This window comes from Oncorhynchus clarkii, chromosome 5, assembly GCF_045791955.1.
Source record: "Oncorhynchus clarkii lewisi isolate Uvic-CL-2024 chromosome 5, UVic_Ocla_1.0, whole genome shotgun sequence".
Taxonomy (NCBI): Eukaryota; Metazoa; Chordata; class Actinopteri; order Salmoniformes; family Salmonidae; genus Oncorhynchus; species Oncorhynchus clarkii.
In genome coordinates, this window is record NC_092151.1 from 12,088,658 (window position 1) to 12,232,836 (window position 144,179).

The 144,179-nt window shown below is 43.5% G+C and overlaps 2 protein-coding genes across 8 annotated transcripts; one reads left to right on the plus strand and one right to left on the minus strand.

Annotated features, from left to right (window-relative positions):
* Positions 1 to 31,523: 31,523 nt before the first annotated feature.
* Positions 31,524 to 119,044, plus strand: LOC139408349 (solute carrier family 12 member 2). 2 transcript variants are annotated; one of them, XM_071152113.1, is made up of 27 exons: positions 31,524 to 32,583; positions 68,909 to 69,028; positions 71,573 to 71,648; positions 72,078 to 72,173; positions 76,004 to 76,143; positions 77,113 to 77,223; positions 77,482 to 77,590; positions 77,922 to 78,049; positions 78,347 to 78,431; positions 78,510 to 78,676; positions 78,945 to 79,052; positions 79,293 to 79,416; positions 79,647 to 79,748; positions 82,262 to 82,417; positions 83,563 to 83,662; positions 85,419 to 85,530; positions 87,740 to 87,880; positions 88,882 to 88,988; positions 89,646 to 89,725; positions 90,787 to 90,927; positions 97,375 to 97,422; positions 102,277 to 102,393; positions 103,288 to 103,399; positions 106,083 to 106,169; positions 108,046 to 108,181; positions 108,473 to 108,540; positions 117,910 to 119,044. In XM_071152113.1, exons 1-27 carry the CDS (start codon positions 32,047 to 32,049, stop codon positions 118,043 to 118,045), a joined length of 3,444 nt encoding a protein of 1,147 aa, XP_071008214.1. In that variant the 5' UTR covers positions 31,524 to 32,046; the 3' UTR covers positions 118,046 to 119,044. The 2 variants fall into 2 exon arrangements, with proteins under 2 accessions (XP_071008214.1, XP_071008215.1); XM_071152114.1 differs by lacking the exon at positions 97,375 to 97,422 and having other exon boundaries at positions 31,812 to 32,583; positions 117,910 to 118,184.
* Positions 119,045 to 123,386: 4,342 nt separating this feature from the next.
* Positions 123,387 to 141,935, minus strand: LOC139408353 (F-box/WD repeat-containing protein 2-like). Of its 6 annotated transcripts, none has more exons than XM_071152123.1 (9): positions 141,626 to 141,687; positions 141,261 to 141,373; positions 140,548 to 140,834; positions 137,211 to 137,433; positions 136,742 to 136,936; positions 136,066 to 136,199; positions 134,194 to 134,280; positions 133,811 to 133,980; positions 123,387 to 127,688 (listed from the first exon to the last, which is right to left on the minus strand). In XM_071152123.1, exons 3-9 carry the CDS (start codon positions 140,812 to 140,814, stop codon positions 127,376 to 127,378), a joined length of 1,389 nt encoding a protein of 462 aa, XP_071008224.1. In that variant the 5' UTR covers positions 140,815 to 140,834; positions 141,261 to 141,373; positions 141,626 to 141,687; the 3' UTR covers positions 123,387 to 127,375. The 6 variants fall into 6 exon arrangements, with proteins under 6 accessions (XP_071008224.1, XP_071008223.1, XP_071008225.1 ...); XM_071152122.1 differs by having other exon boundaries at positions 141,594 to 141,686; XM_071152124.1 differs by having other exon boundaries at positions 141,261 to 141,357; positions 141,594 to 141,682.
* Between the last annotated feature and the right edge of the window lie 2,244 nt (positions 141,936 to 144,179).

The following is a 144,179-nucleotide window of genomic DNA, read 5'->3' on the forward strand; positions in this document are numbered from 1 at the left end:
ACCCCCTTTGAAGAGGCTGATGACCGCAGCAGCTTTCCAATCTGAGACTTATTTCTGGAGAGATTCATTTTTAAAATTAGAAGCTCGAACTGTTGGGCATAGACCTGGAAAGTAAGACAAAACTTTGCAGGCTATCTCTGCAGTAGATTGCAACTCCTCCCCCTTTGGCAGTTCTATCTTGACGGAAAATGTTGTAGTCGGGGATGGAAATCTCAGAATCTTTGGTGGCCTTCCTAAGCCAGGACTACACTGAGACACGATCACATTTGCCTTTCTTTTTAATTGTGGGAATACATGGAAACACATTTTTAGCTTGTGAATTTATGGTATTTTTTTAACCAAAAACAAAAATGTGTCAATATATTTAAGCAATAAGGCGGGGGTGTGGTATATGGCCAATATACCATGGCTGAGGGCTGTTTGTTGCCTGGATACAGCCCTTAGCAGTGGTATATTGGCCCTATACCACAAAGCCCCGAGGTGCTATTGCTATTATGAACTGGTTACCAACGTAATTAGAGCAGTAAATATAAATGTCTTGTCATATCCGTGACATACGGTCTGATATACCACGGCTGTCAACAAATCAGCATTCGGCGCTCGAACCACCCAGTTTATAAATATATAACTGTTAAGGGAATTTTTATCAATGATGACTAATTATGTATACATTTCAATCAGGACTGACTAATCCGAATACTATTATGTTACTGTATATGTACTAATCAGAATACTAAATGTTACTGTATATGTATGAGTTTTCTTTCTTGATCCCAGGACTGAAATTAATGTGTGTGTGAACGTGGGAAAAAGTTAGAACAATGACTGTCTGTTCCTTGGTACAAATGAATCAGACTGGCTATAGTGCTTATCTACACAAGAAAACCTTGACTCGTAAATTATATTAAATTGGTAGGGAGACGGATGTGGGAAGGCTGGAGAGACAGCCTTTGTACTGGAACAGATATGGCATGGATTGGGGCTGGAACATTTAGAAAACGCTGACGTCATTTTCAGTTTATAACCTGTGGTAAAATGTGTATGTACTCAGTACTCTCTTGAATAAAGGCTGTTACTTGACTTTTAAGACCGGGCTCTGTCCATTCCTATAAAATAAGGGTCTTACAAATTCTTATGAATTGACAGAGTGTTTAATTTTAATTGGGAATTATAACAGAGGAATTAAATTCCTTCAACAATAACTCAGGTTGCCCCTGATCTATACCGTCCATCAGTTTGACTAGTATTATCTGCCTTATCAGAGCTTAAAAAATAACTCATCCACAACGTCATTGTCACTGACTCACTCATCCATCCACTATCTATCCACATTAAACCTATATTAATGTAGTTATGGTGGCATTTCATTCAATTGAATTAAGTCCATGTATTTTCTGCCACATTCACCAACTTGTTTGAAGTTCGATATAATGCAATCTTATTACAACCAGAGGATAAAACTCCTCCAGAAGAACAGAGGTGCTCTGGTGGATATTAAGATGTAGTATGACATCATCCTTTCCAAGCACATCCCCTCTTGTAAAAAATTGGGAACAAATTTACACCCTTGCCTTTCGTGAACTTTTTTCCCCCTACTAGCACTGACTTTGCTGATAGCTACTTTATTGAGGGAAATGTACCTACTATGACTGAGATATGTGGTTGTCCCACCTAGCTATGTTAAAATGATTACACTTTAAATCCAAACTACTACCTACTACCTAAAAGGCTGGTTTGCCAGACATAGATAAACCTAGTCTAGTTTCATCTGTGTCTGGTAAACCGGGCCAAAATAAAGCAGCGCTATTTTCCCCTACAGAAACTGTATTCTTTAATACTGTATCTATATAGTATAATATATGCAAAACAGTGGATAATTTCATCAACAGTGTGTCATATACTTCACTGTATCGTTTCGCAGTGAGAAGCAAGAGGATTTCAGTATTGCACTGCATCAAAAAAAATGTATGACCTTCGCTGACAATTGGTTTTGATGTACCTGGGTGAGAGAAAGTGGTCACTTCAAAATCTCAAGTCATTTTTACAGATGGTGAATTTATTCCTGTGTCACTGCTGGTTTTGACAGGATTCCCTATTAGGTAGCTACCATTTTCTGGACACAGGCTATATGCCCATTCAAGAGAGCAGATGCTTATCTCTGTTGATTTAGGGAGAAAGTGACATTATCGGACCTGGCTTCTGGCCATTGGGTTTGTGATCGAGGTGGAATATGCCTTCAGTGCCTTTGTTATTTGACATTTCCAAAGCATAAAAACCTGCCTACCTGAGGAGCACCATCAATATTGATACCCATAATGTTTACTTTAATTCAAAGTTCAGCCACTTGAGCAGCTAGCTCTTTATTGCTTCACTCTTGATATCCAAACCTAAATTCTGGGGGTTAAAATCTTGTGTCATGTCACAATGAACGCTGGTGGCCAAAAGGGAAAAATGTTATTTTCAACGTCCCATTCAAAATCAATCAGCATCACATCAAATGTTATTTGTCACATGCTTTGTAAACAACAGGTGTAGACTAACTTTGAAAACCATACTCACAGGGGTACTTTTCCAAAAGTAAAGAAAAAAATTACAAAAATGTAATCGCTCAAGGTGGGGTGAAACCATATGTACTGGTTTGTACACTGAGTATACAAAAATTAAGAACACCTGCTAGTTCAAATCAAATCAAATTCTATTAGTCACATCCACGTTTAGCAGATTTTTTTCCGGGTGTAGCGAAATGCTTGTGTTTCTAGCTCCAACAGTGCAGTAAAATCTAACAATTCCTAATAGAACTATTAGGACGAGCAATGTTGGAGTCCAGAGTATATACATGTATGGGATGTATAGACATTAGGAACAGTATGTGGATATAATATGTAGAATATCTGAAGAATATGTAGGATAAAATAGTATATGTACATCAATAGTTCAATAGGATAGGCCTTGACTAGAATACAGTATATATAGCACTAGTCAAAAGTTTGGATACACCTACTCATTCAAGGGTTTTTCTTTATTTCTACTATTTTCTACATTGCAGAATAATAGTGAAGACATCACAACTATGAAATAACACATATGGAATCATATAGTAACCAAAAAAGTGTTAAACAAATCTAAATATATTTTATATTTGAGATTCTTCAAATAGCTAACCTTGCCTTAATGACAGCTTTACACACTCTTGGCATTCTCTCAACCAGCTTCACCTGGAATGATTTTCCAAATGCCTTGAAGGAGTTCCCACATATGCTGAGTACTTGTTGGCTGCTTTCCTTCACTCTGTGGTTTGACTCATCCCAAAACATTTCAATTTGGTTGAGGATCGCCATGCCCTGCCCTGCTCTTAGCTTTGGGAAATTAGCATTGTGGGAAAATGGCATGGTAAGCCTCCACCATCCAGGTATTAGGTGTTAGCATGCTCACTGGCAGACTTACCATTAGACAGAAGAGGCCTCAGGCCTCACATCATCAAGGGGCCTCATGAGCTGGGCATTAAAATTAAAAAATTTAAAAATAATATATATAATATATATAATTTCTCCGCTTGTGCTCTGATCAAGACGTAATGAATAAATAATTTTTAAAATCCCCATCAAAATTAATCTGTTTAAGCTAGAGATATCATGGGCTGCATCTCAATGACAAAATAAATTCAACCACAACTTTGTTTCATCACAAAACCGGAGAGCAACCTCCACAAAGTCCACAAAGCGTATTGCATGTAAGAAAGAGTTACATGACCTACAACACCGATCAAGCAAGTAATGTTTACGAAATTTCCGGACCACTAAACAACCGCAAGTCGCGTGAAATAGTGGAGCTCCCTCCACTATTTCAACATCATCAAATCACCTATGCTAAAAAATACCAAAAACGATTTAATCAAATCAACGTCAGCTAAATAGGATGTGGCAGTCCATGGTCCGGATTTGTGTGTGTGTGTGTGTGTGTGTGTGTGTGTGTGTGTGTGTGTGTGTCACCAGATCTCAACCCAATTGGTTCCGGCAGTGCCTGAGACAGCGTTTTCCACGACCATCAACAAAACACCAAAAATTTAATTTCTCGTGGAAGGATGGTATCACATCCCTCCAATAGAGTTCCAGAATCTACGCCAAGGTGCATTGAAGCTGTTCTGGCAGAATGGTGTCGCATCCCTCCAATAGAGTTCCAGACACTTGTAGAATCTATGCTAATGTACGTTGAAGCTGTTCTGGCAGCTCATTGTGGCCCAATACCCTATTAAGACATTATATTTACTATATTTTGGCAGTTACCTGTACAATGCAGCATGGTTCCACGATGTCCTGTATACCAATTGGCAACGTTAGAATGAATAGTAGATGTAATTCACCTATTCGTCAATAGGAGGCAACAGACCCCAACCTTGATTTAAATGACAGTGCCCTTGAATCAAAGCTTCTATACTAGGGGGGTAGGCAAATATTGTAGATTCAGCCGCATAATTTTTTCCGAGCTGATTGTCGGGGGAACATAATTCTAATAATTTGTATACTGCAAATTGTCCACAATCAAGGCCAAAAAGAAAATGTATTTGAAAATGACTCGATTACATTGAGACAAAATCTAATTTGTCTCTCTTTTATTTGTGGAAATACATGGCAACACATTTTTTGCTTGTGATTTTACAGTCTTTTTTTAAACCAAAAACAGAAATTCTTAAATATATTTAAGCAATAAGGCATACGGCCAATATACCGTATGCCTTATTGTGGTATACGGCCAATATACCATGGCTGAGGGCTGTTCATTGCGTCGTGCCTGGACACAGCCCTATACCACAAACCCCAGAGGTGCCTTATTGCTATGGGTATATCAGACCGTATACCACGTGTATGACAAAACGTTTATTTTTACTGTGCTAATTACGTTGGTAACAAGTTTATAAAAGCAATAAGGCACCTCGTGGTTTGTGGTATATGGCCAATATACCCCGGCTAAGGGTTGTATCCAGGCACTCTGCGTTGCGTCGTGCTTAAGAACAGCCCTTAACCGTGGTATATTGGCCATATACCACACCCCCTTGGGCCTTATTGCTTAAATATACCACGGCTGTCAGCCAATCAGCATTCAGGGCTCAAATCACCCAGTTTTATCAAATCACTTGCGGGCTGGTCGCCCATGTTCTACAACGTGCATCTGTTAGTATTAGTCAATCTGCCCTATCAGAGCTTAAACAACAACTCATCCAAAACATCACTGTCACTGCCTCACTCGGCCATCCACTATCTCTCCACATTTAACCATTATCCACGTAGTTATAGTGATATTTAATTTGATTGAATTAGGTCAATGTATTTTCTGCTTGCTTGAACTTCGATGTAATGCAATCTTATTACAACCAGAGGACAAAACTCCTCCATAAAGACAGAGGTGCTCTGGTGGATATTAAGATAAAGTATGACATCATAATTTCCAAGCACTTCCCCTCTTGTAAAAAATTGGGAACAAATTTACACCCTTGCCTTTCGCAAACTTTTTTCACCCTACTAGCACTGACTTTGCTGGTAGCTACTTTATTGAGGGAAATGTACCTACTATGATTGAGATGTGGTTGTACCACCGAGCTATCTTAAAATGAATGCACTTTAAATCGCTCTGGATAAGACTAAATTACTCAAATGTAAAGGAACATAACCATCCATTAGCTGCCACAAGTCCTTTCCAAATCATGTAGGCTATACAATATTGTAGTACTATTGTTCTATGGAGACATTCTGAAAAGATGACTCATCAGTCCAAACTTCTACCTTAAAAGGCTGGTTTCCCAGACATAGATAAACCTAGTCTAGTTTAATCTGTGTCTGGTAAACCGGGCCAAAATAAAGCAGCGCTATCATCCCCTACAGAAACTTTAATACTGCATCTATATGGTATAATATATGCAAAAACACTGGATAATTTCATCAACTGTTCCAATCAAATCTGTTGACTCCCACAAGAAAGGATAAACAAAGAAGGGGGTGAACGGGAAAGGAAAGAGAAAATATAGCTACATTTGGAGAGATTTGAGAAGTCAGATAAGCATTTGTAGAGAACATCAGGGCATCATCACTTTTTCTAAAGGAAACCATTTGAAGGACAAGCCACACATTAATCAAGCAAGTAATATTGTGCAACATTATCCACATTAACATACAGCCAATCAGGTCATAAGACTTGGATACCAGCTCAGATATAGCAACTACTTTTGGGCTCCCATTCTAAATAAACTTGTAAATCAAAATGTTTTTGTAGGAATTATAGTAATATATTCAAGTCATTATAGAGTCAATTTACAAGTTTATTTAGAAGAATGGAAGCCCTGTGGTAGATGTTGCTGTATATCTACGCTGGTGTTCGAGTCTTTTGAGGAAAGACAGAACAACATTTGTCTTACTGAGTGAGAGTGTGTTTGCATTCATTTATCCAATGAAACTATACTTAGGTGTAACAAATTCAACTCAATGGGTATTAATTCAAACAAACCGTTGTAATGCGGAGAGAGGAATGATGTCAAATCAAATCAAATCAAATTTGATTGGTCACATACACATGGTTAGCAGATGTTAATGCGAGTGTAGCGAAATGCTTGTGCTTCTAGTTCCGACAATGCAGTAATATCTAACAAGTAATCTAACAAATTCACAACAACTACCTAATACACACAAATGTAAAGGGATGAATAAGAATATGTACATGTAAATATATGGATGAGCGATGGCCGTGCGGCATAGGCAAGATGCAGTGGATGGTTTAGAATGCAGTACATACATATGAGATGAGTAATATGTAAACATTATTAAAGTGTCATTATTTAAAGTGACTAGTGATACCTTTATTAAGTCCATTTATTGAAGTGGCCAGAGATTTGAGTCAGTATGTTGGCAGCAGCCTCTCTATGTTAGTTTAACAGTCTGATGGCCTTGAGATAGAAGCTGTTTTTCAGTCTCTCGGTCCCTGCTTTGATGCATCTGTACTCACCTCGCCTTCTGGATGATAGCGGGTTGAACAGGCAGTGGCTCGGGTGGTTGTTGTCCTTGATTATCTTTTTGGTCTTCCTGTGATATCGGGTGGTGTGGGTGTCCTGGAGGGGAGGTAGTTTGCCCCCGGTGATGCTTTGTGCAGACCGCACTACCCTCTGGAGAGCCTTGCTGTTGAGGGCGGAGCAGTTGCCGTACCAGGCGGTGATACAGCCCGACAGGATGCTCTTGATTGTGCAACTGTAAAAGTTTGTGAGTGTTTTAGGTGAAAAGCCAAATTTCTTCAGCCTCCTGAGGTTGAATAGGCGCTGTTGCGCCTTCTTCACCATGTTGTCTGTATGGGTGGACCATTTTGAGCCTTCTTCACCGTTTGTCCGTGATGTGTACGCCGAGGATGTTAAAGCTTTCCACATTCTCCACTACTGTCCCGATCATCTCCTTTGTTTTGTTCACATTGAATGAGAAGTTATTTTCCTGACACCACACTCCGAGGGCCCTCCCTGTAGGCTGTCTCGTCGTTGTTGGTAATCAAGCCTACCACTGTTGTGTCGTCTGGAAACTTGATGATTGAGTCAGAGGCGTGCATGGCAACGCAGTCATGGGTGACCAGGAGAGGGATGAGAACGCACCCTTGTGGGGCCCCAGGGTTAAGGATCAGCGGGGTGGAGATGTTGTTTCCTACCTTCACCACCTGGGGGCGTTCCGAAAGTCCAACACTCAGTTGCACAGGGCGGGGTCGAGACCCAGGGTCTCGAGCTTAATGACGAGTTTGGAGGGTACTATGGTGTTAGTCAATGAACAGTATTCTTTTTTTTTCTTTTTTTTTCTTTAAATTTTACCCCTTTTCCTCCCCAATTTCGTGGTATCCAATTGTTAGTAGCTACTATCTTGTCTCATCGCTACAACTCCCGTACGGGCTCGGGAGAGACGAAGGTTGAAAGTCATGTGTCCTCCGATACACAACCCAACCAAGCCGCACTGCTTCTTAACATAGCGCGCATCCAACCCGGAAGCCAGCCGCACCAATGTGTCGGAGGAAACACCGAGCACCTGGCAACCTTGGTTAGCATGCACTGCGCCCGGCCCGCCACAGGAGTCGCTGGTGCGCGATGAGACAAGGATATCGCTACCGGCCAAGCCCTCCCTAACCAGGCCAATTGTGCGTCGCCCCACGGACCTCCTGGTCGCGGCCGGTTACGACAGAGTCTCTGGTGGCACAGCGCCCTTAACCACTGCGCCACCCGGGAGTCAATGAACAGTATTCTTACATAGGTATTCCTCTTGTCCAGATGGGTTAGGGCAGTGTGCAGTGTGATGGCGATTGTATCGTCTGTGGACCTATTGGAGCGGTAAGCAAATTGGAGTGGGTCTTGGGTACCAGGTGGAGGGGATATTATCCTTGACTATCACTCACTTCATGATGACATAAGTGAGTGCAATGGGGCGGTAGTCATTTAGTTCAGCTACCTTTGCTTTCTTGGGAACCGGAATAATGGTGGCCCTCTTGAAGCATGTGGGGACAGCAGACTGAGATAGGGGTTGTTGAATATGTCCGTAAACACACCAGCCAGCTGGTCTGCGCATGCCGTCTGGACCGAAGAAAGAGAGCCCACAGGCTTTGGTAGTGGGCCGTGTCAGTGGCACTGTCAGTGGCTCCTCAAAGCGAGCAAATAAGTTGTTTAATTTGTCTGGGAGCAAGACGTTGATGTCCGCGACCGGGCTGGTTTTCTTTTTGTAATCCGTGATTGACTGTAGACCCAGCCACATACGTCTTGTGTTTGAGCCGTTGAATTGCGACTCCACTTTGCCTCTATACTGACACTTTGCTTGTTTGATTGCCTTGCGGAGGGAATAGCTGCACTGTTTGTATTCGGTCATGTTTCTAGTCATCTTGCCAAGATTAAAAGCGGTGGTTCGTGCTTTCAGTTTTGTGCGAATGCTGCCATCCATCCACGGTTTCTGGTTAGGAAAGGTTTTAATACTATGTTTTGGCTTACTATGGTAAACTCATGGATACCAGTTTTGAATGAATAGGGCCCCCTAGTGGCACAGGAAATAATTCTCCAAACTATACTTTTGACTGCCAAGCTGCTTCTCGTCTCTCTCGACCCCAATTGTCTTGACACACAGTGGGTTTAGGTGAATAGCCTTCAAAGTGACAATGGCCGATCAGGCGCAAATACCATGTGTCACATACTTCACTGCATCATTTTGCAGTGAGAGGCAAGAGGACTTGAGTATTGTCCAACAGACTTGCCCTGCATCAAAATAAATGTATGACCTTCACTGACAATTGGTTTTGATGTACCCGGGTGAGAGAAAGTGGTCACTTCAAAATCTCAAGTCATTGTCACAGATGGTGAATTTATTCCAGTGTCACTTTGCTGGTTTTGACAGGATCCCCTATCAGGTAGCTACCATTTTCTGGACACAGGCTATATGCCCATTCAAGAGAGCAGATGCTTATCTCTGTTGATTTAGGGAAAAATTGACATTACAGACCTGGCTTCTGGCCTTTAAAACAGAATATTTTGGCGCTAATGATGATGTGGTTTTCTAATTGTATTGGTTACAACCTCCTAGGCATTTAATATGGCTATTGACTGAATGTGGTGTCAAAGATGCTAATGCTATTGTTAGCATCTGTTGTGGTTGTCTTGGGGAAATACATTGGCTAGCTAGCTGCGTGTTCTGTCTCCATAGCCTACAGCCAGGTGGGTGTCCCATTGGGGAAGGCAATAGGTTAAATAAGCTTACAGTTAGCTATTTATCAATCCACAGACTGTGATGGTTGAGTCACATCCCACTGGGCACAGAGGTCAATTCAACATCTATTCCACGTTGGTTCAACGTAATTTCATTGAAATGCTGTGAAAACAACGTTGATTCAACCAGTGTGTGCCTCATCGTATAGCCCTGAGGTATTTTTCCAGCTAAACAGATAGACAGTCCACCTCAAAACCAATACATGGAGTCGTCTAAATTAGACTGTGTGTTGTGACTGTGCAGCACAGGATTTCATAACACCTTCCATTGCATCTCTTTCATTTGTTAGGGAGTGAGTGCCAAATTAACATGAAATGTGAATAATAATGTCTGCAAACTAATGACAGAAGAAGCATTGTTCAGGGATTAGAAGCATTATTCCAATCATTCATATCTTAAAATCTCAGATCTGTTGAGCTCATTTCCAACTTTAAACACTGGACTGGAAATTCTACTTTGGGACACTTTGTTGCCCCCTGCTACTGAAATAGTGGTACAATGGTGGTCTTCTATACTCTATATCGTCTTTGCTTATTTTATAGACCAGTAGGGGCAGTAATATGGTAAAGAGACATCTGGTCAATCATTGACTCATTTCAATAAGGCTGTAGTTGGGTTATTGGGTTTGTGATCAAGGTGGAATATGCCTTCAGTGCCTTTGTTATTTGACATTTCCGAAGCATAAAAACCTGCCTACCTGAGGAGCACCATCAATATTGATACCCATAATGTTTACTTTAATTCAAAGTTCAGCCACTTGAGCAGCTAGCTCTTCATTGCTTCACGCCTGATATCCAAATCTAAATTCTGGGGTTAAAATCTTGTGTCATGTCACAACAAACGCTGGTGGCCAAAGGATAATTGGCAAAAACTTTCCGTTCAACGTCCCATTTCAAATCAATCAATATCAAATCAAATGTTATTTGCCACATGCTTCGTAAACAACAGGTGTAGACTAACTTTGAAAACCATACGTATGGTTACTTTTCCAACAGTTTAAAGTTAAAGATAAAAATGTAAGCGCTCAAAGTGGGGTGAAGCCTATGTACTGGGTTTCTACGCTGAGTATACAAAAAAGGAAGATTACCTGATCATTCAAATCAAATCAAATCAAATTGTATCGGTCGCATACACATGTTTTGCTAATGATATTGCGGGTATAGAGAAATGCTTGTGTTCCTAGATCCAACAGTACAGTGATATCTAACAATACACAACAATACACACAAATCTAAAAGTAAAAGAATGGAATAAAGAAATATTGAAATATTAGGACGAGCAATGTTGGAGTCTGGAGTATATACAGTACTCGTCAAAAGTTTGGACATACCTACTCCTTCAATGGTTTTTCCTTTATTTTTACTATTTTCTACATTGTAGAATACTAGTGAAGACATCAAAACTATGAAATAACACACATGGAATCATGTAGTAACAAAAAAAGTGTTAAACAAATCAAAATATATATTTTATATTTGAGATTCTTGTCGCGACTTCCTTCGAAGTCGGTCCCTCTCCATGTTCGGGCGACATTCGGCGGTCGACATTACCGGTCTTCTAGCCATCGCCAATCCACCTTTCATTTTCCATTTGTTTTGTCTTGTCTTCCCACACACCTGGTTTCAATCCCATCAATTACATGTTGTGTATTTAACCCTCTGTTCCCCACATGTCCTTGTCGGTATTGTTGATTGTAAGAGTTTGTGCACGGGCCTCCCGGATGGCGCAGTGGTTAAGGGTGCTGTACTGCAGCACCACCTGTGCCATCAGAGTCCCTGGGTTCGCGCCCAGGCTCTGTCGTAGCCGGCCACGGCCGGGAGGTCCGTGGGGCGACGCACAATTGGCCTAGCGTCGTCCGGGTTAGGGAGGGCTTGGTCGGTAGGGATGTCTTTGTCTCATCGCAACCTTCGTCTCTCCCGAGCCCGTACGGGAGTTGTAGCGATGAGACAAGATAGTAGCTACTACATCAATTGGATACCACGAAATTGGGGAGAAAAAGGGGTAAAAAAAATTTAAAAAGAAGGAAAAAAAAGAGTTTGTGCACGTTATGTCTGGCGTGCGAAGGGTTTCGTCCCATTGTATTTATTTATTGTTTTTGTTCAATGTGATTTTTTTATTATTAAACTGCACCGTTGTAACACAGTCTTTGCTCTCCTGCGCCTGACTTCTCTTCCGCCAGTACGCACGCATTACAATTCTTCGCCTTGACGACAAGTTTTGCACAAACTTTATTATTTAACTAGGCAAGTCAGTTAAGAACAAATTCTTATTTACAATGACGGCCTACCAAAACGCAAAAAGCCTCCTGCAGGGACAGGGCCCTGGGATTTAAAAATGTTAAAATAAACAGAATATAAATAAAGGAGATACACACATCACAACAAGAGAGACAACACAACAATACATAAAGAGAGAACTAAGACAACAACATAGCAAGTCAGCAACACATGACAACACAACACAACATAACAACAACATGGTAGCAAAACAACATGGTAGCAGCACAAAACATGGTACAAACATTGTTGGGCACAGACAACAGCCCAAAGGGAAGAAGGTAGAGACAACAATACATCACACAAGGCAGCCACAACTGTCAGTTATAGTGTCCATGATTGAGTCTTTAAATGAAGAGATTGAAATAAAACTGTCCAGTTTGCGTGTTTGTTGCAGCTCGTTCTAGTTGCTAGCTGCTGCAAACTGAAAAGAGGAGCGACCCACAGATGTGTGTGCTTTGGGGACCTTTAACAGAATGTGACTGACAGAACGGGTATTGCATGTAGAGGATGAGGGCTGAAGTAAATATCTCATATAGGGGGGAGTGAGACCTAAGAGGGTTTTATAAATAAGCATCAGCCAGTGGGTCTTGCGATGTGTATACAGAAATGACCAGTTTATAGAGGAGCATAGAGTGCAGTGATGTGTCCTATAAGGAGCATTGGTGGCAAATCTGATGGCCGAATGGTAAAGAGCATTTAGCCGCTCGAGAGCACCCTTACCTGCCGATCTATAAATGATGTCTCCGTAAACTAGCATGGGTAGGATGGTCATCTGAATCAGGGTTATTTCGGCAGCTGGGGTGAAAGAGGAGTGATTACAATAGAGGAAACCAAGTCTAGATTTAACTTTAGCTTGCAGCTTTGATATGTGCTGAGAGAAGGACAGTGTACTGTCTAGCCATACTCCCAAGTACTTGTATGAGGGGACTACCTCAAGCTCTAAACCCTCAGAGGTTGCCACACCTGTGGGAAGATGGGCATTCTTCTTACCAAACCACCTTTGTTTTGGAGGTGTTCAGAACAAGGTTAAGGGTCATTTAAGGGATACTGTGTGTAGATGGGTGAGAAAAAAATATTGAATCAATTTTGAATTCAGGCTGTAACACAAGAAAATGTGTAATAAGTCAAGGAATATGAATACTTTCTGAAGGCTCCGTATGTACTGTAGTCCTAGTATTGCAGGGGTCCCCAATTACATTCAGCCGTGAGCCAATTTTTCCTTGAGCGGGATTGTCTGGGGGCCCGAACCTGGTTATAAATAATTTATACACTGCAAATTGACCGCAAGAATACGAAATAGATTCATTTAAAAAATGTATTACATTGGAATGCGATCACATACAGTATGCCTCTCCATTTATGCGTGGGAATACTTGGGAGAATATTTCCTAAATGAAAATCACTTTGAGTTCATTTACTGGTGCTTTTACAGTATTTTATGTCCAAAAACGAAGAAAAAAACAATCTAAAAAATGTCATCATCTTTAACCATGTCCTGCCCTTCTCTTTGCAATGGGAAAATGGCATGGCAAGCCTCCACCATCCAAGGAACGAGGTGTTAGTGTGCTCACTGGCAGACTCACCATTAGATGGAATAGGCAATTGCCTCAGCCCTCACATCATCAAGGGGCCTCATGTATATTTACAGTTGAAGTCGGAAGATAAAATACACCTTAGCTAAATACATTTAAACTCGGATTTTCACAATTCCTGACATTTAATCCTCAAAATAATTCCCTGTCTTAGGTCAGTTAGGATCACCACTTTATTTTCAGAATAGGAAATATCAGAATAATAGTAGAGAGAATGATTTATTTCAGCTTTTATTTCTTTCATCACATTCCCAGTGGGTCAGAAGTTTACATACATTCAATTAGTATTTGGTAGCATTGCGTTTAAATTTTTTAACTTGGGTCAAACGTTGAAGGTAGCCTTCCACAAGCTTCCCACAATAAGTTGGGTGAATATTGGCCCATTCCTCCTGACAGAGCTGGTGTAACTGAGTCAGGTTTGTAGGCATCCTAGCTCGCACATGCTTTTTCAGTTCTGCCTACAAATTTCCTATAGGTTTGAGGTCAGGGCTTTGTGATGGCCACCCCAATACCTTGACTTTGTTGTTCTCAAGCCATTGTGCCAGAACTTTGGAAGTACGCTTGGGGTCATTGTCCATTTGGAAGACCAATTTGCGACCAAGCTTTAACTTCCTGACTGATGTCTTGAGATGTTGCTTCAATATATCCACATAATTTTTCTGCCTCATGATGCCATCTATTTTGTGAAGTGCACCAGTCCGTCCTGCAGCAAAGCACCCCCATAACATGATGCTGCCACCCCCATGCTTTACGGTTGAGATGGTGTTCTTCGGCTTGCAAGTCTCCCCCTTTTCCTCCAAACATAACAATGGTCATTATGGCCAAACAGTTCTATTTTTGTTTCATCAGACCAGAGGACATTTCTCCAAAAACTACGACCTTTGTCCCCATGTGCAGTTGCAAACCGTAGTCTGGCTATTTTTTATGGAGGTTTGGAGCAGTGGCTTCTTCCTTGCTGAGGGCCTTTCAGGTTATGTCAATATAGGACTCGTTTTACTGTGGATATAAATACTTTTGTACCCGTTTCCTCCAGCATCTTCACAAGGTCCTTTGCTGTTGTTCTGGGATTGATTTGTACTTTTCGCACCAAAGTACGTTCATCTCTAGGAAAAAAAAACGAGTCTCCTTCCTGAGCGGTATGACAGCTGCGTGGTCCCATGGTGTTTATACTTGCCTACTATTGTTTGTACAGATGAACGTGGTACCTTCAGGCATTTGGAAATTGATCCCAAGGATGAACCAGACTTGTGGAGGTCTTGGCTGATTTCTTTTGATTTCCTCATGATGTCAAGCAAAGAGGCACTGAGTTTGAAGGTAGGCTTTTAAATACATCCACAGGTACACCTCCAATTGACTCAAATTATGTCAATTAGCCTATCAGAATCTTCTAAAGCCATGACATAATTTTCTGGAATTTTCCAAGCTGTTTAAAGGCACAGTCAACTTAGTGTGTGTAAACTTCTGACACACTGAAATTGTGATACAGTGAGTTATAAGTGAAATAATCTGTCTGTAAACTATTGTTGGAAAAATTACTTGTGTCATGCACAAAGTAGATGTCCTAAGTGTATGTAAACTTATGACTTCAACTGTACCCTGCTGTTCAAAAGTTTGGGGTCACTTATAAATGTCCTTGTTTTGAAAGAAAAGCTTATTTTTTTCTCCATGAAAATAACATCAAATTGATTAGAAATACAGTGTAGACATTGTTAATGTTGTAAATGACTATTGTAGCTGGAAACGGCAGATTTTTTATGGAATATCTACATAGGTGTACAGAGGCCCATTATCAGCAACCATCACTCCTGTGTTCCAATGGCACGTTGTGTTAGCTAATCCAAGTTTTTCATTTTAAAAGGCTAATTAATCATTAGGAAACCCTTCTGCAATTATGTTAGCAGAGCTGAAAACTGTTGTACTGATTAATGAAACAGTAAAACTGGCCTTAGACTAGCTGAGTATCTGGAGCATCAACATTTGTGGGTTCGATTACAGGCTCAAAATGGCCAGAAACAAAGACCTTTCTGCTGAAACTCGTCAGTCTATTCTTGTTCTAAGAGATGAAGGCTATTCCATGCAAGAAATTGCCAAGAAACTGAAGATCTTGTACAACACTGTGTACTACTCCCTTCACAGAACAGAGCAAACTGGCTCTAACCAGAATAGAAAGAGGAGTGGGAGGCCCCGGTGCACAATTGAGCAAGAAGACAAGTACATTAGAGTGTCTGGTTTGAGAAACAGATGCCTCACAAGTCCTCAACTTGCCATTTCATTAAATAGTACATGCAAAACACCAGTCTCAACGTCTACAGTGAGAGGCAACTCCGGGACGTTCCAAAGAAAAAGCCATATCTCATACTGACCAATAAAAAGAAAAGATTAAGATGGGCAAAATAACACAGACACTGGACAGAGGAACTCTCCGTAGTTTGCACACTGCTCATCACTTTGTGAGAGTAAGGGCACACACAATAATACAGTAATTCATAAATCAGAACTGTATCAGTACAGTTGAACAATAGCAATTTATTCCCATTGGTATTGGGGATGGTCACAAAAGGTCTCCTCGCCCAATGGATTTGAAGCACATTACTGTTAGTTGCAGTTTGAACATACACTAGTCATTGTAGGATTCATCCAAATTTGAAGTTCTATCCATACACTGAAGTTCAATTCCTTTAGCCGGCAAATCCCCAGAGCCTCTTTCTTGAGTATAAATATTTTCACCTGCATCCTATCTGTAATGGAAACCCTCTTGCGGTGTTGTGTTTGGCAATACAGTATATTTTCTCCTCATTGGAAGAGAGCTAGTACTAATCTAACACCCTTTAACTTTTCTCTTATTGTAAAGGGCATTTCCAAGTAAACAGAAAGGAGAGCAGTCGTTCATAATGTCAGTCAAAAATCTATTCTGTTTATTACAAGTTGCAACAGGGAGACAAATCCAGATAAAAAACAGAGAAAATGTCTAACAGGCCTGAGAAGGCCCTTATAAATTAACTATACAGCAACGACGGTTCTGTAAACACCAGCCCGAGAGGCTTGTAGGAAGTCACAACATCAGCTGCTACAGAATCACACAGTCACAGAAACACAAGCATTTCGCTACACCCCCAATAACATCTGCTAAGCATGTGTATGTGACCAATAACATTTTATTTTATTTTGACATTTTCAGTGTGTCCTCGGTTCAGCCTGGCATCAAACTTTAACCATTCAACACTGGCAGACATTTGATGCAGGCAGTTCAACTGGTTAAAGGTAGAAACATCAGTACAAGTGGCCGTTGGTGACGTTTAAGAGGAGTGAGCACGATCATTTCTATTCTTATTTCTATGACAGCATATTGGATGACTGCCATTTTGTATTCCATTCCCTCAGCTCAATGTAACATCGATAGGTTTAGGCTAATACATGATACTCTAATTTCCCTATACCCATTATGAGGTTGCTACAACCTAGCTTTGGAATGAAAGGTTGGAGCGCACAGGTCAAGGGAAATATTTGAGTAATCAATGTGACAGACAGTGACACATTCAATACCGCCTTGCACACCCCTCCTTGCCTCTAGCTAATCTGGGGTGTAATCATTAGTCCAACAGATGCAAACAAGAGTTTTTATTTGACAAATTCTGGTGTGTTATGCCCGTTTCCTTGAGTTTTCTTCCATGTAAGAAGCGTTTTTTCAATAGAATCGGCGGTATGATTATACCCATGATCACACGAAAACACAGTTCACTTTCATACCAGCCACATACAAACAGCATGAACATTTTGATCATTGTATAATTCCTTCTCGCATCTACACGCTCTCCTCCTCTCACCTTTTTCCTTTGCTTGTGGACTTCAGTGCACACCACATCAGCTGTCTGTGACCCAGGCGGAAAAAAAATTATCTGTCTGTACACAGTTGTTGGAGAATTTACTTGTGTCATGCACAAAGTAAATGTCCTAACCGACTTGCCAAAACTATAGTTTGTTAACAAGACATTTGTGTAGTGGTTGAAAAACGAGTTTTAATGATTCCAACCTAAGTGTATGTAAACTTCTGACTTCAACTGTTTGTAAAAAAAATTAAAAAATGATCTTGCATGAATACAACCAGTCATGGTGTTTTCATCTGATTGTAAAACAAATCACTTCCAAACGTAGGTTACCTTCGCACGTTAGCATCCGATCGACTGAAACAGCGATCGGATGGAGCCCCGTTACAACAGAGATTACAATATGTAGCCCAATGTATCTGATGCAGTCTGGCAAAAAAGACAATGTCATACCATACTCTTTTGGTCCAGACAGTATCAGATACATGGTCTAGGCCCGCCCAAACGTACCCCCTGGCCCGCTGAGGCCTGCCCTGGCTGAGATCCCAGACACTAGGTGCCACTGTAAAGGACGTCATGCTGCTTGCTTAGCGAGAACCACTTCCTCCTGATTTGGCTCACACTGAGGCTCGAACCCAGGGCCTCTGCTTTGCTAGCACACGTGACCACCCTCACAAAAAGTCTTATCAGTCACGTCGCATGGAGGCAGAAGTTTCACACATCCCCATGTGCTACACACGCACTAGAGTATGTAGCGTCCTGCCTAGCATATCTTTTCTCTTTTTATAAATAAATTATGAAAGACAATCATTGTAATTTAGAATTCCATGAAGTGAGTATGGAAGACGTGAAAAATGATTGTTATCCATCAACAATGACAACCCACCCGGGTCTGACAACTTGGATGGAAAATTACTGAGGATAATAGCGGACGATATTGCCACTCCTATTTGCCATATCTTCAATCAAAGCCTACTAGAAAGTGTGTGCCCTCACGAAGTAAAGCCAGTGTGGCTATGTATGCGGATGACGCAACACTATAGAAGTCAGCTACTGCCGAGAGTGAAATCACTGGAGGGTGCCTCCTACTCCTACAAAGAGATACAGTTAGTTTCAGAATGGGTAGCAAGGAATACATTTGTCCTAAATATGTAAAAAACTAGGAGCATTGTATTTGGGACACATGATTCACTAAACCCTAAACCTCAACTGAATCTTGTAATAAATCATGTGGAAATTGAGCAAGTTGATGTGATTAAACTGCTTGGAGTAACCCTGGATTGAAAACTGTCATGGTCAAAACATGTTGATACAACAGTAGCTAAGATGGGGAGAAGTCTGTTCATAATAAAGTGTTGCTCTGTGTTTTTAACAACACTATCAACAAGGCAGGTCATACAGGCTCTAGTTTTGTCTCGCCTGGACTGCTGTTCAGTCATGTGGTCAAGTGCCACAAAGAGGGACCTCGGAAAATTACAATTGGCTCAGAACAGGGCAGCACTGCTGGCCCTCAGAACAGGGCAGCACGGCTGGCCCTCAGAACAGGGCAGCACGGCTGGCCCTTAAATGTACACGGAGAGCTAACGTTAATAATATGCATATTTATTTGATTAATTTAACCCTTATTTTACCAGGTAAAATGACTGAGAACACATTCACAGCAATGACCTGGGGGATAGTTACAGGGGAGATGATTGAGACAATTGTAAACTTGGGATGATTAGGTGACCATGATGGTATGAGGGCCTGATTGGGAATTTAGCCATGGCCCTAGCACACCCCTACTCTTAGGATAAGTGCCATGGGATCTTTTAGTGACCACCAAGAGTCAGGACACATCCGAAAGACAGCAACCTACACGGGGGAATGCCCTGGGGAATTGGGATATTTTATTTTAGACCAGAGGAAAGGGTACCTCCTACTCACCCTCCAACACCACTTCTAGCAGCATCTGGTTTCCTATCCAGGGACTGACCAGGACCAACCCTGCTTAGCTTCAGAAGCAGCCAGCAGGCCGTGGGATGCAGGGTGATATGCTGCTGGTGATATGCTGCTGGTGGTATGCTGCTGGCATGTAAATCTCTCATGAGAGATTGACTTCATCATTACTTGTTTTTGTAAGAAGTGTTGACATGCCTTGCCTGGTCCAGTCATCTAGCCCCCTCCGCAAAATACAGCTGACAGATCTTTTTATAAATAATTATGATTAAACATGGGCTTAAAAATTAAGTTTAGTAACTAAGAACTGGGAGCAGCACATTGGATGTCTTCCAAAGTAGCTATGTTATATTATATTGAAATGTTAGGTGGCCAACTGTAAGTATCAATTGCACTGGTACATTAAGGGAGTATCAGTTTGATTGGCTTATGGGACTTATCCTCATCATCCCCCTACTGAGTCATAATATAGTCCAAGTGGTTAATTGGAGAGAATAGTTATATCTTAACGGGACAAAATTAGGTTTGGAACGATTTGACAACTGAACATCAATCGCCTCGTGTTTCGCCCAGTATAAGGTTGAAATGTCAAGGCATAACCATGTTTCAAATTACATTGTTAGTCGTCATGGCATCCATTTCATACAGCTAATCCTGTATTACAACGTTGACCTTTCAACAACCTTTACTTCTAGGACAGATGTGTCCTAAACTAATCAATCTGTAAACCAGTCGAGTGTACATTGTGCAGAGCCACCAATTGGTTCCATTGAAGAATTATGTAAGCAATTTCTATTTTACTGAGAGAAACTAAAATCATCCTATACTGGGTTTTCCATGTCGGGAATCGGATCAATGACTGAACTGGTTTCAATTTGGAAGAGAGAATGGAAAAACTTTTCCACTTCTCACATCATTATATCAGACCACAAAACGTACTTTTCTGGCTCCATTTGGCTTCCAGTTTTCCTGGAAAAATCTCAACTCCTGATATTATTGGCTATGAAACAGGATGTGAGTAATATAGCTGCTATAAAGAATTTTAAAGCAATATTGAAGTTCTAATAATAGGCTACACATAAAGGAAGTCAATGATCCTAGCACTGAATTAATGAGATCATTGCCGATGACACAACAGTGGTAGACATCGACAACGACGAGACCTGGCCGTGTGGTGCCAGGACATCCATCTCTCCCTCAACGTGATCTAGACAAAGGAGATGATTGTGGACTACAGGAAAAAGAGGACTGAGCACGCTCCATTCTCATCGACGGGGCTTCAGTGGAGCAGGTTGAGAGCTTCACATTCCTTGGTGTCCACATCTCCAACAAACTAACATGGTCCAAGCACAACAAGACAGTCGTGAAGAGGGCAAGACAAAACCAATTCCCCCTCAGGAGACTGAAAAGATTTGGCATGGGTCATCAGATCCTCAAAAGTTTCTACAGCTGCACCATCGATAGAATGGTTGCATCACTGCTTGTGTCACAACTTCCGCCGAAGTCGGCTCCTCTCCTTGTTCGGGCGGCGTTCGGCGGCCGACGTCACTGGCTTTCTAGCCATCGCCGCTCCATTTTTCATTTATCTATTTGTTTTGTCTTGTTCCCTGCACACCTGGTTTTCATTCCCCAATCACACTACATGTATTTATTCCTCTGTTCCCCCTCATGTGTTGTGAGATTGTTTGTGTTACGTGTCTATGTTGACGCGTTTTACTGGTATGCGTTTATTCCGTGTTTTATTTCACGAGGTACAGTGCCTTGCGAAAGTATTCGGCCCCCTTGAACTTTGCGACCTTTTGCCACATTTCAGGCTTCAAACATAAAGATATAAAACTGTATTTTTTTGTGAAGAATCAACAACAAGTGGGACACAATCATGAAGTGGAACGACATTTATTGGATATTTCAAAAAATTTTAACAAATCAAAAACTGAAAAATTGGGCGTGCAAAATTATTCAGCCCCTTTACTTTCAGTGCAGCAAACTCTCTCCAGAAGTTCAGTGAGGATCTCTGAATGATCCAATGTTGACCTAAATGACTAATGATGATAAATACAATCCACCTGTGTGTAATCAAGTCTCCGTATAAATGCACCTGCACTGTGATAGTCTCAGAGGTCCGTTAAAAGCGCAGAGAGCATCATGAAGAACAAGGAACACACCAGGCAGGTCCGAGATACTGTTGTGAAGAAGTTTAAAGCCGGATTTGGATACAAAAATATTTCCCAAGCTTTAAACATCCCAAGGAGCACTGTACAAGCAATAATATTGAAATGGAAGGAGTATCAGACCACTGCAAATCTACCAAGACCTGGCCGTCCCTCTAAACTTTCAGCTCATACAAGGAGAAGACTGATCAGAGATGCAGCCAAGAGGCCCATGATCACTCTGGATGAACTGCAGAGATCTACAGCTGAGGTGGGAGTCTCTGTCCATAGGACAACAATCAGTCGTATATTGCACAAATCTGGCCTTTATGGAAGAGTGGCAAGAAGAAAGCCATTTCTTAAAGATATCCATAAAAAGTGTTGATTAAAGTTTGCCACAGGCCACCTGGGAGACACACCAAACATGTGGAAGAAGGTGCTCTGGTCAGATGAAACCAAAATTGAACTTTTTGGCAACAATGCAAAACGTTATGTTTGGCGTAAAAGCAACACAGCTGAACACACCATCCCCACTGTCAAACATGGTGGTGGCAGCATCATGGTTTGGGCCTGCTTTTCTTCAGCAGGGACAGGGAAGATGGTTAAAATTGATGGGAAGATGGATGGAGCCAAATACAGGACCATTCTGCAAAAGACCTGAGACTGGGACGGAGATTTGTCTTCCAACAAGACAATGATCCAAAACATAAAGCAAAATCGACAATGGAATGGTTCAAAAATAAACATATCCAGGTGTTAGAATGGCCAAGTCAAAGTCCAGACCTGAATCCAATCGAGAATCTGTGGAAAGAACTGAAAACTGCTGTTCACAAATGCTCTCCATCCAACCTCACTGAGCTCGAGCTGTTTTGCAAGGAGGAATGGGAAAAAATTTCAGTCTCTCGATGTGCAAAACTGATAGAGACATACCCCAAGCGACTTACAGCTGTAATCGCAGCAAAAGGTGGCGCTACAAAGTATTAACTTAAGGGGGCTGAATAATTTTGCACGCCCAATTTTTCAGTTATTGATTTGTTAAAAAAGTTTGAAATATCCAATAAATGTCGTTCCACTTCATGATTGTGTCCCACTTGTTGTTGATTCTTCACAAAAAAATTATGTTTTATATCTTTATGTTTGAAGCCTGAAATGTGGCAAAAGGTCGCAAAGTTCAAGGGGGCCGAATACTTTCGCAAGGCACTGTATGTTATTGTGTTTACACAATATTATTGTGACTGTTTGCTCGTTTGCACTTTTGCATTGGCTGGAGGTTTCTATGCAGTGGCATCTGTCTGCCTGTGTAAAGTGTGTGCCTGTTCACAACTCTCTGTTCTCCTGCACATGACTCCGCTCCCAGTATGCACGCCATTGACAGCCTGGTATGGCAACTGCTCGGCCTCCACAGCAAGGCACTACAGAGGGTAGTGCGAAAGGCCCAGTACAACACTGCTTCCTGCCATCCAGGACCCATATACCAGGCGGTGTCAGAGGAAGGCCCTAAAAATTGTCAAAGACTCCAGCCATCCTAGTCATAGACTGTTCTCTCTGCTACGCACGGCAAGCGGTACCTAAGCGCCAAGTCTAGGTCCAAGAGACTTCTAAACAGCTTCTACCCCCAAGCCGTAAGACCCTTGAACAACTAATCTAATGGCTACCCAGACTATTTGCATTGCGCCCCCCAACCCCCTACTTTACACCGCTGCTACTCTCTGTTGTTATCATCTATGCATAGTCACTTTAATAACTCTACCTACATGTACATATTTCCTCAACTAACCAGTACATCTGCACATTGACTCTGTACCGGTACCCCCTGTATATAGTCTCGCTATTGTTATTTTACTGCTGCTCTTTAATTAATTGTTACTTTTATTTTTTATTCTTATCCGTATGTTTTTTTAAACTGCATTGTTGTTTAGGGGCGCGAAAGTAAGCATTTCACTGTAAGGAATACCTGTTGTATTCGGTGCATGTGACTAGTAAAATGTGATTTGATAATTGAAAAAGCCTAAGCCATGCCTACGCATTCGAGTTGTTGCATTTGACTACACATCCTGCTGGTTCTGTGACCCAATCACAGTTAATGATGTGATGTGGTGGTTCCAGGCTCTATTGTGCACTTATTGATGCTTTCAAGAGGTCTGGGAACTCTGAAAAAAACGAGGTCAAATCATGACTTCAGTGATCTTCAGGTCGGAAAGTCGGAGCTCTAGCAAGATGCCTGAGTTTCTGACTTAGAATTCCAAAAAAGAATAACCTTTCAAAACTATTTTTCCAGTTCTCAGTTGTCCTGAAAGCACTGAAGTCGGAAGACGGAGATTCCCAGTTCCCAGTTGTTTTGAACGCAGCATATGACGCCATACGTTCATAGTCGAACGAGCCTGCTGTTCGTTATCGAGCCTGATCGTCTCTCATTGCGTCACCCTCTCAGGGGACTCTCGGGGGACCTGCGTCATGCAGCCATTGTTTGTGTGCAGTGTCTCAGTCTTGCTCACTGGCTGCAGGGCTTACGTGGTTTAGGCTACCAGCAGCCTGCATGGCTGAATGTTACATTTAATGGGGCTGCACATAGACACTTATCTTGAAAAATCAATTAAGATGGGTTGTGTGGTTTATTTTTTGGGTACTGATAATCTTGAGATTAATGAGTCCATGTCGGTTTCAATGTGAGCAGTAGACTACATTTAGAAATCTGGATCATATCCTTTGAAAAGGAATGGACACGATATTTGTGCAGTCAGTACTGAGAACTGCCAATTGGACATGCATACAACAGTTAGATCACTAACATTTTGGCAGACACTTTTTAACAACAATCTAGTGTCATGTTCTGACACCAGACACCTCAGAGGCCTCCGTCATCCTAGAATGCCACCACTGCTTCTGTCCTCCCGGATCTCTAGCCAAAACTCTCCTCTCGGATCTCTACCTAAAACTCTCCTCCCGGATCTCTACCCAAAACTCTCCTCTCGGATCTCTACCTAAAACTCTCCTCCCGGCTCTCTACCCAAAACCCACCTCTAAGGTCTCTACCTAAAACTCTCCTCCGGGATCTCTACCCAAAACTCTCCTCTCGGATCTCTACCTAAAACTCTCCTCCCGGCTCTCTACCCAAAACTCACCTCTCAGGTCTCTACCTAAAACTCTCCTCCCGGATCTCTACCCAAAACTCTACTCTCGGATCTCTACCTAAAACTCTCCTCCCGGCTCTCTACCCAAAACTCACCTCTCAGGTCTCTACCTAAAACTCTCCTCCCGGCTCTCTACCTAAAACTCACCTCTCAGGTCTCTACCTAAAAACTCTCTTCCCAGCTCTCTACCCAAAACTCACCTCTCGACTCTCTACCCAAAACTCTCCTCTCGGCTCTCTACCTAAAACTCTCCCCCCAGCTCCCAGCTCTGTACTCAAAACTCACCTCTCAGCTCTCTACCCAAAACTCTCCTCCCGGCTCTCTACTCAAAACTCACCTCTCAGCTCTCTCCCTAAAACTCTCCTCTCGGCTTTCTCCCTAAAACTCACCTCCATTTACAAATTCAACACTGCCTGTGTCCTCCCGGCTCTATCCTCAAAATTCACCTCCATGTACGACAGGCAAGCCCGCTTGGTCGCTCAATTGGCTCCAAGGGCGTCAAACCATCACTGAAGCTGACCTGCAGATATGACACATTCCCTTGACTTTGCAGTGACTGTCCTAATAGATGTCATAGTAGAGGTTTTGGTGAGTTACAGGAAGTAGGGGCGGCAAACATTGGTCACATGTTCTATTAGGCGTTAAACCAGGGTAACTACAAATGTATAACTTATGTCATTATTACTTTCTATCGAAGTAGGCTTCTATCAAAGTAGGTACTTTCAGTTTAACTATATCGTTTTCCCACAATGCTAATTTCCCACACATTTGTTCAGGGAGGTTCACTATGAATGGAACACAATACAAGGAATACAAATATGCCATTTTAATCTTCTGAGAACACTTCATTAACTGTGACAAGTAGCTACCAGTATTTATATAAACGTTTATTTTGCTTATATACAGTAGTTTTGAATTAAATAGAATTAGGACCTTTGAGAAAGGCATCATTAAGTGTCATATTATCATTACTGATTGATGTTTATTGGATCTTAGTGGAGTCAAGTTATTCTCTAACCTTAAATCACTACTACAAATATAAGAGTCATGAATTGGTTGTTTAAATGTCATGGTTCATATGACACAAGTTACTCACCAATCACACTGGTCTTTAAAGAGCACTTAAGTGCGCTCATGTGAAACTAATGGTTCCTGGATTTAGGCTCAACAATGTAATCAACATAGCATGGCTTGTTCGGGGGAAAAAAAGGCTGTTGGAGAGATGACTGAAGAACGAGAAACTTGCATGTGTAAGGATTATTTACACCAGTGATATCACTGAGTGCTCTGTAAAAACACTTTCATGAGAAAAGAATTGAAATTGGAATAACCATCAATAAAACATGGAAGTCTGTGGGTAAGGAGTTTGTGACCGACCGTTCATAAATACCATACTATTATTTAACCTTTATTTAAGCAGGGAGTCGTGCTGAAACCATGATCTCTTTTTCAGATGAGCCGTGCATGAACACAAAACGACACTATACATATCTATATACACATCAATTACACAATAGATACAAACGGAAAACAATGAAAGCAAAACAACTTCAGTAAAAAGGCCCTCTAACTTCCGCCTGAATCCAGGCTGTATCACAACCGGCCGTGATTGGGAGTCCCATAGGGCGGCGCACAATTGGCCCAGCGTCGTCCGGGTTTGGCAGGTGTAGGCCCTCATTGTAAATAAGAATATGTTCTTAACTGACTTGCCTAGTTAAATAAAGGCTGGAGGTTGAATGTTTGAAAGACAATAAAAAGTTTGGGAACCATTGCTTTAGACAGGTCAATAAAAAGGGTTGTGTTTCTTCTTATCCAACCAGTTAAGAACATCATTTATATCCAAAGAAGTAGCAGAGATGGTGCTATGACCTAGTCTGAAATCTGACTGGTGTACATTTAGAATACATTTCGTAGTTAAAAAGGATACATCTTACATAATAACAATTCTGTTCATAATCATATGACATAATGAACAGAATTGGTTGACATTTGAGTAGTGTATCAGTGAGAACTCATGTGCTCAGCAAAAGACAAAAACTGCAAGTCTATTTCAACCTAATCAGAGGTGTAAAACAGATCTCAGTCACTGACAGTTTTAGGTCAGATTTGAAAAAAATATTTTTAAAATAATAATAATGTGGCATACCACTAGTTGTTCACCCTGATAACATTTAGGTACATTTTTTTGTCAAATGGACTTGTATTGACTATACTTTAAAAACGTAAGATAAAGTGTAAGTGACCCTTTATAAAACCATTAGAATCTCCACAAGACCTGTTTCACCTAACCCCAAACCTCCCAGGCACCCCTGCTTTGTTGCCAGGTGGATTCCCTCCCTTTCAGCTGCAAGAAGCCTTCAGCCCTCAGCCCAGGTGGGAATTCGTTTAGTTTTTTTCAGTCAGGAGGACACAGAGAGATAATCTATGTGATTCTCTGTGGCTCCAGAAAGAAAGGGGGTAATTGTGGGAAAAGACTGGAAGAGACAAGCGATGACCTGTGAAGTCCCAACGGCGAGGCTTTGTGAACAATCCCCTTATCCATCCTCCAAATGGGACCGGTTACGACACCCCTGCGCTCCTCTTCAGTGACTCTGTCAAAGGAGCCTTCCTGTTAGTGTGGAGGCTCAGAACAACTGTCTGTCTGTGAGAGAAGCCTTACTATAATTCACTCAAAAAGAGTGTAACTACTAGGCTACACACTTCTGAAATGCCTTAATACAATATCATACAGCAAAATGTACAATTCACAAGAGTGAATTGGCCCGGTACACATTCAGAATTCAATGTTCACTGTGAATAACAGAGTATACTGCTATAACCTAAAGGGTATGGTAGTAATCACTATTTCCAACATTTAATATCATGTTATTGTTGGAAAATAGAGTGTGTTATTGCAAGTGACTACACCTACTAGGGAAAGTCGAACAGTCTTCACCAAGGTAAGTGTGAACACTCCAAAATGGATTGCAAAACTAGTTAGAGGTGTAGACATTCAAGTGGGATGAAACTTCGTCTCCTGTGGTTTTAGAGACAAGCTGTAATTCCTGACCAAGAGGTGAAAATGATTTTCAGAGAAAGTGACAGAGGAATGATAAAGAGGGAGGTGTGGGGTGTCACGTAACAGAAGAGAGAGAGAAGAGAGAGATGGGGAGAGAGGGGAAGACTGGGAGAAAGGGGAGAGGCAGAGACTAAAAGCCAGAGTGGAATTTTTCTCTTTCAATGACTCATTTCAATTTGATGAATAATTAACTTTTTTTAGTGTCACCAATTTTATTACATTTGTTTGTAATTTCTTTCGTTGCAGGAGTTACAGAAACAATATACAAATTCATATAACTTCATATTCAGTTGAATTCACATTTATTTGTGGGCTGCCACTCAAATTAAAAATAAACATAAAAAAGGTACATAAATACAAAGTATTGATCATTTTTAGCATATTACAGAGTTTTAAAGTAATACTAAATGTTCTTAGAAGTTTCTCTCACCCCCACCCCTAAATCACCCATCCACTTAAACGTCCAAGGTTGCTTGGCAATCAATGATGCTTTTCCATCCACCCTCCCACTCCTCCTCCCAGCGATCAGATTATTGCCCTGAATTATTCACTTTTATGAAAAAAGCACTTCTTTCATTCATTCACACAAAATTCCTACTTTCACTTACAGCGCCTTCGGGAAGTATTCAGACCCCTTGACTTTTTCCACATTTTGTTACGTTACAGGCTTATTCTAAAATTGATTAAATAAAAAAGAAACTCAGCAATCTACCCACAATACCCCATAATGACAAAGCGAAAACAGTTTTTTGGAAATGTTTGCAAATTTATTCTAAATAAAAAACAGAAATAACTTATTTCTTATAACTTATAAGTGTTCAGTCCCTTTGCTATGAGACACAACATGAGACACAACATCACAACATCAGCTCAGGTGCATCCTGTTTCCATTGATCATCCTTGAGATGTTTCTTCAACTTGATTGGAGTCCACCTATGGTAAATTAAATTGATTGGAAGTGATTTGAAAAGGCACACACCAGTCTAAGGTCCCACAGTTGACAGTGCATGTCAGAGCAAAAACCAAGCCATGAGGTCGAAGGAATTGTCCGTCGAGCTCCAAGACAGGATTGTGTCGAGGCACAGATCTGGGGAAGGGTACCAAAACATGTCTGCAGCATTGAAAGTCCCCAAGAACACAGTGGCCTCCATCATTCTTAAATGGAAGAAGTTTGGAACCACCAAGACTCTTCCTAGAGCTGGCCGGCCAAACCCTCCCCTAACCCAGACGATGCTGGACCAATTGTGCGCCGCCCTATGGGACTCCCGATCACGGCCGATGTGATACAGCCCAGGATTGAACCAGGGTCTGTAGTGACACTTCTAGCACTGAGATGCAGTGCCTTAGACCGCTGCACCATTCGGGAGCCATCTAATTCAGCTGATCAAGGTCCTGGGGAGTTGCCTGGCCATAACCACACTAATTCAGCTGATCAAGGTCCTGGGGAGTTTCCTGGCCATAACCAGACTAATTTAGGTGATCAAGGTCCTGAGCAGTTGTATACTTTTGTTTTAAAGGCCATCATCTATCCATTATTTCCGCCATTTTGCTCTTTTACTTTCACAAATACACTGCAACCATTTCATTACAAATAACAGATGACCTTCAAATGAAAAGACCTGCACAAATAATGAAATCATTTCACAACAGATGGGCTGATGCCTATTGCCCACCAGTGCATGCAATGGAGTCTTCCACATTTGCCACTCTGGACAAACATGCGTTGATGCTGGTAGTGTACGTATGCATAAGAAGCATGCCTCCTCTTCTGAACCAGTCTGGACTTTCCACATTTCATCCCCTGGCCACTATGCCCCATCCTAAACTCTCAGCCTTTCATAAGGACCATTTGACAGGCAAGGATCTTATACATTTACTTACCCTCAACCTCTCCAAAGCTCTTTTTTAAAAATATAATTCAATTATGTGACCAGCACACTTATTTGACTGGGTTGTGAGTGTCTGAGCTAGTGAGCTAGCTAGCAGCCAGACTGAGTGGCTGTCATTGCCTGACCTGGCTGACTGGCTCACTGTAATGAGCTCCTGGGCTGTAGAGAATTGTATTAACAGGATTAGAGAGGAGCTAGGTAATGAGGAGACAAAACTTTCTGATGGGTCTGACCTCTGGCCTTAGAACACTGCTGGGCAAAGATGTTGCGGTGCCAAGAGCAAAGAGCTGCAGTGCACAGTGAAGCAGCCAGATCTCCAACTTCCACACTACAGGCAGACCTCCAGACCATTGAAGTGGAAAACTTAGAAGTTGCAACCAAATGATGGACAGTGGACAGTAGTGTATTATGCAGTGAGGAAATAAAGCTATGGGATTAATGGAAAACAATTCAACAGACAATCATAGGGCTCCGATTAATAATGTATTGTTCTAAATGCACTTGTCATTCATTAAAATGTCATAATCAATCACGATGATGTCTTCATGTGTTGTGGATGGATTTTTATATTATACATTGCCATTTAAAATCCCCTCTATTGCCAATATCCAGTGGAAACATATTTCACATTTCCAATATTAATATCCCATATTCCCAACTTTAAGCCCCAACTTTTTTGTTAACAAGGACATTGGTTGACTTGGAGAGGGTAGATAGGGTTGTTGGGTGGGAAGGGTCAGGAATTAGGGGTGTGGTGTCACATTGCTGACAATCCATTGATATGAGTGTGATCTATGGTATGCATGTGGATGTAACAGTAAACAAGCCCTCAGCTTAGTGCATTGGACACAGCTCTTCTCCAGACAGACATCCAAAGGTCCTTATTACGCGTCAGAAAGGTAGCCTGCAAAAAAATACTACAAACCCATGCTGATGTCTTTGTTTCTTCTGTATCTAATCTAGACTATAAACGACAACACAGATTAGATATGTCTTCAATGTATGTGTCAAACTCATTCCACGGAGGGCCGCGTGTTTGCAAGTTTTCAATCCACCCTTGTACTTGATTGATAAATTAAGGTAACTAATTAGTAAGGAACTCCACTCACCTAGTTGTTTACGTCTTAATCGAAAAGAATAACCAAAAACCCTGCAGGTCCTCCCTAATGGACCGTTTTCTGCTGGACAAATGTAACAATGAATACCAACATTTACAACAAGTTTAGGGTGGCCCTAATTGTGCATGTGATAAACAAAAAGTACAACAGCTGGTGCATTTGACCCGGCCAACCACCAAACAGAGACCAATTGCTGTTCGGTATAATGTAAACCGTAAAAAATGTTTTAACATACCGTACATGACCATAATGTGTGGGCTAGTGGACCAATCCAAAAAGCATTCTATTTTGGACACATAACTCACTTGTAACTTTGAAATTACAAAAATTATTGAATTAAATTGCGATAAACTCAAACCAAATCCTTGGTTTTGTCTGGACCTGCAAGTGACACTATAAATTGACACTTAGTACTTCAAAATTGTTATATATTTTATATTATTTGAATGTGTGTGTAATATATTTTCTATGATTAGAACGTGTGAGGCAACTTTAATTTCATTATCATTTTCCTTCTCTGTGGTTTGGGATGATGTATACAGTATTTACCATTCGCAATTGCACGAAAGTTACCCACATTTTTGCATATCTATAGGTGATGTTATTATAATGATTGTACTTTTTTCTCTACCTACAGACTCTGGAACATCCTTTGTATTACGTAAAAAATTAAAAAACATACCTCAGTGCAAAAAAAACACGCTGTGCTGAAATCTCGCGAGCTCTACCTTCCGTTTTGAACCCACCCTAAAGCGTTGCCTTACTGCAGTGTGTATATATGAGCGAGGCGAGGGTTGTTTTGGGAATCTCGGAAGAGTTGCGGCAAGGTCGATAGAGCATCCTACTCTTAAAAAAACATCACATCGCGGATTTTATTCGCTTTCGTACAAGTGTGCGGAAAGCTAGAGGACCGAGAGGCTACTCGGAGATTTCATCTCTTGATGAGTAGCGTTGGCTAGGGCTGAAAGTTGATGCCTTTTTTTAATCTCTGAGAGTGTATACTGAGACAGCTAGCAAGCCATCCTTCTCCATTTGTAGCTCTGCATGTTTTGTGGTTGTGCTACCTTTTTCAGAGAGGCAGAAGTGGCATTCGGCTTTTTCTGAATTCGAAAGCACCGCGTTTCTCTGGGACCAACTATCCAGACGGTCTTTCACCACTTGGGCGGTACCAGGAGTGTGAGCTGACTACTTATATGTCGGAAAGAACCGGGGTTTAGAAGCAGTGTAGTTTTGCTATTGCACACGAGTTGTGCCGGACATTTAGCTAGGATTTTTCCCTTAAAAGGTCCTTCATTTACCGGTAATATTTGCAATGTCGGCGCCATCCTCCTTGCCTCCCGCCCAGGGAGAGAACCCCGCGCCAGAAAATGAGTGTCTGGTCGTGGATACAGGTTTGAAGCCCGCCGGCCCGACACCCAGCTCGAGTCGGTTCCAGGTGGACCTGGTGGCCGAAGCAGCCGGTGCCGCTGATAAAACGCTCGCATCTGGCGATAAAGACGCTCCCGCACCCGAAGGTTCGGAGCCAGCGGCGGGTGGCGAGGAGGCAAAGGGTCGGTTCCGTGTGGTGAACTTTGTAGATCCGAGTGGAGCAAGCCCACCAGAAGCAGTGCCCGCTGAAGGTTTCCAGAATGGAGACACCGTGATGAGTGAGGGCAGCCTACATTCTTCGACAGGAGGCCAACATCACTACCATTACGACACCCATACAAACACCTATTACCTAAGGACTTTTGGTCACAACACCATCGATGCCGTGCCGAACATCGACTTCTACCGGCAAACTGCTGCGCCTCTGGGGGACAAGCTGATAAGACCCACCCTTTCGGAGCTGCATGACGAGCTAGACAAAGTAAGCAAACTCATGGCTTTGACACGGATGCTAGCGCGTGCTAGGACAGAGCACACATGGGGCGCCACTGCTGCATCAACGTTCCAAGCTTGTGGGGCGTCAATTTGTTAGCTTTAGTTTCTGTATTTAGACCACGTTGTGGTCAGTGGATCATTTTACAGTCTCATGCTCGTTTATTGTACTTGGTAGAAAGGATGGCTAGCTACATGCCTGTCATTAGCAACATTGGTGGGATGTCGGTGTGGAACAGAGGAACTGTGCGCATTCTTCAATAGAAACGCATGTGGATAGGCTCCACCACGTATTTATTGTACTTGAATGATGTCGTCACACATTATTTGTCAGTGTTACGTAGCGCATAGAATGCATGGTTTCGGGTCACAAGAATGAAAGCTTTTGTCACAAAGTAGGAAATTGGAATCAGGAATTGACAAAATTATGTTTTACTTAGCAAAAACACATTTGTTTACCTAGCTATGGCAAGTCATCGATATTTCGGTGTATTTTGATAGTTCCCAACTGAGTAATATATTAGAGTAGCTAATATTTCCAGAATATGTCCAACAATTGTGCGCACGTGAGACTCCCACTAGGATGAAAACAACATTTATCTCGCAGCTCAGCTATCGGTTACACTGTATCTAACTAGGCCTACTTATAATCAGTCATTCTGGTAGAGCTATTATTTAAGTATTATACTGGCGTTAGTTATGCAGTTGTATTCACAGGATGGGTTGAAGTGTATTTGCTTGGATACATTTTACTTGGCTATTGATGTGGTCTGTAGACACCCGGACTTCCTGCTTTGTAATATGAGACGTTTTCTGACCCAGTAGTAATAGTTAATCCTGTCCTAATTTTAAATGAACTTACCTGATAATGTTAGGGGGCGGTGTGGTAGCCTAGTGGTTAGAAAGTTGGGCTAGTAACCGGAAGGTTGCAAGTTCAAACCCCTGAGATGACAAGGTACAAATCTGTCGTTCTGCCCCTGAACAGGCAGTTAACCCACTGTTCCTAGGCCGTCATTGAAAATAAGAATTTGTTCTTAACTGACTTGTCTGGTTAAATAAAGGTAAAATAAAATAGTTACAGCTAATTAATACAATTTCTGTGGGTTTATCTAAGTACTGATGTAATCTTTTACACTTGACCATGACAAATCAATCCCAAGCACACTGGCCATTGTCCACAATGTCAGCCCTTATATTTGGTCAGCAAATCTATGTAAATCCTACTTTATTTAAAACTTGCCCCCAATAATAACCCAAACGTGGCTCTCAATTCCAGAGCGTTACTGCTAAGCATTGGCACATTTCCCTGGCATTGAGATGGCATGCCAGTCCTGTGCTCTTCATATCGGTCTGTAAAACTTATTGGCGGATGAAAGAAAAACAACTGAAGGCCGTGTGCCATGTTGACATTCCATGGGCCATTATGTCTTGGAGACTGGTAAGCAGGCGGGGGTGTTCCTGACTGACACATGGGAGGTTAACTGGCAGCATGACCTCTTCCTTTATCCATTAGCCTTTGTCTTGGCTCCATATCTCCAGACATAAATTTCCACTTTTCACCCATGTCTTCTCAATACCTACATTTTTTGTAGTCATTTTTGTTGTTGTATTCTAGTGGTGTCCATTCGAGCTGCCAGTGAGTATGGAAACCGTTCCCATATGGCTTTTATAACCACACGCCTTACAGCTTGTATGTAGAGAACATGCTTAGGATATTGATAAGGCATGTGGGCTAATATATTTGGCATGATGAACTCATGAAGCGACAACCCTCTACATCAGGGCTGTCAAACTAATTCCACGGAGGGCCTAGTTTCTGCTGGTTTTTATTTTCTATTTTCAATGAAGCCCTAGACAACCAGGTGAGGAGAGTTCCTTACTAATTGGTGACCTTATTTCATCAATCAAGTACAAGAGGTGTGAAAAATCTGCAGACACTCTACCATCTGTGGAATGAGTGACACGTGCTCTACATGGTAACTGACCTACTGTATGTCCTTGAGTGCATTTGTGTGCCATGCTCTTGTGGCCCAATATAGGCTACACAAGGAATAACGGTTAATTCATAGTCAAGACTGAGATTATTTTCTAGTCTTGTTACAATCGCCACTTCAGTTTCCTACTATAGATCTGTAGTCGTCTCCTTATCCCAGCATATATCTCAGCAGCACAACACATTGCCATAGACATTTTGAGATTCAGACAGGCTCTGTTTGAATACATATTAAAGGCATGCATTAGTTATCATGTAAACTGAACAAAAATATAACACAAAATGTAAAGTGTTTGTCCCATGTTTCATGAGCAGAAATTAAAGTTCCCAGAAATGTTCCATATGCACAAAAAGCTTATTTCTAATTCTTTGCACTAATTTCTTTACATCCCTGCTAGTGAGCATTTTTCCTTTGCAAAGATAATGCATCCTTAACAAGTGTGGCATGTATGCAGTTTTGTCACAACACAATGCCACAGATTTGAGGCAGTGTGCAATTGGCATGCTGACTGCAGGAATGTCCACCAGAGCTGTTGCCAGAAAATGTAATGTTAATTTCTCTACCATAAGCCGCCTCAACATCATTTTAGAGAATTTGGCAGTACATCCAACCGTTCTCACAACCGCAGACCACGTGTAACCACACCAGCCCAGGACCTCCACATCCGGCTTCTTCAGTTGTGGGATCGTCTGAGACCAGCCACCTGGACAGCTGATGAAACTGGGTTTGCGCATCCAAATAATTTCTGCACAAACTGTCAGAAACCGTCTCAGGGAAGCTCATCTGTGTGCTCATTGTCTTGACCTGACTGCAGTATGGCATCGTGACTGACTTCTGGGGGCAAATGCTCACTTTTGATGGCCATTGGCACGCTGGAGAATTGTGCTTTTCATAGATTAATCCTGGTTTCAACTGCAACGGGCAGATGGCAGAGAGTGTATGCCGTTGTGTAGGCGATCGATTTGTTGTGAACAGAGCGCCCCGTGGTGGGGTTATGGGGAAGCATAAGCTACGGCCAACAAGCACAACTGCCTTTTATCAATGGCAATTTGAATGCACAGAGATGCGTGACGAGATCCCGAGGCCCATTGTTGTGCCATTCATCCACCGCCATCGCCTCATGTTTCGACATAATGCCCCATGTCGCAAGTATCTGTACACAATTCCTGGAACCTGAAATTCTTCCATGATCAGACATTTCACCCATTGAGCATGTTTGGGATGCATCGACGTGTACGGCAGTTTCTGCCAATATCCAGCAACTTCACACAGCCATTGAGGAGCGGGACAACATTCCACAGGCCACAATCAACAGGCTGATCAACTCTATGCGAAGGAGACATCTCACTGTATTAGGCAAATGGTGGTCACACCAGATACTGACTGGTTTTCTTATCCACGCCCCTACTCCCCCCCCCCCCCCCTGAAGTATCTTGGACCAACATATGCATATCTGTATTCCCAGTCTTGAAATCCATAGATTAGGGCCTAATTTATTTAAATTGACTGATTTCCTTATATGAACGGTAACTCAGTAAAATCTTTAATTGTTGCGTTTTATATTTTTGGACCGTGTAGCTCATGTTTATAGTGTAGTCTAGTTTTTAGCCTTGTGTACATACTGTATGTGGATTGTGTCAATTCTGCGTGCATTTGGAAAGTGTTCAGACCTCTTCCCCTTTTCCACATTTTGTTACGTTACAGCCTCATCCTAAAATTGATTTAAATACACCCCCCCCCCCCTCATCAATCTACATACAATAACCCATAATGACAAAGTGAAAATGGGTTTAGATTTTTTTGCGAAATAATTCAAAACGGATACCTTATTTACATAAGTGTTCAGACCCTTTGCTATGAGACACAAAATTGAGGTCAGGTGCATCCGGTTTCCATTGATCATCCTTGATGTTTCTACAACTTGGAGCCCACCTGTGGTAAATTCAATTGATTGGACATTATTTGGAAAGGCACACATGTCTCTATACAGTTGAAGTCTGAAGTTTACATACACTTAGGTTGGAGTCATTAAAACTCGTTTTTCAACCACTCCACATGTCTTGTTAACAAACTATAGTTTTGGCAAGTCAGTTAGGACATCTACTTTGTGCATGACAAGTCATTTTCCAACAATTGTTTACTGACAGATTATTTCACTTAAAAATAAGTTGAAAATGAGTGTGTTCTTAACTGACTTGCCTAGTTAATTAAAGGTATAAAAAAAAAATTGGCGCCCAAAATTACCGGTTGTTATGAGAACTTGAAATCGGCCCTAATTAATCGGCCATTCCGATTAATCGGTCGACATTTAGACTACGGTTTGCCACTGGACCTGGGGACAAAGATCGTACTTTTTGGTGAAATGTTCTCTGGTCTGATGAAACAAAATCATAACTGTTTGGCCATAATGACTAGAGGTCGACCGATTTTAATTTTTTATATATTTTTTTTATACCTTTATTTAACTAGGCAAGTCAGTTAAGAACACATTCTCATTTTCAATGACGGCTTAGGAACGGTGGGTTGACTGCCTTGTTCAGGTGCAGAACGACATATTTTCACCTTGTCAGCTCGGGGGATCCAATCTTGCAACCTTACAGTTAACTAGTCCAACGCAATAACGACCTGCCTCTCTCTCGTTGCACTCCACAAGGAGACTGCCTGTTATGCGACTGCAGTAAGCCAAGGTAAGTTGCTAGCTAGCATTAAACTTATCTTATAAAAAAACAATAAATCATAATCACTAGTTAACTACACATGATTGATGATATTACTAGATATGATCTAGTGTCCTGCGCTGCATATAATCTGACTGAGCATACAAGTATCTGACTCAGCGGTGGTAGGCAGAAGCAGGCGCGTAAACATTCATTCAAACAGCACTTTCGTGCGTTTTGCCAGCAGCGCTTCGTTGTGCGTCAAGCTGTTTATGACTTCAAGCCTATCAAATCCCGAGATGAGGCTGGTGTAACCGAAGTGAAATGGCTAGCTAGTTAGCGCGCGCTAATAGCGTTTCAAACGTCACTCTCTCTGAGCCTTCGATGGTGGCTGTTGTGTTGCTGGTTCAAGCCCAGGGAGGATCGAGGAGAGGGACGGAAGCTATACTGTTACACTGGCAATACTAAAGTGCCTATAAGAACATCCAATAGTCAAAGGTTAATGAAATACAAATGGTATAGAGGGAAATAGACCTATAATTCCTATAATAACTACAACCTAAAACTTCTTACCCAGGAATATTGAAGACTCATGTTAAAAGGAACCACCAGCTTTCATATGTTCTCATGTTCTGAGCAAGGAACTTAAACGTTAGTTTTCTTACATGGCACATATTGCACTTTTACTTTCTTCCCCAACACTTTTGTTTTTGCATTATTTAAACCAAATTGAGCATGTTTCATTATTTATTTGAGGCTAAATTGATTTTATTGATGTATTATATTAAGTTAAAATAAGTGTTCATTCAGTATTGTTGTAATTGTCATTATTACAAAAAAACTAAATTGGTCATATTAATCAGTCTTTTTTGGTCCTCCAATAATCTGCATCGCTATCGAAAAATCATAATCAGTCGACCTCTAATAATGACCATCGTTATGTTTGGAGGAAAAGGGGGAGGCTTGCATACTGAAGAACACCATCCAAACCGTGAAGCATGGGGGTGCCAGCATCATGTTGTGGGGTGCTTTGCTGCAGGAGGGACTGGTGCACTTCACAAAATAGATGTCATCATGAGGTGGGAAAATTATGTGGATATATTGAAGCAACATCTCAAGACATCAGTCAGGAAGTTTAAGCTTGGTTGCAAATTGGTCTTCCAAATGGACAATGACCCCAAGCGTACTTCCAAAGTTCTGGCACAATGGCTTGAGAACCACAAAGTCAAGGTATTAGAGTGGCCATCACAAAGCCCTGACCTCAAACCTATAGGAAATTTGTGGGCAGAACTGAAAAAGCATGTGGGAGCAAGGAGGCCTGCATAGCTGACTCACTTACACCAGCTCTGTCAGGAGGAATGGGCCAAAATTCACCCAACTTATTGTGGGAAGCTTGTGGAAGGCTACCCAAAACGTTTGACCCAAGTTCAACAATTTAAACGCAATGCTACCAAATACTAATTGAATGTATGTAAACTTCTGATCCACTGGGAATGTGATGAAAGAAATAAAAGCTGAAATAAATCACACTACTATTATTGATATTTCACATTCTTAAAATGAAGTGGTGATCTTAACTGACCATAGACGGTGCATTTTTACTCTGATTAAATGTCAGGAATTGTGAAAAACTGAGTTTAAATGTACTTGGCTAAGGTGTATGTAAACTTCTGACTTCAACTGTAAGATCTCACCGTTGAAAATGCATGTCAGGGCAAAAACCAAGCCATCAGATCGAAGGAATTGTCAGTGGAATTCCGAGACCGGATTGTGTCAAAGCACAGATTTGGGGAAGGGTACCAAAATACTTCTACAGCATTGAAGGTCTCAAAGAACACAGTGGCCTCAATCATTCTTAAATAGAAGTTTGGAACCACCAAGACTCTTCTGGTAGCTGGCTACCCGGCCAAACTGAGCAATCGTGGGAGAAGGGCCTTGGTCTGGGAGGTGACCAAGAACCCAATGGTCACTCTGACAGAGCTCCAGAGTTTGTCTTTGTAGATGGGACAACCATCTCTGCAGCACTCCACCAATTAGGCCTTTTATGCTAATGGCCAGCTGGAAGCCACTCCTCTGTAAATGGCACTTGACAGCACGCTTGGAGATTCTCTGGTCTGATAAAACCAAGATGAAACTCTTTGGCCCGAATGCCAAGCGTCACGTCTGGAGGAAACCTGGCACCATCCCTATGGTGATGCATTGTGGTGGCAGCATCATGCTGTGGGGATGTTTTTCAGCTGCAGGGACTGGGAGTCTAGTCAGGATTGAGGGAAAGATGAAAGGAGCAAAGTACAGAGATCCTTGACCTCAGACTGGGGCGACGGTTCACCTTTCAACGGGACAACGACCTTAAGCACACAGCCAAGACAACGCAGGAGTGGCTTTGGGACAAGTCTCAATGTCCTTGAGTGTCCCAACCAGAGCCTGGACTTGAACCCGCTCGAACAGCTCTGGAGAGACCTGAAAATGGCTGTGCAGCGACGCTCCCCATCCAACCTGACAGAGCTTGAGAAGATCTGCAGAGAAGAATGGGAGAAAACCTCCAAATACATGTGTGCCAAGCTTGTAGAGTCGTACCCAAGAAGACTGATGTAATCGCTGCCAACAGTGTTTCAGCAAAGTACTGGGTGTAAAGGGTCTGAATACTTATGGAAATGTACTATTTCTATTTTTTCTTCTATAAATTAGCAAAGATTTCTAAACCATTTTTTTTGCTTTGTAATTATGGGGTATTGTGTGTAGATTGGGGGGAACAATTGTAATACATTTTAGAATAAGGCTGTAACGTAACAAAATGTGGGAAAAGTCAAGAGGTCTGAAATGCACTGTATATTTTGTCCACTTATCCGGTTTTCTGTCTGTGTCCTGTTTTATCGTGGCGGCAACGTTTCAGTCAAATTCCTGTACATGCAAATGTATATGGTGAAATGAAGGTGATTTTGTGATTCTTCTTTCCTTCCTTAAAGTAGATTAAGGATTGATCTGTACTGCTTTCGCCCAGCCAACTCTTTCCTAATCTGTTTACTTCAAGAAAGCAAGGAAGACTGTTTTTTTTTTTCCTGTTCCGAACAGGGCCTTAGTTGGCACATTTCGTTTTAGATGTCACCATTTTTGTCCTGGATGCATCAGTTGAACATGTGCCATTTTTGGCCACATGCTTGCCTTTGTACACGAGCAGCTGTACACTGGCAGCTGTCAGTAACTGGACACTGGTAAAATGTACTTGTTTTTCTTTGACAATAAATATAGATGTCACTTTTTTCTCTGCATGCATGCCTGGAATGCTGAAGCTTAGCATTCACTGTCATGTAGTAAAATAGCATAAAGTAAATCCAAAACCCTAGGCTCTTAGCTATCGATGGCAATCAAGAGGGTGACACGCTGTCCAGACATCCAAGGTTTTAATGAAAAGTAGTGTCCTATTGGTCCAAGGTCATGTAGTTGGCAGAGCATCCCTATTGAATGCATTTTAGAACTAGTCAGGTACTATTAAATGTTATTTCATCACCTTAGAATGACTTGTGCTCGTGGCGTTAACTGATACACATGGTTCAAAACATGAGGGCATTTGCTGTAGCTGGCAGTTGCCCACATATGCTATATGTTCTAGTCAATACATGTCAGTGTATTATGTCTGTCTGTAACAGTGTGTTATATCTGATTTGTATTTTAATGTTTTAAGGAGCCCTGGAAGATTAGTCAAAATGAGGACTAAAAGAGAATAAAAGAACCCTCATCCTCAACGCTAGATTATTTTTTTGCTCTATGCCACAGAGGAAGCATTCAAATGCAGTCTGTTCATTCTAGTTGCTTCAAGATCTCAACTAACATGGTATTGTTTTTTTTTTTTACATGTGTGTGTGTGTATACTGCTCAAAAAAAATAAAGGGAACACTAAAATAACACATCCTAGATCTGAATGAATGAAATATTCTTATTAAATACTTTTTTGTTTACATAGTTGAATGTGCTGACAACAAAATCACACATTATCAATGGAAATCAAATTTATCAACCCATGGAGGTCTGGATTTGGAGTCACACTCAAAATTTAAAGTGGAAAACAACACTACAGGCTGATCCAACTTTGATGTAATGTCCTTAAACAAGTCAAAATGAGGCTCAGTAGTGTGTGTGTGGCCTACAACGCCTGGGCATGCTCCTGATGAGGTGGCGGATGGTCTCCTGAGGGATCTCCTCCCAGACCTGGAGGGCTGTGCGGCCCCCCCCAAAGAAATGCCACCCCACACCATGACTGACCCACCGCCAAACCGGTCATGCTGGAGGATGTTGCAGGCAGCAGAACGTTCTCCACGGCGTCTCCAGACTCTGTCACATGTGCTCAGTGTTAACCTGCTTTCATCTGTGAAGAGCACAGGGCGCCAGTGGGGAATTTGCCAATCTTGGTGTTCTCTGGCAAATGCCAAACGTCCTGCACGGTGTTGGGCTGTAAGCACAACCCCCACCTGTGGACGTTGGGCCCTCATACCACCCTCATGGAGTCTGTTTCTGACCGTTTGAGCAGACACACATGCACATTTGTGGCCTGCTGGAGGTCATTTTGCAGGGCTCTGGCAGTGCTCCTCCTTGCACAAAGGCGGAGGTAGCGGTCCTGCTGCTGGGTTGTTGCCCTCCTACGGCCTCCTCCACGTCTCCTGATGTACTGGCCTGTCTCCTGGTAGCGCCTCCATGCTCTGGACACTACGCTGACAGACACAGCAAACCTTCTTGCCACAGCTCGCATTGATGTGCCATCCTGGATGAGCTGCACTACCTGAGCCACTTGTGTGGGTTGTAGACTCCGTCTCGTGCTACCACTTGAGTGAAAGCACCGCCAGCATTCAAAAGTGACCAAAACATCAGCCAAGAAGCATAGGAACTGAGAAGTGGTCTGTGGTCACCACCTGCAGAACCACTCCTTTATTGGGGGTGTCTTGCTAATTGCCTATAATTTCCACCTGTTGTCTATTCCATTTGCACAACAGCATGTGACATTTATTGTCAATCAGTGTTGCTTCCTAAGTGGACAGTTTGATTTCACAGAAGTGTGATTGACTTGGAGTTACATTGTGTTGTTTAAGTGTTCCCTTTTATTTTTTTGAGCAGTGTATTTTTTTCTTCCTTTTATCAGTAAAGCGAACTAATGATGGAAAACGCCAAATGGAAATTCCATTGTAGCTAATCGACCTGTGCCTGTGGACTTACACCTAAATCAATGAGCCAACCAAATAGCCATTGTTAGTGCTGATAAAAGTGGACTTGAGTGATAGCCTGCTAAAGTTACCTGGCCATTGCTGGGCACCCTGGCTCCGTTCCACACACAAACTCTGTAACAAAACCAACGGCAGTTGTGAATTCCATTCAAATCAAATAAAAAGGGGCAGCATTTTACTGTGTTCTCATTGGGCCCTGAACCCGTCACCCGGCAGTAGCAGCAAAAGCCGCATGAGACCGCATATTGACCAACCAGAGGGGAAACCCTGACAGGACAGATTTATTCTGCGCCGGGCAGCCAAGCAGATTGTACTGAAATATTGATGTCTTCGCACTGCCACTACAGTGAGGGCACAAAGTCGACTAACAGGCCAGCTAACTTCCAACTCTAGTATGAGTCGGTAGTACTGTGTGCCTTCTTGGCCTTTAGTGATGGGAAGCAGACATGTCTGCCTGTAAATGCAATTTGAACATGTGAGACCCAGTAAAAATGTGTGAACAGCTCACGATAAGCCTTTTGTATTAGCTAACATTTTATCAAAGTGTAATGCCTTTTGATGCAATGCCCTTATTGCTCCCATTACTACCTCTTGTGTGTTTCCAAAAAACAAGGACTTCAAGTTGGGTACACTACAGTGTTTTGCTGCCTATTCCATTGCTATCTGTTACAGGACAATGACAAACACATGTCCGCATGTAGCTTTTGTTCTCCTACATTCTTTGGAAGGTGATGCCTAGTGGCGTTATTTTACTGTGTTCCTATTGGCTCATGTCGTTACACGCTGACCAATCCCTTCTTCTCTGGCAGCTAGCAAGCGTATTGTGAAGTCTTGACCCGCTCTCTCTTTCTCTGTGGAGTGTTGGGTAGGCAGGGCCTCAATAACAAGAGGCCATATTAATAGGGAATTATTAAGAGACCGGTGTTCCTCCCTATAGACATGGTTGTGCTTTTCACTGGCTTAGCCCAGTCAACCAAACCCTTTTTTAGTTATGTTTCCACTAACTCAAATAGGAAGCCCCCGGTGCTGGGGAAATGTGATGTGACACCCCACTCTTATTTTTATTTAAATGTATGATAGGTAGCCTATAAACATGAATCCTATTCTGAATGATTGGATAGTCTTACATTTTGACATGAGCAGTCTGCTGAAATTACACTATCTCGTCATAGCACAAACTAATTATTTGTGCTTCTCCAGTGAACTCATGTTGAAAAGAGGAACATTGTTCCCTTGTTATTACACTTCTGTTGTACTGCTTTGAAGGATCTCCAGCTAATGTTACTTCCTTGTTAGGGACATTTTCTATTGGATGCAGTGAAAACACAATTGGTCATTTGGGGCTGAATTAAAGGGCTTTGCGTGGCAGATGTTTCCCACCAGGTCAGGCATCACAAAAGCCCCCGTCTCCTAGCACTCATGTCCTTGGTCTCCATGGCGATGCCAGTCCTGTGGGCAGGGCTTGCTGTCAACAGGTTGTCTCTTGTGGCCCTTTTCAGAGCAGGAGGCCTGGAGATCAGGCTAGGTCTAATTTAACTGATTGAGCTGGAAGTGACAATGTAGTGAGCATGCAATCCACAGCTAGGCTTTGCCCTCAATGCTCACCTTGAATCTCTCACACTTACGCCCATTCTGTTGTTCAAAAGCGGAAGTTGTGTTCCGATAAAGATTTCACCTCAGTTGCCATTTCCTGTGTGCAATGTCACTTATTTCTTAGCCTAGATCACATGTTTCCAGATAAGCCCTATTTGTTGACATCTTCAGTTGTAGTTTCTGGTCCCATGTGCTTGGAGCTCTATCACAACTGAGCATCAACGCTGGGAGCCTCCGCCTGCAATGGCAGAGGTCGATTTGTCACTCACACTGGCGTGTTTGTGGTGACTTGTGAAAAGTCCATCTGTCACCACAGGTTTACTGCAAATTTTGGGGGGGGGGGGGGGGGGTGCACCCTTCAAATTGAATAGGCCTGAGTTATGTCTGACTTCTACTGTAACCATAACAAGCCCAATGTTGTGTTGGATCCCGTGTCCCTGTCCAAATATTAAAACTGCACCCCATTAACCCCCATCGTTTTTGTTCTGGTACATTCCATTGTTATTAGTTCATTACACAGTCCGGTCTTACCAGTCTAAGCATGTATTTTTTTTGTTGTTGATAAAACAAAATGGATACAGTCTTTGTATCGCCAACCACTGTATCAACCCTTCCTTTACAGGAGTGTCTAGCGGGATTAATAGTTGAATGTTGTTTTGTAGTCAGGCTACATGTAGCCTAGTTAGTTTCTTTGCAAGTAAACAAGGTCTGAGGTAAGACTTTGTTGCATCGTTTGTCGCAGTTAACCTCATGACGGCGTCCCCTTTTAACTAGCTTGCACAAGGGAGGCTCTGTGCAGTGGCCTGGCTAGGAACAACTCCACGTGGACTTGTTTATTCTCTCCCTCTGCCTCTGCACTAGTTGTGCTGAAGATTGTATGCAGTGTCAGAAAGAGGAGAAGGAGCAGGCTTCTGGCCTGTGAATGGAGAGGGGGGCCTTTATTCAGTTCTTGACTGTGTTGTGGGCCTGCAGCTTGTGTAATGTATACACGCCGTTTGGCAGTCACTTGTAAGTGCTTGTGCGAAATGTTCTTGTATGCGTATGGTTTCTCTCTTGCCCACGGTCATATCTATTAGTGTCAGTGTGAATGTCAGAAATGACTATTTACTATCCCTTCTTGGAGTAGGCCTACTCTCGGGGAAGGACATAAGATGCCACTGCTACACAGTCACAGATGGAGCAATGTATTCACTCCTTTTTATGGACTAAATACTTCCGTACTGACAACTGGTATTTCTATAGCTAGGTTTCCATCCAACTGGCGACAGCTTTTCATGTGAATATTCTAAAATTCGCACAGACAATATTTCCATCGAACTGACTTGCGGATTAAAGGCTGTGCTTGATGACGTAGTGCACATAAATAACTTTTAATTATATATAAAAAAAAAACATTTTAAAAATGTAATGGGTTTCCATGGCATTTTCAACTCTACTGATGGTTTTGTCAAAACATTTGTGTTTATATAGCAATTGTGCTCACTGTGTTCTTGGAACATGTGCTCTATCCAACAGCTTGCTAATACAGTGCAGGGATAGCCTACTACATGATGGTATGTACGAAAGATTTTAATTTGTCAAACTGCAGCCAAGCATTGATCTTCACGTCACCAGAATAAGACTGTATTTATTGGAAAGGAGCATGAAGCTCATCACTGTGAACTTTCACCCCCTTGTAAAGGTCATAACTTTATTTCCTCTGTAGCCTAATCGACTGTGTGCTTTCCCAAGACATAGTGGAAGGACCACGCAACATATCATGCATCACTCCAAGTTTACTTCCATATGTTGATTTTAATATAGTTATATTTGCTCATAAAGGCGTTTCTGCTGCCACTCTCATAATAAATTTGACAGACACAAAAATTATCCACTTCGTCTAGTGTTTTGTTTTGTTGACATTTGGAAAGTTTCCAGACAAGTTTGGTGTTTCTGTCAGGCCTGTCGTGACATTTATCCAACATGTACTTTACTCGCATAAGAAGGTTGGATGGAAACCTTCTTGGTGAGCGCAAATATTGGCGCTATCTTTAATAGAAGACTTGTGGCTAGTTCTTATTTGCGGAATAGTAGCCCTTGACATGACCACTGATAGGCCGCATTCTTATCACATGGCTTCTCAGAACGTTTCCTTGGGGACAAAACACCTTCACGTAAACATATTTCCTGTCGCATGCTATTGCATATAGCATCAGAACCGATGACTGACTGATTAGCTGCTTGTCATGGCCACATGCTATCATCAGTATTGGTGACTTTTGAATGGTATACAACTTTTTCCCTTCATGCTGCATCTTCTGCGTCTCTCTCTCATGACCGACCGTCCTTAGGCCTACATAAGTTTTTTTTTCCCCACGTTGAACTGTAAAGTTGGAATTTCTTCAGCTATTAGGCTAACAGTAATGGCTTTTTAGGATACCTTTTTTTTCCCCTTTGTCTCGCTTTCTCTGGGTCTCTGAGAACCATTTTAGATGCAACGGAGTACCCCCCCCCCCCCCCCCCCATCCACTTAATTCATTATTCATCTCCCATGTTCAAACTCTCTGGGAGTCGAAACCAGGGCTCTTAGTGTGTCGTACTAATGGAACTGCAATTGCCTGCCTTGTGTTGCTGTTGCCTTTTGAATTGTGTTGAATTACCACTTGGATCACCACAGTGAAACCGGTGACGAGTGAGTCCCCCGCAACAATGAGGGGCTTTGTTGCTAAGCAAGGTAGTCCCATCACTAGAAATGAAAGACTGGCTCAGGCGTTCTCATTTGGCGGATTTGATGAATGAAAAAACAAGCACATTTTTATATTTGTATATATATTTTGCCTTGAATAATAAAGGTATCGGTCAGATATTGCAAACAACTTAAACCTGCATTTTTAATTTTTTTATGGCTGTTACAGCCTCCAAAACAACCAACAAACGTTTCACCAGGTACGAAAGAACAACCTACAAACGTTTCGCCAGGTACGAAAGAACAACCTACAAATGTTTTGCCAGGTACGAAAGAACATCTTCTTTTGACCTCAGTTTGTACTTAGACTACATTTTCGACACGCTAGAAACCTCAACCAAGCCCATGGCACCTGCCACGTGTATTTGTATGTCACCCCCCCCCCTCCCCTCACTACTCAAATGAACAGCATGTGACCGCGCAAAGCAACAATGATCTTATCATAAATGCACAGCTGGCTGATAGACAGACAGAGTCCACATGACAATCAGCTGCAGCCTGCTACTGCTAGTAAACATGGTCTCCTTTTCTTTCCATCCCAACCCTGTTTGGTCCCTTTTTATATTCACACTCCCATAGACCACTGCTGGATTGTACTAGCAGCTCTGTGTGGGAGCGCTGCCTCGGTGTGTGGTTCACCAACTGTGGCCAGTTTAGTAACTATATGTTTGTGCTGCTTTACATTGCATGTCAACTGGTCTTTCTCTTTGCCTTTTGGGTTAACCAGTGGCCAGTCATGAGTACCCTTCTCCCATCGTGGTTTTATTGGAGGGCAATTCCACTGTATCGGAATTACACTGCGACTCATATTTTTCACTTTAAAATGTAATACCAAACAAAAAACATTTGATTTCTAAGTTTAACAAACCATAGAACTCTATGAACAAGGACTACTTAACAAGGACTACTTAACAAGGACTACTTAACAATTTAGAATTTCATAAAAACACATTTACAGGGAGAACTGTGCAGATACAAAGTTTTGTAACAGAATAAAATGATCAAACTTTGCATCTGCATTTTTTTTTCCAGTAAATGTTTGAGCAATTTACACAGTAAATAAATAAAAAGTAGTCATTGTGTGGAGATTTTGTGTGTTAAACTTTTTAAAATCAATCTGAGTCCTAGTGTAATTGTGTTATGGTGGAATTGCCCTGGAGCTGTCAGTGGTCCCAGACCTCTAAAATTATGCCGATTTATATGGGAAGATGGTGTGACTTCAGATTTTTTACAAGGATAAAAGCTTGTATAGGTGAGGGTTAGTGTGAATTGTCTCCAATGGCTGCTTGCAGTTTGTCTCCACACTTTTGTCTGTATGCGTCATTCAGTCGCTGTAACTGGGTGCACATATTACATATGGTTTCCATTGATTTCATCAGTGTTTCTTTCGGCAATGCAGCTGGGATGTATTTGGGCCGTGCAACCATATATGGGTAGTCTAGCACAATTTGATGCTGTACTTGGTTACAAATAAGCCAGATCGTGTGTGTGTGTATGTGTGTGTGTGTGTGTGTGTGTGTGTGTGTGTGTGTGTGTGTGTGCTCACGTGGAAGGGTGCAAATAAACATGAACAGGAAGCCTGCCCATTTTAATCAACGCTGTCATCTGTCACTGGGTCACAACATGGAGGGGCCTGAGTTTGGTGACGTCATTGATCCTAATGGATCCAGGATGCTTGAAGAGCTCCAGTGTCCTGCTGGTCATCAATTATACTACTTTGATGATCCCGGCTTTCTCCCTCCGTGGGGAGACTATATAGGCAGTGGCCACCGTTACAACTCGACATTCACTGACCTCTGAGCGTCTAGTTATCTAGATCTTTTAATTCCGAAAAAAAAAGTGCACTTGTCAACAGCCGTATATACCGGTGGTATGCCGACTGCTAATTGCACTCTATATAGACAAAGGTCTTATTATGAATGGGAGGAAAGATGGCGGGCGATCTTAACCCCAGCTCAAGGTGAAACCTTATGAGTGGGCCAGTTACAGGGGTTTGGACAGGTTTTGTTTTCATTATTGGGCAGGTATGAGAGGAAAGGTGCTCATTTCCTGTTTAGAAATGAGCTCACCCTTGCGTAAGGGTCACCTATAAAACGCAACCCAACAAAGCTGCCTGTTTAGCAGAGCCAAATTGGAACCTGGGTTGTGATGCAGGCAGTCGCTATTTTGTTCCGTGATGCCATTTGGGATTGCAGTGGGGGGAACTGGCCGTTCCAAGAATACTGATATTAATTGGAGTGTTATTTGTTTTTTGATTAGAGGTGTTGCGTCAATTCTTGGAAACCTGCTAACCCACAGGAGAGAACAGCGTTTATTATGAAACATGTTCTATTGCCAGATTCGTTTGTGGATTCATACATCTACAAGGCCTAGCCTAGCCCTGTATCCTATTGTGTTGGCTGTTTGCACACACAATTGTTCTCTATTGATTTTATTTTCATTCATCGTTATTCAAGTCTTTCCTTTTCCTGAGGTCAATTTTGCTTGGTGTGAAATCGGTTTGCTCTCGTGTTTTTTTGGAGGCCATCTTCTCCTTGGCTGATCCAACTACAGTTTCCTCTGCCCAGCTAATGCTTTGGCATTGTTGTGGAACTCTGCTCTTTGTATTACTTCACCCACGTAGATAATGTTCTCTGACTCGTTCTGTGCCGTCTGCTCTCCAGTGGTGTGAGTTTCGGAAGCGTTGGCTCTCGCTGGCACACCAAGCAGATTTTGTAGAATTCAATACTGCTTTGCCCACTTATTTTATTACCGCTCAAAATGTGCCAAGACTTGATGCTTGTTTAACGGGAACATTTGAATCTCTTTATATGATTTTGAATGAATAAATAACAGATGGGGTATAGAAGCGACATGGGAACAGAAGCTGGTCCATGTTTTAACTCATAGTACCCAGTTCTGTTCCATCCCAGCACTTCCTCTATAGACGTGAACAGCTCGTCTGTACACTCAGGTCTTACTACCAGGTACACAGCAGTCCGAGCATGTCAGCTGACTGACGCTCACAGAAGCTGCCAGTGGGCTACTGTCTTGAAGATACCAGCGGTAACAAGGTGATAGTCATAGCCCCGGGGAAGAAGTAAAGCGCTTTTGATGTATGTTTTTTGAGGAGATTGTCGGCAGTACAATATCAGTTCTCGGCATCTCCTCAGGCAGTATATGAGCTACCCTGGTCTCGCTCTTTAGCTCGAAGCAGAGTCTGGTGTCCCTGCCAGGGAGCAAAATGTGGTGTAATAAAAATTCCTATTCAGTCCATCTACACACACGTTTTTTTTCTCTGTAGTTGGTCCAAATTGCCTCTACTTTGTGTAATTCACTGTTGACATCAGATCTCTGTTCTCTAGCCAGAGCATTGCAAATGGGCAGACAAAAACATATCTAGACACCGTTTGTAGTCAAATGCAATTGTAAACTTTATCCCTAATGTTTTATGTAGGTAATGTTTCACTTGGAAGTAAGCATACAACTAGACAATGCTAAATGAAAGATGGAAAGCATAGTTTTCCACAAACAATTTTAGGGTCATTGGTCCCTAGATCATTTTTTAATTATTGCCTTTTGGGTAGGGCTACACGATATGGGCAAAAAAATCGATTTATAGATGAACTGTTGGACTAATACAAGGATTTTATATTAAGAAGCAAAGTGGAAAGAGTTTGACCTAACAGAACAACATCTAACAGAGGAGGAACTGCTTGAGTGATGGGGTGGGGCTTGGGAGGGGGGGGGGGGAGAAGGAGCAAACCATAAAACCGTTTTTTACACGTGGTTGAGTGTTTCAAGACGTTGCATGCAATATGGATCTCTTGCGATATGGATATTGCTCATGTCAATATTGTGAATTGTATTTATTGCGCAGCTCTAACTTTTGGACCCTCATACTTCCCTTGATACCGGACTGCGGGTGACTCCTTTCATTTGTTATAAAATAAAAATGTACCCCCTTTTTCTCCCCAATTTTTCTCGATTACGATCTTGTCTCATCGCTGCAACTCCCCAACCAGCTCGGGAGATGCGAAGGTCAAGTCATGCATCCTTTGAAACACGCCCCGCCAAAACGCACTTCTTAACACCCGCCCGCTTAACCCGGAAGCAACCCGCACCAATGTGTCGGAGGAAGCAACAACGTTCAACTGACGACCGGAGTCAGCCTGTAGGCGCCCGGCCAGCCACGAGTCGCTAGAGCATGATGAGCTGTCGCCACCCCCCCCTGGCCAAACTCCCCTAACCTGGATGACGCTGGGCCAGTTGTGCGCCGCCCTATGGGATCAAACCGCAGGCTGTAGTGACGCCGCAACACTGCGATGCCTTAGACCGCTGCGGCACTCGGGAGGCCCGGTGACTATCCTTTTAATCCGCCATTGGCGTGACTGTTCCAGACCTTATAGATTATTGGTAACCCTTTTTGAGTGGACATCAAACAAACAACTAATGAAGTAAACCAAAGGGCGACTTATTACAAGATCCAAGCTCCTTATCTGTCAACTGGAGGGGAACATTATGCCTCCAATGACCTCAATCTTCCCTACCAAAACCGTAGCGGAACTGATTTGGCCAAGCTTGGACTCTGAGCTTTTGTGTCACAATTCCAAGTCACGAAAACACTGTGTCCATAGTATCACACCACAGGCAGTGTGCTTGCCATTTCATCAAACCAGTTGGCTCATAAGTGATTGAATACTACTTTACATGGCTGACTGAAATTAATTACCTGTAAAATATTAGAAAGAGCAAATGTAATAAAAAAATATGTATATATGTGTATGTGTGTATGTGTGTGTGTGTATGTGTGTGTGTGTATGTGTGTGTGTGTATGTGTAAATGTATATATGTATATGTGTGTGTATATGTATATATGTGTGTATATATGTATGTGTGTGTGTGTGTGTGTGTGTGTGTGTGTGTGTGTGTGTGTGTGTGTGTGTGTACGTACTTGTCTTTTCTTACTAGCACTGAATTTTCTGGTAACTACTTTGATGGAAAATATACTTACTGCAACTGTGATATGTGGTTGTGTCACCTAGATACTCTACGTCACTCTGTATTCCATTTTGAATTTAGACAAAATGTTGAATAAGTCAAGGGGTATGAATGCTTTCTGAAGGCACCATACCATGTTGCACTGTGGAATGAGAAAGTTGGCCTAACATGCTGACTAGACTGGGCACGCTAGTGCGTCTGCTCATCTCGCGTATGTTTGATTTGTATTCCTCCACACCAGATGTGATTTAAGGACACTCAGGTTAAAATATCAAAACGAACTCTGAACCAACTATATTAATTTGGGGACAGGTCAAAACTTGCCATTGCTAGCTAATTTGTTCTGGGATATAAACATTGAGTTATTTTACCTGAATTGCACAAGGTCCTTTTTCTGGATCTTTGTAGAATTTTGACCAATTGTGTGTTCTCGACAATTAATCCACAGATAAAAGTGGAAACCTAGTCAGTTTCTAGTAATCGCTCCTCTAGTCTTCTTCTGTGGACTTTATGGTGGTTGGCAACCAACTTAAAGGTGCATTACCACCACCGACTGGAGTGTGGACCTCAGTTAAGAGAGCTTCTTCAGGAGATGTGCTTCAAAAGTAACTAGGATTCATATAGGCCCAAAGTAGGCTACACCTTAAAAATATTTTTTTCTGGTGCACCTTTACCTGTGTTTTGGAATTGCTCTCAATTATTTTTTCATTGTGCTCCTACATTTTTCAATTTAGGAGCACGTATGCTTGTTATAAAAGATTTCAGCGTAGAGCTCTGCATAGGAGATATGTGTGGCCCTATGGTCACGTGAGAAAGGGCCTCATGTGGTACCCCAGACCTGAGAGGTCAACTAGCTAATTTGTGGTGGGACAGGGGTTAGTATTTTCTCTTCTCTGGGCAGGATGAAGTTACTGTCAAATTCTCCCTCCAAAAAGTAGCCTAGCTGAGCCACTCCCTGGAGTTACGCAAGAGCACCTTGATTACTATGTTGCATAATGGCCCCAATAACATGACCCAGTCTCACTTGTTTTTTTATTTAAATGAACACTGTCGTCACCCAGCTGTTCATGCCACTGATGCCAAAAAAACAGATTACTGTTTATCTTTCATTACTGGGCAGGCATGGGCATCACTGTGACATGCAAATGGATGCTGCTACCTCTGGTTTCCAAGCAACATGGGTAATGCACCATCCTTTAGGCATATAAGTTTGTTTAAATATCACTCCTTGGCTAGGTCTTTGGCCTGGCCAGAAAGCTATCCTTTTAAATGTGGTTGCTGCCTTTCCTTAGAGAGAACATTCCGTTTTTAATGTTGCTATTTACAACCTTTTCACACCTCTATCATCGAGCAGCACTTGATTGTGGGGAAATAGTTGCTTTGACCTGACGGTCCTCCCTTAGGAGATTTTTAGGCTGTTATAGTATCAATCTCCTTGACCCAGCGATCATGCGCCTTAATCCCTTGATATTTTCTTCCCTTGGTAACTAGCTAGCTACCAAAAGAAGTCTGCAGCATACACAAACATGCACTGAAGTAAGAATACCAGGAAAAACATGCTGGTTATATCAGAGCACCCAAGGGGGTGCTTGCCCATTTAAAAATAAAAACGAAAAAATAAATAACGGCCATGTGTGAAGGAATTAGATTTTCCTCTGTTTCTCCATAAATACTCAAGGGGAAATAGGGAGGGAGGAAGCGAATGAGAGCACAGAACAAGCTTTACCCAGTCTGTCATGGGAATTAAACATGTATTGAAGGTTTAAGGAGCCAGAGTTCAGATTCACAAACACTGATTAATTCAGTCAATTTTCACCTTCAATCTGGTTTCTATAAATAGGCATACCCCGCCAATCTATACAAATATAATTGTCTCCAGTCTTGGCTACAATATGTTCAACACGTGACCTCATATATCTGTTGCTTTCACGGTACAACTCTAGTGTTGATACACTGTTGTATTCTGTTGCTATTAGGCTATCTGATGACTTCCTTTTGACCCAGCTTTGTTTCTACAAGAGAGTCAAAACCCCTGGGTGATTCCAGTGATATAGTATTACTTTGCTAGCCTGGTCCCAGATCTGTTTCTGCTAGCCTGGTCCCAGCACTGTTTCTGCTAGCCTGGTCCCAGCACTGTTTCTGCTAGCCTGGTCCCAGCACTGTTTCTGCTAGCCTGGTCCCAGCACTGTTTCTGCTAGCCTGGTCCCAGCACTGTTTCTGCTAGCCTGGTCCCAGCACTGTTTCTGCTAGCCTGGTCCCAGCACTGTTTCTGCTAGCCTGGTCCCAGCACTGTTTCTGCTAGCCTGGTCCCAGATCTGTTTCTGCTAGCCTGGTCCCAGATCTGTTTCTGCTAGCCTGGTCCCAGATCTGTTTCTGCTAGCCTGGTCCCAGATCTGTTTCTGCTAGCCTGGTCCCAGATCTGTTTCTGCTAGCCTGGTCCCAGCACTGTTTCTGCTAGCCTGGTCCCAGCACTGTTTCTGCTAGCCTGGTCCCAGCACTGTTTCTGCTAGCCTGGTCCCAGCACTGTTTCTGCTAGCCTGGTCCCAGCACTGTTTCTGCTAGCCTGGTCCCAGCACTGTTTCTGCTAGCCTGGTCCCAGCACTGTTTCTGCTAGCCTGGTCCCAGCACTGTTTCTGCTAGCCTGGTCCCAGCACTGTTTCTGCTAGCCTGGTCCCAGCACTGTTTCTGCTAGCCTGGTCCCAGCACTGTTTCTGCTAGCCTGGTTCCAGATCTGTTTCTGCTAGCCTGGTCCCAGATCTGTTTCTGCTAGCCTGGTTCCAGCACTGTTTCTGCTAGCCTGGTCCCAGCACTGTTTCTGCTAGCCTGGTCCCAGCACTGTTTCTGCTAGCCTGGTCCCAGCACTGTTTCTGCTAGCCTGGTTCCAGATCTGTTTCTGCTAGCCTGGTCCCAGATCTGTTTCTGCTAGCCTGGTTCCAGATCTGTTTCTGCTAGCCTGGTCCCAGATCTGTTTCTGCTAGCCTGGTCCCAGATCTGTTGACAAGACATCAGAAACAGATCTGGGACCAGGCTATCACTTTGCCAGTGGTTTTTGACACGCTCTTGGAGGAATGTAAAACAAGAAGCCTTACCCTGAACAGCTGTATGTGATAAACCAGTAAGAGGAATAAATAAAATATGTAGGGCTGTCCCCGACCCCAAAAAATAAATGATTGGTTCGACCAATCGATTTGTAAAAAATGTTTGTATTTTTCCATATATAGACACATCCTATATGTTTTCAGTCAAATCAACTATATGCACTGAGCTTGTCGGATGCTTTAAGCGCACTGTTTGTGTGCCTTTAATTATTTTATCAATGTTCCCTCATTTTGTTCGGCACTGAGCAAATTTCAGGTCTGCTGAGCGCAAACTTGAACGCTGTGAAAATTCTGTGCAACTTCCACGCATTTACTGTGAACATTGAGGCTGTACCCGCTTTACGTTCGTTTTAAGTGACCAAGTAGGCTACTGTGGCTATTTGAGCATAATGTAGGCCTACCATCAAAAACAATGAAGAAAATCCCATAACATTTTAACATGGAAAGAGCTGTTCTATCATTCCACCTACAGTAGCAGTCAATGTGTGGTGTTCAATGTAGGCCTAAATTCCATGAGACTTTTTGGGGGGGGCAAACATGTAGGGCTTGACATTAACCTGTTTATCCACTTGTCCTTCAGACAAGGAGGTGACTGAAAATGTTGTTTGAAGCAAGAAACGGCTATACAAAATAAAATGCATTATTATATCCATATAATTATTTCAAAGAATCAGACAAATGATGCTACATTCTGACTACTTAGCTTATTCAAACATGTCTCAAAATGCAACACTGCCCCTTTAAGGAAAAAAATAAGCTCTTTATCTGACTTGCTTTTCAAACTTGCTTTGTGCTCCTGTAAGATGCAATCACTCCCCTATTACTGACTACAAATGATCTATAACTGGGCTAATAACTCACTAACTAGCAAAGGATAATACTGCGTTGATTCGATCACAATTGCCACTGTAAATGGAAACATTGATTGATTATTGTGTCAACTAACAGTGAACACTCAACTTTCTAGAGTTAAGTTCAATCTCGTGGGCTGATATTTCTTCTGCGTGTCCCAGGGGGAGCTGCGCGGTAGTCTTGGCATGCTAGTGTGTAGCTTAGAGGGAACATTGCGCACACACATGACTAGATGGAGTACGACCGCAATTCATTTGATTGTGTTGGGCCGGGCTCAGACTTGCTGCTCTATGTTAAAAAATAAAATGGTAATACTAGACAGCCAGTGACTAGCACCCGTTGTCTCGCTCGCACTCCCTGCTGCAGCGACCACCCCAGAACATCAGTGTTTATCGTGCTGTCCGTGTTGCTAAACCTGCATTTCTGACTGAAAAGTTCTGTTACTGAAATCCCTAATTTAAGAAAATTATTCCCTCAACCCTTGCTCTCTTTATGTGACACGTATGCATTGCATGCATGTGACCAATAGAGCCTGACCTATAGCGTAACATTATATCACATAACCAATTTATTGATAACTAACACGTCACAGAAAAATGGATGCAGAGGACGTGCCAAATAAGCTGAACTAGAAATGCGGGAATGTTTACTGGTTGCTCAGGAGGTAAAGGGAAAGTCAGATGTGTGGAATAAATTTGACTAGTTTTGGAAAATACTGGAGCTCAAGAAAAAGGTAAGGCGCTGCAAGCATATTATGTGTGCCAAACAGGTGCTGTTAGATTACAATATAATTTTCCTGACTGTTTGGAACAGTGTAAACAACACTAAATAAATTATAAGTTACCAGAGTCTAACGTTTTTTTCCCTTAAAGCCTTTATTACAGCAAAGACTAAAAACGGACACATTCATTTGTGAATGCAATTTCCGAAATTGAAGGGTTTATTTATTGTTTATGCTAATTATTCAAGAGTCGCTTTATTTATTTATTTATTTTAAAATCATGAATGACTCATGTGATGACATGAACAAATGAATGATTGATACAGTAGCCTGTATGTTGAAATAATATAGGCCTAAGTACAGTAAGAAGACTAAACAGGACGTGCTCTTAGGCCTACAGCTCGATGGTGGTTATACAAGGTTGTAATATAAGCTCACTAACGATAATGACATTACTTATTTATTATAATGATGATCAAAGAAAAAAGGATTATTATAAATATTTATGTTCTGTCAAGCGTTTTACAACAGCAAAGCAAAGATAAAAAAAAAACGACAAATTTGTTATCGTTGATCTAACGTGGTTATGTGAAGCTTGGTGCTCACGGAAATCAATAGGTTATTAAACAAACGGGCAACAGAAGCGGGATCTTTCTTATTCCTGTAGATACGCAATACATGAATGGCGCCGGAGAAATGGCAGCAGTTTTATGGGCGCCCAACCAATTGTGCTATTATGTGGGGGTTTTTAAGCGTTTATTTGTAACTTATTTTGTACATAATGTTTCTGCAACCGTATCTTACTGCAAAAAATAGCTTCTGGATATCAGGACAGCGATCACTCACCTCGGATTAGGCAAAGATTTTTACCTTCAACAAGCAAGACGCACAGGGTTTTCTCCAAACACCCGACAGGGCCAGCATCCCCGTTATTTGCAAGAGGAAGCGATGCAAGGTACAGAGGACAAAGAGTCGGATGTCTGGTCAGGACCCAGAAAAGTTGAGTGGGAAAGCTGCCGTTACTGTCAGTACTACTTGCCAACGTGCAATCATTGGACAATAAACTAGACAAGGTACGATCACGAATATCCTACCAACGGGACATCAAAAACTGTAATATCCTATGTTTCACGGAATCGTGGCTGAATGACGACATGGATATTCAGCTAGTGGGATACACGCTGCACCGGCAGGATAGAACAGCACACTCCGGTAAGACGAGGGGGGCAGTCTGTGCATATTTGTATACAACAGCTGGTGCACGAAATCGAAGGAAGTACGGCCCAGTACATCACTGGGGCTAAGCTGCCTGCCATCCAGGACCTCTACACGGTGTCAGAGGAAGGCCCTAAAAAGTGTCAAAGACCCCAGCCACCCCAGTCATAGACTGTTCTCTCTACTACTGCATGGCAAGCTGTACCGGAGTGCCACGTCTAGGCCAAAAGGGCTTCTCAACAGTTTTTACCCCCAAGCCATAAGACTGCTAAACAGGTAATCAAATGGCTACCCGTGCTATGCCCCCCCCCCCCCCCCCGCCGCCAAACCCCTCTTTATGCTGCTGCTACTCTCTGTTTATCATATATGCATAGTCACTAACCATATTTACATGTACATACTACCTCAGTTGGGCTGACCAACCAGTGCTCCTGCACATTGGCTAACTGAGTTATCTGCATTGTGTCCCACCCGCCAACCCCTATTTTACGCTACTGCTACTCTCTGTTCATCATATGCATAGTCACTTTAACCATATTTACATGTACATACTACCTCAATCAGCCTGACTAACCGGTGTCTGTATGTAGCCTTGCTACTGTATGTAGTCTGTCTTTTTTACTGTTGATTTATTTCTTTATTTCTGCACTATTGGTTAGAGCCTGTAAGTAAGCATTTCACTGTAAGGTCTACTACACCTGTTGTATTCGGCGCACGTGACAAATAAACTTTGATTTGATGACCAAAAGTATGGGGACACCTGCTCGTCGAACATCTTATTCCAAAATCATGGCCATTAATATGGCCCCCTTTGCTGCTATCAATAGCCTCCACTTTTCTGGAATGTCTTTCCACTAGATGTTGGAACATTGCTGCTGGGACTTGCTTCCAATCAGCCACAAGCATTAGTGAGGTTGGGCACTGATGTTGGGCAATTAGGCCTGGCTCACAGTCTGTGTTCCAATTTATCCAAAAGGTGTTCGATGGGGTTGAGGTCTGTGCTCTGTGCAGGCCAGTTCTTCCACACTGATCTTGACAGACCATTTATATATGGACCTCGCTTTGTGCATGGGGCATTGCCATACTGAAACAGGAAAGGGCCTTCCCCTAACTGTTGCCACAATGTTGGAAGCACAGAATCGTCTTGAATGCCGTTGTATTCTGTAGTGTTAAGATTTCTCTTCACTGGAACTACGGTGCCTTGACCGAACCATGAAAACCAGCCCCAGATTAGTCCTCCTTCAACAAACTTTACAGTTGGCACTATGCATCGGGGCAGGTAGCGTTCTCCTGGCGTCCGCCAAACTCGAAGACAGATATTTTTACACTCGGCTGTGGCCTACCACTTCGCGGCTGAGTCGTTGTTGCTCCTAGACATTTCCACTTTACAGTAACAGCACTTACAGTTGACTGGGGCAGCTCTAGCAGTGCAGAAATTTGACGAATTGACTTGTTGGAAAAGTGGCGTCCTATGACGGTGCCACGTTGAAAGTCACTGAGCTCATCAGTGAGGCCATTCTACTGTCAATGTATGTCTATGGAGATTGCATGGTTGTGTACTCGATTTTATACACTGTCCGCAACGGGTGTGGCTGAAATAGCCAAATCCACTCATATGAAGGGGTGACCACACAAAAGTATGTGTATATACACATTTGTACTATTTTCTACATTACATCCGCGGGCCAACTCATCCCAAACCATCTCAATTGGTTTGAGGGTGGGTGATTGTGGAGGCCAGGTCATCTGATGCAGCACTCCATCACTCTCCTTCTTGGTTACACAGCCTGGAGGTGTTTGGGGTCATTGTCCTGTTGAAAAACAAATGATAGCCCCACTAAGCTCAAACCAGATGGGATGGTGTATCGCTGCAGAATGCTGTGGTAGCTTTGCTGGTTAAATGTACCTTGAATTCTAAGTAAATCACAGTCACCAGCAAAGCACCATCACACCTCCTTGCTTCACGGTGGTAACCACACATGCGGAGATCATCTGTTCACCAGTTGGAACCAAAAATCTCAACTTTGGACTCATCAGACCAAAGAACAGATTTCCACTGGTCTAATGTCCATTACTCGTGTTTCTTAGCCCAAGCAAGTCTCTTCATATTGTTGGTGTCCTATAGTAGTGGTTTCTTTGCAGCAATTCGACCATGAAGGACTGATTCACAGTCTCCTCTGAACAGTTGAAGTTGATGTATCTGTTATTTGAATTTATTTGCGCTGCTGTTTGAGGCTGGGAACTCTAATGAACTCATCCTCTGCATCAGAGGTAACTCAATCTTTTCCTGTGGCGGTCCTCATGAGAGCCAGTTTCATCATATCGCTTGATGTTTTTTGTGACTGCACATTTTCTGGATTGACTGACCTTCATGTCTTAAAGTAATGATGGAATGTTGTTTCTCTTTGCCTATTTGAGCTGTTCTTGCCATAATATGGATTCTGTCTTTTACCAAATAGGGCTTTCTTCTGTATACCACCCTTACCTTTGGCTCAAACGCATTAAGAAGGAAAGAAATTCCACAAATGAACTTTTAACTTGTAGTTTTTCATGTTTGTCTGTAATTTTTGTAATGACTTGGTGCTGCCTATCTTGGCCAGGACGCTCTTGGAAAAATAGATTGTAAATCTCAATGAGCCCTTCCTGGTTAAATAAAATAAATAAATTAACAAGGCACACCTGTAATTTTAAATACATTCCAGGTGGAACCAAATTTCCTCCTACAACAGGACAATGACCCAAAGCACAGCTCTAAACTATGTAATAACTATTTAAGGAAGAAGCAGTTAGCTGGTCTGCTGTCTGTGCTGGCCACTATTATAGTCACCTGATCTCAACCCTATTGAGCTGTTGTGGGAGCAGCTTGACCGTATGGTGCGTAAGAAGTGCCCTTCAAGCGAATTCAACTTGTGGAAAGTGCTTCAGGAAGCATGGGGTGAAATCTCTTCAGATTTACCTCAAAAAATTGACAACTAGAATGCCAAAGGTCTGCAAGGCTGCAAATGGAGGATTCTTTGATGAAAGCTAAGTTTGAAGGACACTTATTTCAATTAAAAATCATTATTTATAACCTTGTCAACATCATGACTGTTTCCTAATCACTTTGCAACTCATTTCATGTAGGTTTTCATGGAAAACAAGGACATTTCTAAGTCACCCCAAACTTTTGAACGTTAGTGTATTTTGATTTAACACTTTTTTGGTTACTAAACTATTTCATAGTTTTGATGTCTTAACTATTCTACAATATAGAAAATAGTGAGAAAAATATAAAGAACCCTTGAATGAGTAGGAGTGTTTTGACTGGTACTGTATATGTGGATGGATTGATGGAGGATTTAAACAAAATAAGAAACGTCCTCACTGTCAACTGTTTATTTTCAGCAAATGTAACGTGTAAATATTTGTATGAACATAAAATTCAACAACTGAGACATAAACTGAACAAGTTCCACAGATATGTGACTAACAGAAATTGAATAATGTGTCCCTGAACAAAAGGGGGGTCAAAATCAAAAGTAACAGTCCGTATCTGCTGTGGCCACCAGCTGCATTAAGTACTGCAGTGCATCTCCTCCTTGTGGACTGCACTATATTTGCCAGTTCTTGCTATAAGATGCTACCCCACTCTTCCACCAAGGCACCTGCAAGTTCCCAGACATTTCTGGGGGGAATGGATGGCCCTAGCCCTCATCCTCCGATCCAACAGGTCCCAGACGTGCTTAATGGGATTGAGATCCGGGCTCTTTGCTGGCCATGGCAGAACACTGACATTCCTGTCTTGCAGTAAATCACACACAGAACGAGCAGTATGGCCGGTGGCATTGTCATTGCTGGAGGGTCATGTCAGGATGAGCCTGCAGGAAAGGTACCACATGAGGAAGGAGGATGTCTTCCCTGTAACGCACAGAGTTAAGATTGCCTGCAATGACAACACGCTCAGTCCGATGATGCTGTGACCCACCGCCCCAGACCATGACGGACCCTCCACCTCCAAATCGATCCCGCTCCAGAGTACAGGCCTCGGTGTAACGCTCATTCCTTTGACGATAAACGCGAATCTGACCATCACCCCTGGTGAGACAAAACCGCGACTCGTCAGTGATGAGCACTTTTTGCCAGTCCTGTCTGGTCCAGAGACGGTGGGTTTGTGCCCATAGGCGACGTTGTTGCCGGTGAGGACCTGCCTTACAACAGGCCTACAAGGCGTCAGTCCAGCCCCTCTCAGCCTATTGCGGACAGTCTAAGCACTGATGGAGGGATTGTGTGTTCCTGGTGTAACTTGGGCAGTTGTTTGTTGCCATCCTGTACCTGTCCCGCAGGTGTGATGTACCGATCCTGTGCAGATGTCATTACACATGGTCTGCCACTGCGAGGACGATCAGCTGTCCGTCCAGTCTCCCTGTAGTGCTGTCTTAGGCGTCTCACAGTACGACCATTGCAATTTATTGCTCTGGCACATCTGCAGTCCTCATGCCTCCTTGCAGCATGCATAAGTCACGTTCACGCAGATGAGCAGGGAACCTGGGCATCTTTCTTTTGGTGTTTTTCAAAGTTAGTAGAAAGGCCTCTTTTAGTGTCCTAAGTTATCATAACTGTGACCTTAATTAATCGTTCTGTGTCTGTAAACTGTTAATGTCTTAACGACCGTTCCACAAGTGCATGTTCATTAATTATTTATGGTTCATTGAACAAGCATGGGAAACAGTGTTTAAACCTTTTTAAAGTGAAGTTATTTGGATTTTTACGAATTGACTTTGAAAGACAGGGTCCTGAAAAAGGGACGTTTCTTTTTTTGCTGAGTTTAGATATGTTAGTGCCACTGAACTCATTTAAAATTGATGGGAGACTCTGTTACAGAGGAGTATAAATGTTTTTTTTTAGGCTGTATCATGTTTTAATTATGTAATGTATTGATTGTTGCTGCCTTCTTGGCAAGGTCTCCCTTGAAAAAGAGACTGTGTCTCAATGGACTTTTCCTGGTTTAATAAAGGTTAAATCAAAAAAATAACTTAAGAATGAGTGAGATTTGTCACAATCCAACTCGTGGGAAGTGACATAGCTCTTATAGGACCAGGGCACAAATAATAATATAATAATAATCTAATTGTGCTCTTTTTTATTTAACCATCTTACATATAAAACCTTATTCACAATTTTCAGTTAACAAATAACTCACCACAGGTTAATGAGAAGGGTGTGCTTGAAAGGAGGCTCATAACTCTGCAATGTTGGGTTGTATTGGAGAGTCTCCATCTTAACTCCTTTTCCACACAGTCTGTGCCTGTATTTAGTTTTCATGCTAGTGATGGCCGAGAATCCACTCTCACATAGGTACATGGTTGCAAAGGACATCGGTGTCTTAACAGAAGGGATTTTCAAAGGCAGGATGCTCTGAGCTCAATCCAGAAATCTGGCAGTGGCTTCTGATTTTAAATGCCATTTTTACAGAACCGCTTGCAATTTTAGATGAGGCTCTCTTGTTCAGATATCTGTAAGTGGACTGGAGGAGGGGAATGAAAGGGATAACGAATCCCTGTTTGTCATCCATTTCGGGAAAGTACCTGCGTAATTGCGCACCCAACACACTCGGGTGGTTCGCTGTTTGACGTTGTCCATAAGCTTGTTCATTTGCACACTCAATGATGGAAAGACCCGTGTGTTGTCCTTGTTAATGCAGACAGAGAAGAGCTCCAACTTCATAATCATAGCCTCAATTTAGTCCCGTACATTGAATATAGTTGCGGAGAGTCTCTGTAATCCTAGATTCAGATCATTCAGGCGAGAAAAAACATCACAATTCCTGACATTTAATCCTAGTAAAAATTCCCTGTCTTAGGATCACCACTTTATTTTAAGAATGTGAAATTTCAGAATAATAGTGATTTATTTCAGCTTTTTTTCCCCTTCACATTCCCAGTGGGTCAGAAGTTTACATACGCTCAATTAGTATTTGGTAGCATTGCCTTTTTAAATGGTTTGACTTGTGTCAAACATTTCCACAAGTTTCCCACAATAAGTTGGGTGAATTTTGGCCCATTCCTCCTGACTGAGCTGCTGTAACTGAGTCAGGTTTGTAGGCCTCCTTTCACACACACGCCTTTTCTGTTCTGTCCACACATTTTCTATAGGATTGAGGTCAGGGATTTGTGATGGCCACTCCAATACTTTGACTTTGTTGTCCTTAAGCTATTTTGCCACAACCTTGTGAAGTACACTTGGGGTCATTGTCCATTTGGAAGCCCCATTTGCCACCAAGCTTTAACTTCCTGACTGATGTCTTGAGATGTTGCTTCAATGTATCCACATACTTTTTCTACCTCACGATGCCATCTATTTTGTGAAGTGCACCAGTCCGTTCTGCAGCAAAGCACCCCACAACATGATGCTGCCACCCCCTGCTTCATGGTTGGGATGGTGTTCTCTGGCTTGCAAGCCTCCCCCTTTTTCTCAAAACATAACTATGGTCATTATGGCCAAACAGTTCGTTTCATCAGACCAGAGGACATTTTTCCAAATGGTACGATCTTTGTCCCCCCCATGTGCAGTTGCAAACCGTAGTCTGGCTTTTTTATGGCGGTTTTGGAGCAGTGTCTTCCTTGCTGAGCGGCCTTTCAGGTTATGTTGATACAGGACTCGTTTTACTGTGGATATAGATAGTTTTTGTACCTGTTTCCTCCAGCATCTTCACAATGTCCTTTGCTGTTGTTCTGGGATTGATTTGCACTTTTCGCACCAAAGTACGTTCATCTCTAGGCGACAGAACGCGCCTCCTTCCTGAGCGGTATGATGGCTGTGTGGTCCCATGGTGTTTATACTTGCGTACTATTGTTTGTACAGGTGACCTTCAGGCGTTTTGGAAATTGATCCCAAGGATGAACCAGACTTGTGGAGGTCTACAATTTTTTTTCTGGGGTCTTTGCTGATTTCTTTTTAATTTCCTATGATGTCAAGCAGAGAGGCACTGAGTTTGAAGGTAGGCCTTGAAATACATCCACAGGTACACCTCCAATTGACTCAAATTATATCAATTAGCCTATCAGAATCTTCTAAAGCCATGACATTTTCTGGAATTCTCCAAGCTGTTTAACGGCACAGTCAATTTAGTGTATGTAAACTTCTGACCCACTGGAATTGTGATACAGTGAAATAATCTCTGTAAACAATTTGTTGGAAAAATTACTTGTTATGCACAAGGTAGATGTCTTAACCGACTTGCCAAAACTATAGTTTGTTAACAAGACATTTGTGGAGTGGTTGAAAAATGAGTTTTAATGACTCCAACCTAAGTGTATGTAAACTTCCGACTTCAACTGTACACGAGAGTTCAGGAGCCTTGCTTTAACAAAGTTAACCATTTTCACTGTAGTGTCCAAAACGTCAGGCATTCCCTTGGCATCAAAAGCCTCTCGATTGATGCTGCAGTGTACACACGTGTGGCGTCGGGAGCAACTGTTACACGCGCGTTACCACTCCACTATGTCTCCCTGTCATGGCTTTTGCACCATCAGTACAGATACCAACATGAGCAGCAGCTACATACGGTTGGTTAGTGGTCTTCCCGCGAGAAAGTGACGGTTAATGTGATTGGATGTTCATTATTTGACTAGGCTATCTGTATTTGACTTTGGGTTGTTATTTTGCTGAACACCTAGATGGTTTCATTTTATTTTTGGCAGTGAAACGAGGCAACTCAGGCGAGGGGGGGAGAAACTCCACCAAATGTATATCCCAGTTGGAAAATATAAATGGACTGTTTGAAAATGTGAATGGGGGAAAAAAATATGAATCACATTTTATTTGGCAATCCAAAGCGAGACAAAGCGCGCTTGTTATGAAATAATATTTTTTATTAGTGTTGCACCATTGTTCTTACATAATATAACCATATACATTTTCAGTACCACATGTCTTTGAGTGATGGACTGTGCCATCCCCACGGCCTCCACAATGGATCAGTCCACTCAGACCGGTGAGAATCAGACAGGTGTCCTGTACACCATGATTAAATTTTTTTTTGCTTCTGCTCGACTAAAGAAATCTCGGTCAACTAATAGCCTATCGACCAAACAATCGACCAGTCTACTAAATGGGGTCAGCCCTAATCATATGGGATGAATGTTCACATGAAATGCTCAATTAGGACAGAATTAGCCTATAATGTGCTCAGGGATAAAGTAAGCATCTTTGTAACTAACACTGACCACCTGCTCTACCAATATATCATCATTGGCTATTAATTTAAGGCACCGGGTAATTAACATTAAACACATACTTGTGACTGACAAGGTCATTTTTAGCTCTAAAGACTGTACTCCTGGTCAACATTGTGCTAGTAATCTCTCGGGCTCAGGACGTGAGCATGCCAAAAGTGATTAGAGGACGTGTTCTAGATGTGTGAATTCTTTCCCTGCTTTTAAAACCTCCTGTAGAGTGTAGTGACTTGTTTTAGACTCACTAGGCGGAGTAATGCCATACTATGTGTATGTTACACAGTCAAGAATCCCTGATCCCAGTCAGATGAAGACGACTACTGATGTGCATCTTTTTTTCTGAACAGTGGGTTGCTGACATGAGCCTGACATGTCTCAACATGGGTATTCTTTTAAACTGCTGATCCGCTTAAGATATTCCAGACTGACCTAACAGTGGCTGATGTCATGCCTACCTGCTCAACGACTTTCAGAGGATTCCTGTGTCCCAGTCAACTCTCCGAGACGCCCCGAGGGCTGCTGACTAACAAAGAGACAGAGTTAGATGGGATGCATGACTCACTTCCTGAGGCTCTGGGTCTTGCCCCTCACTAGCAGCTAATCTATTGTTGGTCTATCCATGACCTAATACTATTGGTTGTTTTCCAGATCTTCCCTTCCTCCCGTGTTGAGAGCAAATGACAAGAACTTTAGTGTGTCTGCTTTTCATGATTTTCTTCCTTGTGCGCTGGGAATTTGGACTGTCAAATTCGAGTCTCACTGCTATCATAGCTGAGAAGCGCTAGTTTGTTTGAGAAGAGGTTGGTTACTTAGTGGCCTGACCAGACAGACCTATTGAGGCAGTAGTAGAGACCTATTTCAATGTGTTTGCTGTTCATCCCACCCTCCCGATACTTGTCCACACATGGTTCCCACATGCCCCTGGCAGAGACTCACTGGTCCCCCACTGAGGAGCGTTGACAACCCTAACCGACAATACCGTCCCTTTTTTAATTTCCTAGAATCTCCCATCACCTCCCTCCATAGCCCAGTGTACCTGCCACTGCCAGACCCCAGCGAAGCTGCTGAGTCATTGTTAGGGGACGCAGGCAGGGAGCTCTTGTTGACAGATGGCCTTGGCGAGGCAAAGCTGAGCACCCTTCCCTCTACACAGCCCATCCCCGTCACATGCTGGGGTACATGCCAGAGGCGCCGTGCTCTTTTATAATTTACACACCTATTTATACATCTATTGTAATGGAGCCACACCTCCGATCAATTTACCTACCCGACATGCTAGAGTAGATGGTGACGTTTCCCCCCATTGGTTTCATCCTTCCATGAACCCGTTTAATCTCCTGTATACACAAAACCCAAATTTAGGATTACGTTTTGTTTGGTGTCAGAGCTTCCCAACAGAATCCTCTTTACCATCAAATAATACACAAACACTTGGTAGGCTATTCTGTTAAGTGGCTGAGTGTAGCACTGCGTTACTTCAGGCATCAGCCGGCGGTTGCTAAGATGAGTGAAAGGGGATGGGGGGGGTTGAAGGAGGAGCGCATAATGCTGAGGAAGAGGACAAGAGAACCCCAAGGGAAGGGTGTGAGGAGGAGGATAAGCTCCACTCTTCACCTTCTCTAGAGACACACTTGTCCTGAGAGCTGTGAGTGACTCATCTACATGAGACCACATCTAGCGTCATCTCATCTATTGATCTTTACATGTAGAAAATAGTGCAAAGTCATTCTGCATTGGCTGATCAGTAGCTATAGTAGCGTACTTTCCAAAACAGTTAAGTGAGTCACTATGCACATGATGGGCAGAATGAAAGTTGAAACAAATGAAATGAATGATCATGGAATGGTGGTGCTTTGTTCTACAACTCCATAACGCTGGCCAATAAATTTGACCATCCGATAGATCGCATGTTGAGTCGGTCTCCTAGTGCCTGGAGCGGGGTGAACATCCCTGTCCTTATCACTGAACACTGAGGGCATTGCCCCTGCTGTATCAGCCAGCCTGTATCTGTTTTGTCATGTAACACGGTCACCCTGCGGACTGGGGCTATCAATAAACCCAAGGTCATCCATACATTCAATGAACACTCTCCACGTCGTCTCTCATCACCCTCTAATGTGCCCGAAGGGCACAGTGCGACAACTGACTTTGGCGTTGTGGGCCTTGGAATGCCAATCCTAGGTAAATGAAGGACCGTGGACAAGAACAAGCCCTGTATTGTCACGTCGGCCAGACCTCATCTCCAGTTCCTGTGTCAATCTTCCTGAAATGGAGACTGCGGACCCGTGTCTGGCCCTTTCTGGGCCTGAGTGGTGTATCGAACGCTGGCAGAACATCAATACCCATTCGTGCGCGCAGCCGGGTGGACGTTTGCATGCAGTCGATGGTTACTTATTTTTCCACACTGCCAGTGGCGACTGGGTTAATCACTATACATGTGTATATGTTGTTTGGGGTCAACTTTTGGTTCAGTGCCCGTAAAGCAGGAAGTCTAGGCTGATTTAAAAAAAAATATATATATATATATCTTTTTTAAAGATCCTGTCTTCAAGCTTCCTCTTTTTCTGGGCCTTATTTCTGCCTTAATAGGTGGGGAGTACCAGGGACGGGATGTTGTAAAGGCCTTTGAATGCGTGGCTTCCTCTCCTGTGCTGTCCCTGGTGAGGGTGGGCTGGGGGGACTGCAGGCTGGGGGTGTCCTGGGCCACTTAGATGGAACAGCATGGGGCGGTGGGCACAGAGACCAACCCAGTGAGGCAGCCACCCACTTCACTGCATTGTCTCTGCAGGGATGCTTCCTGTGTTTGACCTTCTCCAGCCAATACAACCACAGATTAATCGGTGTGTGTGTGTGGGAGCTGGGGAGTTTTCTCTGTCGGATAAAGAGCTAAATAAGATCTTGTAGATTGTTCATAGAAATTAATGAACATGGGTGAACAACCGTTTAATTCAGAGATGATAGTATTCAGATGTGTGAACTTGCACATTTACTTTAATAAGGGTCTTTTTCCATTGTGTGCTGACCATAGCCTGTCTGTCTCGTTCTGTTTGCAGGAGCCGTTTGAGGATGGCTTCGCCAACGGGGATGAGCTCACCCCGGCCGAGGAGGCCGCAGCCAAGGAGGCGTCCGAGCCCAAGGGAGCAGTCAAGTTCGGATGGATCAAAGGGGTTCTGGTGAGTAGTCAACCGACTCTCGTCTCTTTGACATCCTGAGAGCGTTGTCCCCCTGGTTACCTTTTTGTTATGTGACACTATCTGTGTGTGTGTGTCTGTGTCTCATTTATAGCAGACAGTTTCATTCAAAGTGACTTACAGTAATGCTTGCATAAATGTTTTACGCCTGGGTGGTCCCTGGACTTGTACCCACTATCCTGGCGTTGCAAAAGCCAAGCTATAGCAATTGAGCTACAGAGGACCAGTGTGACATTTCTGCCTCTACAATTGGTACTGCATAAGCACTTCTCTTTTTAGTCCTGACATTGTAGGGAATGCAGTGTCCTCAAGTTATTCTTGAACACAATGTTCAATGGCATAGACCAGGGATAATCTAGATTCAGCCGCGGAACAATGTTTTTGTTGAGCGAATGTTTGCGCGGGGTGGGGGAGGAACATAAATGCTAATCATTTCTAGACTGCAAATTGACTGCAAGAAGCCCCCCCCCCCCCATTCAAAGTACAGAAAATTCCTCCCACAATTAGCCTCTGTAGTATAAAGTTCCCAGGTGGTTACTTAAACTTTATTTGGAATTCAGATCTCAATATGCACATATTATCATTGTACTATAAGAGTCCCGTGGCTGCCTCCCCCTTTTTTTGTGTGTGTGCTTATTTGTATTAGTTCCTATTGCAGTTAAAGAGGAACCTCAACAAGTGGTAGATTACATGAGCATGTCACCAAACAAACTGAGGTGTGTGTCGATCACACTCTACAGGATTCTAGCAAGAATTGCTTTTGCTGATTTAATCCTTCCAGGTCTGTCCAGGCCATAGCATGTTTCTGAGACTAATGCACATGTGTCAAACCCATTCCAAGGAGGATCAAGTGTTTTTCACTCCTCCCTTGTACTTGGTTTGATAAATTTAAGGTCACTAATTAGTAAGGAACTCTCCTCACCATGGTTGTCTAGGGCTTCATTGAAAGGAAATAAACAAAACCCAGCCAACACTAGGCCCTCCATGGACTTAGTTTGACAGCCCTGCTCTAGTGTGAGCATCTGGCATGGTTGTAGCACAGTGTTTCCCAAACTTGGTCCTCGGAACCCCAAGGGTGCACACTTCGTTTTTGTTGTTGTTGCCCTTGCTCAGCTGATTTCAAATAATTAAAACTTGATGATTAGTTGATTATTTTAATTGGCTTTGTAGTGTTAGAGGAAGAACAAAAAAACGTGCACTTCTGTGGTCCCCAGGACCGAGTTTGTGGAAACATTGTTGTAGCTACTTGTCACAGAGTGCATAGTTTTCAAAATGTACAGTGCTTTTAACTACATCCTCAATTTTCAACTCTACTGATAGTTTTGTCACAGACTGAGTTAAGAATCAAACGTGTCTACTCTGGTCTTGGCACCTGTGATCTAGCCAACAGCTTGCAGATACAGTGCGGCTAGGCTCTTGGGGTGGCTAGTCTACATGATGAGTTTGTTATGGATATGATATTTTTATTTGTCAAGCATCGATCATCACGTCTCTGGAGTTAGACCCTCGAGCATCGATCATCACGTCTCTGGAGTTAGACCCTCAAGCATCGTTCATCACGTCTCCGGAGTTAGACCCTCAAGCATCGTTCATCACGTCTCTGGAGTTAGACCCTCAAGCATCGTTCATCACGTCTCCGGAGTTAGACCCTCGAGATTCAATCATCACATCTCCGGAGTTAGACCCTCGATTATTAATTGGAAAGCAGCATCAAGCTCATCACCATGCACTTTCACCACCCTGTGATGTTCATCATAATGTATTTAATCTGTAGGCTAATGAACTGCATGCTTTCCCGAGCAGTAGTGGGAGGACCACACACCATGTTATTGCATGACTCCAAGTTTACTTGGTCAATGATTTTTATGCACTTTGAAATGGATAAAACTGTGGTAGATATTAATGAATGTTCTTAGAGGTTGTGATTTGAATAGGCTAGTTATTATTTAATTTTTTACTTACATCAGCCTTGGCCAGGCTTAGTCGGGCAGCTAACATTTATTTTAGCATGTCATACACTGATATCAACATTTTAATATCATGTATTTCATTGTTGTCCAAAGTTTTCCAATTTATATCAGGACTTTATTCCCTGTTTGAACCGTTCTTCTGACCTTAAATTGCAAGCTTGGTGCTTGTAGCAATTTTGACTAGACAAGTAGATGCCAAGGCGGAACTGCTACTTTCACTAGGTTTGGAATCTTGCCCTTTAACATTCGGTTCAAATCTTGATTGAATCCTCATCAGAGTATTTCAAAAGTTATGCCTATCTATCTGGATTTCGCCTATCGGATAGGGTTAAATGCATAGAAATCATTGACATGAATGGTACTCCTGTTCTTTTCATTGTATTTCAATTCATTTAATTCTATCCGATAACTTGAAAAGCTGGGCCCAGGTCTTGGACATCTAATCAGTGGATTCCCACCGGCAATGTCAAGACCAGGTTATTGGAAACCTCTCTGCTGAGTGAAGTGTTCACGTTACTTGTCATGCGTCCTAACTGCCACCCCTTCCTCTGTGCAGGTGCGCTGCATGTTGAACATTTGGGGCGTGATGCTCTTCATCCGCATGTCATGGATCGTGGGACAGGCGGGAATTGGTAAGACACCCTGGAGTTGAGCTTGGGAGTCTGTGAATTACTTTTTATTTTTAATTTGTATTAAAAATAAATAAAAAATAGTTTTATTCACACACGACCTCACCCCAAACCCCCACCTTCCCGACCATCCCTCCTCCCCTCACCTCTCGACCATTCACCGTCCAGATGTGAAATGTTGCCACACGGCGACATATGCAGTCAACTGTCACGCACCAGCTTGTTTTTCTAGCGGCGCCGCTACTATTCACAGGTCTTCTCAGAATGTGTGAATGTCAGGAGAGGTAGAGCGAGAGAGGGGAAAGCCTCAACAAGCAGATAATTGGCTGCTCATTATTGCAGTTATTTGCCTCTTAGAAGTTTGTAGAAATGTTAATGCTGATATTTTTATTTGTCTAATAAATCAACCATGACCTCCATTTTCTTTCACAGTTCTCTCCTGTGTGATCGTTCTCATGGCAACAGTTGTGACCACCATCACCGGCCTTTCGACCTCAGCGATTGCGACCAACGGCTTTGTACGAGGAGGTATGAACACTTGCATGTTTAAAGTGTGTTTCCAAAGAACCCCCAAGGACTCCCAGTTCTTCCAAGCCTAATCTCTACTATAAGACGAGTTAGTTGCCATGTTCATCCCTCTATGAAACCATAAAACGCATGAGTAAATCAACATGGATCGCTAATGTATCATGAAATGTAGTGTTGTCTGTAGTATCTGTGTAACTGAAGGCTCGTTCTCTGATGGTGTAATAAATCTGACACTCCAGGTATAGTCATTGCAGTGCAGGCAAGTATAACTCAATCTGGCTTCAGGACGCAGTCAGGGTTTCATCCAAGTATAGTCCGGGTGCCCTGGGGTGAGTTGAGCTGGGCTATGTATCTTACCTCAGCTAAATGTCCACCTGAAACAGCTGTGAGGTTTAGCCAGCAGCATACCACCCTGCATCCCACTGCTGGCTTGCTTCTGAAGCTAGGCAGGGTTGGTCCTGGTTGCTCCCTAGATGGGAGACCAGATGCTGCTGGAAGTGGTGTAGGAGGCACTCTTTCCTTTGGTCTAAAAAATATCCCAATGCCCCAGGGCAGGGATTGGGGACATTGCCCTGTGTAGGGTGCCTTCTTTTGGATGAGACGTTAAACAGGTGTCCTGACTCTGTGGTCACTAAAGATCCCATGGCGCTTATTGTAAGAGTAGGGGTGTTAACCCTGGTGTCCTGGCAAAATTCCCAATCTGTCCCTCATACCATCACGGTCACCTAATCATCCCCAGTTTACAATTGGCTCAATCATCTCCCCTCTCCCCTGTAACTATTCCCCAGGTTGTTGCTGTAAATGAGAATGTGTTCTCAGTCAACTTACCTGGTAAAATAAGGGTAAAATAAATACAAATAAAGAGCCGAACAACTACGACTAGTGGCGTGCGAGTGTGCCTCTGCATCATTAGCACATGCTTTAGTCAAGAAAACATATAGGTGATTCGGTTAGTATTGGTCCATTTTCATAGCTGGTAATAGTTGTGAAGGGAAGTCCAGAAGTTGTTGTTTTCCTTCAATTTGTTACATCCCTTATCGGAGGTATTTTTTTTCCTTCTATGAGGAAGCTGATTTTCTCTCTTTAATTATCAGCTCAAATTTCTCCCCCTCGGAAGTCAAGGACAACTTCACTGTACATTTTCCTTAACATCCAAAACCATTGGGTTTTAATTAACTCCCTCCTTCCCCGGGCCCTAGATATGCCATCGCCTCCACTCTCTAATCTCTTTACCTTGAGGAAGGTCAGGATATTGCAAACAACAGGAGCCTGACTGAGTGCCTTTGCCAGGTTTAATAATGACTTGCCTGATCACTCGTTGATTTTTCTTTCGCTAGAATTCTGATGCAAATCACTTCTCTCGTCCAATCATAACATAGTCCTCCAGTCAAGTTATGCACATCTACCGGAGTGTGTCAGAGCATGCGTCAAATGTAAATAAGTACAGAAACAGTTTTTCTTTTCCAAGCCCACTACATGTGAATTCCTCACTTTGATGAGAAACCATTAACAGAGGATAAAGAAAACGTGGAGTGGCTTTAATTGGGAGTATGGAACGTTCTGGCCCGGTGTTGCCTAGTGTAATCGGAGATCACCAAGCGTTCATCAGTGGGCTGATTGGGAGGTCATGGGAAGGGCACCACACCGTTATTCTGCCTCTCCCACCCCACCTGGCCGATGTTCATCAGCGTAGAGCTAATTAATGTCTGTTGCTAATGGCCACAAGTCTTTCTTTGATCATCTCAGGTGACTCAGTAGCTCTTCAGGTGTCGATGGCTGCAGGTGTGTTGTTGCCTTTAATCTTCAAAGCAAACATTTGATAGCTGTTGTTGGTTCTGTCTTGAACAGAGAGCCCTTAGACATAATAATGTTATGGACTCATAACAAAAAACACAAACTCTTTATCAAAAAGCTCAAGGGCATGTTGTTAGAAACCAGGACTATAAGACTGTCATTGTTGCTATTGCAGTCCAGCCAGTTTAGTGTTTTTACCAGCTCTGTCTGACCTCTGCTCTTCTGAACATTCGACTAGCCACTGGTGCATAGAAATGAGACTCTCGCCAATAGATTAATACTGCAGCTCAATTTATATTCATTCAAGAGAGGGCTCGCCAACAATCTGCTCAGTGCTCAGGTTTGCAATCCTAATTCTACCCTCATCTCTCAAAATAATTGACTGATGAGAGTTGCTCAAGGTGGCATTATGCTGATTTACAGTACTGTTTTGTTCCCTTTTTTTGGCATGTTTGGATAAATTGGGCTGAGGGTTCCCACGCTACCCATAAACTTAACATTGAACTCCTCTCTGGAATCAATTCAAATATGCAACCTGCAGAGCAGTGGCCGGCTCACATGACATTTGCTTAGCCTCCTGCGTTTGGATATGGAATTAGGTGTCCTCTACAGGTGTGATTTTTACCAGCTGGACCTGGCTCTCGTTTACTTCCCTCATCCACGGAACTAAAGATGTATTCTCTTAGGACCTCAATGAGATGTGCCCTGGTTCATTTGGAGTGGAATGAAAGGATGGGGGGGAAAACACTGGCCGCACATTGCTCCTAGTTTTCGCAGCATGAGGGGAAATTCAATAGTGTGTTTCTAAATCAGTGGTTCTCCCTCAAGTCACTGAGAGCTGGCAGGGAGGTCTGAAATGGATATTAGGATGCTGTCTCTGTGAGGGCAAGGGAAAACCAAAGATTCCATTTTGTTTAAAATATCCTAGTGAGGAAACTATATCGTAGTAAAGGATATTGGTGTTTTCAGCGGGGTATTCCTCCTGGAGACCGCATATTCGATTCATTCTCATAAGATTTCACGTCTACCACTGCCCGATTGTCTATGGCGTCAGGCAGCAAGTTAGGCTCCATATAGTGGCCGTTTTTGTTTAGAACAGCACAGTAACCATCAGCTCCTCCTCTGAATTGATTTCTTTCGAAGTAGGCTAATCCATTACCCTTGGGTGGAATGCTAAAACCTTTTTTCCCCCTTGGTAATATCTGTAACGTGTTCAAACATGAACGTCCCCCCTGCTGCTACTGCACCTGCTTTAGCAGGGTGAAGTTGGTGCACTGTGATGCAGTGAACTGAGTGTCAAGAGTAGATTGAAATCACATGCCTTTCGTAGGGTTTACTGTAATACTCCTAATCACAGCACCGTGTAGGTTTCTAATCCCATCCAAACTAATCTTTCCAAGTATTCCAGTTATTCCCACATCTCCCTCCAAATGGTCTCTCAATATCAAAATGCCCCTTTCAAAAGGGCAAATCAAAATGTGCTCTCTGGAAAATGGTTTTGCAATTTGACTTTGATGCTCGAGTGTACTTGATTTAAGTGGAACGAAGAGAGCCAGCAAAAAAATCAAGCATGATCCCACATGAATTTCTCTACCTGCTCATGCCCTCAGAGATTAGTTGTTTTGGTTCCTGCCACTCGTGTATGTAGGAGCACCTGAAGTGCTCTCCAAAGCTGTCAGCAGAGACATGGCATAAAGAGAGCTCAACGAGGAACCCTACTCAGCCTGTCGCACTACGAACTCATCTGGCAGCAAAATGAATTGACACATTTAATCTCCCATCTTGGAGCTACTCTACCATCTCCACTCTCATTTGAGCTGGTATGTTGGTTTAAGCGTGTCGTTGAGAGGAGTGTGCTGCACTGCAGCGAAGGTTTGACTGATGTAGGAAAATGCAATAGGCTAGCCTACATATGACAGTTATTTGATTAAACGATTTGTGTTTAACCTTTTTATGAGAGACATTAAATTAAACCCAGTTTTAAATGCTATGTCCATCTGGCCAACTGTCTGTCCATTCGTCTGTCTGTTTGTCAGGAGGGGCGTACTATTTGATATCAAGAAGTTTGGGCCCAGAGTTTGGCGGCTCCATCGGTTTGATCTTCGCCTTTGCCAATGCTGTGGCCGTCGCCATGTACGTGGTGGGCTTTGCCGAAACCGTCGTGGAGCTCCTTGCGGTAAGTCACTGAATCTTTCCCCATGTCGTCATCGACAGTTACGTTTCTTTCACTCTTTCAATACTTTCTTTTAGGCATTTTTTAATTGCTTTTTCTCAGAAGGTTTTGCTGATTAATTTAGTCCATGTTGACCGAGCCTACCGTTTGGAACATTGTTTCAACATCTGCAATAAGCCTAATCTAATTGGCCTTTGGTTCTCATGATGTTTTTCAATGTTTTATTCTTGGGCTGTTTGCATGGAGGACTGAAAACCCACGCTATTTTTAAGGGATGGTTCATGCAAAATTCGTAATAATGAGTCTTCTCCTTCCGAGGTCTTTCAAGTATTTTAACCAAGGATTGGCGCGGTACAATCATGGCCTATTGGTCAGTCCTTAGTCACAGACGAGGGTAGTTGTTTTGCGCTTTGCTGATTGAAGCATGCCATTGGCATTCGAGTTTAATGTTCTCTGTTCATCAGACTTCAATTTGTTTTGTGTTTTAGTAGTGCTCTATAGTAAAATGAGGTCCGATGTTTTGGGCCTTTCTAAAAGTGGTTGCTAAATGTACAGTACCAGTCAAAAGTTTGGACACCTACTTATTCAAGGGTTTTTATTTATTTTTACTATTTTCTACATAGTAGAATAATAGTGAAGACATCAAAACTATGAAGTAGCACATGGAATCATGTAGTAACCAAAAAAGTGTAAAACAAATAAAAAATATATTTGAGATTCTTCAAAGTAGCCTTGATGACAGCTTTGCACACTCTTGGCGTTACTGTATGTTGCATTGTACATTCTATTTTGAGTTAAGTATTAAATTGTAAAGCTGTTGAAAATAACTTTAGCAAAATATTTGCAAGGCTTTTTCAAATGGTCATTATCACAAAGTATCTGAACAGCGGAAAGCCAGGGATGAATTTGAGAGGATTTCTCCTACCTCTTGGCCTGACAGTGAAGTTGATATTCTCCTGTAATTTCTCACAGAGCGTGGATTGCATCATGACTGATGAAATCAATGACATCCGAATCGTCGGAACCATCACAGTCATCCTTCTCCTGGGTATCTCCGTGGCAGGAATGGAATGGGAGGCCAAGGTAAGATAACATACAACTATGTTTGATTGAATAGAGCTCTCAAACTACGACTATCTAGAACTTAAGGTGATATTGAACTACAACTTGTCTCTGATGTTGAGCCTCAAGTTGGTGGAATTCCTTCCAGACTGAGTGAATGCAGACATTGATGTGCGCTGTGCAGTTGGCTAGATTTAATGCATGTGACTAGTGCTAGTTGGAGTTGGGAGGTGTGGTGAAAGTCGAGTTAACCTGTCCATATGTTCATTCTGTCCACAGGCTCAGATTTTCCTGCTGGTTGTTCTGATCACGGCCATCTTTAACTACTTTATTGGCTCCTTCATCCCCCTCCAGTCCAAGGAGTCGCAGGGCTTCTTCGGCTACGACAGTACGACGCCTTTGGTTCTCCCTTTACACAACACAAACTGACATGACTGTCAAACAAAATAGAAGACTGTCAAAGACCATTAGATTGACACACTAGCGGCGGTTGGATTGTGGACCTATAATGATTCTGAAGTCATGAGCACTGGCTAAAATTGTGCCAGAGATGTTTTTGCTGAAATCACAAAATCAAACCAATTAGATTATTTGAAATTGACTTTGCGGCCTGATTCCCAGCTCTGAGATCGAGTCTGACTGTCCTAACATACACACTGCTTGCTTTGTCAGCATTCTCAGTTTTGCTTAACCCCCCCTCTCTCACCCCTCGCTCTAAGGTGGGATTATGATGGAGAACATGGGTCCGGACTTCCGGGGCACAGAATCGTTTTTCTCAGTCTTTGCCATATTCTTCCCTGCAGCCACTGGCATTCTGGCCGGTGCCAACATCTCAGGAGACCTTTCTGTAAGACCCCCACGTCATTTAAAAAGACATCACAAACAAGCAAAAGACTAACCTCAATTCATATACAGTCAATGGAACTCCTATATTGTCTTGATTTAAACAACGTGTGTGTGTGTGTGTGTGTGTGTGTGTGTGTGTGTGTGTGTGTGTGTGTGTGTGTGTGTGTGTGTGTGTGTGTGTGTGTGTGTGTGTGTGTGTGTGTGTGTGTGTGTGTGTGTGTGTGTGTGTGTGTGTGTGTGTGTGTGTGACTTGATATGAAATCTATGTTGGAGACTAAGCATTTATTTATATTCACAGGACCCACAACTGGCCATCCCAAGAGGAACACTCTTGGCCATTCTTATCACCGGTATTGTCTACCTGGGTGTCGCAATTTCTACTGGTATGTGGTATTCGCCCCTAACAAGACCAAATAAATATAACAAAGACAAAGTTTGACATTTTGTATTTTTCATTAAAGGCTCATGCATCGTGAGAGACGCAACAGGAAACGACAACGACACTCGCAGCGCCCAGATCATGGCTAACTGCACCGACGCCGCCTGCAAGTTCGGCTACGACTTCTCCTCCTGCAAGAGTGACGACGGCCTGTACAACTGCAGATATGGACTCCAGAACGACTTCCAGGTACGTCTGATTGTGTGCCGTTTCCCACCTAGAACGCTAGCCATTTTGTAGCAATATCACAGTTCAGTAGTGTTAGGTTCTCATTCTCAGAGTAAAAAACTCTAAGGACACTATGGAAGCTTAACCAAGTTTAATTCTTCCCAGAGGGCCAATACAGCTGCATTCAGACAAAACATGTTTCCACCACCACAAGTATATAAACTCCAATTTAGGCACTCCTCCTTCTCTCCAATCCTTACATCTAACCTTTCACATGCTTTTTCTTCAGGTCATGAGCATCGTGTCTGGTTTCGGACCCATCATCACCGCCGGGATCTTCTCTGCCACTCTGTCCTCTGCCCTGGCGTCTCTGGTCAGTGCCCCCAAAGTATTCCAGGTGAGTCCCTAGACTACCCTCCCCAGATACCACTTCCCTCCTCTGTCCCTGCTAGTCAGTTTATGCTTATACCATCCATACTGTATGAAATACTAACATTGTCATGTTAGTTACTGTCCCATAGACGCAGATAAAAGGCAAGATTGTGATCTCGTATCCCAATGTTCCTTCGTCATCTAGGGTCCTATCCGCTGATTAGTATAGCAGTGTCCAATTCCAATGATTTTGTTCCATCTCCAGGCTTTATGCAAAGACAACATCTACCCTGGCCTGGAGATGTTTGCCAAGGGCTACGGCAAGAACAACGAGCCCCTCCGCGGCTACATTCTCACGTTTTGCATCGCTCTAGCCTTCATCCTTATTGGTACGTAGTACGCTATCCAGGTTTCTGCATCGAATGACAACACTGTTATTCACAATACGAAATTCTGTAGTGTGTCAGGAATGTGTCTGTAGTGTGACATTCAGTAGTATAGTTCTGTCCTGTTTGGGACAGCCAATTACCTAAAGAGCACTATTGAATGTCTATGGACAGTTGCCAATGAACATATACAAAGTGTTAATCTAAACAGCCATGTTTTTGTTTCATTTTAGCCCAGTTGAACGTTATCGCTCCCATCATCTCCAACTTCTTCCTGGCCTCCTATGCTCTCATCAACTTCTCTGTGTTCCACGCCTCTCTGGCCAACTCGCCAGGTAAGGCATCTCTGGCCCACTCGCCAGGTAAGGCCTCTCTGGCCCACTCGCCAGGTAAGGCCTCTCTGGCCCACTCGCCAGGTAAGGCCTCTCTGGCCCACTCGCCAGGTAAGGCCTCTCTGGCCCACTCGCCAGGTAAGGCCTCTCTGGCCCACTCGCCAGGTAAGGCCTCTCTGGCCCACTCGCCAGGTAAGGCCTCTCTGGCCCACTCGCCAGGTAAGGCCTCTCTGGCCCACTCGCCAGGTAAGGCCTCTCTGGCCCACTCGCCAGGTAAGGCCTCTCTGGCCCACTCGCCAGGTAAGGCCTCATTTCCTGAGGAAAAGTTATATATGCAGGAAGACCGGAAGTTTAATACAACAAAAAAAACTGCCACAAAGGTCCTGACTATAGCCACAAATACAAATATGGTACATTGCTGAAGAAACCTCCTAGATTTGCTAGTTAAAGGGGCAATCTGCAGTTTTTGGACAGCTACCGAAACGGGTGGGAAGAACGCTTTAAACATTTCAACTGCTGATTTCCTCTTTAAGAGTAAAGTCATGAGTCTTAACTTAAGTCATTGGTCACAAGTCCTTCTGGCTTAAATACTTGATTTAATAGGAAATGATAGGACCTCCACACTAATTACTTCCAGTACAAGGCATACAATAGTCTTCCCTTTAAACCACTTCAATGCAGTCATGCAATGGTGGCTCAAGTTGTCGTTCCATTTACTGTAGAGGCTAGCCACATGGCGAAGACATCATACCCAGTGGAGTGTTTTTTTGTTGTTGTTGTTATGTTCACTTTTAATGGCTCATCCAGGAATACCTTTTAAACAGATGTCAACTATAGAATTACAAATAACATTTGTTTACACTTACACAGCACTCCATGGACGGTCTTCCTAGAAGCTAGGCACAGCCATTCTATGACGGCCTGTATAGGTACTGACAAATCATCTTGAAGGCAGACTCTTGACATTGTGGAGGGAGATGGGGCAGTCCTAACTCTGATTCTCAGTGAATAGGACTTGTTTAATATGCATGGCACCAGTGGTATGTGTTGCATAGAGTCTTATCAATCTGGCATTCCCAAATAACTCCGGCATGTCATTACTTAAGCTATCTGAACATTTTCATATCCGGCGAGTTGTTTTATTAAATAACGGCTACTGTGATCTTTATCTTAGGAAAGTAGTTTGGAATAAATGGGAATGTCTCAATTACTCATAATACACACGCAATATTATGGAATTGATACTGTACTTGGCTGAAAACAATACTGCTGAAAAGCAGCTTGCTGCTCTTTATTATTCAATGTAACACATTCTCTATTTTGGATTTGACCCTGGAGGTTTGACAGACACAAATCAGAGGATGGGATTTAGTACTGAAGCTAGCTTGGGCATAATGGGACAGTGTCATTAATTATCACTCGGTTGATCAAAGATGGACGCTGTCCACTCAGTTTCAACTGTCAGTCTAACGGTGTCAAGAAATCAAGATCTCTGCTTAGATTGACTTTTTTTTGTTTTTTTTAATGCCTAGTCGAAATCATGGAAGATGGAAGAAACAGATTAACCATTTTCAATGTGATATTTTTAACCTGTTGTATCGTTCAGCAGTCGTTGTATAAAGTGACGTTTGTTTTTCCCTTAATACCAAAAAACCCTAGGAGAACAGAAGGTAGAGTTGATATCTAATTCTGACATTGTCCGCACAGACCATTCAATTACACAGACTTAAAGGGAACATGACTCACCAAAGGCAAGGCCATAGACACTTGGCTTCTCACCTCTGGAAACTCTCAAACTGGCAATGTCTAACGCCTTCTTTTCTGGCTCTAGCCCATTGTCTCTCTCCCATGACTGTGTGTAAAAACAGTAATGTGGCAGAGAATGACGTCACAAACAATGTACCCTTTAGGTCCTGTGTTTTTTTTGTAGTTCTTGTCATTGTGTAACCGTGCACACAGTCAAACTGTGCCCCATTGTTCCAGTTTACTAAACTCCCACTGGTCTAGTGTCTCTAGTACCCAATAAATGGGTATCCAGTAGCCGTGGATGTAACATTCTCTTACAATGTTCTAACTAGTTGCTAACTCTGATTTTTAACTCCATTTTTAATCCAAGTGCATATCCATGCTCTTATTCATTCAGTGACATTGCCATATTAAGCCGCCTCCCATTGTTTTTTTTAATGATTCAGTAATTTCACTAAAACCATGTATGTGAAGACGTAATGCAAGTCGTAAATTAACAAGAGCTTTCAGCCATGGTAAGCGGCTCGCCATAGAGTCACTGGTTCTTCATAGACATGAGGGGCAGATTTGATTTAACCTTTTGGATTCTACCTGTGTTCAAGTTCACATTTTCTTCCTTAAATTTGGTTATATAACCCATTCCAGCCCCTCTGTCTTTTACAAGAAGGACAAATGTCATATGCTGTCACCCCTTGGTATGGCTGGCCCCCCAAGTGCATGTTATGAGGGTTCTTCTAAGGGAGTCCACCTAACGTTTCGCTGAACCATAGGATGGCGCCCCAGCTTCAAGTACTACAACATGTGGGTGTCCCTGGCCGGAGCCGTGCTGTGCTGCGTGGTCATGTTCGTCATCAACTGGTGGGCAGCCTTGATGACCAACGTCATTGTCATGGGCCTCTACATCTACGTGAGCTACAAGAAGCCCGGTGAGTGACTCGTCAACAGGCCAAGTCAGCCATCTTGGATTGCCTCAACATCGACTAGTGTTATTTTGCCAAGATAGGTGCTCATTGTGAAACTTGATGTGGATTATCGTTGTCCTGGATTGTCCTGTGCACTGGAAGTCCGTCCCTTGATGCCCAAAGATGCTTTGAACACAGAATGTGAATCAGGTCCCAGTATTGATATTTCAAGTTATTTTATTGCTGATGCACATATGTATTTTGGTGAAGTGGTAAGCATTTGCATCACAATGAGGTGTTTGTTATGCACCCTCTGCTGCAGTGCAGCCCAGGCCACCACGGTTTAAATGTATTTATAGCAAAACGCAGGGTTGTGGAAACTGTCTGAATTCAACTGAAGTGAACTGGCTTTTCACAATATGATATTGCATTAAGAGTGGCTTGTGGCTCCATTTGCAGGTTAGAAAATATTTTCACACATTTTAGTGGGAAACTTTGATTGTCTGTTAATTAGCATATGGATTTCTGAACAACTTTTTGTTCCTTCTATGACGTTATCTAGTACATGAAGAGACTTTCCCTCCGGTGTTTCTATGGTGATTTGCCAAAGGGCTGGCTCGTTCTGTTAAGCTGCCCGCCCACGCAAGGCAGTGTGACATTAAATGGGGGCCTTTTTGAAATGTCTAGAGCTGGGAGGGTGCAGCAGGTGGGGGACCAGCTACATGCTGTTACATGCCCTCGCCTGTGTTGGTGCTCAGCCTCTCTGGCCTGGCTGTGGAGGTCCCCACAGGGGTCAGATGGCTATCTGGGTCCCCAGATGATAGGAAGGCCCCATATGGGACCTCTGGGTAAACACACCTGACCTGCGCTAGAAACCCCAACAGAGCACCAGACACCAATATAGACATCTACAGAGAGGTTTTGTATGAACCCACAAATACACACATGGCTTCACACACTCAATTTGACACGCATCTATAATACACAAATGCTCTCCATCACAGATTTACACACACACTCACACGGTGAGTCACAGCTCTACACACACGTACACAGCATCCCTACTGAGTCCCACACTGCATGGAAGTTGCTCCAGTGGCCTGACTGTCTTAATGGCCACCCATACAGGGTCCTGACTCCAGAATGTAACTGTTTGTCCTGTCTTCCAGATGTGAACTGGGGCTCTTCCACTCAGGCTCTGACATACCACCAGGCCCTGACCCACAGTCTGCATCTCAGCAGTGTTGAGGACCACATCAAGAACTTCAGGTACTGTACAGAACCCACTCCCATATACACACACTTTCACTTCTTAGACCAACGGAAAAGTAAGTCTCGTCTTCAAAATGCGCTCGTCCGTATTTATCTAACCTTTATTTAACTAGGCAAGTCAGTTAAGAACTTATTTACAATGACGGTCTAACCTGGCCAAACATGGACAACGCTCCCAATCACGGCCTGATGTGATACAGCCTGGATTCGAAACAGGGACTGCAGTGACACCTGTTGTACTGAGATGCAGTGCCTTAGACCGTTGCTTCACTCGTGAGCCCAAAAGGCTAGGTTCTTTAAGTCACTAAACCACCTAATTTTCACCACCAGCGTCCGTCCCGGTGTTTAAATTTCATTATGTTACTTGTTAAATATTTACTGGGTAAAATGTATCGTATTCAGGAAATCTCTATCATTCACATTGTCATAAAGGCTGTTGCCCTGTTAGTTCTAAAGGTATCTGATTGGCAAATTTGATTAACGACGACTCCTTCACTTAATTACCGTTCGATGCTCACATGCTCACTGTGTCTTATAGATCAGATAAGGCTGCAGTAGGCTCAGGCTGCAGTAGGCTCAGGCTGCAGACGGGGTAGCGGGGGAGGAAACTGCTGTTTGTCGAGTCAGGCTGCAGCCAGAGCCCTCTCTTGGTCTCGGCACGACACACCCCCCCCCTGGAGAGGGTTGTGTAACTGCACACCTGGGACAACAATGCCATATGATTGGCATCCTTCACACTCCCTCGCCTCAGGACAAAGGAGCTAAACTAAACGATCTATTTTCAGGACAAAGGAGCTAGACTAAACCATCTATTCTCTGAAACCTAGCATCGGTCATTATCAGGCCACGGTAGAGAGCATGGGGATTAGGGTATTGGTATAGAACTGCGTTTCTCAACTATGGTCTACTGTGCAGTGGCCTCTGTTAGAATGATTCCACGTTTATTTAGCCTTTTTATCTAGCTAACTAGATGTGTGATGCTTTAGTACTATCATTCTAGTGATGCTTGATTAAACTTACCTGGAGTTTAATGGGTCTCGTTCAGAAACTGATATAGGAAAAGTGCTTCAGTAGAGCTAAACCAGATGAATTTTAAGAAAACGATGCAACCGTTGTGTCGACGTTGTCCGAGCCACAACACAACAACCTTGTGCTTTATTGTTCAATCGCTCTCACATGGACTGTAGGAGGCGCTATGGACGCTGTTCGGACTGCGCCGTTTGTCCTGGAAGTGTTCCAATGGATTGGGGAGGACATTGTCGTCAGCATTCAAACATGTTACTCCTGGCCTTTTCTCCCCCCTTCCTGGCTCCCCTAATCCCATGTGCTTAACATATTTGCTTTGATGTGCGCTACTCTGGAGCTCTCGGTCTGTTTTCATTCCTCATCGAGGATATGACGACGTCTTCTCTTAAGGTCATGAGAAGACACGGTGTGAGATGACGCATGTGACCTAGCAACAAACAAAAAACAGTCAAAAGGGTTAAGGCAGCGGTGGCTGTTGGTCAACCCACCTAGAGAGCTACTGGGTGCTTGCTTTTGTCTCGGCGCTGCTCTAGCACGCCTGATCCGCTGCTCCTCAAAACATGTAGAATCAGTGTTGGAGCAAAGGCTTGGAACCAAAAGCCAGTTGCTCTCCGGAAGGACGATTTACTACTCCTGGGTTAGGTCTTTGTGTTAATTTGTGCGCCACTTACTGTTAGCATGAATGTTAACTAAATGCTAACTCCGTTTTGATCTTGTTTTATAACAGACCTCAGTGCTTAGTGATGACGGGCTACCCCAACTCGCGTCCGGCTCTGCTCCACCTGGTCCATGCTTTCACCAAGAATGTGGGCCTGATGATCTGCGGCCATGTTCGCACGGTGAGTAACCAGAGACGTCGCCCAACCGGAGGCCATTTTGGCTCCATCCCATAACTGTACCATGGCACAGTGTGGGCTCCATTTCATAGTTTTTCACTTGTTTCATAGGGTCCATTGAGCCATAGATGAACAATCTCAATGCAATGTCATAATTACTTCTTGTTGACTGCAGGTGACTAAGTGCTGTATTAACTCCCATGAAGACCATTAGAACCGATTTACAGGAAACCGAACACAGTGGCTCCTGTGTTGTTCTGGACTCCTGTGTTGCGCTTATTAGTCCCCTGTTCACTTTTAAAATCCACATTTCCTGTTGAGTGAGTCATTGCTCCCATTTAGTTTTTTTGTATTTGTATTTTTTAGCTACTTTTTAAATCGAAATCCCTCACCTGGGGGCAATAAAATGACCGATCCAATAAGACAGTGTGACGACTAGGCTGATGTAATCGTCCCTGCTCTGTGCCCACAATGTGAAAAGGCACTTTACTGACGCTCTACTGTCAATAGCAGCGAAAAGTCTCTGGCCTTAATCAATTTGCCTCCACCAGAGTGTCAGTGGAGCGTGCCAAATTTGACTGGCGCGAGATTCCCAGAGAATGGAGCGTCAGCCTTATTGGCCACTCCAACTTCTCTCCAGTAGCGCCCACTTCACGAGCTCAGAGCATGCCTGGCCCAGCATGCATTTGTAGTTTACTTGTGCTGCTTTAGCTACTTTAGTTACTGTCATGGAGTTTGCAAAATATTTTCATAAAGAAACTGATAAAACACACACAGGTGCAAAAATCAAGGTGTCTTACAAAGATGAGGAGGAACAATAGCTGGAGAAGGAGTGTGGTGATGTAGTGTCCACAACTAAGGAATCATTGTAGAATCTGAAAAGACCCTTATCCTGAAAGCATGATGGTGTACTGGGTGCACATGCTAACAGTGAGGAACGAGGTGGGTAGCTAGCTAAGAGTGTCATTGTAGCAAAGTACTTATAAACAAAAAAATCGTCTCAAGTTGTGTTCATTTTTGTTATATTATCTATAAAGTAGGCCATAATTGCTGTTGGTTCAATAGGGCTTGCATATTTCCAGTTTCAAGGAACTTTACGTTTTGAACTTTTAGGCCTACCTATAGAGAGAAAAAATAAAGAAATCAACTATGCATCTCTGCCCAGCCTGGCAACAGTGGCACAAAGGGTGTTCAGCATTCCCAGTAGCTCTGTAAGCAGGGGAGAGGATATTCTCTGCTGCCGGCCTGCTCTCCAGGCACGAGCCTGAAGCCACAGACTCTGGCCAAACTGGTGTTTCTAAAAATATATTCAGACCAAGCCTAATAAGGCATTTTTAGATTAATTTGTATTTAATTAAGTAAGTCCCAGCATATATGCGCAATTTATAGACTAATGATTTAATACAACGAAATGTTGTTTAAAATGCTGATTGCTTTATGTCCCTACCAGCCTAGTGTCGCACTCGAAAATGCTTTACAATGTATTTCTTTGTAGGCTATAGCCTTGATATAATATAGCCTAAATAATTAATTTTCGTTCCTTATGCTCCCTGTCTGGCTCCTGACCTCTTTACAGTGTTTATATGCTGTTTAATATGACATTCACCTTTTTATGTTTATTAAAATACTTTTAATTCAAATCATGTGGTTTGGTTTCAATACTTCAAAACCAAATGGTAGATCCAGGTAGTTACAAAAATAATGTTGGTTAAATTGTGATTTTAGAGGGGCATTTATTTGTAATTTTTTGGAGCGAGGAGCGTTTTTTAGCTTAGCGGTTGGAAAAAATGTGGCGTGCCGCTCCATGAGCGGGATATCTCTCCAAGTCCACTGGGCGTACTGCGGAATATAGTGCCCTCTCTTTGTCTTGCTTGCTTACTCTCTCTCACACACACCCTCACTCTCTCTATTGCAAAAAAAGAGCAAGTACAACGACACAAGCCAATGTATTTTCTGGCTTAGGGCTGCTTCTTATGCTGAAGACCCTCTTTAGATATAAGCAAGACTCCATGGATAGGCCTTTTGAGAGTGGTTGTTTGAATTAGGGCTTTTTTCGGGACAACTTGAGAACCTTTTCTAGCGGTAATTGGTACCGTAAATATATCCAGCTGTGATTTGACTGCAAGGTGGAACTAGTTCTGTTTTGTTAGAGTTACTAAATACTACACTTAGCCTTTAGCTTGACTCTATTTTCTTTGTGTTGTGTTCACAGGGTTCCAGAAGGCCCAACTTCAAAGAGCTGTCCAATGACCAGACACGTTACCAGCGCTGGCTGATGAAGAATGAGACCAAGGCATTCTACACACCCGTGTTTGCTGAGGACATTCGGGAGGGCACCCAGTATCTGCTACAGGTGAGAACAGACAAACGTTACAATAATTGGCAGTGTACCAAGCCATAGAAGTTAAGTGGGCTGTAATTTTAAGTACATCAATTGTGAGAAGTTATTTTAGTTCTATTTGAATTAAAGGTATTTTTATCATCAATTTGACACAAGGTCCAACCGGAACAGAGAGGTGTGGGTGGTTAACTGCCTTGCTCAAGGGCAGAATGACAGATTTTTCACCTTGTTGGTTTGGGGATTCAAACGGGCAACCTTTCAGTTACTGGCCCAGCGCTCTAACCACTAGGCCACCTGCTACCCTACTCTAGTTGCCCTTGAAACACAAGCCTTTGACCTTAAACAAAGTTGTCATTATTTATCCTAAAGTTCAAGTACATTCAATCAAAGTGCATGAAAATGTATTGAAACCCACAGTAGTGAGCATTGGAGGGAACTCCAGTTCAACTCCATGGAAATGTCAATTGACACTGAAAACTATCATTAATGATAGCAATGGATTGGGATTGAATTGACCCATCGGGATTGAATTGACCCATCGGGATTGAATTGACCCATCGGGATTGAATTGACTCATCGGGATTGAATTGACCCATCGGGATTGAATTGACCCTGATGCCGATGGTGCTCTTTGATTGCCTGCCAACCAGACTTTTTTTTATGCTTGAAAGCGATTGCGTGACCTGGTTTTTGGTTGATGCAGCACTGTGTGAAAGTTATATTTTATTTAACCTTTATTTGACTAGGCAAGTCAGTTAAGAACAAATTATTAGTTATAATGACGGTCTACCCCCCCCCCCCCCCCCCCCAACCCGGACGACGCTGGGTGAATTGTGTGCCGCCCAATGGTACTCCCGATCACGGCCGGTTGTGACACAGCCTGGGAACGACGCCTCTAGCGTCGTTGATAGTGCCTTTGATAGCTGTGTCACTTGGGGGGGAGGGGGGTTAAACTCCTGACCGTGTTTTATTTAGTGGTTTCTTTAGGTTGTTCTGACCTGTGTTTTCTCAAGGCGGCTGGGCTAGGTCGTCTGAGGCCCAACACTCTGGTGATTGGCTTCAAGAACGACTGGAAGGACGGAGACATGATGAACGTTGAGACCTACATCCAGATGATCCAGTAAGTCAGCGGGGGCCTCGCAAGCCACCTTGTCAAAAGGCTGTCCACAAAGATGCCTGATTAGAAAAGTAATTTGTTTTAAAGCACATGAACATGTGATGGGTTGTGAAGATAACAAGCTTTGACACAATATATATATATATATATATATATATATATATAACACAGCTTGGACTTCCATTTATAAACTTAATCAGAGTCACGTAGGTATTAAAACCAATGGATTTAGGTTGAATCAGTTCCTGGTGTTAAAGTGTGTGAATTTTTGTATTAGATTGGAAAGCTAGAGATGGTTCAGCCACAGTATATTAAAAGCTACTCTAATACTTATAGGAATGTGCTCTTTAGTTTTCAATATATGCTAGCTTCACCTATAGACATCAAAGTATTATTAATTGGGTGAAGTCTGGCTGCCAGTTTTCACATCATCATGGAGTTCCCACCTCTACCAGTAAGGCATTTCACTTTGTCCTTTGAAACCATTCATTGTGGCCTGAGTCCTTAGCTTGTTTGTTTGCGTTAGCCTGGTTAGTGTGTTTTGTCCAAGTGGAAAAGTACAGGTTTTAATGTAGTGTGTTATACACAGAGCCCAGTTCTGTGTCAAGCGGCTTCCTGTGAAATGCCAACAGCGCGTGTTTCTTTCTGTTTGTCTTTCAGTGATGCGTTTGACTATCAGTACGGTGCCGTGGTCCTCAGACTGAAGGAGGGTCTGGACGTGTCCCACATCTCAGAACAAGGTGTACTCACACACACAGTAACACTTTTGTACCAAACGACATGATACTCTTACCCACCCACACACACACATACACACACACGCTAAAACACTCCCTTGCCAAACAACTAATCTCATCAGCTTGTCTCATATTGGTTTCCTCATAAAATATTATTTTAATATTGAGAAAATGAATTTCGCACCAGTGCTTTTCTGCGTCATGTCTATGTTCTGCGACTACACAGGGAATCGAGAGCAACCAATAATGAGGTGTGATTCTTTAACTCAATGTCGCTCTCGCCGGTTGGAGAGAGAGATTTAATTAAACAAGTAACTCAAATGGATGTTTTATTAGATTTGCTTTCCAAACACAGTCCAACTGCAGCTTCTAGAAGATCACCTGGGTCCCACGCGGTCACTCTCTGTTAACCTTCTTATTCATCTTCACCTGAAGGTTTTGACCTTTTTCTTTCCCCTGTATTTGAAACTCATTTGTTTCTACATATTGTGAAGATGTCTTGGTTGAAGAGTAGGCGTGTTATTCGTATTCCTTCACCGATAAACCTTAGTCAATACATGTAGATAATTGCATTAAAGGAAAAAGTTAGGCCCAAGTCCCTGCTTGTTTGTGGGAAGCGGCTGTATCATATTACCGAGCAGTTCCTAACTGTGTACTTTTTAGTGGAATTAATCTTCCTCAGTCCAGTCATCTGACTTGGCTTGTTACGCAGCCAAAAGTCCACCCAAATTCACCTTAATTGGCCCAAATGGCTTGCCGGCCATTTTCTAACACACTGTTTGCCTTTCACCCATCAAATAACCCCATCATCAAGATAATTACCAACATTTTAACAGTTACTGGCTACTTCTGTGTTTAGTGGACACAAAATGGGAGTCTTGCTCAAGTTGTTTTCCACTCAGCCTGGGCTACTTTGCAGGTCATTTATTTTCAATGTTAACAGGATGTTCTGTTTGCATTATGTTAATAGTTTAGCATCGCAGGTCATTTGTTCACCATGTTTGCAGGATGTTCTGGTCATGTCAGTTTCAGTTGGCTAATAGTTTAGCTTTGTTGTTCTGCAGATGACCTGCTGTCGTCGCAGGAGAAGACGTCAGGGATGAAGGATGTGGTGGTGTCCATCGACATGAAGGACTCTGACGGAGACTCATCCAAGCCCTCGTCCAAAGCCACCAGCGTCCAGAACAGCCCAGCCATCCAGAAAGGTCAGGAGTTGTAATGGGAATTTCCAGGTGAACCAAAAGGAGCACAGTCGTTGATAATGTCAATCAAAAATCGATCCGGTTTATTACAAGTTGCAACGGGGAGACGCCTCCCTGTTGAAGCAGAGAAAATGTCTAACGAGTCTTCTCTGATATTAATCACACAGCACCGACAGAAGTCACAACATCAGCTGCTACAGAATCACAGTGTCACAGATACGTTGTCAGTGTGTCCTCGGCTCAACACTGGCAGACATTTGATACTGGCAGTTAAGCAGCTCAAAGGTAGTTCGTCTCAGCAGATAATTATAGGCTCAAATACAGGAAAGTAATTCATCATATTTCCCATTACAGGCGTCATTCTAAAGTATCCCACATAAACAGGAACGCGTGTCGAGTGCCCTTTTACTTAGATTCTACACCAGTGGTTTTGCGCACATGCCTGCTTCAGCTAATTGAGGTCCTGAGACAGGGAGAAAACACTAGCTCTTCAGGAGCAGTAAGGTTGGTTCACCTCTCTTTCTCAACCTAAATGTCCATAACTTCACGTCAGCATGTATGGAAACTTGTGATGACATTCGAGGGTCTGATACTCTGCCAAAGTGAACTAGGTTTCTTGTGAAATCACAATGTGAACGTGCTTGAGAAAGAGGTCAGGATGTAAGAATTCTGAAAGCAGTTTATCGCCACACGCCCTATCCCCCCTAGATCTCTCAAAGGCCTCCCTTATATCTCGCCAGCCAGTCACTAGGATACACTGAGTGGGCGGCCCTGTAAGTCGCCCGACTCAGAGAGGAAGTGGCCTCTGACCCCGTGACCCCCAGCCTTCCCACTGGGCCCAGTTTGTTAGTCCACAGCCCACAGATGGCTTCACTACAGTGTGTGTCTGTCCTTGTTTACACACACGTATGTGTACGCACACACATGCACACAAACATCTCATGCACTTAGACGCATATGCACACACACAAACCCAAATACACACACACATTGCTTCACTAAAATGTGTGTTTTCCTCAAACTATGACCAAACAAACAGGGAAACTGTTCCCACAGTGCAGCATGGACAGGCTGGGAACTTCCGTTTAATTCTATTTCCTCCCATAGGGAATATCATGTCCCTGATCCTGTGCAGTGACAGAGGAAGTGACATTTCTCACGATTCGCTCAATTCCCTCCCACAGTAAATAATGAAGAGCATCTGAAGCTGTGTGTGTGTGTGGGTTTTCTAATGTTACCCTGACGTGTGTGTGTGGGTTTTCTAATGTTACCCTGACGTGTGTGTGTTTGTGTGTGTGGGTTTTCTAATGTTACCCTGACGTGTGTGTGTGTGTGTGGGTTTTCTAATGTTACCCTGACGTGTGTGTGTGGGTTTTCTAATGTTACCCTGACGTGTGTGTGTGGGTTTTCTAATGTTACCCTGACGTGTGTGTGTGGGTTTTCTAATGTTACCCTGACGTGTGTGTGTGGGTTTTCTAATGTTACCCTGACGTGTGTGTGTGGGTTTTCTAATGTTACCCTGACGTGTGTGTGTGTGTGTGGGTTTTCTAATGTTACCCTGACGTGTGTGTGTGGGTTTTCTAATGTTACCCTGACGTGTGTGTGTGGGATTTCTAATGTTACCCTGACGTGTGTGTGTGTGTGTGTGTGGGTTTTCTAATGTTACCCTGACGTGTGTGTGTGGGTTTTCTAATGTTACCCTGACGTGTGTGTGTGGGTTTTCTAATGTTACCCTGACGTGTGTGTGTGGGTTTTCTAATGTTACCCTGACGTGTGTGTGTGTGTTTTCTAATGTTACCCTGACGTGTGTGTGTGGGTTTTCTAATGTTACCCTGACGTGTGTGTGTGGGTTTTCTAATGTTACCCTGACGTGTGTGTGTGGGTTTTCTAATGTTACCCTGACGTGTGTGTGTGTGTTTTCTAATGTTACCCTGACGTGTGTGTGTGGGTTTTCTAATGTTACCCTGACGTGTGTGTGTGGGTTTTCTAATGTTACCCTGACGTGTGTGTGTGGGTTTTCTAATGTTACCCTGACGTGTGTGTGTGGGTTTTCTAATGTTACCCTGACGTGTGTGTGTGGGTTTTCTAATGTTACCCTGACGTGTGTGTGTGTTTGTGTGGGTTTTCTAATGTTACCCTGACGTGTGTGTGTGTGGGTTTTCTAATGTTACCCTGACGTGTGTGTGTGGGTTTTCTAATGTTACCCTGACGTGTGTGTGTGTGTTTGTGTGGGTTTTCTAATGTTACCCTGACGTGTGTGTGTGTGTTTGTGTGGGTTTTCTAATGTTACCCTGACGTGTGTGTGTGTGTGTGGGTTTTCTAATGTTACCCTGACGTGTGTGTGTGTGTGGGTTTTCTAATGTTACCCTGACGTGTGTGTGTGTGTTTGTGTGGGTTTTCTAATGTTACCCTGACGTGTGTGTGTGTGTGTGGGTTTTCTAATGTTACCCTGACGTGTGTGTGTGTGTGTGTGGGTTTTCTAATGTTACCCTGACGTGTGTGTGTGTTTGTGTGGGTTTTCTAATGTTACCCTGACGTGTGTGTGTGTGTGTGGGTTTTCTAATGTTACCCTGACGTGTGTGTGTGTGTGTGGGTTTTCTAATGTTACCCTGACGTGTGTGTGTGTGTGTGGGTTTTCTAATGTTACCCTGACGTGTGTGTGTGTGTGTGTGTGGGTTTTCTAATGTTACCCTGACGTGTGTGTGTGTGTTTGTGTGGGTTTTCTAATGTTACCCTGACGTGTGTGTGTGTTTGTGTGGGTTTTCTAATGTTACCCTGACGTGTGTTTGTGTGGGTTTTCTAATGTTACCCTGACGTGTGTGTGTGTTTGTGTGGGTTTTCTAATGTTACCCTGACGTGTGTGTGGGTTTTCTAATGTTACCCTGACGTGTGTGTGTGTTTGTGTGGGTTTTCTAATGTTACCCTGACGTGTGTGTGTGTGTGGGTTTTCTAATGTTACCCTGACGTGTGTGTGTGTGTGTGGGTTTTCTAATGTTACCCTGACGTGTGTGTGTGTGTGTGGGTTTTCTAATGTTACCCTGACGTGTGTGTGTGTGTGTGGGTTTTCTAATGTTACCCTGACGTGTGTGTGTGTTTGTGTGGGTTTTCTAATGTTACCCTGACGTGTGTGTGTGTGTGTGTGGGTTTTCTAATGTTACCCTGACGTGTGTGTGTGTTTGTGTGGGTTTTCTAATGTTACCCTGACGTGTGTGTGTTTGTGGGTTTTCTAATATTACCCTGACGTGTGTGTGTGTTTGTGTGGGTTTTCTAATGTTACCCTGACGTGTGTGTGTGTGTGTGGGTTTTCTAATGTTACCCTGACGTGTGTGTGTGTTTGTGTGGGTTTTCTAATGTTACCCTGACGTGTGTGTGTGTGTGTGGGTTTTCTAATGTTACCCTGACGTGTGTGTGTGTGTTTGTGTGGGTTTTCTAATGTTACCCTGACGTGTGTGTGTGTGTGGGTTTTCTAATGTTACCCTGACGTGTGTGTGTGTGTGTGGGTTTTCTAATGTTACCCTGACGTGTGTGTGTGTGTGTGGGTTTTCTAATGTTACCCTGACGTGTGTGTGTGTGTGGGTTTTCTAATGTTACCCTGACGTGTGTGTGTGTTTGTGTGGGTTTTCTAATGTTACCCTGACGTGTGTGTGTGTTTGTGTGGGTTTTCTAATGTTACCCTGACGTGTGTGTTTTTGTGGGTTTTCTAATGTTACCCTGACGTGTGTGTGTGTTTGTGTGGGTTTTCTAATGTTACCCTGACGTGTGTGTGTGTGTGGGTTTTCTAATGTTACCCTGACGTGTGTGTGTGTTTGTGTGGGTTTTCTAATGTTACCCTGACGTGTGTGTGTGTTTGTGTGGGTTTTCTAATGTTACCCTGACGTGTGTGTGTGTTTGTGTGGGTTTTCTAATGTTACCCTGACGTGTGTGTGTGTGTGTGGGTTTTCTAATGTTACCCTGACGTGTGTGTGTGTGTGTGGGTTTTCTAATGTTACCCTGACGTGTGTGTGTGTGTGTGTGGGTTTTCTAATGTTACCCTGACGTGTGTGTGTGTGTTTGTGTGGGTTTTCTAATGTTACCCTGACGTGTGTGTGTTTGTGTGGGTTTTCTAATGTTACCCTGACGTGTGTGTGTGGGTTTTCTAATGTTACCCTGACGTGTGTGTGTGTGTGGGTTTTCTAATGTTACCCTGACGTGTGTGTGTGTTTGTGTGGGTTTTCTAATGTTACCCTGACGTGTGTGTGTGTGTGTGTGTGGGTTTTCTAATGTTACCCTGACGTGTGTGTGTGTGTGTGTGTGGGTTTTCTAATGTTACCCTGACGTGTGTGTGTGTTTGTGTGGGTTTTCTAATGTTACCCTGACGTGTGTGTGTGTGTGTGGGTTTTCTAATGTTACCCTGACGTGTGTGTGTGTGTGTGGGTTTTCTAATGTTACCCTGACGTGTGTGTGTGTGTGTGGGTTTTCTAATGTTACCCTGACGTGTGTGTGTGTTTGTGTGGGTTTTCTAATGTTACCCTGACGTGTGTGTGTGTTTGTGTGGGTTTTCTAATGTTACCCTGACGTGTGTGTGTGTGTGTGGGTTTTCTAATGTTACCCTGACGTGTGTGTGTGTGTGTGTGGGTTTTCTAATGTTACCCTGACGTGTGTGTGTGTTTGTGTGGGTTTTCTAATGTTACCCTGACGTGTGTGTGTGTTTGTGTGGGTTTTCTAATGTTACCCTGACGTATGTGTGTGTGTGTGGGTTTTCTAATGTTACCCTGACGTGTGTGTGTGTGTGTGGGTTTTCTAATGTTACCCTGACGTGTTTGTGTGGGTTTTCTAATGTTACCCTGACGTGTGTGTGTGTGTTTGTGTGGGTTTTCTAATGTTACCCTGACGTGTGTGTGTGTTTGTGTGGGTTTTCTAATGTTACCCTGACGTGTGTGTGTGTGTGGGTTTTCTAATGTTACCCTGACGTGTGTGTGGGTTTTCTAATGTTACCCTGACGTGTGTGTGTGTTTGTGTGGGTTTTCTAATGTTACCCTGACGTGTGTGTGTGTGTGTGTGTGTGGGTTTTCTAATGTTACCCTGACGTGTGTGTGTGTGTGTGTGGGTTTTCTAATGTTACCCTGACGTGTGTGTGTGTGTGTGGGTTTTCTAATGTTACCCTGACGTGTGTGTGTGTGTGTGTGGGTTTTCTAATGTTACCCTGACGTGTGTGTGTGTGTGTGGGTTTTCTAATGTTACCCTGACGTGTGTGTGTGTGTGTGTGTGGGTTTTCTGATGTTACCCTGACGTGTGTGTGTGTTTGTGTGGGTTTTCTAATGTTACCCTGACGTGTGTGTGTGTGTGGGTTTTCTAATGTTACCCTGACGTGTGTGTGTGTGTGGGTTTTCTAATGTTACCCTGACGTGTGTGTGTGTGTGGGTTTTCTAATGTTACCCTGACGTGTGTGTGTGTGTGTGTGTGTGTGGGTTTTCTAATGTTACCCTGACGTGTGTGTGTGTGTGTGGGTTTTCTAATGTTACCCTGACGTGTGTGTGTGTGTGTGGGTTTTCTAATGTTACCCTGACGTGTGTGTGTGTGTGTGGGTTTTCTAATGTTACCCTGACGTGTGTGTGTGGGTTTTCTAATGTTACCCTGACGTGTGTGTGTGTGTGTGTTTTCTAATGTTACCCTGACGTGTGTGTGTGTGTGTGGGTTTTCTAATGTTACCCTGACGTGTGTGTGTGTGTGACTACTTAAACTAAGGTACATGTTTGTACTACATGGTAAACCTTCAGTGCCAAGTGACGAAAACAGCTAGATTAATGTCACATCTATAATCGTCTTAGCAGTAAGCAATTCTAAAGCCGGAACCTTCATTATTTTTCTCAGATTACTTGCATACATTACTTTCTCAATTTTGACACTACCAGAGAACCTCCCCAAAATTCTTCAGAATGAAGTGATTTAGACCAAGTTATTTAAACTGTTGTTGTAAAGCAGTGTTTCTCAAATGGTTGAAGTTGCAGAAAATGATTTTGCCCTCCTTTAAAGACTAAAGAGTGGGTCCTGGCTAGAAACACTGGTTACACAAATATGTCTTTAGACTATTCCAGTAGCTTTCAAAGGAGTCAAACATCTAAACCAATGTCTTAAAACTCGCCAGTAGTGGAGTTGTCTGACTCCAGGATTTTTAACCATTGCCGGGGTTGGAAGTTCCTTCTCTGAGAGACTCCAACATTTGGTGTTACCACTGATGCCTTTTCCATTGGGATCCATTCCATTTTGTTTGGCGCAGGGGTTAACTGATGTAGCGCCCCCCCCCCCCCCAACACACCCACCCCTAGGGGAAAAAAACCTCATTGTAGTGGGGCTGTTGACGTATGGGTTCCCATTATGGCAACAAAAACATTAACCCTTCCGTTCTTAATTTCTCTCTATCTTTTTTTCATGTTCTCTCTCCCTCCATTTTTTTGTTTTTACATGATCCAGGTGACGATGATGAACGCAAAGCCGCAAGGAAGCCGCTGTTGAGAAAAGGCAGGCAGTCCACCTTATTGAGTTTCTTTACCTTTCCTTTTCTCTTTCTATTGTTTCACACGTGCTCTCACACCCGCACACACACCCACCACCCGCACACACACCCACCACCCGCACACACACCCACCACCCGCACACACACCTACCACCCGCACACACCCACCACCCGCACACACCCACCACCCGCGCACACACCCACCACCCGCACACATACCCACCACCCGCACACATACCCACACACATACCCACACACATACCCACCCACCACCCACACACATACCCACCACCCACACACATACCCACACACATACCCACACACATACCCACACACATACCCACCACCCACACACATACCCACCACAAACACACATACCCACACACATACCCACCACCCACACACACATACCCACCACCCACACACACATACCCACCCACCACCCACACACATACCCACCACCCACACACATACCCACACACACACCCACCACCCACACACATACCCACCACCCACACACATACCCACCACCCACACACATACCCACACACATACCCACACACGTACCCACCACCCACACACATACCCACCACCCACCCACACACATACCCACACACGTACCCACCACCCACACACACGCCCACCACCCGCACACACACCCACCATCCGCACACATACCCACCACCCGCACACATACCAACCACCCGCACACATACCCACCACCCGCACACATACCCACCACCCGCACACATACTACCACCCGCACACATACCTACCACCCGCACACATACCCACACACATACCCACCACCCGCACACATACCCACACACATACCCACCACCCACACACATACCCACCACCCACACACACACCCACCACCCACACACATACCCACCACCCACACACATACCCACACATACCCACCACCCACACACATACCCACACACATACCCACACACATACCCACCACCCACACACATACCCACCACCCACACACATACCCACCACCCACACACATACCCACCACCCACACACATACCCACCACCCACACACATACCCACACACGTACCCACCACCCACACACATACCCACCACCCACCCACACACATACCCACACACGTACCCACCACCCACACACACATACCCACCACCCACACACATACCCGCACACATACCCACCACCCGCACACATACCCACCACCCGCACACATACCCACCACCCGCACACATACCCACCACCCGCACACATACCCGCACACATACCCACACACATACCCACCACCCGCACACATACCCACCACCCGCACACATACCCACCACCCGCACACATACCCACCACCCGCACACATACCCACCACTCGCACACATACCCACCACCCGCACACATACCCACCACACATACCCACCACCCACACACATACCCACCACCCACACACATACCCACCACCCACACACATACCCACCACCCACACACATACCCACCACCCACACACATACCCACACACGTACCCACCACCCACACACATACCCACCACCCACCCACACACATACCCACACACGTACCCACCACCCACACACACATACCCACCACCCACACACATACCCGCACACATACCCACCACCCGCACACATACCCACCACCCGCACACATACCCACCACCCGCACACATACCCACCACCCGCACACATACCCGCACACATACCCACACACATACCCACCACCCGCACACATACCCACCACCCGCACACATACCCACCACCCGCACACATACCCACCACCCGCACACATACCCACCACCCGCACACATACCCGCACACATACCCACACACATACCCACCACCCGCACACATACCCACCACCCGCACACATACCCACCACCCGCACACATACCCACCACCCGCACACATACCCACCACTCGCACACATACCCACCACCCGCACACATACCCACCACACATACCCACCACCCACACACATACCCACCACCCGCAACACATACCCACCACCCGCACACACACCCACCACCCGCACACACACCCACCACCCGCACACACACCCACCACCCGCACACACACCCACCACCCGCACACACATCCACCACCCGCACACATACCCACCACCCGCACACGCGCCCACCACCTGCACACGCGCCCACCACCCGCACACACGCACACATGCCCACCACCCGCACACATGCCCACCACCCGCACACATGCACCCACTCGCACGTACCTGCATCACACGTACCCACACCCACACACTCTGAAGAGGGGTTGGGTTAAATGTGGAAGACACACTTCGGTTGTACAACTGACTGTATCCCCCTTTCCCTTCCTCACACATTGTCTTCCTGTTATGTTGCCTTATTGTAATTCTCTTTCTCTTACTCTCAGTCATGTGCTTTCGAACAGTGGAGCCTGGTTGAGTTTGGTTTTCTTTTCTTTTCTGTTTCTATTGCTCTCACACTCATGCGCAAACTCTGTCACCCTTTGTTGTTGTCTTCCTCTGTCATCTAGGGTTAGTCTTTCCTGCCTGGCCAGCTGCCCTGGCTCTGGGTTAGGGCTAGCTGCTCTGGGTTAGGGCTAGCTGCTCTGGGTTAGGGCTAGCTGCCCTGGGTTAGGGATAGCTGCTCTGGCTCTGGGTTAGGGCTAGCTGCCCTGGCTCTGGGTTAGGGCCAGCTGCCCTGGCTCTGGGTTAGGGCCAGCTGCCCTGGCTCTGGGTTAGGGCCAGCTGCCCTGGCTCTGGGTTAGGGCCAGCTGCCCTGGGTTAGGGCCAGCTGCCCTGGGTTAGGGCCAGCTGCCCTGGGTTAGGGCCAGCTGCTCTGGGTTTGGGTTAGGGCTAGCTGCTCTGGCTCTGGGTCAGGGCCAGCTGCTCTGGCTCTGGGTCAGGGCCAGCTGCCCTGGCTCTGGGTCAGGGCCGGCTGCCCTGGCTCTGGGTCAGGGCCGGCTGCCCTGGCTCTGGGTCAGGGCCGGCTGCCCTGGCTCTGGGTCAGGGCCGGCTGCCCTGGCTCTGGGTCAGGGCCGGCTGCCCTGGCTCTGGGTCAGGGCCAGCTGCTCTGGGAATAACCTGTATGTTTATTTTCTCCTGTCTTTCCACTCCTAACTCACTCCGGCTTCCTGTAGCTCTAGCGCAGTCCCTGAAGTGCCGTCGTGTGTGTCTGCTCTGACGTTGTATTTTCTCTAAATCCTTTCTTTGCTGGACTTCCTGTCGGTCTTTAGTGCCTGTTTCTTCTCTTTCTGCGGAGATGACACTGTCTTCAGTACTTTGTCATTGTCTCTCTCCCTTCCTTTCTGGCAGGCATGTCTGTTTCTGTTGGGGTTTGTCTGCTTATCTCTCCTCCTCTCCCCTTTTTCTACCTCATTCTACCCCTCTATTCTCTCTCTCTACCCCTCTATTCTCTCTCTCTACCCCTCTATTCTCTCTCTCTACCCCTCTTCTCTCTCTACCCCTCTTCTCTCTCTACCCCTCTTCTCTCTCTACCCCTCTTCTCTCTCTACCCCTCTATTCTCTCTCTCTACCCCTCTATTCTCTCTCTCTCTACCCCTCTATTCTCTCTCTACCCCTCTATTTATTCTCTCTCTCTACCCCTCTATTTATTCTCTCGCTCTACCCCTCGCTCTATTCTCTCGCTCTACCCCTCGCTCTATTCTCTCGCTCTACCCCTCGCTCTATTCTCTCGCTCTACCCCTCGCTCTATTCTCTCTCGCTCTACCCCTCTATTTATTCTCGCTCTACCCCTCGCTCTACCCCTCGCTCTATTCTCTCTCGCTCTACCCCTCGCTCGCTCTATTCTCTCGCTCTACCCCTCGCTCGCTCTATTCTCTCGCTCTACCCCTCGCTCTATTCTCTCTCGCTCTACCCCTCTATTTATTCTCTCACTCTACCCCTCGCTCTACCCCTCGCTCTATTCTCTCTCGCTCTATTCTCTCTCTCTACCCCTCTTATTCTCTCGCTCTACCCCTCTATTTATTCTCTCTCTCTATACCTCGCTCTTCTCTCGCTCTACCCCTCTATTTATTCTCTCTCGCTCTACCCCTCTATTTATTCTCTCTCGCTCTATTCTCTCGCTCTATCCCTCGCTCTATTCTCTCTCGCTCTATTCTCTCTCGATCTACCCCTCTATTTATTATCTTGCTCTATTCTCTCGCTCTACCCCTCGCTCTATTCTCTCTCGCTCTACCCCTCTATTTATTCTCTCGCTCTACCCCTCTATTTATTATCTTGCTCTATTCTCTCGCTCTACCCCTCGCTCTATTCTCTCTCGCTCTACCCCTCTATTTATTATCTCGCTCTACCCCTCGCTCTATTCTCTGTGTGTATTTGTCATGTGCTTTTCAGGTACAGCTGTTTTATAACTACTGTCTACTTATCCAAGTCCCAGACAGACAGACACAGACAGAGACAGAGAGCAGAGGAAGGAATGTTACAATAGACACTCACTGACTGCACACCGTTTACATTCCACTGAGCCCACTTCAGAGAAGGTTTCCATTATACTGTGACTGTGAGATAAAATACACATAAGATCCCACTTCCTTTGATTTCTATCACACATATCCTGATCCCAGGTCTTGCTAATGACCTTAGGAGTTGGCAAGATCACACAAACAACATATCTGGGACCAGGGCAAAAAATATATTTTAGGATATATTGATTTAGGATCAGGTCCCTCTTGTCTGTATAATCTGGTTCATTATGATCTGAAAGACAAAACTGATCCTAGAGACTTTATGATTGCGGGCCCAGTCTGAGTCACACACAGAGAGGAATTCTTACCGAAGTCATCTCCCTAAGTGAGCAGCTTCCTGTCCTGTCTTGATCTTAGTGTCTGACATAGCAGTTTTTGGGCCCCACAGAGAAAAGCCCCCAGACGTTGAACGTGGCCGACCAGAGGCTCCTGGACGCCAGTCAGCTGTTCAAGAGGAAACAAGGCAAAGGCACCGTGGACGTGTGGTGGCTCTTTGACGACGGCGGTGAGTTAAGACTGGTCCTCCAGAACACAAGGGGGTGCTATATGATTACTTACTGCCTAGTGTTTCTGTTACAGAGCAGCTTTGATACCCCAGTTTTAAGTTGACAAACACTCCCTGTCCTCCCCTTTAAAAGATAATGATTTGTATAGAAGTATGGTGGAGTGTTTCTCAATCCTGGTTCATTTTGCCCTACCACTACACTGCTGATTCAAATGATCAACTCATCCTTTTTGGGGATTTCAATCAGGTGTGTTAATGCTAAGGCAATAACTAAAATGTGCCCCCCTTTGGGTCCCCGGGACCCGGATTGAGAAACACTGCTCTAGCCCATGCTCACACTAACCCAATGCTTTTGAATGTGTTGGGAAGAATGCGCACTTCAGGAGAAAGAGTAGATCATTGGGATGCAGGGAAACACTTAAGGCTATAGATGGGTTAGCTGACAACGTCACAAATGGGGCAAAAGTCAGTGTGTTATGATTCTGGATGGCCAGATAGCAACAATGACAAGATGCTGCCATGTAGGGAATCAAAGGTGGCTCGTTTCATCTTGTTCTTTAAACCAGGTCTTGTTTTGACTGATTTCATGTCAATGCTATTATGGCAAAACATTGCGACTAACCAACAACAGTAACAATCTATTTTAGAGACAACAAATGCTCTCTGTACAAATGTATAAGTTTTAAATAAACATTGGAGACTAAATATAGTTCACATGTTGTCAACCATCTGTGGCTGAGAAATGGGGACAGAAATTGGCATTGCAGCTTTGAGGACACTAGAAACCTAGACCTTAGACTCTAGAGATATCCCAACTCTGCACATCAGCAAGAACAAACCACAGCATGGCCCCACAAAGAGATGGTGAGTGACTCTTTCTCGTGACTCTGCCAGGCCTCACCCTGCTCATCCCCTATCTGCTCACCAACAAGAAGAAGTGGAATGACTGCAAGATCCGTGTCTTCATCGGAGGCAAGATCAACAGGATCGACCACGACCGCAGAGCGTGAGTGGAAAGTCCTAGTTGCTGTAGATCTATTCTACCTATGCCAATGTGTTGAAAGTCCTAGTTGCTGTAGATCTATTCTACCTATGCCAATGTGTTGAAAGTCCTAGTTGCTGTAGATATATTCTACCTATGCCAATGTGTTGAAAGTACTTGAAATAACTGAATGCTGCATTTAACTTCATGGCTAGATTGCTGACATAGGCTAATGCGGAAATACAATGACAAGAAAACACACAAAGAACCTTTAGGTTAAATTCTGAGGAAAACCAGTTAAATAAAGGTTCAAAAAAATATTTACCATAATGGGAGAAATTTTAATTATTCATTTTTCTTTCATGGCCTAGATTTAAGTCTGCTGAAACTAAAACTGCTGAATTATATCAGTGTGTTAATGGTGCCGGGGATCGCCTTCCAAAAACACTGCCTGGCATGGGCACAGCCCTATGGGATTAAACACACGTTGTTGCATCATCACATTAAATCTGCATGTCTTTTTATATAAACTCTTTATCGTCGTCTGTGGCATTCGCTTCACATAAGCAGGTTAGGGTCTCTGTCTCTTTCTCCTTGTCTCTCTGTCTGTGTTCTGCGTATTACAAACCCACATGGCAGTAGTATTATTGTCCAAAATGTCCTGTCCCTCACTGTTATTGTCCCCTCACAGCTGCCTCCCTTCCACCTTCCTGGCAACCCAAGCCTTTTATCTTAGCATGTGCGTGTGCCACAACTAATTTATTTAGTGTGTTTATTACTTGAAAACCAGGACAAGGCATTTGATAAAACCAGGACAAGGCATTTGATAAAACCAGGACCAGGCATTTGATAAAACCAGGACCAGGCATTTGATAAAACCAGGACCAGGCATTTGATAAAACCAGGACCAGGCATTTGATAAAACCAGGACCAGGCATTTGATTAAACCAGGACCAGGCATTTGATAAAACCAGGACCAGGCATTTGATAAAACCAGGACCAGGCATTTGATAAAACCAGGACCAGGCATTTGATAAAACCAGGACCAGGCATTTGATAAAACCAGGACCAGGCATTTGATAAAACCAGGACCAGGCATTTGATAAAACCAGGACCAGGCATTTGATAGAACCAGGACCAGGCATTTGATAGAACCAGGACCAGGCATTTGATAGAACCAGGACCAGGCATTTGATAGGACCAGGCATTTGATAGAACCAGGACCAGGCATTTGATAAAACCAGGACCAGGCATTTGATAGAACCAGGACCAGGCATTTGATAGAACCAGGACCAGGCATTTGATAGGACCAGGCATTTGATAGAACCAGGACCAGGCATTTGATAGAACCAGGACCAGGCATTTGATAGAACCAGGACCAGGCATTTGATAAAACCAGGACCAGGCATTTGATAGGACCAGGCATTTGATAGAACCAGGACCAGGCATTTGATAGAACCAGGACCAGGCATTTGATAGAACCAGGACCAGGCATTTGATAGGACCAGGCATTTGATAGGACCAGGCATTTGATAGAACCAGGACCAGGCATTTGATAGAACCAGGACCAGGCATTTGATAAAACCAGGACCAGGCATTTGATAGAACCAGGACCAGGCATTTGATAGAACCAGGACCAGGCATTTGATAGGACCGGGCATTTGATAGAACCAGGACCAGGCATTTGATAGAACCAGGACCAGGCATTTGATAAAACCAGGACCAGGCATTTGATAGGACCAGGCATTTGATAGAACCAGGACCAGGCATTTGATAGAACCAGGACCAGGCATTTGATAGAACCAGGACCAGGCATTTGATAAAACCAGGACCAGGCATTTGATAGGACCAGGCATTTGATAGAACCAGGACCAGGCATTTGATAGAACCAGGACCAGGCATTTGATAGAACCAGGACCAGGCATTTGATAGGACCAGGCATTTGATAGAACCAGGACCAGGCATTTGATAGAACCAGGACCAGGCATTTGATAAAACCAGGACCAGGCATTTGATAGAACCAGGACCAGGCATTTGATAGAACCAGGACCAGGCATTTGATAGGACCGGGCATTTGATAGAACCAGGACCAGGCATTTGATAGAACCAGGACCAGGCATTTGATAAAACCAGGACCAGGCATTTGATAGGACCAGGCATTTGATAGAACCAGGACCAGGCATTTGATAGAACCAGGACCAGGCATTTGATAGAACCAGGACCAGGCATTTCCTCGCTGATTTGAACAGAGTTTCACTACTGGCTAGCCATCTTTCTTGAACTTCATTTGTTCAATACTTGGACCTCTTTATTGCAATAATATCCCATCCAAACTCTCCGCATGTCATTGAGGATTCCAGTACTTTGATATGAAAGCCCTTTGACAAAAAAAAGAAAAGTTGCAGTTCACACGCAGACATTCCATGTTTGTAGTCGCCGTGTGCAGACGATGAAGATGTATTGAGGAGACGTTATCCCTATCTTTTGAAGAAAAAAGCCTAGGGAAATGACTGTCATAAAGAGAGAGCCTCTCAACAGCCACAGCGGCTTTTCCCCCTACAAAATATAAACTACAGCTTGCACCTGTTTGCTGTGATACTTCCAAATGGCTTCTTCGTGCCCTCAGTGGCTTGTGTTTGCAGTCTCTCTAAAGCTTCTGGATGTAAGTGGCTTTTCAGTGTTTGATCAGGCATTTGTTCCTCCTCAGGATGGCCACACTTCTCAGCAAGTTCAGGATAGACTTCTCCGACATCAATGTACTGGGAGACATCAACACCAAGCCCAAAAAAGAGAAGTATGTTGTTTTTCTCTTATGATTGAATCTCCCTTTTGACAGATCTCAGATTGTCAGGTGGGTGGGGGTTGGCGACCATTTCTTTTTTAAATATCTATTTTAATTTGACACATTTGTTCTTTATTTGAAATGTCATTGCAAAATGTATGTAAAAAAGAAAGTGAAGTAACTAAGCAGACTGTTCTTTGGGCTGGGAGTCAACAAGTCTACGAGCACTTAAATACTTACAGGAAACCATTTATTGACATTCACAAATATGAATAATAGGATAATTCCCTTTTGGACACTCAAGTGGCGTATTGCAAATGTAAACTGCAAGCTGCAATGTTTTCCACAAGTTGAAAACAGATTATTGTGCATAGTAATATACAGTAGCGCTAATTTGAATTGAAACATATTTTGAATGAAACGTATTACTGCGCTGTGTGTACAGTACCAGTCAAAAGTTTGGACACACCTACTCATTCAAGGGTTTTTCTTTATTTTTGCTATTTTCTACATTGTAGAATAATAGTGAAAACACAAACTATGAAATAACACATATGGAATCATGTAGTAACCAAAAAAGTGTTAAACATATCAAAATATATTTTATATTCTTCAAAGTAGCCACCCTTTGCCCTGATAACAACTTTGGAATGCATTTCAGTTAACAGGTGTGCCTTGTTAAAAGTTCATTTGTGGAATTTCTTTCCTTCTTAATGCGTTTGAGCCAAAGGGTGGAATACAGAAGAAAGCCCTATTTGGTAAAAGACCGAGTCCATATTATGGCAAGAACAGCTCAAATAAGCAAAGAGAAACAACAGTCCATCATTACTTTAAGGCATGAAGGTCAGTCAATCCAGAACATGTGCAGTCACAAAAACCATCAAGCGCTATGATGAAACTGGCTCTCATGAGGACCGCCACAGGAAAAGATTGAGTTACCTCTGCTGCAGAGGATGAGTTCATTAGAGTTACCAGCCTCAGAAATGACAGCCCAAATAAATGTTTCACAGAGTTCAAGTAACAGACACATCTCAACATCTGTTCAGGGGAGAGTGTGTGAATCAGGCCTTCATGGTTGAGTTGCTGGCAAAAAAAACACCAATAAGAAGACTTGCTTGGACCGGTGGAAATCTATCCTTTTGGTCTGATGAGTCCAAATTTGAGATTTGGGTTCCAACCGCTGTGTCTTTGTGAGACGCAGAGTAACTGAACGTATGATATTCGCATGTGTAGTTCCAACTATGAAGCATGGAGGAGGAGGTCTGATGGTGTGTGGGTGCTTTTGCTGTGATTTATTCAGAATTCAAGGCACACTTAACCAGCATGTCTACCACAGCATTCTGCAGTGATACGCCATCCCATCTGGTTTGCCCTTAGTGGGACTATCATGTATTTTTCAACAGGACAATGACCCAACGCACCTCCAGGCTGTGTAAGGGCTATTTGACCAAGAATGAAAATGATGGAGCTGCATCAGATGACCTGGCCTCCACAATCACCTGACCTCAACCCAATTGAGATGGTTTGGGATGATTTGGACTGCAGAATAAAGGAAAAGCAGCCAACAAGTGCTCAGCATATGTGGGAACTCCTCCAAGACTGTTGGAAAAACATTCCAGGTGAAGCTGGTTGAGAGAATGACAAGTGTGCGCAAAGCTTTCATCAAGGCAAGGGGTGGCTACTTTAAAGAATCTCAAATATAAAATATATTTTGATTCAACACCTTTTTGATTCCATGTATTATTTCATAGTTTTGATGTCTTCAATATTATTCTACAATGGAGAAACTAGTACAAATAAAGATAAATTCTTGAATGAGTAGGTGTGTCTAAACTTTTTACTGTGTGTGTTGTGGTTTAACAACCTTTGATCCCCTGTGGTGTTTAAGTGTGACTGCCTTTGAGGAGATGATTGAGCCGTACCGGCTGAAGGAGGACGACATGGAGCAGGATACAGCAGAGGCACTGAAGGCCAGCGAGCCCTGGAGGATCACAGACAACGAGCTGGAGCTCTACAGGGCCAAGGTGAGTCTAACCACTAGCCATCACCATATCACTTATTCCTATCCAGTCCTTTCAGATCTGTGAACATGGAGTGGTAGGGGCTAACTGTAGGATGCTAGGAGATGAAATGGAACCAAGCCGATGAGGAGTTCTGTATTGTGCCCAATGTATTTTACGAGCTATATGGGAAGGAATGTGCTCTGGTATCTGCCTATCTTACAGCTAAGTGTGGCTGCAGTCTTAGATGGTAATCTCGTAACCTAATGCCTGTGTCTGCAACTTAACCTGTATTTTTGTTTTGATTGTTCTCAGACTAATCGTCAGATCAGACTGAACGAACTGCTGAAGGAGCACTCGAGCACAGCCAACCTCATTGTCATGTAAGCGCATTTATTAATGTGTGTTGCAACTTGCCTGTGTGCGGGCATTATGGCTTTGACCTCTGGCAACCACCGGCAGTGTGAAGATGTGGAGGAGGCCTCGTGTCTGTCAATAATGGGCGCTAAGTGGATCAGCTGGCTGTCCTGTAAACTGAGACGCCAGCAGCCCTCCCATAATCATTCTCCTCTGTCACCCACCCCAGGTCTCACCTTCTCTCATCTGGCCTCTCCTTACCTCCATTTTTCCCACTTCTCTGCCATTTAACTTTCACCTTTGCTCTCTGTTGCTCACACGCCTTTCTTTCTCAATCCACTCTTCATCCTCTTCTCTCTCTGCTATATTTACCCTTCATTTTCCTCTCATCCTAATTTCATTCTCCCACTGCTTCCTCACTAATCCTTCCCTGTCCTGTGGACACAGACCATAGTCCACACGGACCGTAGTCCACACGGACCGTAGTCCACACGGACCGTAGTCCACACGGACCATAGTCCACACGGACCATAGTCCACACGGACCATAGTCCACACGGACCATAGTCCACACGGACCATAGTCTACACGGACCATAGTCCACACGGACCATAGTCCACACGGACCATAGTCCACACGGACCATAGTCCACACGGACCATAGTCCACACGGACCATAGTCCGCACAGACCATAGTCCACACAGATACACAGACCATAGTCCACACAGACCATAGTCCACACAGATACACAGACCATAGTCTACACAGACCATAGTCCACACAGATACACAGACCATAGTCTACACAGACCATAGTCCACACAGATACACAGACCATAGTCCACACAGACCATAGTCCACACAGACCATAGTCCACACAGATACACAGACCATAGTCCACACAGACCATAGTCCACACAGACCACAGTCCACACAGATACACAGACCACAGACCACAGTCCACACGGATACACAGACCATAGTCCACACGGATACACAGACCACAGTCCACACGGATACACAGACCACAGTCCACACGGATACACAGACCATAGTCCACACGGATACACAGACCATAGTCCACACGGATACACAGACCATAGTCCACACAGACCATAGTCCACACAGATACACAGACCATAGTCCACACAGACCATAGTCCACACAGATACACAGACCATAGTCCACACAGACCATAGTCCACACAGATACACAGACCATAGTCCACACAGATACACAGACCATAGTCCACACAGACCATAGTCCACACAGATACACAGACCATAGTCCACACAGATACACAGACCATAGTCCACACAGACCATAGTCCACACAGATACACAGACCATAGTCCACACAGACCATAGTCCACACAGATACACAGACCATAGTTCACACAGATACACAGACCACAGTCCACACAGACCACAGTCCACACGGATACACAGACCATAGTCCACACGGATACACAGACCATAGTCCACACAGATACACAGACCATAGTCCACACAGATACACAGACCATAGTCCACACAGATACACAGACCATAGTCCACACAGACCATAGTCCACACAGACCATAGTCCACACAGACCATAGTCCACACAGATACACAGACCATAGTCCACACAGATACACAGACCATAGTCCACACAGACCATAGTCCACACAGACCATAGTCCACACAGATACACAGACCATAGTCCACACAGACCATAGTCCACACAGACCATAGTCCACACAGATACACAGACAATAGTCCACACAGATACACAGACCATAGTCCACACAGATACACAGACCATAGTCCACACAGATACACAGACCATAGTCCACACAGACCATAGTCCACACAGATACACAGACCATAGTCCACACAGACCATCGTCCACGCAGATACACAGACCATAGTCCACGCAGATACGCAGACCATAGTCCACGCAGACCATAGTCCACACAGACCATAGTCCACACACACGCAGATACACAGACCATAGTCCACACACACGCAGATACACAGACCATAGTCCACACAGACCACAGTCCACACAGACCACAGTCCACACGGATACACAGACCATAGTCCACACGGATACACAGACCATAGTCCACACGGATACACAGACCATAGTCCACACGGATACACAGACCATAGTCCACACAGATACACAGACCATAGTCCACACAGATACACAGACCATAGTCCACACAGACCATAGTCCACACAGATACACAGACCATAGTCCACACAGACCATAGTCCACACAGATACACAGACCATAGTCCACACAGATACACAGACCATAGTCCACGCAGATACACAGACCATAGTCCACACAGATACACAGACCATAGTCCACACAGACCATAGTCCACACAGATACACAGACCATAGTCCACACAGACCATAGTCCACACAGACCATAGTCCACACAGACCATAGTCCGCACAGACCATAGTCCACACAGATACACAGACCATAGTCCACACAGACCATAGTCCACACAGATACACAGACCATAGTCCACACAGATACACAGACCATAGTCCACACAGATACACAGACCATAGTCCACACAGACCATAGTCCACACAGATACACAGACCATAGTCCACACAGACCATAGTCCACACAGACCACAGTCCACACAGATACACAGACCACAGTCCACACAGACCATAGTCCACACGGATACACAGACCATAGTCCACACGGATACACAGACCATAGTCCACACGGATACACAGACCATAGTCCACACGGATACACAGACCATAGTCCACACAGACCATAGTCCACACAGATACACAGACCATAGTCCACACAGACCATAGTCCACACAGATACACAGACCATAGTCCACACAGACCATAGTCCACACAGACCACAGTCCACACAGATACACAGACCACAGTCCACACAGACCACAGTCCACACGGATACACAGACCATAGTCCACACGGATACACAGACCATAGTCCACACGGATACACAGACCATAGTCCACACGGATACACAGACCATAGTCCACACAGACCATAGTCCACACAGACCATAGTCCACACAGATACACAGACCATAGTCCACACAGATACACAGACCATAGTCCACACAGACCATAGTCCACACAGATACACAGACCACAGTCCACACGGATACACAGACCATAGTCCACACGGATACACAGACCATAGTCCACACGGATACACAGACCATAGTCCACACAGATACACAGACCATAGTCCACACAGACCATAGTCCACACAGACCACAGTCCACACAGATACACAGACCACAGTCCACACGGATACACAGACCATAGTCCACACGGATACACAGACCATAGTCCACACGGATACACAGACCATAGTCCACACAGATACACAGACCATAGTCCACACAGATACACAGACCATAGTCCACACAGACCATAGTCCACACAGATACACAGACCATAGTCCACGCAGATACACAGACCATAGTCCACACAGACCATAGTCCACACAGATACACAGACCATAGTCCACACAGATACACAGACCATAGTCCACACAGACCATAGTCCACACAGACCATAGTCCACACAGACCATAGTCCACACAGACCATAGTCCACACAGACCATAGTCCACACAGACCATAGTCCACACAGATACACAGACAATAGTCCACACAGATACACAGACCATAGTCCACACAGATACACAGACCATAGTCTACACAGACCATAGTCTACACAGACCATAGTCCACACAGACCATAGTCCACACAGATACACAGACCATAGTCCACACAGATACACAGACCATAGTCTACACAGACCATAGTCCACACAGACCATCGTCCACGCAGATACACAGACCATAGTCCACACAGATACACAGACCATAGTCCACACAGACCATAGTCCACACAGACCATAGTCCACACAGATACACAGACCATAGTCCACACAGATACACAGACCATAGTCCACACAGACCATAGTCCACACAGACCATAGTCCACACAGATACACAGACCATAGTCCACACAGATACACAGACCATAGTCCACACAGACCATAGTCCACACAGACCATAGTCCACACAGATACACAGACCATAGTCCACACAGACCATAGTCCACACCATAGTCCACACAGATACACAGACAATAGTCCACACAGATACACAGACCATAGTCCACACAGATACACAGACCATAGTCCACACAGATACACAGACCATAGTCCACACAGACCATAGTCCACACAGATACACAGACCATAGTCCACACAGACCATCGTCCACGCAGATACACAGACCATAGTCCACGCAGATACGCAGACCATAGTCCACGCAGACCATAGTCCACACAGACCATAGTCCACACACACGCAGATACACAGACCATAGTCCACACACACGCAGATACACAGACCATAGTCCACACAGACCACAGTCCACACAGACCACAGTCCACACGGATACACAGACCATAGTCCACACGGATACACAGACCATAGTCCACACGGATACACAGACCATAGTCCACACAGATACACAGACCATAGTCCACACAGATACACAGACCATAGTCCACACAGACCATAGTCCACACAGATACACAGACCATAGTCCACACAGACCATAGTCCACACAGATACACAGACCATAGTCCACACAGATACACAGACCATAGTCCACGCAGATACACAGACCATAGTCCACACAGATACACAGACCATAGTCCACACAGACCATAGTCCACACAGATACACAGACCATAGTCCACACAGACCATAGTCCACACAGACCATAGTCCACACAGACCATAGTCCACGCGGACCAAAGTCCGCACAGACCATAGTCCACACAGACCATAGTCCGCACAGACCATAGTCCACACAGATACACAGACCATAGTCCACACAGACCATAGTCCACACAGATACACAGACCATAGTCCACACAGATACACAGACCATAGTCCACACAGATACACAGACCATAGTCCACACAGACCATAGTCCACACAGATACACAGACCATAGTCCACACAGACCATAGTCCACACAGACCACAGTCCACACAGATACACAGACCACAGTCCACACAGACCACAGTCCACACGGATACACAGACCATAGTCCACACGGATACACAGACCATAGTCCACACGGATACACAGACCATAGTCCACACGGATACACAGACCATAGTCCACACAGACCATAGTCCACACAGATACACAGACCATAGTCCACACAGATACACAGACCATAGTCCACACAGACCATAGTCCACACAGATACACAGACCATAGTCCACACAGACCATAGTCCACACAGATACACAGACCATAGTCCACACAGACCATAGTCCACACAGATACACAGACCATAGTCCACACAGATACACAGACCATAGTCCACACAGACCATAGTCCACACAGATACACAGACCATAGTCCACACAGACCATAGTCCACACAGATACACAGACCATAGTTCACACAGATACACAGACCATAGTCCACACAGACCATAGTCCACACAGACCACAGTCCACACAGATACACAGACCACACGGATACACAGACCATAGTCCACACGGATACACAGACCATAGTCCACACGGATACACAGACCATAGTCCACACAGATACACAGACCATAGTCCACACAGATACACAGACCATAGTCCACACAGACCATAGTCCACACAGACCACAGTCCACACAGATACACAGACCACAGTCCACACGGATACACAGACCATAGTCCACACGGATACACAGACCATAGTCCACACGGATACACAGACCATAGTCCACACAGATACACAGACCATAGTCCACACAGATACACAGACCATAGTCCACACAGACCATAGTCCACACAGATACACAGACCATAGTCCACACAGATACACAGACCATAGTCCACACAGACCATAGTCCACACAGATACACAGACCATAGTCCACACAGATACACAGACCATAGTCCACACAGACCATAGTCCACACAGACCATAGTCCACACAGACCATAGTCCACACAGACCATAGTCCACACAGACCATAGTCCACACAGACCATAGTCCACACAGATACACAGACAATAGTCCACACAGATACACAGACCATAGTCCACACAGATACACAGACCATAGTCTACACAGACCATAGTCTACACAGACCACAGTCCACACAGATACACAGACCACAGTCCACACGGATACACAGACCATAGTCCACACGGATACACAGACCATAGTCCACACGGATACACAGACCATAGTCCACACAGATACACAGACCATAGTCCACACAGATACACAGACCATAGTCCACACAGACCATAGTCCACACAGATACACAGACCATAGTCCACACAGATACACAGACCATAGTCCACACAGACCATAGTCCACACAGATACACAGACCATAGTCCACACAGATACACAGACCATAGTCCACACAGACCATAGTCCACACAGACCATAGTCCACACAGACCATAGTCCACACAGACCATAGTCCACACAGACCATAGTCCACACAGACCATAGTCCACACAGATACACAGACAATAGTCCACACAGATACACAGACCATAGTCCACACAGATACACAGACCATAGTCTACACAGACCATAGTCTACACAGACCATAGTCCACACAGACCATAGTCCACACAGATACACAGACCATAGTCCACACAGACCATCGTCCACGCAGATACACAGACCATAGTCCACGCAGATACGCAGGCCATAGTCCACGCAGACCATAGTCCACACAGACCATAGTCCACACACACGCAGATACACAGACCATAGTCCACACAGACCATAGTCCACACACACGCAGATACACAGACCATAGTCCACACGGATACACAGACCATAGTCCACACGGATACACAGACCATAGTCCACACAGATACACAGACCATAGTCCACACAGATACACAGACCATAGTCCACACAGATACACAGACCATAGTCCACACAGACCATAGTCCACACAGATACACAGACCATAGTCCACACAGATACACAGACCATAGTCCACACAGATACACAGACCATAGTCCACGCAGATACACAGACCATAGTCCACACAGATACACAGACCATAGTCCACACAGACCATAGTCCACACAGATACACAGACCATAGTCCACACAGACCATAGTCCACACAGACCATAGTCCACACAGACCATAGTCCACACAGACCATAGTCCACACAGACCATAGTCCACACAGATACACAGACCATCGTCCACGCAGATACACAGACCATAGTCCACGCAGATACAGACCATAGTCCACGCAGATACAGACCATAGTCCACGCAGACCATAGTCCACACACACGCAGATACACAGACCATAGTCCACACAGACCATAGTCCACACAGATACACAGACCATAGTCCACGCAGACCATAGTCCACACAGATACACAGACCATAGTCCACGCAGATACAGAGACCATAGTCCACGCAGATACACAGACCATAGTCCACGCAGACCATAGTCCACACAGACCATAGTCCACACAGATACACAGACCATAGTCCACACAGATACACAGACCATAGTCCACACAGACCATAGTCCACACAGATACACAGACCATAGTCCACGCAGACCATAGTCCACACAGATACACAGACCATAGTCCACGCAGATACAGACCATAGTCCACGCAGATACACAGACCATAGTCCACGCAGACCATAGTCCACACAGACCATAGTCCACACAGATACATAGACCATAGTCCACACACAGACCATAGTCCACACAGACCATAGTCCACACACACGCAGATACAGACCATAGTCCACACAGACCATAGTCCACACAGATACACAGACCATAGTCCACGCAGATACACAGACCATAGTCCACACAGATACACAGACCATCGTCCACACAGATACACAGACCATAGTCCACACAGATACACAGACCATAGTCCACACAGACCATAGTCCACACAGATACACAGACCATAGTCCACACAGACCATAGTCCACACAGACCATAGTCCACACAGATACACAGACCATAGTCCACGCAGATACACAGACCATAGTCCACACAGATACACAGACCATAGTCCACACAGACCATAGTCTACACACACAGATACACAGACCATAGTCCACACACACACCATAGTCCACACAGACACACACAGATACACAGACCATAGTACACACACACACACACACACAGACCATAGTCCACACACACAGAGATACACAGACCATAGTCCACACACACAGACCATAGTCCACACACACAGATACACAGACCATAGTCCACACACACAGACCATAGTCCACACACAGACCATAGTCCATACACACAGACCATAGTCCATACACACAGACCATAGTCCATACACACAGACCATAGTCCATACACACAGACCATAGTCCATACACACAGACCATAGTCCATACACACAGACCATAGTCCATACACACAGACCATAGTCCACACACACAGACCATAGTCCACACACACAGACCATAGTCCACACACACAGACCATAGTCCATACACACAGACCATAGTCCATACACACAGACCATAGTCCATACACACAGACCATAGTCCATACACACAGACCATAGTCCACACACACAGACCATAGTCCACACACACAGACCATAGTCCACACACACAGACCATAGTCCACACACACAGACCATAGTCCATACACACAGACCATAGTCCACACACACACAGACGACAGTCCGCGCGCACACAGACGACAGCCCACACACTCTTTCAGTAGGGCTGTGGGTTAATTGCCTTTGCATTCTCTCTCCACAACTGGCTAGGCTTTGCTTCAGTCCCTGCTATCCTATTCACAACACCACTGATAATGTACTGATACCACTATAATGAAGGAGCCCATTGTCCTCAGTGTCAGTGGACCTCCATTTTGTGTCTCATTAATGGATGTTTGGAATAGGATGTGTCAATGCTGTCTGTTGGTCATAATGCACTTTATTGAAGTAGGCGTGTGGGATTGAGTTTGTGCTGATACACGGATGGGGCACGAGGGTCTGAAATGGATAGTGCGATCTGAAGGGAAACCCAGACTAATGCAATAAAATCCAAGTGGGATTGGATGGTGCAGCTGGTCACATGATTGCCAGTCAGCCTATGTGAAGATGTCTCTATGTAACTGCCCAGGAAGTGGGACCGTATCAGTGAGATAACAGTAGTGTGATGGTCCATCAGTCCCAGGGTGAATTTGAACTATGCTTTCGTGGACATACACCCAATCCCAAATCCCCCCCGGGTATTTTTCTCAATAGGTTATACTGTTTCTTTTGCCTTTTGCCAAGGACACTATATGACTTCTTAATATCTCTCTTCCAGGAGCATGCCCCTGGCCAGAAAGGGAGCCGTATCCAGTGCTCTCTACATGTCCTGGTTGGAGACTCTGTCCAAGGACCTGCCTCCCCTCCTCCTGGTACGAGGCAACCACCAGAGCGTCCTCACCTTCTACTCTTAAAAATCACACACACGCCGCCTCTGGGACCGCCCACACCTCCTATCCCAGTGCCCTAAGAGACACACACACACTCCAATGAAGGTAGAAACCGTAGCCATTGATAATAATGATGATAATAAAGGATATGGTGTTGCTCTGGGGGTCCAGCCTCTTATGTGAAGGGGGGGGGTCGGTCAGGGGGGGGGGGGTCCGCACTACTCTTCAAATTGTACACAGCACACGAAAGAAGTGAACAATTTTAATTTACTCAAAATTGATTTCCTCTGGCTTGAAAGCATCTGTTCATGTGATTCACACAACGTTATTATCATTATTGTTATTATTCAGATTCTTCTCGATGTCACGTTTTTAAGTTAGATCATTTTTGCTTTTTTCAAAGCAGCAATAATCACCCTCTAATTTTTCCTTTTCTTGTGTTGGAGAGAACCATACCGAATGCTTTGCTACTCCTTTTATAGCCTTATGGATGTGCCTTCCAGTTGGAATCAAAGGAATTAAATTATGAATCGCTCTACCCAGATTGAATGGTATGAAGAATATAGATGGATAAGTTATTTTGTTATTGAGTTTTAATGTTTTTTTGAGGAATGTTTTTATGCGAGTGGATTGTAGGAGGTTAGCAAAGAGTCTCCACTTGATGGAAAAAAAAGCTTTCTAGTGTTTATTTCTCCTCCCTAAACGATTTCCTATTGTTTTCTGACCTCTGATTTCATTTTACTCCACATTTGTATTTGTCTTCCTTTAAGCTGTGGAAATTAAACAGTGTTCTTAGTGCAGTACCCTCTACCTACTTTATAGTAGACGCAATCAACTTCAACTCTGAAAGTTGATTTGGTTGGTGCCCAAGAATGGTCTCTTAACAGAAAGATATCTGCAGGTCTACACTTGGAAGGTCCCAGGAGTCTTACTACCATGCTGTCAGAAATGACTAGAAGTGGGTTTAGCTTCGGATTAGCCTCATCATGCCAGTTGTCTCTCAAAAGCTGCTAACGCGAACAAGTGTTTCAACCAAAAGCAGCAAAACCCTCGGCTGAGTTCTTAGTCCAAGTCCCCGTTGGATTTGAGTAGGTTCCCCTCATTGACGTCTGTCCTCATAGTGGAATCTATGGGCTGAATCCTAATTTGAGATGCTCCAATTTTACTCCAACTTTTTTGCTGAATTTGTGTATTGATGTCTGAAGGAGACTTCAAAGTCTGAGTTGGTTAATTCATATCTCAAGTTAGGACTCTGCCCCTCAGGTCCCCCACATTGGAGTGACTACAAAGGAACCGGTCTAGCCCTTACAACCGAATTAAGACTTTGCCTTAACTTTGCTGAGTGTCTTTGTTCAGAGTTTGAGTTAGTTCTGTGTTCAAAAGAGGGGAAATTGTAGGTAAAAGCTATGGATTAGCATGTTTCAAGAGGGAACTGATACATGCCTCTATGCAGATGCACTGTAATCAATACTTGTTATAAAAGCCCATACCTGGTTTATTTGAAAGGTTCCACTGTCCCTCAGTTCATTTTTGGACTATTTAGGCTGGTCCTTAAACCTATTGTCGGCCCACTTTGCCATTGTTTCCGGGAGAGTAAAAATTGTACTCATAAGGCCAACCACGTCATTGCCCCGCTCTTACCTAGTTCTCATCATTTTATGCAATTAAAGGTTTTTTTTGTTTTTTGGGGGGGCAGGAGGCTTGGGTCAGTTGAATGTAAATCTGATTAACACTAAAGTGGGAGTTGATGAAGGGATGGTCTCTTTCTGTTGCTTTTATTTTCAACTACTGCCATGTTGAGTTTTTGCTACAAGCTAAAGGTTTTTTAGATTTCAGTCCCACATGGAAATCCACATGCAGTGTGCTTTGCAGTTCAGGTTCATTGTACTATTACCACCCACACGACTGCATCTCCCCATGCTGTGTTCTTTATCTAGACCATGACTGCGCCATGTGATTATGAATGACTATATATATATATAATCTATCTCGTATGTGTGTGTATATATATATATATATATATATATATATATATATATACACTAGTGTATAAAAATATCTCTCAAATGTGCAGAGCATGTCATTATCTTCTTTTTTTCTTCCTCTTTTTAATGGGTGGGGGATTGTACATCGTTTTAGAAGCCAGATGGTACAATCTTACTAACCAAGATCTGTTCTGTGTACTGGTGTGTAAAGCACTCAACCCTCAGTTATTGTTACAAAGCGACAATGTTACAAACAAAAACACGGGTTACTCTACATTTTATATTTAAATATATGAATAAGAAAAGATGTATCAATCCAACCGGGCGGGGCTCTTTGTCATTGATGTCACGTAAAAATACAAAAACTTGTTATCGATATGTCACAACCAAATAAGGTGCGTTCTTTATTTTTTTTATTTTTTATTGATGTGTGAGGAGTGTAATACTGTAACATCCTCTCAATGTCATTATTTAGCAGAAACTTGACACTACTGTGCTCTATCCAAGAGACCAAAACATGTCACCTGCAACTGGTATCCACGCCATGTTGAGACTTCTTCATCCTCTTTGTATTTGTAGCCAAAGCCCCCCCCCCCCCCCCCCCCTCTTCTTCCTCACCCCCTCCATCTGTCTTGAGTTGTTGTGAGCCATGACAATGGATGAAGAAAAGCATTGGTCAAAAATTCTCATGACTCAGAACCCTTAGTTCACACTGTAACTCGAAGAAAAACTAACATGTAAATAAAAGTAGTCTAACTAGGTAAATTAAGGGAGTAGAATATTAATGGCAAGTTAATATGGAGAAAGATATATATTTATTTTAGTTTAGAATTCTCCAAGTTTTTTTCCTTTCTGTTTTAAATTAATTTGCATGTTAATTTTTGCATTTTGATCAACAACAAAAAATCAGTTTCTCTTTTTCAGTCTGGACATTTCTATCTTTTATATGCCTTTGAACGAAAAGTTGTGTTGACAAAGCAGTTTAAAGATGTTTTCTCCTGCTCTTCCATCTGGGTAGATGTGATCTACCTAGTTGGTTGAAACAGTAATGTTTGATATACTGTACTGTTAACTGTCACAGATGTTTTTTTTCTAACATTTTAACATTTAAGGTTACCAATACTTTGTACATCTATTGCAATAAATAAATTAAATGAATCAATCGTTATTAAAGTACCTGGGTGGTTTTTTTCTCTTTGAATTTTGTTTGTTCAGGTTATTTCTCCACCTATAACTAGCATCAAATTGATTTGCTAGTTGGTCTGATTGAGATTCAATCCATTATTGATTGGTTTTAAACAAGGTAGCACTTGCAGAAGGGGTTGATATATGAAGCAGCATATCTCTTGGAAGAGAGGGAGTTGACCTGGGATTTAGAAACTAGAAGTCCCAGGGTGAGACCTGTTCAGTTTGAAAACCTGTCTGATAAATAACCCAGTGCACGCAGCCGGACTGAACATTTCTGTACCAAGTGTCTAACTCCCTCCTTTCAGGAGATGGTGCTGTGCAAGTCAAATTCAATCGCTATTTGGAAATCCACTATCTAGAACTGATTGAATGCCGTCCTCAGTTCATTTGTCATTGAACAGCAGAAGTGGATTTTCATCAGCTGTACATCTCTACCACCATCTAGTGCTCAGTTAACAAGACACACGTTGAAGCCATCTTGTTGAATACTGTACATTTACAATCCCAACACATTGTGGATTATTTAAACAATAAGGCCTGAGGGGGTGTGGTATATGGCCAATATACCACGGCTGCAACGCAGAGTGCCTGGATACAGCCTATATTCGTGGTATATTGGCCATATACCACAAACCATAGAGGTGCTTTATTGCTATTATAAACTGGTTACCAATGTGATTAGTGCAGTAGAAAATGTTTTGTCATAGCCATGGTATATCAGACCATATACCACAGGTATCAGCCAATCAGCATTCAGGGCTCGATCCACCCAGTTTATGCTAAATGTATACTTAAGATACTTAATTGATGCTTGATACTTAATATATACTTAATTGCTTAATAGATCAATTTACTTTGACAACATACCAGCAGCACATTCCAAACTACTACTAGGTACAATACACACACCATTCAAGCAATCAATTACACACACGTTCTTAATCTTATTTGCTTTCATATAGGCTACTTGTGAACAACCATTTACAGGGAAGAAAATTTGCCAATTTCTCTAGGAAAATGGGAATATTTACCAGTTTATCAAGCACGATAGCTCCACTTGTGCAGCCTGCCTGAACTGTGCTGTAGTGTAAACACATTGCCAAACAGTCCGACAACAGTTGTAATCCTCTCCACACTTAGTCAAAAAATAGCTTTGTCCTACTCTAATACAGATAATTACTGGTAGCTTTTCCTAGCCTGTCAAGATGGTGCATCAGCTGGCCATTGAGCTCCCTGTATCTTGGTAAGCCCCTCTCTGTCACTAGCTGCCTGTGTGTGTTATCCCTCTCATTAAACAGCTATTGTTTCTCTGACCAAGCCACAGAGCTATTAGCAACGCAACAGCTAACAGTTCCGCTGCCAGATCTCAAGACAAAGCTGACAGCCTATAACTGGCGATACTTTTTAAACCACCCTGAGTGATTGTGTAGTAGGCTAATGATTTAAGAATTAGAAAGCAAAACCACAGGTTAATGCAAGGTGTAACCAGGGCTATACTTTTTGAGAAAAAGCATCATCAAGATTTTAACCTGTGATCTGGTCCCTAATCCACAATGTCAGCAAGTGGTAGGGCACCATTCATGTTTTTTCACCTATATAAAGCTTTTCAGTAAGTTTGTCATTTAGAATGTTCATTGATTAGAAATTTGATTAAAGGTTCAATGCAGCTGTTTTGATCTAATATTTCTAGGTGGCAAAGGCCCAGTGCAGTTAACATGACTTATATTGAGTGTACAACATATGAGCGTGAAACACCCAGTAGCATTGCAGTTCTTGAAACACTCAAACCCGGTGTGCGCCTGGCACCTACTACCATACTCTGTTCAAAGGCACTTAAATCGTTTGTCTTGCCCATTCAGCCTCTGAATGGCACATACACATTTTATTTTAAGACACATATTGATGCCGTAAGTCAATGGTGCCACCGGTCAACAAGTTTAAGAGGGCAGGAGAATGACGGTTTAAATGGTTTCTCTGTCACTTGTAACATCCAGCCACAATGTTTGCCTGACTACCTCCAGAGTGACAGCTAGCCAATATTTGGGGATAGATGCAACACAATCCATTTGAGAATTTAAGAAAACTGTGGATTGCAGTCTCTCCTTGTCCAGACAACTTTCAAGGTAAGGAAACAAATATAAAACTTTCTGAACTATGCATTAAACACATAGGGAAGAAAATAGTAACTATCATTAAGGTTAGCTACTTTCATTTATTTTTAAAACTGCAATAGTGTTATATAACCAACAGACCTGAATGAAGCTGATTGATGTATGCTTGTGAAGGAACATGATTGTGGATGCATGTGTGACTACAGTTTAGTGAGGCGATGCATGTACAGTGCTTACGATTGTTTGAACCAAACTCAATGAAATATATTATTTCAGAAACAGATGTATCCACAAAAAAGTCTAGGTTTACTAGACAATTTACCAGCTCCTTAGTAAGGCATCAACAGAATGGTAGGAGAGCTACCCGTTGGTACAGAACTTCAGTGAGGGAATCCTTGGGAGAAGGTAAGGATAAGCCATGTCTGAAAATGTTACTAGCTTTCAATACTTGCTCCCTCTGTCCTTGTTTCCTCCACTCTTTGCCCTACCTCTAAGTGTATTGGAGAAGATCCCAGGTCCCTCCCTGAGATTTGAGGGAGGGCAAGAAAATGAAAACACAAGGTCAGACGAAGCATGAAACAGAAGAAACAGCCATGGTGAAAAATCTTGCCATCTTTCCACTCATGAGCTGCTGTCTTGTCACATCATGGAAACTGGGAAGACTGTCCTGATACTTTTGTGTTTCCATACTCTGAAAGAGACTTCAATCTTTGGGCAAAAATTCACATCAGAGCAACAAACGTGATCTTTAGAGAAATCACATATGTAAATAAACTCAGCAAAAAAATAAACGTCCCTTTTTCAGAACCGTCTTTCAAAGATAATTCGTAAAAATCCAAATAACTTCACGGATCTTCATTGTAAAGGGTTTAAACACCGTTTCCCATGCTTGTTCAATGAACCATAAACAATTAATGAACATGCACCTGTGGAACGGTCGTTAAGACACTAACAGCTTACAGACGGTACAGCCAAACCACGCCTGCGGGACAGGTAGAGGATGGCAACAAACAACTGCCCGAGTTACACCAGGAACGCACAATCCCTCCATCAGTGCTCAGACTGTCCGCAATAGGCTGAGAGAGGCTGGACTGACGGCTTGTAGGCCTGTTGTAAGGCAGGTCCTCACCAGACATCACCGGCAAAATCATTGCCTATGGGCACAAACCCACTGTCACTGGACCAGACAGGACTGGCAAAAAGTGCTCTTTACTGACGAGTCGCTGTTTTGTCTCACCAGGGGTGATGGTCGGATTGACGTTTATCGTCAAAGGAATGAGCGTTACACCGAGACCTGTACTCTGGAGCGGGATCGATTTGGAGAGTCCGTCATTGTCTAGGGCAGTGTGTCAAGGCATCATCGGACTGAGCTTGTCATTGCAGGCAATCTCAACGCTGTCATTGCAGCCATACTGCTCGTTCTGTGCGTGATTTCCTGCAAGACAGGAATGTCAGTGTTCTGCCATGGCCAGCGAAGAGCCCGGATCTCAATCCCATTGAGCACGTCTGGGACCTGTTGGATCAGAGGGTTGAGGGCTAGGGCCATCCATTCCCCCCAGAAATGTCCGGGAACTTGCAGGTGCCTTGGTGGAAGAGTGGGGTAACATCTCACAGCAAGAACTGGCAAATCTGGTGCAGTCCATGAGGAGAAACACTGCAGTACTTAATGCAGCTGGTGGCCACACCAGATACTGACTGTTATTTTTTATTTTGACATCCCCTTTGTTCAGGGACACATTCAATTTCTGTTAGTCACATGTCTGTGGATCTTGTTAATTTTATGTCTCAGTTTTTGAATCTTATGTTCATACAAATATGTACACGTTAACTTTGCTGAAAATAAACGCAGTTGACAGTGAGAGGACGTTTCTTTTTTTTGCTGAGTTTAGTATTGAAATGGGCATTTAAAAACTGCATAGATTGGGATTAACGCTGAAATTAGTGACTCAGTTCCTCCAAGTACACTGCTGAACCTAATGTCACAATAAGACATGCAGTGCTCTCAGAAAGTATTCATACACCTTGACTTATTCCATATTTTCCTGTTACAGCCAGAATTCAAAATTGATTAAATATATCTACACACAGTAGCCTATAATGTGAAAACATAAACATTTTTTTTTGAATTGTTTGCAAATTTATTGAAAATGAAATCCTGAAATCTCATTTAAATAAGTATTCACACCCCTGAGTCAATACTTTGTAGAAGCACCTTTGGCAGTGAATATAACTGCAAGTCTTTCTGGGTAAGTCTCTAAGAGCTTTCCACACCTGGAATATGCAACATTTATCCATTATTCTATTTCAAATTTAAAGTAGATTTAAGTTAAAACTATCTCGGTCACAACATTGTGTCTTCTTGGTAAGCAACTCAAGTGTATATTTGGCCTTGTGTTTTAGGTTATTGTGTTTCTGAAAGGTGAATTAATCTCTCAGTACCCGGTGGAAAGCAGACTGAATAAGTTTTCCCTTAGGATTTGGCCTGTGCTTAGCTCTATTTAGTTTATTTTTTTATCCTGAGAAACTCCCAGTCCTTAAAAATGTCAAGCATACTCATAACATGATGCAGCCACCACTATGCTTGAAAATATGTATGGCGGTACTCAGTAATGTGTTGTATTTGTCCCAAACATAACTTTGCATTTGGGAGAAAAGGTGAATTGCTTACCAATTATTTTGCAGAATTTATTTAGTGCCTTGTTGCAAACATGTTGCATGTTTTAGAGTATTTATTCTGTACATGCTTCCTTATTTCCCTTTCTGTTAATTAGGTTAGTATGGTGTAGTAACTACATTGTTGGTGATCCATCCTCAGTGTTCTATCACAGCCAATCAACTGTGTAATTGTTTTAAAAGTCACCATTGGCCTCATGGTGAAATCCCTGAGCGGTTTCCTTCCTCTCCAGCAACGTGAGTCGGGGAGGATGCCTGTCTCTGTAGTAACTGGGTGCATTGATACACCATCTAAAGTGTCATAACTACACCATGCTCTTAAGGAAATACAATGGTTTTTTTTTAAACCCTTCTACCAATAGGTCCCTGGTCTTTGTGGTGTAAATGTGAAATTATGTAGGTGACAAAATATCAATTGAATCCATTTAAAAATTCAGGCTGTAACAAAGTGGAATTGTCCACTTTCAAATCACTACACTGAAAAACTTCCAACCTCAAAGCCTTTTAGAAAAATAACCTAGAACTGAACTTGGTCTATACTTCAATACTGCAATTCACAAAATATATTCAAGTGAATCATGTAGGGTAAATAGTGGTATTAGAAATACATTGTATGCAGTTTGTTATAGTATGAAAGAAAATGTACAACACAGTCATGTTATTGCAGTGTACCTGGGAAATGGAATTCTTATCACACAGATGGATATTTAAATCAAACGAAAAAGGCACGACTAAATTTCTCAAGTTGACTTTTAAAACAAGCACCACTAAGAAAAGCATTATCCAACAATGGAGTTACACTGAATATCCAACAAATGCTTCACATTGTACAAATCCAATGCACTAAACCACTTTGAAAATGTCAACATGGAACTCTCATGGGAATGGTCAGTCAGTCTATGAAAAACCTAGGACACAGTCATAATGTATTTCATTGTAAAGTAGTACTGTGTTAAGGCAACTCCCCGTCTCTGAGCTGCTTGAAGAACCCTGTCCGAAGTGTAAAGGTCCCAATACATAGTAATACAGGGGAAATATCTACAGCTGTGGAGCCTGACATGACCACGCAGTTTCTCGAGAGTTCCGTCTTCATTCAGCCACCCTCCCCGTCGTCGTATTTCCTTCAAGAGAGAATCCATGGCAAGGTTGGAACTAACACCAACCACTGCCTTTGCCCTCTGAACTGGGCCTTTCATCCCCTTGTATTCATAGCAGCGTTTCAGTTGGTGAAACCATCTCCAATAGTCTTTCTGAAAGCACGTTGCATGACGTTTGATTATGAGAGCATGTGTCGAGAAAGAAAAGTTAGAAAAAACATTAACACTTTGGTCCATGCATTATCTAACTTGGCTATGGGTTTCAAGTCAGAGCACCCTGTTTACATGGCAGTTGACAACCTAGCCATCGTAGGTTTCACCTCTAGTGGTGTTTTCCTTCCACAGAACCAAGTGAATGCTATGATCGGGCATGCTGGTGGCGAACACGAGGCCAGAGTCATTTCTCCCATCCAGCCCATTGAGCCAGGAGGTGACTCCCGGCAGGAAGCTGGAGCCTCGTTTGGACTTCCTGTAGGCGGGCAGGGGCCAGCGGCCAGTTATTTTTTCTGTCCTCAGATCCATGACATACAGGAAGTCGGTGTCAAAGAGGAGCGAGAATACCTCACCAAAGCTGAGCAGGGAGAGGTTGGCAGGGTCCTGTGTTTTGATGACCCTGGAAAGAAGCACAAGGAGATTCAGTAACTGATTGTTGACAGGTAAAGTTCCGTTGCATTCTATTGCTGGCAGGTAAAGTTCTGTTGCATTCTATTGCTGGCAGGTAAAGTTCCATTGCATTCTATTGCTGGCAGGTAAAGTTCCATTGCATTCTATGGTTGGCAGGTAAAGTTCCGTTGCATTCTATTGCTGGCAGGTAAAGTTCTGTTGCATTCTATTGCTGGCAGGTAAAGTTCCGTTGCATTCTATTGCTGGCAGGTAAAGTTCCATTGCATTCTATTGCTGGCAGGTAAAGTTCCATTGCATTCTATGGTTGGCAGGTAAAGTTCCGTTGCATTCTATATATGAATACCACCACAAGTCATTTTGTTCGCAACCACGGATATTCTCATTGATATACTTATTCTGATTGCAGCGGTCTCTAGTTCTTTGTCTTATTAATAAAACTTGTTCCTGGTTAGTGGCGACTTGCACTGACCTGCTGAGGCCGTCAGCTTCTCATCAGGTTAAGATTAAATATGACAAATAGATGTCAAAGGGTAAAATGTGTTTACTGCTCCATGAATGGCATTTAAACAAGAGGGAATCAAAATCATTATGTCAAACGCTTAGAGGCCTTTTTTACCACCAGAATATTGCTACATTTGAATAACTACACACACTACAAAATGTTTAATACCACCATACCTGTATGTGTGTGTGTGGGGGGGTGCGTGTGCTAGCGCATGTGTGCACATGTACCTTTGTGTGTCTTTACAGTCCACGCTGATCCATAAGGTGTATTTACCTTTTTCTATTATCTGATTTTACTACTTGCATCAGTTACTTGACGTGGAATAGAGTTCCATGTAGTCATGGCTCTATGTGGTACTTTGCACCTCCCATGATCTGTTCTGGACTTCGGGATTGTGAATGTCTTGTGGGGTATGCATGGGTGTCTCAGCTGTGTGCTAATAGTTTAAACAGACAGCTCAGTCCATTCCGCTTGTCAACACTGACAAAAACAAGTAGTGATGAAGTTAATCTCTTCCACTTTGAGTCATGAAGGATTGACATGCATGTCAACAATGTTTTCCCTCCATGTACATTTAAGGGCCAGCCGTGCTGCCATGTTCTGAGCCAATTGTAATTTTCCTAAGTCCCTCTTTGTGACACCTGACCACAGTACGAACAGTAGTCCAGGTGCGACAAACTAGGGCCTGTAGGATCTGCCTTGTTGATAGTTAACATAGAGTAGCGCTTTATTATGGACAGACTTCTCCCCAGCTTAACCTCTTTGATCTCTAGGGGCGCTATTTCATTTTTGGATAAAAAACGTTCCCGTTTTAAGCGCGATATTTTGTCACGAAAAGATGCTCGACTATGCATATTCTTGACAGTTTTTGAAAGAAAACACTCTGAAGTTTCAGAATCTGCAAAGATATTGTCTGTAAGTGCCCCAGAACTCATTCTACAGGCAAAACCAAGATGATGCGTCAACCAGGAAATGAGCAGAATTTCTGAAGCTCTGTTTTCCATTGTCTCCTTATATGGCTGTGATTGCGCAAGGAATGAGCCTACACTTTCTGTCGTTCCCCCAACGTGTTAGCAGCATTGTGACGTATTTGTAGGCATATCATTGGAAGATTGACCATAAGAGACTACATTTTCCAAGTGTCCGCCTGGTGTCCCTGCGTCGAAATTGGAGCGTAAAGCCAGGTGCAATTATTTTTCCATTTGAGAGCAAGGAGAAACCAGGCTTCCACGAAGGATAGATCATTGAAGAGATATGTGGAAAAACACCTTGAGGATTGATTCTAAACCACGTTTGCCATGTTTCAGTCGATATTATGGAGTTAATTTGGAAAAAAGTTCGCGTTTTGAGGGCAGAATTTTTTTTAATTTTTTTTTTTTTTTTTGGTAGCCAAATGTGATGTAGAAAACGGAGCTATTTCTAATACACAAAGAATCTTTTTGGAAAAACTGAGCATCTGCTATCTAACTGAGAGTCTCCTCATTGAAAACATCAGAAGTTCTTCAAAGGTAAGTTATTTTATTTTGAAGGCTTTACTTGTTTTTGTGATAGTTGCCTGCTAAATGCTAACGCTAATGCTAACGCTAAATGCTACGCTAGCTAGCTACTGTTACACAAATGATTGTTTTCCTATGGTTGAAAAGCATATTTTGAAAATCTGAGATGACAGTGTTGTTAACAAAAGGCTAAGCTTGAGAGATAGCATATTTATTTCATTTCATTTGCGATTTTCATGAATAGTTAACGTTGCGTTATGGTAATGAGCTTAGGTCTATAAATAGAATCCCGGCTCCGGGTTTGGTCGTCGCAACAGGTTGTTAACTACTGTTGTATCAATATGTTTTTGGACCATGACAGTTTACAATCCAGGGTTAATCCAAGCAGTTTAGCAACATCAACTTGCACAATTTCCACATTATTCATTACAAGATTTAGTTAATGTTTAAGGTTTAGTGTATGATTTGTTCCAAACACAATGCTTTAAGTTTTGTCAATACTTAGGACCGAATTATTCCTTGCCACCCATTCTGAAACTGCATCTCTTTAAGTGTTGGTAATTTCAGTCGCTGTAGTAGCTGACATATAGTGTTGAGAGTCATCCGCATACATAGTAAAGCCTGTGTCTCAGTGCCAGTGGCATGCCGCTAGTAAAGATTGAAAAAGTAAGGGGCCTAGACTGCTGCCCTGGGGAATTCCTGATAATACCTGGATTATATTGGAGAGGCTTTCATTAACCTCTCTGAGCACGGAACCCAGTAGCGGGCTGAAATTCCACAACATACGGTGAATGTTTAATATTACTATTTATGTAGCATTCATGAAAATACAAGTGTCTCACACGTATCGAAAGCCTAGAATCTTGCTAATCCAACTGCGTTGTCAGATTTAAAAAAATATTTACTGTGAAAGAATACAATGCAATTATCTGAGCATAAAGCTCAATAAAAAACAACTATTTCAACCAGCACAGGCGTAACAATCACAAACTGCATTAAAAATAAATTGTTTACCTTTGACGATCTTCGTCTGTTTGCAATTCCAATGCTCATTGTTACACAATGAATTATCTTTAGTTTGATAAAATCCGTTTTAATAGCCTAACACGAAACATTTTGTGAACCGCTTGTGTCGTGAATTTCGTCTCATTCCATGTAAATAACCCACACAGAACTTGACTTTTCCAGTCATGTTTGGTTTCACTGCAATCAACTGGTTTGTTTGTAACACAATCAAACTTGATGGGTCATTTCGCGGGACGTATTGACTGAAAGAAACCGATTTGAAGATAACAAGTCATGACATCATTGTGCACTGATTTGCCCGCTATGATTTGCCCGCTGTTTCGTTGATTGACTATTTTAACCCAATGACCACTGATCGTCTTGAAATCTAGCTGGGTAGATCACCAATGAGCTGAGGTAAACGGCAATAGGTCATGTTTATGTGTTGCAAGACCAACCCATGTAGTAAGCTCCAGCGTAAAGAGAGTAATTCGCTATTGAAGTTTCATACCGGAAGGAGATACACATATTACGCACAGCGTTGTTGTTGTAAAAGCGCAGATTCAGCTGTTTATATATCAATCATTATGGCGACTAAGTCAGGGAAAGCTAAATCTAAGTCTAGATATTCAGATGTACACACAATTTTAGGTATAAATTGATTGGGAAAGTGAGACAAAGATTGTTGTAGGACGATTCATTTAGCGATTGTGGAGGAATCGTTTTGGACTGGTAAGTTCTTATCATGCTAATGCCTTGTTTGAAATTAATAATATCAAATATTTGTGTTTTTTATTTATTTTAGAAGCAATATATAAACATGTAATGTCATGAAATGTGAGATGCGTGTGTCTGCCGCCCCACCCCAACCCACATGAAATAGCCTATTTGAGGCTGTTGAGGGGAGGGCAGGCCCACAATGGCCAAAGTGAAATGGAGACAGTAGATACAGCTGGTCTGTCATAATATAATAGAGACAGTAGATCTAGCTGAAATGTCATAACATAAAATACAGTAGATCTAGCAGGTCATAATAATAATAAATATTTATGAGTATAGGGAACATATCTGTTTATTATACCTGTTGATACAGGGCTCATATGTTAGAATAGTTTAACTGAACATTTTCTTTCACAGTGACACTGACTCCGAATGGCAGCCCCCAGGGCCAAGGTTTACATCCCCCACTGAAGCTGGTTCATCCAGCTCCTGCCACCAGTGGTGTTCATCTGCCCGAATTTATTTCTGCAGAAATGGATGTGCCTCAGGGCCAAAAGGGCACAGCATGGAGGCGTCGCTGTGTTCTTTGCAAAATTAAGTCCCCCATCACCTGCGCCACATGCTTTACAGCAGAAAGAGACTGCTATGGCCCCTGGGATCAGCAGCACAATATTGTGTAGGGCTTTGGCAAAGTGGGTGGGGTTATATCCTTTCTGTATGGCCCTGTCCAGGGCTCTCATCGGATGGGGCCACAGTGTCCCCTGACCCCTCCCGTCTCAGCCTCCAGTATTTATGCTGCAGTAGTTTATGTGTCGGGGGGCTAGGGTCAGTTTGTTATATCTGGAGTACTTCTTCTGTCTTATTCGGTGTCCTGTGTGAATTTAAGTATGCTCTCTCTAATTCTCTCTCAGAGGAGGAGGACCTGAGCCCTAGGACCATGCGTCAGGACTACCTGGCATGATGACTCCTTGCTGTCCCCAGTCCACCTGGCCTTGCTGCTGTTCCAATTTCAACTGTTCTGCCTGCGGCTATGGAACCCTAAACTGTTCATATTTACTCAAGGTGCTGTCCTGTTGCATCCTCTACAACTGCTGTGATTATTATTATTTGACCCTGCTGGTCATCTATGAACGTTTGAAAATCTCGGCCATGTTCTGTTATAATCTCCACCCGGCACAGCCAGAAGAGGACTGGCCACCCCTCATAGCCTGGTTCCTCTCTAGGTTTCGGCCTTTCTAGGGAGTTTTTCCTAGCCACCGTACTTCTACACCTGCATTGCTTGCTGTTTGGGGTTTTAGGCTTGGTTTCTGTACAGCACTTTGAGATATCAGCTGATGTACGAAGGGCTATATAAATAAATTTGATTTGATAGAGGACTGAGTATCTTCCAAATATTGAAAGTGTGTAAATAGTTACGTTATTTTGTAAATGTATATATTTTTTTCTTCATTTTTTCCCCTCCATTTTTTGGGGGGGGTGTGTTAGAATACCATTTTGGTATTTTGTATATAGTTATTTGTTTCAAAATGTATACCTTCACCAATTTGGCCACTTGTGTGGGACACCTGGATGACTTCATGATAAATATCATGTAGCACACTCATTTTGGAAGTTGTCATTCTGAAACTTTGCACAAGTACTGTTGCCCTCTTATGTTTTTCACTGAAATAGTCCCCATCATCCTATCTGAATGTTTGTTTTGTCTTGTTCATTTTAAAGATACAAAAATAAAAAAAATGCATGTTTTTTTTCATTGTATTATCTAAACCAGATCTATTGTGTTATATTCTCCTACATTCAATTCACATTTACAAACTTCAGAGTGTTTTCTTCCAAATTGTACCAAGAATATGCATATCCTTGGTTCTGTGCCTGAGCTACAGGCTGTTAGATTTGGGTACGTCTTCAGGCGGAAATTGAAAAAAGTAGGGAGTTAGCTCTAAGAGGTTAAAGAACACCCTCTGTTCTGTTAGACAGGTAACTCTATTCACAATATAGCAAGGGGTGTAATGCCAGCCGCAGACTATGATCAACAATGTCAAAAGCTGCACTGAAGTCTAACAAAACAGCCCCCCCAATCATTTTAACATCAATTTCTTTCAGCCAATAATTTGTATAAGTGCTGAACTTGTTAAATGTCCTTGCCTATAAGCGTGCTGAAAGTCTGTCGTCAATTATTTTACTGTAAAATAGCCTTGTATCTGGTCAAACACCATTTTTTCCACAAGTTTATTTAGGGTTGGTAACAGGATTATTAGTTGGCTATTTAAGACAGTAAAAAAGCAGACCACGTAAGCGTGTCCGATCATACCTGGCCTGTCTGAACATAGAAGATGAAGCGCTAAGTTCTGTTTATCAGGAAACAAGGCCCCGGACAGTTTTTACCTGAGGATATCGAAGCTGGCAAAGTCCCACTGGTAGACCCCCAGATCCGAGCTACAGACAATGTAGCGGCCATCAAACTGCAGGCGAGGCTGCAGACACACACCGCGGTCCTCTGACACGGACAGAGTCTTCAAGCACTTGCAGTTGATTTCCCTGCCTATAGGCCAAACCTGTGAAATACATAAAAATGAAATATATATATACACATACATACACACACACACATCTGCAGACATAACGCAGTGCTGTGGTCAAAGGTAGCTGAGGGGGGACACTGTGCATCTTAAGTATTACAGTGACAAGATAGCGCACAGGGTCAATCGTTGCGTGAAAGTTGACGAGGCGCTGGATACAAAGAAGCAGAAATTAATGAACCACATTACCTTTATTTCAAATTTATCAGCACTCAACAAGATGTAGTCGCCAGGACAGTGGACCATGGACTCTACTTCACTCTTCTGGAGAATCACCTACACAGGGGAAAGGTTTGAGTCTTCAGACTCAAGTTTGGCTCCATCTAAACTCAGCAAAAAAAAGAAACGTCCCTGCTTTCTACTAACTTTGAAAAACACCAAAAGAAAGATGCCCAGGGTCCCTGCTCATCTGTGTGAACGTGCCTCAGGCATGCTGCAAGGAGGCATGAGGACTGCAGATTTGGCCAGGGCAATAAATTGCAATGTCCGTACTGAGACGCCTAAGTCAGCGCTACAGGGAGACAGGAAGGACAGCTGATTGGTCTGCCACTGCGAGAACACATGTAACACCCGCACAGGATCGGTACATCCGAACATCACACCTGCGGGACAGGTACAGGGGTCAACAACAACTGCCCGAGTTAGACCAGGAACGCACAATCCCTCCATCAGTGCTTAGACTGTCTGCAATAGGCTGAGAGAGGCTGGACTGAGGGCTTGTAGGCCTGTTGTAAGACAGGTCCTCACCAGACATCACCGGCAACAACGTCGCCTATGGGCACAAACCCACTGTCGCTGGACCAGACAGGACTGGCAAAAAGTGTTCTTCACTGACGAGTTGCGGTTTTGTCTCACCAGGGGTGATGGTCAGATGGCCTGTACTCTGGAACGGGATCGATTTGGAGGTGGAGGGTCCGTCATTGTCTGGTGCAGTGTGTCACAGCATCATCGGACTGAGCTTGTTGTCATTGCAGGCAATCTCAACACTGTGCGTTACAGGGAATACATCCTCCTCCCTCATGTGGTACCCTTCCTGCAGGCTCATCCCGACATGACCCTCCAGCATGACAATGCCACCAGCCATACTGCTCGTTCTGTGCATGATTTCCTGCAAGACAGGAATGTCAGTGTTCTGCCATGGCCAGCGAAGAGCCCGGATCTCAATCCCATTGAGCATGTCTGGGACCTGTTGGATCGGAGGTTGAGAGCTAGGGCCATTTCCCCCAGAAATGTCCGGGAACTTGCAGGTGCCTTGATGGAAAAGTTGGGTAACATCTCACAGCAAGAACTGGCCAATCTGGTGGAGTCCATGAGGAGGAAATGCACTGCAGTACTTAATCAGTTGTTGAATCTTATGTTCATAGAAATATTTACACAAGTTTGCTGAAAATATACAGTTGACAGTGAGGGGAAGTTTTTATTTTTTTTGCTGTGTTTATTATTCCTATTGAACAGCTTAGTATGCTTAGTATTCCTATTGGGCAGCTTAGTATGGATCCTTCATCTAGAATTCCCATTGAACACTGGGCAGCGTAGTATGGATCCTTCATCTAGAATTCCCATTGAACACTGGGCAGCGTAGTAGTATGGATCCTTCATCTAGAATTCCCATTGAACACTGGGCAGCGTAGTAGTATGGATCCTTCATCTAGAATTCCCATTGAACACTGGGCAGCGTAGTAGTATGGATCCTTCATCTAGAATTCCCATTGAACACTGGGCAGCTTGCCGTTTTTAGACAATTTACCAGCAGAAAAAGCAGTGTGTGCTAGACAGGAATGCAACACTGTGCAAACTTCTCCATTCATTTTGCGGTCATTTGCACAAGACAATGTGCACGTTTGAGATTGCAATCAGGACTACGTACAACGTACCCAATTAGTGATCTACAAATCACCTTGTATCCAAAAATTGCTACTTATCAGGTGATCAAGACTTGTAATTCTGCCCCGGGACCTCAACGGATCCCCACAAACATGTAGATATAACGTTCTGATTCAAAACAATCTGCAGTTGAGCAGCAATCATGAACGTAATTCAGGACATATTGGTAGAGTTTACCTTGGTGACCCACTCGGTGTGTCCCGTCAGGGTGTTGAGGCAGGCGCCTGCCGACAGCGCCCACACCTTCACAGAGAAGTCGGCCGAGCCACTCACCAGTGTGTCCAGATCATCATTGTAGTCCACGCTAAACACTGACCGAGCCAAGGAGAGAGACCTGGCATTAGTACACCAATCCAAAGGGCTATGCAACATAATTCATATACTTAGAAGTTATTTTCTCCATGTAACATAAGAAATATAAGGATTGATATGTGAAGAAACATTTGATGCTAGAATACTGAAAATAGACTTGACAATTTCTCTGCAACAGAGGCTACTTGGAGTGGCAGCTCATGCATAAAATCAGTTTATATTTGCCTGTCAATCAAAACCCCACAGATCAGCAGAGGTCAGCTGTCTCTAGGAACCACCAGGCATAATATAAAGGTATGGGAGAAAGACTGCAATACTACAATGCCCACAACACACACCTTTTATCAGAAAACCTCAGAATTAAATATTTCTTCACAAGTTGGCTCATATGGACACATTTTGTAAAAAACCAAAGCTTGTTCATTATGCCACTATTGTGGAATATCCCTTCATGTCAGGAATTGGACACAGTACGCATGATCTGCAAAACACCTCAAGTCAGCAAATGGGAAGGTTCGAGACGACCCAGGGGTCCCCTGACCTGCACCCGTGTGCCCACGGAACTGCTGGATCTTGGCCCCCGTGCTCCACTCCCAACAGGCAATGGTGTTGTCAAAGGAACCAGTCACCAGCTTCTGCTCATCAAACTTCACAGTGGCGCAGGTGTGCGTCTGAATGCCGTAGATGCACTGCCCGGTGCGTACGTCCCACAGTTTGGCAGAAAGGTCATCAGAGCCTTCAAAATAATTTGTGAATTTTACAATAAGGAATTACACAGAGTGTAACAGCAACATAATTTTAACAGACTACAAAAGATCACTAGCAAACTAGCGATTGTTATAGATATTCCATTTTGCACAACAGAAAAACACTTAGCACTCACAGCTGCTTACACCCAAACCTTAAATTCAACCCAGAAAGCCAAAGAGGACAAAATTAAGAGGCCTGTCCAGTCAACATAATGGCAGAAGTATACTACACCCCAAAATGACCATAAGCCTATAACCCACCTGTGCAGAGAAGGCCGTCCTTGTAGTAGAGGGCGTAGACACGGGCACTGTGCCCGATGAGCGACGACGTCTCAAATGCCTCCTGGTTCTTCAGCTGCATCATGCGCAGCTTGGCCTTGAGGTAGACACCCTTCCAGTGGGACGCATCCTGGATGGAGTCGTCGATGCGCCAGCCCAGGTCCCGACACACGCCCTGCCACACCTCCGTGCACGCGCTGATCACCTGAAAGGATGTCACAGTTCAACCGAAACCACAGAGGACAAAGAAACCCAGATATAACAGACACAAATCTTAGGGGGAAAGGTACAAAATGTGAAGAGCCAATATCAAAGTGAACCTCAGTAACGGGGTAAAAATATCTGTGTCACGTGTGGGAGACCTTGGCCTTATTCAATTGCTTGCACACAAGCTTGTAACAAAATACCCCTTTCATACATCATGGTGTGGTAATGAAACCACTGGTCTGGTTAGGCCTTAGGGCTGTGACGAAACCAGTATCGCAATATTTTTTCCACTGGAAAAATGTTAACACAAAGCAGACCAAACTCTGTTGTTTAAAAGCCTGCTGTATGACAAATAGTGTGTGCTATAGCATGGAAAATAAATCAATGTGAATCTGGATGACAACTTGATGTGCATCCAACATTAAGTTGGTTTTCCTAAAGAAGTTATATCTGCTCCATGTCTTGTTTCCTTGCCACGATACTAATGAGAAGGGCGATACTGGTATGGTCCCGCTCAGTGCTTAATTTGAGACGGATCCTGCCGGAACAGAATCAGGCACCTCTCCGTGTTGGACTGTTTTGTTCCGGAACCTATTTGGCCGGATCCTGTACATCTTTTGGCATGAAAAAAACAATTCACTTTTTTCAATGTAAAAATCATAATAAAAGCAACCAAAGTTCATTCGAGTTGAGTTGCCTCTTCATTAATTCTCCTTCCCCCCACAAAAAAAGTAAAGTAGATTTTCAGCCCGGGCCTAATATTCTATGAGTTCGGGTTGGGCCGTACTGGGTTTATGGTTTGCACAACATTGTAACCTGTTTGAGACCAACGCAGGCCGTGACTGTGTGAGAAGCGCATTAGTATCTCAGATAACGAGAATTAGATTAACTTTCTATGATCTCTCTCGCTCTGCTCTGATAGACATGAGCCTGCAACTTCTCTCCAGCGTTGCACTTCACCATTTATTTCCTTATAGAAGCATAGACGTGCGAAGGGTTCTGAAGAAAGTGCCGCACCGCTGATACATTTGCCAAAATTATAAAATTACTGCTGTCTGTTAATGAATTTTTTTTAACCTTGGTGTAGCCCAATAACAAGGAATAGACTACAGTCGGGAACGCACGGCAAATCTGTCTGAAATAACAATGCAGACAAAACAGGCCTTTCTCAATATTTCAAATACAATCGAGGGTAAACACAGGTTGGAAAGCAAATGGCTTTCCAATGGTATAGTAGGTTATTCCGAGCTATTTCATTAACAGACAGAAGTAATTCTATAATTTTAGCAAATGTATTTCAATTTATCAGGGGTGCTGCACTTCCTTCAGAACCATTCGCGCTTCTGTAAGGAAATAAATGAAGTGCAACGCTGGAGAGATGAGTTGCAGGCTCAACTATCAACAGAGGGGGAGAGATCATAGAACATTTAGCTAATTCTAGTTATATGAGAGATACTGGTGATCTTCTCACACAGCCAAGCGTTGGTCTCAAACTGGTTACTATGTTGCCCGAACCATAAACTCATGCAGGCCCAACCCGGATCAACTCTTAGAATATTAGGCCCGGGCTGAAAATACATCTATTTTTTTTACCCCTTTTTCCTCCCCAATTTCATGGTATCCAATTGTTTTAGTAGCTACTATCTTGTCTCATCGCTACAACTCCCGTACGGGCTCGGGAGAGACGAAGGTTGAAAGTCATGCGTCCTCTGATACACAACCCAACCGCACTGCTTCTTAACACAGCGTGCATCCAACCCGGAAGCCAGCCGCACCAATGTGTCGGAGGAAACACCATGCACCTGGCAACCTTGGTTAGCGCGCACTGCGCCCGGCCCGCCTCAGGAGTCGCTGGTGCGCGATGAGACAAGCATTTCCCTACCGGCCAAACCCTCCCTAACCCGGACGACGCTAGACCAATTGTGCGTAGCCCCATGGACCTCCCGGTCGCGGCCGGTTACGACAGAGCCTGGGGTCTCTGGTGGCACAACTGGCGCTGCAGTACAGCGCCCTTAACCACTGCGCCACCCGGGAGGCCCTGGGCTGAAAATACTTTAAATGTTTTTTTTATTTTTATGAAAGTCCACATTTTCCCAAGACCCTAGGCTACTAAAAATGTTCCCCATGTGTCCAACTTATTTAAGTGCCTCCACTCTACTGCTCTGTCACTACGCAAATGCCTTGATATTTTATGTAAAAAGGTGTTCCGGTACCTCAGAACTCCCCAGATCACACACCACTCGCATTCACTTTTTGTTTTAGCACCTCCTGATTTACAAATGAACCACTGGTCCTGCTCCTATTATACATCCACCAATAGCTGCTAGAACAACACCGGAAAGTTGAAAGTGAACAGAAAATAACCGAGCCAGCTCAGTACGGTTCAGCACATAGCCCTTGATCACTGTTCCATTACACATAAAAGTCAATGGACGAAGGAGTCTTCTGTAGGGGGGAGGTTTTGTGAAGAGCGTGGCGGTTTACTGAACATTAACATATTATTGCTTGTGGTACGGTTTTGGAAAAATAAATAAAGACCTTATCTTTAATATCGTTGAGAAAACATTGTCAAATAACAAAAAAGGTTCAATTGAAACACCTTTATAGGGTTCCCACACAGACTAATTTGTCCATGTTACGGCGCATGTTTTAAGAAAACAGACTGAAGACAATGAAATACCTGTGCTAATTAGCTATCGCCGTCTCCGAACACCTGAGAGTAAATGGAAGAAAGACGTCAAACGTGTTTTCAATTAAAAATACTGTTGGATGCAACTGTATTAAAACAGCTTAGAGTAAGTGTGTATTTTGCATTTGTGAAATTATTTAGTGATATGAATGTAGAGGGATTTATATATCTAGAACCATGCCGCAATTGAGAACAGATTCACATTTAGATGAAGTATTTGGCTGTTTTAGGTTCAAGAGCCAAGTCGCCCATTAAATTGAACATGTAAAGTCGTTGGACTAAAGACTAACGTTAGGCTCCTATAGTCCAATATTAGGCTAGACAGCACCATGGTGTGAAAAGAATATAACTTGGTTCTATCTACTGCTTAAACACATGGGAGCCAACCATCACCAGGGAGCCAACAGAGCGAGAGAGCCTGACCTTGTTCCACTGCTTGCACACCAGGCAGCAGGTAAGCAGGGTCTGCGGGTCCAGCCACCGCAACAGGTAGAAAGTGAGCTCCAGGGGCAACAGGCGCAGGAAGTCCCTCTTAAGCAACGCCTCCAGCCCATTGGACAGGTGCCGGAGCTGGACAGCATTACTCAGCGAGATGAGCTGGTCCAGGGACTGGTTGCGCTGCTGGTCACTAAGCGAGAGGAAAGAGGCGGAGACTGACTCCAGCCACCCCTCAAAGACCACCTTCTCCATGGGCACATGAGAACGTCGACCTGCAGTTTCAGGGTTGAGTAATGATAATTAACTACATAACATTATCTACTTAAAATCACCTTTGCCAGTCCGGAACACTACCAGTAAACGTCTACTTCAAATAATTGGCTTAAGCCTAGTTTGATCAATGTTTACGGCGAAATTAGTTCTTAGTTAACGTTAGATACAATATTGCTTTTGTTGTATTGAGTAGATAAACTACTGTTCTAATTAAAGTTATCTAGCTAGTTAGCTATTACTTTAAACGGGCAACGGTAAAAATTCAAGGAATGTAACTAGCTAGCTATGCAGATAACGTTACCTAGTTAACGTTAGTGTACAAAGTTAGCCAAGTTGCTAAATACCTTACCACTGAAACTAACTTAAGTGGTATATACACCTTGCTAGTTGGTAAATAGTACAATACAAAAGCTAGCAAAACGTACCATTTCCCGTAGAACCCGTATCGGTGAGAGGTATTATGCTAGCTCATAAGCTAGCTAGCCAATGCGGACAGGAAAAACTTATTCTTGGCCTGTCATTCTACAAAACAAAAACTCTTACAAGAGAACACTTAGTCAGAAAATTGAATTTAGCAAATGTCAACTCGTTAGTTTATAAGCTGAACAAAAACAAAAACGTTAGCTTTACTGGCTAGCTGCATTACGTTAGCTAGCTGGACTGAGGGAACCTGCTTATTTCCGAAGAATGTAAATTAAAATGTTAGGTAATGCTAAGCATTACACCCACCAAAGACCTTGCATAGATATACTTCTTACCTAAACGTAGATTAATACTTTTACAACGTTACCTAGTCAGGTCCAATCTAGCTTGATACATCCCTCTTTTTGCAAACTACTATTTCTGTAAACCTCTTTCCGGCTACTTGGCTATGTTGTTCCGGGTCAATCTCTTTCACTTTTGTCGAAATGTTAAAACTTCACTAAGATGGTGAATAAATTGCTAGTGCTATTCGGAATCCTTGGGACGTCCTTACCATTGGGACGTATGGCAATGACCGTGGATAAATGACAATATCAAAGAAATAACAGTCTTTATATTGAAGCAATTTCTGTCTCCAATAGAAATCCCCGATCACACCTGTAGGCGATGTCATGGCTAGCTTAAAACTCATGCTCAGAAACACAACATTATCCGTCGTCTCGTGCTGAACTGCGCATGTGCAGGGTCTCAAATCAAATGCACTCCTTTGATATGAAAAATATGTTCAACTACTTATGACATTTGCTTAATTTTGGGCTGGGTCTTTAGATTGCGTAAATTAACTTGTAATGAAGAACGTTCTGTCATTGACTACTCAAACCCCGGCCTGGTCTTTTCGCAAGCGTTCCCGCGATGTTGCGCCTCAGTTTGAAAACTGACGAGAGTTCACGCAGGCCTTAACCGGGTGGTATTGAAGACTCCCTTTCTCTGTGGTCAAACTTTGCCGCACGAGGGCGATGCGCGCAAGTTGGTGGCAGAACACGAACGAGTTCTACAGAACGCAAGCAAAAAAAAAAGCCTCTATTTACCTTTTGCTTACGAGTGCATTTCATAATACTTTTGGATTATAATTTTAAAGCCCGTATGAAAGCTTAATGTGTCACTATCGTAAACCAACTGCATTATAAACACTTCAACCAGTAAAATGGTTATTTGGTTAGCTTTTGCTACAGACTGTCAACGAGTGTAAGCAACTGATGCACCCAAAATAGTTATTTAGCAAAGATCACAACCAAATATAATCTTAGCAACTGGTCAAGCAACAATCAAAACATTGTAAGTATGAGAACCCAAAACATTATGTTTAGAAGTATTAACGTAAATCTAGGCTACAGATGTCTTACTGCAGCCAAGTCGCACGCATCTGTGCATGATTTAAGGATGTCTTGTACTGGAAAGAGGTCACAAGGGGTGGGTCTCCCATAGACACCAATACAGCTGGGTATGGTCTTAGTTAATTGACTCATTTAAAACATTTGAACTAACAAGGGAGAAGGCACCCACCTGAACAGCATCAACTCACAAAGAAGATTAATGGAGGATCTCAATAAAGTAATCGCATACTGACATGAACAAGATGTTCAACTAAACCGAAAAGTATTGTTTTATTTCAAAAGTTGCTTAACTTTAATCCACAATTATCCACTCTTGTGCTGCTAATAACTGAAAAAAAAAAATTGAACCAGGGAAAAACTAGAAGGACGAAAATGCAGCAAGTCTAATTATGAAGAGAATAAAAGTGTAGTTTCTACCCTCTATGATAGGGTCAACAGCTGATCATTGGAAGGTTTAGTTCTGCTTACTATGCATTTTTACACTTCAGCCAAATGGCTATTAACATATGATAAATCCAATGTTAACTGGTTTATCATGACAATTTTTTTACAATTCCCCCTGGATTCCCAAGTTGGTAAGAACACTACTTTGCCTAAAGTATGTGGTCAACCCTTCAAATCAGTGGAGTTGACTATTTCAGCCACAGCTGTTACTGACAGGTGAATACAAATTAAATTAAAAAGAGTACAGCCATGCAATCTCCATAAACAAACATTGACCTTACTGAAGAGCTCAGTGACTCAATGTGGCACCGTCATAGGAAAGGCCCTTTCCTGTTTCAGCATGACAATGCAAGGTCCATACAGAAATCGTCAAGATTGGTGTGGAAGAACTTGACTGACCTGCACAGAGCCTTGACCTCAACCCCATCGAGCACCTTTGGGATGAATTGGAATGCCGACTGCAAGCCAGGCCTAATTGACCAACATCAGTGCCCCGACCTCACTAATGCTCGTGATTGAATGGAAGCAAGTCCCTGCAGCAATGTTCCAAAGTCTAGTGGAAAGCCTTCCCAGAAGAGTGGAGGCTGTTATAGCAGCAACGGGGGGGGGACCAACTCCATATTAATGCCCATGATTTTGGAATGAGATGTTTGACAAGCAGGTGTCCACATATACTTTTGGCAATGTCGTGTCTGGCTGACCAATTTAACTTCACTAAACACAAAAGACTGGTGGTGCCACTGACAGTGAGGAAAGTACAAACCTGACAAAAAGAGCTACCTGTGTTTTAATGCCAAGATACGTAACAATGTGTAAAGGCAACCTTATTAGGAAGGTTGCAAGTTCAAACCCTCGAGCTGACAAGGTACAATCTGTCATTCTGCCCCTGAACAGGCAGTTGGCCTAGGAACAGTGGGTTGTCATTGAAAGTAAGAATTTGTTCTTAACTGACTTGCCTAGTTAAATAAAGGTAAAATGATCTAGCCCACCGTGCAACATATTTACAGACCTGTGTCTGCCTGTTTCGCTATGCTTTTCCCACTTTGGGGGAATATCCGTGGTTGGTGGACCGTTCTGATAAAG

Excerpts from the sequence above, each read along its gene's own strand:
- LOC139408353 (XM_071152121.1), bottom strand. The coding sequence starts at position 140,814 with ATGGAGAAGGTGGTCTTTGAGGGGTGGCTGGAGTCAGTCTCCGCCTCT. Across the intron at positions 134,281-136,065 it reads ACACCGAGTGGGTCACCAAG|GTGATTCTCCAGAAGAGTGA; the intron begins GTAAACTCTACC and ends TCCCCTGTGTAG. Across the intron at positions 127,689-133,810 it reads GCCAGCTTCGATATCCTCAG|GGTCATCAAAACACAGGACC; the intron begins GTAAAAACTGTC and ends GCTTCTTTCCAG.
- LOC139408349 (XM_071152113.1), top strand. The coding sequence starts at position 32,047 with ATGTCGGCGCCATCCTCCTTGCCTCCCGCCCAGGGAGAGAACCCCGCG. Across the intron at positions 32,584-68,908 it reads TGCATGACGAGCTAGACAAA|GAGCCGTTTGAGGATGGCTT; the intron begins GTAAGCAAACTC and ends TTCTGTTTGCAG. Across the intron at positions 83,663-85,418 it reads GACCACATCAAGAACTTCAG|ACCTCAGTGCTTAGTGATGA; the intron begins GTACTGTACAGA and ends GTTTTATAACAG.